This window comes from Mus caroli, unplaced genomic scaffold (genome assembly GCF_978045245.1).
Source record: "Mus caroli unplaced genomic scaffold, Mus_caroli_1 scaffold_3, whole genome shotgun sequence".
Taxonomy (NCBI): Eukaryota; Metazoa; Chordata; class Mammalia; order Rodentia; family Muridae; genus Mus; species Mus caroli.
In genome coordinates, this window is record NW_028227258.1 from 33,982,224 (window position 1) to 34,126,402 (window position 144,179).

Below are 144,179 nucleotides of genomic sequence, written 5' to 3' on the forward strand. Positions count from 1 at the left end.
GAGAGGGTGACACAATTCCCTTCAAAGGGTCAGCCGGATCTTTAGAGTGAGTGTTACTGCGGGACCTAGTTTCCCACAGTTTGGTCTCTCACAGGGTGGGTTGAATGCCTGGGTGGGACAACAGGGAATGAAGTCCAGTGGTACAGGTTTAGCGCTGTGTCTTCTGGTTGTTGCTTGATGAATGGTTTTCCTCTGGCATGCAGTGCTTCCATGACTATCTGCCTCATAACAGGCTCAGAGAAAATATATCAATTGATTATGTACTAAATCTATGAGCTAAAACATATCTTTACTTCTGTAATGTTGTTTATGTCTGATATTTTCCCATGTCAGTAAAAGTCTAACACAGACTGCAGAGCAGAAAGATTTTCAAAACGTGCAACTTTTTGACAAAATGAGCATGTTTACAGTTGTTATCAAGCCTCTAGTTCCCATTCACTCAAGCGGTGTCAGGAATGGGTCCCTTCTTTGAGAGTGGGCCTCAAGTCAAACACATTCTGTGCCACCACTGCCTTGGCAAATTTTGTTGGCAGACAGAATGTAGGTCAAAGATTGTGTGCCTAGGTTGGTGTCCACATTTCTTTTTCAGTAGCCTCCATAGTAGCTTCATACATTAAAGAGACTAGAACATGGGGCAAAGACTCCATATAGGCACCAGCTTGAATCCTCTTTGCTCAATGAGTTGTGTGGGCATTGTCTTCAGTAATGGGGCTCTTATATTAGATTGCAGATAGCAATCTCTTGTATCAGCAACAGCCTGGGTTGTTTCAGGATTTCCATAGAACCTCCTATGGCCAACAACTCAATTGAATGCAACCTAGTCCTGCCATTGGAAGCCTTGCCTGGTTACAAAAGATGGCTAGTGGAGACTCTGTATCTAATCCCATTACAAGGAGTCCTCATTAGGCAAGGACCTAAGATAAAGCCAAAAGCTACTGGTCTGAAGAAAAAGTATCAATACAGTCATGGATCAATGCCTTATCCAGTTATCAGAAGAGAGGCTTCCTTTGGGAACAGATTAGGACAGATGCACAGACCCACAACCAGACATTATAGGAAGAGACCCTAAGTATGAAGAATCTCTACAAAATCCTTCCTCTCAGAGCTCAGGAATACTGCAGAAAAGAAGGTAGAAAAGACTCTAAGACCCAGAGAGGATAGAGGGCAGCAAGATAGCAGGGCTTCTGAAGTAATTAAGTAAGGCACATAGAAACTTAAGCAACAAGCAGAGGAACTACACAAGTTAGCACCAAGTCTTCCACATATATTTTATAGTTATTGGCTTAGTATTTTCATGGGAATCCTGACTGTGAGAATGAGTGAGTTTCTAACTCTTATGGCTCCTCTTGAGACTCTTTTCCTCCATTGAGATTACTATGTTCAACTCAGTATGATAGCTTTTGCTTTACCACATGATATTCCATTTTGTCATGTTTGGTTGTTATCTCTTAGAAGCCTATTCTTTTCTTATGAGAGAGAGAAAAAGGGGATAGACCTGGAGGGGAGGGGAGTTACAGGGGAGGATTAGCATAGAGGAACAGAGGACTATAATCAGGATATATTGTATGAGAAAAGAATCTATTTTCAATAAAATGAAAAAATGAAAAAGTTGTTATCAAAGGAAGGTAGTTAATGGGAAGACTAAATAAAAAGCTAAGTACTCCACACAAAGACAATGAAAAGGAGACCTGGAGGACACCTTAGCAATCAACCAGAACCCAGTTGCCACAGGATCAAGGGTGGGAAAATGTAAAATCATTTGGAAAAACTTTGCCCTGAACAGATAACCCTGATGCCATCCTGTACTTGCATAAGATCTCTTAGAGTAGTCTTTCCATAAGTTCATTTGCCCAGGCACACAAGGCTACTAAAATTCTGGTCCAAAGAGATATGTTTACTCTTTGTAGTTCAACAGATGATGACACTAGTTTTGCAGATATACTAGAGTTATATGTATTGTGTGTGTGTGTGTGTGTGTGTGTGTGTGTGTGTATAATCTATCATCAACTATCATCTATCTATCTATCTATCTATCTATCTATCTATCTATCTATCTATCTATCTATCTATCTATCATCTATTTATGCTGCAGAAAAGCTTCCACATAGATTTCTAATGAAAGCAGGTAGATCTGAAGATGATCGGACTATAGAATTTGTTCTGATCACCAATGTTGACTTGGCTGTTAAAGCTAGCTAAGTGGGTGTCCCCTTCCTCTCTTTGAATTCCATGTGCATCCCTCCTGAATCTATGCACTTTATCAGAAAGTCAGAGATTCCTTGAATAGAGGAGGGCTATGTTTTCAGTTGAGAGGATATAAATTACTCATCTCCCTTCCTAGAATCTCTAAATAAGCTCCCAAATGAAAACCCAAAAGGCTAGGAAACAGGATACTAAAATCTCTACAATCAGTTTGTGAGAGAATAGTTTTTGAAACAGTGAGTGGAAACTAAGCTATAATGGAAATGCAGAAATTTAGAGATGCTAATAGCATAGAATGTCTGTTGAGGGAATATTTAGGTAGAGACCAAGGCTAATCCAATAGAGAGGCCATGTGAGTTGTAACCAGAAAGGCCATAGAAATAGAACTATCAAGTCCTTTTGGAAATTATATCACACTATCAATGTCCCAGACATGAAAGGACAGGAGTTAATGTTCTCCCAGCTCTACTTAGATCTTTTATTCCTGGTCCTTTATATTTTGGAACAGAAGTGTTTAATCTGTGCTTTTGTGTCTTGTAAGTACAACATTTTTCAGAGTTTTCCGTGAATCCCACAGGAAACTTGGTGACTGACCTTTAATCGAGGCTGGAACTTTTGAGATTGAAAGAATTAGTTTTCTTTTTTGTTATGTGGGGGAAGTTAGGCAGACGTGCAACTAGGTTCTATCTTTACTTGAGATTAAACACAATGTCAGGAGTGTGTGCTTCATGTCAAGTAAGTGGCCTTGTGTTGATTAACCTTGACCAGGACATGATTAGATCCAGAAGGATCTGGGAAATTTATAAGAGCACAAATACAATTTAAAGGAAGGGCCAATGACTCTGAGTAATTGAAGCACAAATTACACAGGGAGCCTGGATAGAGTACAAACTGAAGAAAGAAGCCCAGTGCCTCCTAGTTGTCACACGAACAGGTCTCCTCCCTCATGCTCTGCCTTCAGATAGGCCCAGAAACAACAGCCAGCTAACCCCAGGGAAAAGCATCTGTGACCCTGAGACTACAGAGATCATTCTTCTCTCAGGTTGATCATTCTTCTCGAAGGTTGTTTACATTAGATATCTTGTCACAATGATGGAGTGCTTGAGAAACACATCTTTTATGTCGCTGTAATTTTCCACCCACTGAGCTCTACCCTGCTCAGTGACTGTAAATTTCTACTTGGCGTGCTGTTTTGGGTATTGAGTGCAATCTTCTTCTTACAATACTGTTTCCTGTGCATGTTGGAGTATTAAATAGACTGTTGTACTGTGTTTTAACACAATTTTTCATTAATTATTTTCATTAACAATAGAAAGAAAGATTTCTTGGTAGGAAAGTAAGATATGCAAGAGAAGATTTTGATAGGATGACTGATGGGATTTTAGAGTCTTATAGTCAATAAAAATTATAGAGAGTCCCATCTGTTTAAAATAGATAATTATAGGCAATGTTTGCCAAGATGTACATGAGATGAAGCAAAAGGATTTGTTAGTTTAGGGTCTTCAGAATAGGAATTCAAAACTGCTGCCAAGATTTTATATCTCTCTTTAAAAAATGTTTATTGATTCTTTGTGAATTTTATATTGTGTGCAGCAATCTCATTCATCTCCCTGTCCCTTCATATCTGCCCTCACCCCTTGCAACCTCCCCACCTCAAATCAAATAAGATAGAGTAAAAAAAAAAAAAGTCTTGTCATAGAAACTATAGTGTGTCACACAATATATGCTTTTGTTCACAAAATATACCCTTCTGCCCACAGATTTTTACTTGCAAATGTTCATTGCAATGAGACATCAGTCTGTTTCAAGGAAACTGGCTTCAGCTATTCTATCTACTCTGGATCCTTACAGGGACTCCTGCCAGATATCCCATTGTTGTCCTGTGTCTTGGAGATCCTGCAGCTTTAAATATGCAGGACCGACTCTTATATGGCTCCGGCAGATCATAGATAAGATAGATATTGTAGTGAGCCAACTCAAAGCCTTGGATCTGGGACTCAGAGGTAGCTAAGTTGGTCGGACTCCCATCTCTCCTATACCTGCACCTTCAGGGTGAACTCTCCAGCACTGCTCAGGCCAATTCACCCAATGTCACACCCAACAAGAGGCAGGGTCAGATTTCCTGCTTTGGGGCTAGCTCACCCATACTTTCACCACCAGGGCCAACTTTACTGTGCTGCCCCGGACAAGGGTCAGTGCCTGCTCTTCTGAATGTTGCAGCTACTGAGAGCCAAGACAGCTACCTTCCTTCCACCTCTGCTCTGCCATCTTTAGCTCTACTGTGCTACTCAGGTGAGGTAATGCCTGTTCTCCTCTCCACCCGACCCTGAGAACTACAGCCAGTGAAGGGTAGTGGAATTTTGCATTTCTTAAATAAATAACCTCAAGTAATAAGAAATGAATATCTATTCATTTCATTTATTTATGTTTTGAAAAAATATGCGATTCAAATAAATGTGGACACTGCAAGTGAAGAAAAATAATATGTAGTTTGAGGAGAAAAGTCAAAAATAAGTTTAATTAATACATACTCAACACTGATCAAGAAAATTGTATGTCCAGAATCTTAAGAAATTGTGTGCTTGCTCACTGGCTTTGGAATGTAAATCCTCCCACTTCTGCTTTCTGAGTGAGTCCTGGGATAGCAAGTGTGTATGACATAATCCAGGTGACAACTCTGTTTACCACGTGATCACAGTAATAGCTCTTGGTTAGGCACATAAGGCATGCCCTCTTATCAGGGAGACCATGATCATGGATCTTTTGCCATTGGAATCTGGTTGTTCATCAGCTGGCTTTAGAAGCAGGTTATCTTTAATTGCTTGGGTGGGAACAGTGTACTCAACCAAGCCCCTTAAAAGCAGGTAAAGTATCAGACCCAGCAACATAAACGAAATCAGATAAGAACTGAAGTATGGAACTCAGCCCCAGCTGTTGGTTTTGAAAGAGAAGAAAAGGGACAGGGACCAAGGTATTCTAAGCAGCCATCAAAGAATTCTCATGTAATTCTGTAATAATAATAAAAAAAAACAGTTGAGTCCCTCAAAGCAATATCAAAAAGCTAGGACATGCATTCTTCTGAGAGCATCCAACTAGCTGTGTCCCCTGCAGACACATGGAGGCATGAGATGGCATCAGACTTCTGACCTATAGAACTGGAAGATATTGTGAGTTGTGATAAGTTGCTGAATTTGTGGCAGTCTGTTTTAATGACAACAAAACACTAATGTAGTATGAAACTTGTTACATAACAACAGTTTAGTGTTTGCAATTTGTGGCATATAATGCATTCATATGAAGTATTTATGTGAGATGTCTAAAAATAGGTGAAGGTATATGTTTTCTCCCAGGAAAATGGAGCCTCTAAATGTTATAGAGTCACAGAGATGACACAGATGCCTGTGGCTAACAACCATTCACAAAGAAGAAGTCAGTTCTCTGACTCAGGAGTACACTAACCTCAGATCTAGTGCTGGGATATAGGGTGGGAATCGAGAAAGGGGAGACAATAATTTGAAACCAAGGTTTGATAAGGGCAACATTTTTGAGAAAAAGACAGGTTTTACAGACACTCAGATTTCTTATGTATTTCTGACCTCAGAGAGCTACTGAGATAATTGAGAAACAGCACTAAAACAGCTTTCTCTCACTTCTCTTCTTACACATGGACCTAGTCTCACCCTGGTATGTGTCCCATATTACCATGTTAATTTTGATGTGTAGCTTTTTCTCCTTCATGCCACTGTCACACTCACCCAGTCTTGGCAACAGCAGGAAAGGACCAGGTTATTTAACATATTAGGGAATGCTTAGTACATACCTAAGTGGATATGCACTTAAAATATGCCCACTAGCTATTGCCTGCACTAGCAATGTACCCCAAAACAATCAACAGCAAGAACCACAAGTACTAACCCTTGAACAGTGAGCATTTGTTTTACCTAAACAGCTAGGTTTCAGAAAGAGTAACCTACTCTATAGCTAAATATTGATGTGGTCATATTAGTCACAGGCACATGGCTTCTGGTGCCACCTCGCCAATGCTGACAGTATTGTTTCTACAAAGATGTAGCACATAGAAACATCCCATTTGCCACAAACGTCAAGAACAAAAGCAATGGTGTTTAATGACTTTGGGCAGAGAAGCAAGTGAACAGTAGTTCACCACCAATAGAACAAGTACTTTGGGTGAGATAGATCAAAGAGCTTAGGTTAGATTTTACACTAGGAATTTTACATTGACATTTTTATTTTTTAGTTTGTAGTGTCTGCTTACTTTATTTTGTTCTGGTTTTTTGTTTGTTTGTTTGTTTTTTCATTTTATTTTATTCTTATTGGCTCAACGCAGGACACAAGCTCTAAGGCTAACAATTCTCACTTCAGCTGGGAACCTTTCTCAGATCTTCTTCCTGCGAACACTTGCTCTCAAAGGAGACCAAGTCCAATTTTCAATTACACTGAAAGACTTCTAATATTTTCCAATGGTTTTAGAGTCCAGGCCTTCATTTATCTCCACATGTGCTAGCATTTTTGTTGTTGTTGTTGTTGTTACTATGGACTCCCAAAAGTGACCTATGAAAGTTCTTAGGACTACTGCACCTTAGAAGTTCTAAGGACAGCCAGGCGGTGGTGGTGCACACCTTTAATCCCAGCACTTGGGAGGCAGAAGCAGGTGGATTTCTGAGTTCAAGGCCAGCCCGGTCTACAAAGTGAGTTCCAGACAGCCACGGCTACACAGAGAAACCCTGTTTAAAAAAAAAAATGTTCTAAGAACTACTGCAATTTCAAGGGACCCTGATTACACCTGGGCTGCCATTTCAGATCACATTGTAAGAATTTTTTGGGTGCAATTCTTTAGTTTTACAGAATTGTGGATAAATGAAAAGTACACATAACAAAATTAAAATAGTATTTTTGTTACTATCTCATCCCTGTATCCCAGCAAACTCATGCTTATCTTTTTGTCTTCTTCATGGTAAAATATAGTAACATTTATATTTCTACTAATGATACATCATTTGGTTTTGCTCATATTTTAACAACATAAAAGTTATCTATGAATGCTTTGAGAATTACGTTTCTTTCAGTAGCATATTTCTAAGATCCATTCATCTTAATGCATGTAGGTGTTTCCCCCCCATTTCTTTGTAAGAATGTGGCTTTGTTACTCTACCACAATTTATTAGATAAGTACTTGTTACCCTCAGTATTGTTTTACTGTAAGCAGTGATGCCAACATTATTTAACACTACTTTTGTATTTGATATATACATTTTTGAAATTGTTCAAGGATGTGGATAGTATCATTATTACATTTTAGAATATGTGAATGCTTACTTACAAGTTAAATTGATTTTCAGTTGATTTAATTTAATTTTAATTTATATATCTGTTATTTCTGAGGCTAGCTTATCATATGTTTAGTAATCCTTGGGTTTTTCTATGAAATGCCTACTTTTCTTATTTAGAAATTAGATTCTTTGAAACTTTTGTTTGAAACTTTTATTTCTATATTATTACTTGTGAAAGTGACTAGTTAAACATATTTCAAATCCCTTGACTCAGCTTGGAGCCCAGGGCTTCTTCCTTTCCTGTGATTTGTTTCTTCCTTCACTTCTTTCTTTTCCACCCCTCTCTTCCTTTCTTCCCATCTTTCCCTCCTTTCTTTATTCCTTCCTTCATGGATTAGAATCCATCAATGAATAGATGTTCTTAATTTTAAAATAAGCAAATGTGTAATACTTTAAAGAGGAGCACTTCTGTGCTTTATTAAAAGGTTGGGTACACAAAGGATAAACAGGCTGAGAAAGAAATTAGGGAAACAACACCCTTCTCAATAGTCACAAATAATATAAAATACCTTGGCATGACTCTAACTAAGGAAGTGAAAGATCTGTATGACAAGAACTTCAAGTCTCTGAAGAAAGAAATTAAAGAAGATCTCAGAAGATGGAAAGATCTCCCATGCTCATGGATTGGCAGGATCAACATTGTAAAAATGGCTATCTTGCCAAAAGCTTTCTACAGATTCAATGCAATCCCCATCAAAATTCCAACTCAGTTCTTCAAGGAATTAGAAAGGGCAATCTGCAAATTCATCTGGAACAACAAAATACCTAGGATAGCAAAAACTCTTCTCAAGGATAAACGAACCTCTGGTGGAATCACCATGCCTGACTTAAAGCTTTACTACAGAGCAATTGTGATAAAAACTGCATGGTATTGGTACAGTGACAGACAAGTAGACCAATGGAACACAATTGAAGACCCTGAGATGAACCCACACACCTATGGTCACTTGATCTTTGACAAGGGAGCAAAAACCATCCAGTGGAAAAAAGACAGCATTTTCAACAAATGGTGCTGGCACAACTGGCAGTTATCATGTAGAAGAATGGGAATTGATCCATTCCTATCTCCTTGTACTAAGGTCAAATCTAAGTGGATTAAGGAACTCCACATAAAACCAGAGACACTGAAACTTATAGAGGAGAAAGTAGAAAAAAGCCTCGAAGATATGGGTACAGGGGAAAAATTCCTGAATAGAACAGCAATGGCTTGTGCTGTAAGATCGAGAATCAATAAATGGGACCTCATAAAGTTGCAAAGCTTCTGCAAGGCAAAAGACACCGTCAATAAGACAAAAAGACCACCAACAGATTGGGAAAGGATCTTTACCTATCCTAAATCATATAGGGTACTAATATCCAATATATATAAAGAACTCAAGAAGGTGGACTCCAGAAAATCAAATAACCCCATTAAAAATGGGGCTCAGAGTGAAACAAAGAATTCTCATCTGAGGAATACCGAATGGCTGAGAAGTACCTGAAAAAATGTTCAACATCCTTAATCATCAAGGAAATGCAAATCAAAACAACCCTGAGATTCCACCTCATACCAGTGAGAATGGGTAAGTTCAAAAATTCAGGTGACAGTAGATGCTGGCGAGGATGTGGAGAAAGAGGAATAGTCCTCCATTGTTGGTGGGATTGCAAGCTTGTACAACCACTCTGGAAATCAGTTTGGCGGTTCCTCAGAAAATTGGACATAGTACTTCCGGAGGTTCATCTCTAGAGAAAGTTGGGTCTCCCTCTCTTAGCCCACATTTTGATAAAAGTATGTTACAAAGCTCAAAGCTAGTTCTTTATATTGGTTAACTTTCTTATAATCACATTGTGCTTCTTGAATACATAAAAACAAAAGCAGTGACAAACTGAAATCCATGATAATAAATTTGACCATTTCAGTAGTGTGTTAACAGGTTAGTCACCTGCAAGATGCTACAGCAATTTTTGTTTACTTTTAAGAAATTTTAGGGGTATATTCAGTAGTGTACTAACCTAACAAGGAATACCTGGTAATTGTTAACTCTCAAGACAGTTTCTAAGAGCCGCTAACAATCTAAGAGCCCCTAACAATAGCACATTTGCATTGCAGGTTCTCGTAATGGTCAGGGTGGGTCAGGGTGACTTCTTTGAATGAACACTCTTAAGAACCCAGGAATCGGGTGGGTGGAGGACGGAATGTCGCTATCTGTTTTATGACCAGCACCTGGAGCACTAAGCCACAAAGACCACACTCCCAAGCCTGGGCCTAAAAGCCTCGAATTTTGTTTTTACTTTGCTATACTTCTTCAGTCCTAGTCAAAATGGATAGCAATAGATACAAGATCCTCACTCTATACAAAAACTCAACTCCAAATGGACCAAGACCCTCTATATAAGACCTAATACCCTGAACCTGGTAAAGGAAAAAAGGAATATGCATGAATTTGAAGGTTCAGGAAAAGACTTCCTGATCAGGACTCTAGGAGTGCAATCATTAAGATAAATGATTATCGTCCTGTGACATCATTTATCATAAAAGACTTTGTGCAACAAAGTACACCATGATTCAAGTAAAGAGGCAGTCAACAGGATTGAAAAATATCTCTATAAGCTGTACATCTAATAGGATTAGAATCTAAACAATACAAAGAACTTTAAAAATAAGTATCAAAGAGATTAATTGGAAACCTGGGAATATATCTGCCTTAAGATTTGACTATAACACCCTTGGGAATATACACAAAGGAATCTATATCCTACTACAGAAAAACTTTCTTAACCATGTTCACTGCTAATCTATTCATAATAGCAAGAAATTGAAATCAGCTTAGTTGTCTGCCAATGAACAAATGGATAAATAAAACATGCTACATTTATACATGGAAGCTCAGCTATTAAAGAATGAAAACATAACATTCACAGACAAATGGATAGAGCTAGAAAAAAATCATCCTGAGTGAGGTAAAACAGATCCTTCAAAAAGCAAATACTATATCCATTTGCTTATATGTGGGTACAAAATATTAAGCCTTTAAGCAGGCTACAATCTGTATGATCACAGAAATTAGGTATAGTGTAAGGGACTACTAGAGAAACACGGGTCTCCCCAGGAAGGATAACTTGAACAGATAGTTATAAATGTATTGGCGAGGGGTGTGGGAACAACTTGAATTGGAGAATCAAATGGCAAATGGGGAGAGAAATGTGGATTATGGGAGGGAATTTGAACAGGGCCAACTAAAACTAAGGACCATTTGAGTGGTTGAATGGAAACTTAATACAGTAGATGCTTCTTAAAATATATACATATCTAAGTCAAATGGTTGGAGAGAAAAAGTCAAACTGGATATCTCTTATTGTCGAATGACACTTTGAGTACCAGAATTGGGTTACATATAATTGAGTTGTTAGCCAAAGAGGTTCCCTGGAAGCCTCCAAACAACCAAGGCTATTGCTAGAGTTATTGGTTGCTCTTTACAAATGTATGGTAATGTCCTATTGCTGAAAACAACACCTACATAACTCACTGAATGTGGAGAATTCGAGCTGGTACGTACTCAGAGCCTTCACTCTTACTGTGTAGGGTTCATAGAGGTGGAAGACAGTCTGTACACTATTGTAGGTAAAAGGAAAGTGATAACTCAGTTACAGTCAATCTAAAATGGTGACTTGCCTATGAAATATGGTAGTGTAATAGTGGTACAAAATAGTTGGTTGGGAGTAAGCAACCACTCCCTGATTGGAATTGTGGCCCACTCCTTGAGCTGGAACCAGTCCTGGACAGTGCCTGGTTGCCACGGACAAGAGACTAGGCAGGTCATGGGCCAAGAGCAAAACCAAAGCTACTACTCTGCTAAAGGAACACAGTAACAAAATGAGCCCTGACAATTTCTTCTATACTCATAAATTAGTGTCATGCTGAACCATCAGAGGAGGAGCTTCCTCCTGCAGTAGATGGGAACAAATAAAGAGAGTCACAACTGGACAATGTCCAGAGAATAAGAGACATTACAATACTTAATCCAAAACAGGATATTTCAGTCGAATCTCTGCCTTCATGGCTCAGGAAACTATCTAGAAGCTGAGGTAGAAAGACTGAAGGAGCCAGTGGAGATGGAAGACACCAAGGATACAAGTCTTTCTAGAAACAACAGTGTTGGTGTATATGTGAACTTACAGAGACTGTGGGAACATGAACAGGGCCCAGAGGTGAAAGGGAAAGTAGACCCAAACACCCATCTTTAACCCAGAAGCAATCTCCAACTGGTAACTGCTTGCAAAGAAAAATTTAGTTTTCTCCAATGGAGTCTCACTCAATATACAAACTACATTTAATAGCAGGCCCCAAGTCCAGCAGTATTAGGACTGATTGGAAGGCCCTGGATGTCAGTAAAGGGAGCTGGAACAGAACATGAAAACCCCAGCTATCTGCTGCTATCTGTTCATGGCTTTCAATGGAGGGGAGACATAATAAAGGGCAAGAAGAATTCAGTGTGGTGGAGAATGGAAGGATAAGCAAAGAAGGAGATATGGGGAGGGACAACTAACATGTAGCTTTTAAAAAATGCTTGAAGAATTCAGTTTTGATCCTTCCTAAAATAAAAGCACATAGGGCTGGAGAGATGGCTCAGTGGTTAAGGTCACTGATTGCTCCTTCAGAGGACACAGATTCAATTCCCAGCACCCACATAGTGGCTCAAACTGTCTGTAACTCCAGTTCCAGGATACCTGACACCCTCACATAGACATGCATCCAGGAAAAACACCAATGCACATGAAATAAAAATAAATATGCTATGAAATAAAAGCATATACAATGAAAAGTTTACATGGAACTACTCTATAATAGGGAAATAGTCCCCTGCTAGAAAACACAATTAAACTTACTAGTGACAGGAATGGGTTAGTTTTTATTTTATTTTATTTTTTTTTTGAGTTGTTAGACACTGAATTCTGAGAGACCTTCAATACTACTGGTGTTTGCCATTGTTCTGAATTGCACTCTAGAACTTGGTAGTAAATAAGACCCTATTACTGAAGACTCTACATCAGTGGCTCCCAACCTTCCCAATGCTGTGACCCTTTACAACAGTTCCTCATGTTGTGGTGACCCCAGCCATAACATTATTGTGTTGCTGCTTCACAATTATAATTTTGCTACTGTTATGAATCGTAATGCAAATGCCTGATATGAAGGATATCTGGGTCACAACTCCGAAGTTGATAACTACTGCTTTACAGGAGAGACCATGTGAAATCAAAGCAGTACTGACCTAGAAGCTACAGTATGTCTTTATCATGTATGGTGTCTATCACATACATGGGACTGTTCCTTGACACCCTTCATGATAAAGCCTTGATCTAAGACAGTCCATAGCTCATAGTGTTTTCTTGAGCAAATCTTATCCAATTTTGCATTACTAACTATATTATTCAAGATTTAACTTAGTAAGATAAATGGTGTTTTCGGTTCAAAGAACCAGAGTGTCTACCTTTATACCTTTTCTTTCACACTACCCTTCTTTTGTACATTTGTATTCCCCTTCCTCAAAATTTGAAGTCTCTGTAATTCACCTCTTGAAAAACATGTTTCCCTAACATAAGTAAAAGTTGAAGTGTGTGTGTGTGTGTGTGTGTGTGTGTGTGTGTGTGTTTGGGTATGTTCCTTAATATGAATTGTTACAAATACCTAATAGAGTTTCTAGGTAGAAGGAATTTATACTTTTCTTCAGACTCAGACAAAATGAACTTGTCTAGTGCACTGCATTCCCTGGGAAGCTCTCATTTGTTTAGAAGCCCTTTATTGAGTGATGCTTTTCTCTCTGCTGAATGTCTCACTGCATGTGGCAGAAGGAATCAAGTGGGTGCAGAGACTTAATTGGTTTTGGAAAATGTTGCTGCAGAGCAGCTGTAGTCTAACAAGAATCTCTCAGAATATATGCTGATGAACAAGAACCTTTACTCTCTGCTGTAATTTTAAGGTGGCAGACTTATTAAGGAAAGTGGTGAGGCAAATACAATTAAACAACTGTCTTCTGTCTACTTTCTGTAACATTTTGAAATGTGTCATTGAAATTCATAGAAAATAGGACTAGAACTAATCTAATATTAATAAAACAATTGCAGGTGAACATTGGAACCAAGTATTAATTCTAGTGTGCCCTAGAAAATGGCACCGTTCCTAAACCTACAGAACTATCACTTTTCAGGGGCTGGCCAACAAAGCTCCACTTCTAAACACCTGGGAGGGATGCTTTGGTAAGATTCGACTTAATCTGAGTCTACAAAGAATATTAAAAACTAAAGGCTACAAATTATCTAACAGACACTAAAGCTAAGCAAATATCTCTTCTCTGGCTAATTTCATGCCACGCCTTTATTCACTGGAGTTCAAGATCGATCTAGGTATTCCTGATCTAACACACAAGGTTCTGAAAGACAAATGCCAGTTGGTTTTGCATTTCCATTCCTCTCCATTTTCTTGAGAACATGTGTCTGGTAACTATAATGCTTTATGGCTATACAGCTGTCACTGGTGTCAGCACATTCAATGTCTGATACACACAACCCCATAAACCGTGCAACATGTGAACTCAAACTACACTGTGAGGTACCACGTGGTTTCTCAAGTCTTCGTATGACCCTATTCTGTTAGCCTTAGCAACCATCAAGCAGAGCTAATACATTGCAGCCAATCGAAACCATAAGCAAATAGCAAGCCAACTTTGTCTCTGCAGAAATGATATTTAAAATCTGATAAATGGAGATATTATTTATAAATAAATTCATGACTAAACCCAGTTGATGGATAATTTTTTCTACTTGAAAACTTTAAATATTAAAGTGGAATGTTACCTTAAAAAATGAAAGGCTAAATATTGTATGTATACTATATTTTGAAATATACATATACGTGCACTCTATTTGCATAATTTGTCTTCTTTATCCATCTTCTGTGCCCCCATGTTCCCTATCAGATTCATAGTCTCTTTTTATTTATTCTTCACACACACACACACACACACACATCTGAATAAATACACAGTTATAACCTGCTGAGTTCATTTAGTGTTCCCATATGTATATGTTCATAGACTGACTACTTGGACTTAGAAAGCAAATTAGAGGTTCATCTCTAGAGAAAGTTGGGTCTCCCTCTCTTAGCCCACATTTTGATAAAAGTATGTTACAAAGCTCAAAGCTAGTTCTTTATATTGGTTAACTTTCTTATAATCACATTGTGCTTCTTGAATACATAAAATCAAAAGCAGTGACAAACTGAAATCCATGATAATAAATTTGACCATTTCAGTAGTGCGTTAACAGGTTAGTCACCTGCAAGATGCTACAGCAATTTTTGTTTACTTTTAAGTAATTTTAGGGGTATATTCAGTAGTGTACTAACCTAACAAGTGTTGTGATAGGTGTGAGTGCGTGTGCTTGTAATTTGATTCTATGATGCTCTGCTACTGTGTAGAGGTTTCCTCCAAGGTTGAAACATTTTATCTTACAACAGATAGCAAACAAACAGGAAAGAGAACAACTCAAAATGACTTTAGGATGTCTCTGAAACTATCCAGATTCTGTAGGACCCTTCCTAGCAGAGAAAGCAATAAAAGGTACTGAAAGTCTTTCTCAGAGGAGTCAAGCTACAAAGGAGACTCTCAAATATGAAAAGTTTCAGAAAAGACTTAAGACCAGACAAGGTGCCTAGAAGAGCATAAAACAGCCATGCTGCCTGGAAAAGGTTTAGACAAATTGAGTCACTAAAAGAAGACACTCTCCAACTTGATGACTTGCCTGCTGTATGTACTATGTTCATTTTCCCAGTATTTGTGAGTTGTCACCCATGTTGGGGTAGGCTTTGGTGATGCACATGTCTTTGACTAATTTCTGAAACTGTAAGCAACCTCATATCCACATTCCTGTAAGCATCCCTAACACAATTCATTGCTTCACTGTGTTGGACTTTGATGGTATCTGCACTTTACTCTTCCCTGGGCCCTGTATCAGGGTTGAGTAGACATATCTGTGAGTTGTCTTTCCATAGGAAATGTCTGATCATGCAACATACATTTTTCTGGAATCCAGGATGACTTTATTTTAATTTTAAGGCATTTTTATTAGATATTTTCTTCATTTACATTTCAAATGCTATCCCCAAAGCCCCATACATCCTCCCCCTGACCTGCTCCCCAACCCACCCACTCCTGCTTCCTGGCCCTGGCATTCCCCTGTACTGGGGCATATGATCTTCGCAAGACCAAGGTCCTCTCCTCCCATTGATGGCCGACTAGGCCATCCTTTGCTACATATGCAACTAGAGGAACAGCTTGGGGAGAGGGGGGAGTACTGGTTAGTTCATATTGTTATTCCTCCTATAGCAGGATGATTTTATGTTTGTGAGCATAATATTAAAATTTGTTTCTAAATATTGTCTTAATATATTTCAAATACTAATACTAGAGAAATTTGTGAATTATTTATATTTTTATAAAAATTTTATAACACCCTTTGTTGTTTTTCTTCATTAAAAACAGAACTTAAAGAAAACTTCAAATATTGAATTAAGGTCACACTAAAGATGGTTAGATACTATTAAAGAAAAGCATAGTATTTTAGATAACGAGAGCTGGTTCCAGAATTTTTGCCTTTTGTAACAGAGGCCATTAAAAAATGTTCTCCTCGAAAAGCCTCTCCGTGGTGTGCTTTCCTACCAGCAACATAAACCTTACCTCATAAATTACCAGTTAGAAAGTCGGGTCTTTAGAGACTTGAAGTTCTTATCATACATATCTTTCACTTCCTTAGAGTCACGCCAAGGTATTTTATATTATTTGTGACTATTGAGAAGGGTGTTGTTTCCCTAATTTCTGTCTCAGCCTGTTTATCCTTTGTGTAGAGAAAGGCCATTGACTTGCTTGAGTTAATTTTATATCCAGATATTTCATTGAACCTGTTTATCAGGTTTAGGAGTTCTCTGGTGGAATTTTTAGAGTCACTTATATATACTATCATTTTGACTTCTTCCTTTCCAATTTGTATCCCCTTGATCTCCTTTTGATGTTGAATTGCTCTGGCTAGGACTTCAAGTACAATGTTGAATAGGTAGGGAGAAAGTGGGCAGCATTGTCTAGTCCCTGATTTTAGTGGGAATGCTTCCAGCTTCTCATCATTTACTTTGATGTTGGCTACTGGTTTGCTGTAGATTGCTTTTATCATGTTTAGGTATGGGCCTTGAATTCCTGATCTTGGCAGGATCAATATAGTAAAAATGGCTATCTTGCCAAAAGCAATCTATAGATTCAATGCAATCCCCATCAAAATTCCAACTCAATTCTTCAACGAATTGGAAGAGCAATCTCCAAATTTATCTGGAATAACAAAAAACCTAGGATAGCAAAAACTCTTCTCAAGGATAAAAGAAACTCTGGTGGAATCATCATGCCTGACCTAAAGCTTTACTACAGAGCAATTGTGATAAAAACTGCATGGTACTAGTGTAGCGACAGACAAGTAGACCAGTGGAATAGAATTGAAGACCCAGAAATGAACCCACACAGCTACGGTCACTTGATCTTCTACAAGGGAGCTAAAACCATCCAGTGGAAGAAAGACAGCATTTTCAACAAATAATGCTGGAACAACTGGTTGTTATCATGTAGAAGAATGCGAATCAATCCATTCCTATCTCCTTGTACTAAGGTCAAATCTAAGTGGATCAAGGAACTTCACATAAAACCAGAGACACTGAAACTTATAGAGGAGAAAGTGGGGAAAAGCCTAGAAGATATGGGCACAGGGGAAAAATTCCTGAACGGAACAGCAATGGCTTGCACGGTAAGATCAAGAATTGACAAATGGGACCTCATGAAACTGCAAAGCTTCTGCAAGGCAAAAGACACCGTCAATAATACAAAAAGACCACCAACAGATTGGGAAAGGATCTTTACCTATCCTAAATCAGATAGGGGACTAATATCCAATATATATAAAGAACTCAAGAAGCTGGACTCCAGAAAATCAAATAACCCCATTAAAAAATGGGGCTCAGAGCTAAACAAATAATTCTTACCTGAGGAATATCGAGTGGCTGAGAAGCACCTGAAAAAATGTTCAGCATCCTTAATCATCAGGGAAATGCAAATCAAAACAACCCTGAGATTCCACCTCACACCAGTCAGAGAGGCTAAGGTCAAAAATTCAGGTGACAGCAGATGCTGGCAAGGATGTGGAGAAAGAGGAATAGTCCTCCATTGTTGGTGGGATTGCAAGCTTGTACAACCACTCTGGAAATCAGTCTGGCAGTTCCTCAGAAAATTGGACATAGTACTACCGGAGGATCCAGCAATACCTCTCCTGGGCATATATCCAGAAGATGTTCCAACCGGTAAGAAGGACACATGCTCCACTATGTTCATAGCAGCCTTATTTATAATAGCCAAAAGCTGGAAAGAACCCAGATGCCCCTCAACAGAGGAATGGATACAGAAAATGTGATACATTTACACAACGGAGTACTACTCAGCTATTATAAAGAATGAATTTATGAAATTCCTAGGCAAATGGATGGACCTGGAGGGCATCATCCTGAGTGAGGTAACTCAATCACAAAAGAACTCACATGATATGTACTCACTGATAAGTGGATATTAGCCCAGAAACTTAGAATACCCAAGATATAAGATACAATTTGTGAAACACATGAAGCTCAGGAAGAACGAAGACCAAGGTGTGGCTACTTTGCCCCTTCTTGGAATTGGGAGCAAGGCACCCATGGAAGGAGCTACAGAGACAGAGTTTGGAGCTGAGACGAAAGGATGGACCATCTAGAGGCTGCCATATCCAGAGATCCATCCCATAATCAGGCTCCAAACACTGACACCATTGCATACCCTAGCAAGATTTTCTGAAAGGACCCTGATATAGCTGTCTCATGTGAGACTATGCTGGGGCCTAGCAAACACAGAAGTGGATGCTCACAGTCAGCTATTGGATGGATCACAGGGCCCCCAATGGAGGAGCTAGAGAAAGTAACCAAGGAGCTAAAGGGATCTGCAACCCTATAGGTGGAACAACAATATGAACTAACCAGTAGCCCCGCAAGAGCTCATGTCTCTAGCTGCATATGTATCACAATATTGCCTTGTCGGCCATCAGTGGAAAGAGAGGCCCATTGGTCGTGCAGATTTTATATGCCTCAGTACAGGGGAACGCCAGGGCCAAGAGGTGGGAAAGGGTGGGTGGGGGAGTGGGTGTGGGAGGGTGTGGGGGACTTTTGGGATAGCATTGGAAATGTAAATGAAATAAATACATAATAATAAAAAAGGAAAGAAAGAAAGAAAGAAAGAAAGAAAGAAAGAAAGAAAGAAAGAAAGAAAGAAAGAAAGAAAGAAAGAAAGAAAGAAAGAAAATAAGTCAGGTCTTCACCACTGTTCTGACCTACAGCATCAGAAATACTGAAAATATGACTCGGCCATATGAACTTTAATAACCCTTCTGCAAGATTCTGAATTTCCCTAAATTTGAGAACTTCCTGAAATCATACATGTATACAGAAGAAAACCTTCCCCAAAGATTCAGTGGCACAAGGCTGTGCTGATGATGCTAGCATCTTTACAACCTGAATCTTACTCCTTTCTTCTCTTTCATTCACTGCTGTCCTTGGTCATTTCAACAAGCATACTCTATTTCCCTTAGGTGTGCCACTACCAAACCGCAGCACATCCAGCTGAAGCACTCAGCATGAATTTCTATTTCAAATGGTTACACTTAATTGGAAAGCAGAGGAGTAATCAGCACCCAATCATTTTGTGAAAGGTTGCACGGCAGCCCTGATTAAGTCACTCCAGGTAGCATTCAACAACTGATAGAGGAATCAAAGTGGGAAGACTACATGTTTATTCTACAGTCTTCAAAATGAAAGGCAGAATTTGTTGCATGCTGTTAGGCGAGGCATCCAATGTATTACCTCCTCGTTTACTGCTATGATTACTATTGGATGGAGAAAATACATGACATTGTCCCTCAAATGTGGCTTAGGAACTAGAAAGTCACAAGTGCATAAGGAAGGCTAAGCAAAGATGGTTTAAAATAGCCAATTGTGAAGGGAACACAGGGGACTCTGGGAACAGGACCTAATCCTATCTCTATGACTGGTCAAGGATGTCATTCATGGCACCTGCTATCTATTTCTCTTTATTTCCCTGAGGGCAAGGGTCCCCATGCTGACAAAACCCACTGCCTGAGAAAGAATAACAGTAAATGATGGCCAAATAAACCTTTGCTTTTTGTAAGCTGGGCCTGATGTCTTCTGTTCCACATAGAAACACACTTTATACATACAGTTGCCATGTGATACATAGGAGACCTTTGTTCTTCAGAAAATACTTGACAATATCTAAGCCACCTTTCCCATTTTCAAAATCAGTGACTTATTTCAATTATTTATTTTTTAAGATAATAAAATTACATCACTTATCTTTTCCTTTTGCTGCCCTTCAAATCCTCCTATATGCATCTTCCTGGTTATTTATCAAATCATGGTATCCTTTTACATTAATTGTTGTTACAAGTATATATTTATATACATATATATTCCTAAATATAAACTGCTCAGTCTGTATGTTACTTGTATCGATATTTTCAGGAACAATGATATAGAATTGGATAACCAATTGGTGTGTTCTTCTTTGAGAAAGATTATTTCCTCCACTCTCAGCGTTCTTTAGTTGCCTACTTAAGTCAGAAGTCAGCTGAAAATCAAACCTCCATTTGCAAGATTCACTACAAAGAATCCAGTTCTTTTAAAGCTAGGGAAAATTATTTTGAGTGCTAGAAGGAAGAACATCAGATGTTCATCTATCAATCATAAATTTATGTATAACAATGCCATAACAAAAGATGAAAAAGCAATAATACCTCTGAAAACACATCCAGTTTACTAGAATTCTCCAAAATAAAACCATCAAGTCAAAACAGGCACACTCAATGGTACTTCTCCACATGAACCATGTGAACCATGACATAATCTAAGCAACACATAAACTCAAGCTTTTAAAATGGCATTCAACTCAACCCAAACTGGGGGGGGGGGACTACAGTATTTATTAAATTCTTTCAGAAAAAAATATGAATTAAATGTCAGTTAACAATAGTCATGGTGGTGCATGCCTTTAATCTAAGCACTCAGAAGGCAGAAACAGAATCTTCACAAGTTCAAGGCCAGCCTGGGTTATACAACAAATCTTGTCACCAAAAGGAAAAAAAAAATAGTGGTGCCTTTGTAAATATGAATCTCCATCTTGTAAGGAAAATATACATATGCAGATAATGCTATACAAATTCATATCTGAATAGTAATAGCATCAAAAATTTATAACAATACAAATAATATATATACATGTATGTGAATATCTATAGTTTAAAATTTATGTTTTCTTCATTTATGCATTTACAGTTTAACTTTAAACATCTTTTCTATCCCCAAAGTACTTTACAAGCTGGTAAGGAAAAATCCAGGTCTAGAATAAATGCCAGAGCTGCTGACATATGATTAATGTGTTCATGGCTAAGTAGTAAAATCTTGCAGCAGCCTCACTTCCTATGTATTCATGATGTTTGCACAGAATCCATAAAGACCCACATTTAGGCACTGGCTTTATTCCAAAGTTTGTAGCACATGAAATTTCCTAAGAGTTACATGAAGGAACAAATTAGGTGAGGGCTCGGCTTACATGTGCAATGAGCAAACCTTGAATAGACTTGGTGAGAGTTTTGTCCACCTGTCCACTTTCTAGAGAAAATGTCATTAGAATACTTCAGTAAGTCCACAATGACCTCATAGATAAATATATTGGTGAGAACAGTAGTTGTCTGTTTCCCAACTTATTGTATTTTTAAGATGTAATTGTCTTCACATGGTCTTGACTATAATAGTCACATGTCCTTCCATTGTCACTGCTGATGAAGTTGGCTTTGAAATTTACCTAGGAGATACTTCAAAATTCTTACTACTCTGTCTACCCCATTGTACTGCCTAGTTTTGTGTCAACTTGATACAGCTGGAGTTATCACAGAGAAAGTAGCTTCAGTTGAGGAAATGCCTCCATGAGATCCAACTGTAAGGCATTTTCTCAATTAGTGATCAAGGGGGAAAGGCCCCTTGTGGGTGGGACCATTTCTGGGCTGGTAGAATTGGGTTCTATAAGAAAGCAAGCTGAGTAAGCCAGTAAAGAACATCCCTCCATGGCTTCTGCATCAGCTCCTGCTTTCTGACCTGCTTGAGTTCCAGTCCTGACTTCCTTTGGTGATGAACAGAAGAATGGAACTGTAAGCCAAATAAACCCTTTCCTCCCCAACTTGCTTCTTGGTCATGATCTTTGTGCAGGAATAGAAACCCTGACTAAGATGCCCATGTTGCTGTGTGTCTTGCTTGTGGCAACAAGAATAAGACTAATGTGTCTATAATGTGTTTCTGGATTCCTGCCATATGTGGTGGAGCTAGAAAAAAATCCTATTCTTCCATTGCTTTGTACATGGAAAATTCTCATTTTTTTTGGAGTTTTCTAAGAAGAATTGCTTTTTTTGTTAATTACCTATTTTCTTTATTTACATTTTCAAATGTTATCCCCTTTCCTGGTTTCTCCTCCAAAAACCCCCATCCCTTCCCCCTCCCCCTGTTCACCAACACACCCACTCCTGCTTCCTGGCCCTGGCATTCCCCTACACTGGGGCATCGAACCTTCATACAACCAAGGGCCTGCTTGTCCAAAGAGCTTTTCCATGTTGCCAATTATATTTCCTGAGATATATACTTAGCACAGCTACTTTGCTGCTTGATTCCAAATGAATTATATCTAGAAATATATACCAGTATAATCTTTTATGGCATATAAATGCACTCTTCAAGCTACTGCATAAATGCATGGTTTAAACACACCTTGTGAAATTTACCTACTTTATCACCCAATTTTCATTCAATATTTATTCACAATAACACTGGTAATATGTAACATGAAAGTTAACAATAGCATAGCACACTGGTTCTCCAGATGCTGGGCTAGACTTGGATTATAAAAGCAGAGTATAAACCAGGTGACCAAGATTCTAAAGAGGTTCAGGGAAGACCTGTGTTAATGGGACCATTTGTTAGGAAAATGAATAGCTCACATAGTTCAGTAGAGTTTATTACCTTTTGTTGCTGTTGGCTGGAAATCATCTCAGCATCCCCAAAACTCTTCTCCTTGAGGTCTTATTGTCTGTTTCTTACTGAAAATGCAATGAACACATGTTCTTTTGAGTGGAAACCAGGTTTCAGGTTCTAACACAAATTGCCTCAGGGATTTATTGAATTTATTTTGAGAAAGTAAAAAGCTGTTAATCGATAATCTATTATAAAGAAATGAATTATAAAGAAGTGAAAATTCAAGTCGGGCATGGTGGCACATGCCTTTAATCCCAGCACTTGGGAGGCAGAGGCAGGAGAATTTCTGAGTTCAAGGCCAGCTCCGTCTACAGAGTGAATTCCAGTACAGCCAGGACTATACAGAGAAACTCTGTCTTAAGAAACAAAACAAAACAAAACCAAACAAACCAGACAAAACCAAACAAACAAAAAAAGAAGTGAGAATTCAAAACTTTGCTTTTAATGCTAGCTAATTTTCCTACTTACTGTTAACAAGGAAATCTTTTATATTCTATTTCATATAATACCTTCCTATTTAGAAAGAAGCATTATCCAATACTACAAATTCAAATGCATCTTCTCTCTAATATTATATTCTTGTGTATTTCAGAACAGCTAAAATTCCTTAAATAACTTACATTATCTTCTACTTCTTACATATTTAGACTCTACACTCTTTTTTAGGAGACAACCTAGTATTTAAAAGTTATATTTTATAGTTATCTGTATATACCAAAAATTGTGTAGTACAGTCAATAGAAATAAGTAAGAATATTTTCTATGTCATATACTTAAGCTCTCTCATGTATCTGCATTCTATTACTTATAGTTTAGGAGTGTTTTTATTAATTGAACAAACAACTATAAATTGAAGAGCTTAAATAGCAAACTTATTATATGTACTTATGTTGGCCTGAGATCCAACATTTATCTCATTAGTTTAAGTCAAGGCATTGAAATGCTAATTTTATTCTAGGGACTTGGGTAAATTTGGTGTTCTTGTATTTGTTTGTTTCTTTTCTACTTTCTTTTTTTTTTTTGATTTTTAATATTTTTATTACATATTTTCCTCAATTACATTTCCAATGCTATCCCAAAAGTCCCCCATAGCGCCCCCCACTTCCCTACCCACCCATTCCCATTCTTTTGGCCCTGGCATTCCCCTATATTGGGGCATATAAAGTTTGCAAGTCCAATGGGCCTCTCTTTCCATTGATGGCCGACTAGGCCATCTTTCGATACATATGCAGCTAGAGACAAGAGCTCCGAGGTTCTGGTTAGTACATCATGTTGTTCCAACAATAGGGTTGCAGATCCCTTTGGCTCCTTGGGTACTTTCTCTAGCTTCTCCATTGGGAGCCCTGTGATACATCCAATAGCTGACTGTGAACATCCACTCCTGTGTTTGCTAGGCCCCGGCATCGTCTCACAAGAGACAGCTATATTTGGGTCCTTTCATCAAAATCTTGCTAGTGTATGCAATGGTGTCAGCGTTTAGAAGCTGCTTATGGGATGGATCCCTGGATACAGCAGTCTCTAAATGGTCCATCCTTTCATCACAGCTACGAACTTTGTCTCTGTAACTCCTTCCCTGGGTGTTTTGTTCCCAATTCTAAGAAGGTGCACAGTGTCCACACTTTGGTCTTCATTCTTCTTGAGTTTCATGCGTTTATCAAATTGTATCTTCTATCTTGGGTATCCTAAGTTTTGGGCTAATATCCACTTACCAGTGAATAACATATTGTGTGAGTTCTTTTGTGATTGTGTTACTTCACTCAAGATGATGCCCTCCAGGTCCATCCATTTGGCTAGGAATTTCATAAATTCATTCTTTTTAATAGCTGAGTAGTACTCCATTGTGTAAATGTACCATAATTTCTGTATCCATTCCTCTGTTGAGGGACATCTGGGTTCTTTCCAGCTTCTGGCTATTATAAATAGGGCTGCTATGAACATAGTGGAGCATGTGTCCTTTTTACGGGTTGGGACATCTTCTGGATATATGCCCAGGAGAGGTATTGCTGGATCCTCCGGTAGTACTATGTCCAATTTTCTGAGGAACCGCCAGACTGATTTCCAGAGTGGTTGTACAAGCTTGCAATCCCACCAACAATGGAGGAGTGTTCCTCTTTCTCCACATCCTCGCCAGCATCTGCTGTCACCTGAATTTTTGATCTTAGCCATTCTGACTGGTGTGAGGTGTAATCTCAGGGTTGTTTTGATTTGCATTTCCCTGATGATTAAGGATGTTGAACATTTTTTCAGGTGTTTCTCTGCCATTCGGTATTCCTCAGGTGAGAATTCTTTGTTCAGTTCTGAGCCCCATTTTTTAATGGGGTTATTTGAATTTCTGGAGTCCACCTTCTTGAGTTCTTTATATATATTGGATATTAGTCCCTTATCTGATTTAGGATAGGTGAAGATCCTTTCCCAATCTGTTGGTGGTTTTTTTGTCTTATTGATGGTGTCTTTAGCCTTGCAGAAGCTTTGTAGTTTCATGAGGTCCCACTTGTCAATTCTCAATCTTACAGCACAAGCCATTACTGTTCTATTCAGGAATTTTTCCCCTGTGCCCATATCTTCAAGGCTTTTCCCCACTTTCTCCTCTATAAGTTTCAGTGTCTCTGGTTTTATGTGAAGTTCCTTGATCCACTTAGACTTGACCTTAGTACAAGGAGATAGGAATGGATCGATTCGCATTCTTCTACATGTTAACAACCAGTTGTGCCAGCACCATTTGTTGAAAATGCTGTCTTTCTTCCACTGGATGTTTTTAGCTCCCTTGTCGAAGATCAAGTGACCATAGGTGTGTGGGTTCATTTCTGGGTCTTCAATTCTATTCCATTGGTCTATTTGTCTGTCACTATACCAGTACCATGCAGTTTTTATCACAATTGCTCTGTAGTAGAGCTTTAGGTCCGGCATGGTGATTCCACCAGAGGTTCTTTTATCCTTGAGAAGAGTTTTTGCTATCCTAGGTTTTTTGTTATTCCAGATGAATTTGCAGATTGCACTTTCTAATTCGTTGAAGAATTGAGTTGGAATTTTGATGGGGATTGCATTGAATCTGTAGATTGCTTTTGGCAAGATAGCCATTTTTACAATGTTGATCCTGCCAATCCATGAGCATGGGAGATCTTTCCATCTTCTGAGATCTTCTAGAATTTCTTTCTTCAGAGACTTGAAGTTTTTATTATACAGATCTTTCACTTCCTTAGTTAGAGTCACGCCAAGATATTTTATATTATTTGTGACTATTGAGAAGGGTGTTGTTTCCCTAATTTCTTTCTCAGCCTGTTTATTCTTTGTGTAGAGAAAGGCCATTGATTTGTTTGAGTTAATTTTATATCCAGCTACTTCACCGAAGCTGTTTATCAGGCTTAGGAGTTCTCTGGTGGAATTTTTAGGGTCACTTATATATACTATCATATCATCTGCAAAGAGTGATATTTTGACTTCATCTTTTCCAATTTGTATCCCTTTGATCTCCTTTTGTTGTCGAATTGCTCTGGCTAGGACTTCAAGTACAATGTTGAATAGGTATGGAGAAAGTGGACAGCCTTGTCTAGTCCCTGATTTTAGAGGGATTGCTTCAAGCTTCTCACCATTTACTTTGATGTTGGCTACTGGTTTGCTGTAGATTGCTTTTATCATGTTTAGGTATGGGCCTTGAATTCCTGATCTTTCCAAGACTTTTATCATGAATGGGTGTTGGATCTTGTCAAATGCTTTTTCCGCATCTAATGAGATGACCATGTGGTTTTTGTCTTTGAGTTTGTTTATATACTGGATTACGTTGATGGATTTCCGTATATTGAACCATCCCTGCATCCCTGGGATGAAACCTACTTGGTCAGGATGGATGATTGTTTTGATGTGTTCTTGGATTCGGTTAGCAAGAACTTTATTGAGGATTTTTGCATCAATATTCATAAGGGATATTGGTCTGAAGTTTTCTATCTTTGTTGGGTCTTTTTGTGGTTTAGGTATCAGAGTAATTGTGGCTTCATAGAATGAGTTTTGTAGAGTACCTTCTGTTTCTATTTTGTGGAATAGTTTGTGAAGAACTGGGATTAGATCTTCTTTGAAGGTGTGATAGAACTCTGCACTAAACCCATCTGGTCCTGGGCTTTTTTTAGTTGGGAGACTATTAATGACTGCCTCTATTTCTTTGGGGGATATAGGGCTGTTTAGATCATTAACCTGATCTTGATTCAACTTTGGTACCTGGTATCTGTCTAGGAACTTCTCCATTTCATCCAGGTTCTCCAGTTTTGTTGAGTATAGCCTTTGGTAGAAGGATCTGATGGTGTTTTGGATGTCTTCAGGATCTGTTGTTATGTCTCCTTTTTCATTTCTGATTTTGTTAATTAGGATGCTTTCCCTGTGCCCTCTAGTGAGTCTGGCTAAGGGTTTATCTATCTTGTTGATTTTCTCAAAGAACCAGCTCCTTGATTGGTTGATTCTTTGAATAGTTTTTCTTGTTTCCACTTGGTTGATTTCACCCCTGAGTTTGATTATTTTCTGCCGTCTACTCCTTTTGGGTGAATTTGCTTCCTTTTGTTCTAGTGCCTTTAGGTGTGTTGTCAAGCTGCTAATGTGTGCTCTCTCTAGTTTCCTTTTGGAGGCACTCAGAGCTATGAGTTTTCCTCTTAGAAATGCTTTCATTGCGTCCCATAAGTTTGGGTATGTTGTGGCTTCATTTTCATTGAACTCTAAAAAGTCCTTAATTTCTTTCTTTATTCCTTCCTTGACCAAGGTATCATTGAGAAGAGTGTTGTTCAGTTTCCACGTGAAGGTTGGCTTTCTATTATTTATTTTGTTATTGAAGATCAGCCTTAGTCCATGGTGATCTGATAGGATGCATGGGACAATTTCAATATTTTTGTATCTGTTGAGGCCTGCTTTGTGACCAATTATGTGATCAATTTTGGAGAAGGTACCATGAGATGCTGAGAAGAAGGTATATCCTCTTGTTTTAGGATAGAATGTTCTGTAGATATCTGCCAGATCCATTTGATTCATAATTTCTGTTAGTTTCACTGTGTCCCTGTTTAGTTTCTGTTTCCATGATCTGTCCATTGGTGAAAGTGGTGTGTTGAAGTCTCCCACTATTATTGTATGAGGTGCAATGTGTGCTTTGAGATTTACTAAAGTTTCTTTAATGAATGTGGCTGCCTTTGTATTTGGAGCATAGGTATTCAGGATTGATAGTTCCTCTTGGAGGATTTTACCTTTGATGAGTATGAAGTGTCCCTCCCTGTCTTTTTTAATGACTTTGGGTTGGAAGTCAATCTTATCAGATATTAGAATGGCTACTCCAGCTTGTTTCTTCATGCCATTTGCTTGGAAAATTGTTTTCCAGCCTTTCTTTCTGATGTAGTGTCTATCCTTTTCTCTGAGATGAGTTTCCTGTAAGCAGCAAAATGTTGGGTCTTGTTTGTGTAGCCAGTTTGTTAGTCTATGTCTTTTTATCGGGGAGTTGAGTCCATTGATATTAAGAGATATTAAGGAAAAGTAATTGTTGTTTCCTGTTATTTTTGTTGTTAAAGTTGGCATTTTGTTCTTGTGGCTGTCTTCTTTTAGGTTTGTTGAGGGATTACCTTCTTGTTGTTTCTAGGGCGTGGTTCCTGTCCTTGTATTGGTTTTTTTCTGTTATTATCCTTTGAAGGGCTGGATTCGTGCAGAGATAATGTGTGAATTTGGTTTTGTCGTGGAATACTTTGGTTTCTCCATCTATGTTAATTGAGAGTTTGGCTGGGTATAGTAGCCTGGGCTGGAATTTGTGTTCTTTTAGTGTCTGTATAACATCCGTCCAGGATCTTCTGGCCTTCATAGTCTCTGGTGAAAAATCTGGTGTAATTCTGATAAGCTTGCCTTTATATGTTACTTGGCCTTTTTCTCTTACTGCTTTTAGTATTCTATCTTTATTTAGAGCATTTGTTGTTCTGATTATAATGTGTCGGGAGGTATTTCTTTTCTGGTCCAGTCTATTTGGAGTTCTGTAGGCTTCTTGTATGTTCATGGGCATCTCTTTCTTTAGATTTGGGAAGTTTTCTTCTATAATTTTGTTGAAGATGTTTGCTGGTCCTTTGAGTTGAAAATCTTCATTCTCATCCACTCCTATTATCCGTAGGTTTGGTCTTCTCATTGCGTCCTGTATTTCTTGGATGTTTTGAGTTAGGATCTTTTTGCATTTTACATTTTCCTTGATTGTTGTGCCGATGTTCTCTATGGAATCTTCTGCACCTGAGATTCTCTCTTCCATCTCTTGTATTCTGTTGCTGATGCTCATATCTATGGTTCCAGATTTCTTTCCTAGGGTTTCTATCTCCAGTGTTGCCTCCTTTTGGGTTTTCTTTATTGTGTCTACTTCCCTTTTTAGGTCTAGTATGGTTTTGTTCATTTCCATCATCTGTTTGGATGTGTTTTCCTGTTTTTCTGTAAGGACTTCTACCTGTTTGATTATGTTATCCTGTTTTTCTTTAAGGATTTGTAACTCTTTAGCAGTGTTCTCCTGCAATTCTTTAAGGGATTTTTGTGCTTCCTCTTTATTGTCTTCTGCCTGTTTAGCAGTGTTCTCCTGCATTTCTTTAAGTGTGTTATTAAAGTCCTTCTTGAAGTCCTCTATCATCATCAGGAGATATGCTTTTAAATCCGTGTCTAGCTTTTCCGGTGTGTTGGGGTGCCCTGGACTGAGCGAAGTGGGGGTGCTGGGTTCTGATGATGGTGAGTGGTCTTGGTTTCTGTTAGTAAGATTATTAAGTTTACCTTTCGCCATCTGGTAATCTCTGGGGTTAGTTGTTATCGTTGTCACTGTTTAAAGATTGGAGCAGAAGCTGTGTTCCACTCACCAGCAGTCCCAAAATCCTGCGGCGGGGGTTGTGGGTAGCTGGCGGGTGTCAGGCAACCCTGCTCTCCTGCTACCCCGGCGCTGATCCGGCTGGATGAGGCCTGTGGCCCTACTCAGGCCGGTTTCTGCTTCCCTAACTAATGCAGTCTCAGGTCCCGCGCAATTGGATTGGAGCAGAAGCTGTGCTCCACTCACCAGAAGTCTTAAGATCCTGTGGCGGGTGTTGTGGGTAGCTGGCGAGTGTCAGCGGACCCTGCGCCCCAGCTGCCCCGGTGCTTTTCTCTCTTTTCTACTTTCATAACCTTGAATTCCTTGTGTTTGCCCCTCCTCCTTCTAATGTTAAACTTTTCTAACACAGTATGAACTAATTATTAGACTAGGCTCAACTAGACAGTCTGAAACAATCTTCACATTAGAAGGTCTTTACCGACAGTTATAACTACAGAGACCTTTTTGCTGTGTGAGGGACAGATCCACAAGTTCTGCATATCTTTGGAGACACCTTTTTTCTGCTTTCTATAGAGAATATCTTATTTATCTAAGTTCAAATGCACAGTTACTAGATTCAATTTAATTGAAACTGTCAACTTAACTTTATGAAAGCAGATAAAAGGCATCTTGTTACTTAGTCAGTAATAATCTTTATCTCCCTCATCTTAAAACATTATAGATGAAACTATAAGTCAGCCAGCTCAGTATTGGTACCACAGATGTTACAATACCTTTCCTTCCCACATGTGCCTGCTCTTAACATAACCAAATCTATATGTTAAACCTTAAAGACAGTAATATGTTGTGGTATACATTTCTAACTTCTTTCCTTTTCTGGGACCTTGCCAAGTTTATTTAAGGCTTTCCCATTCTCATGTCCACCTAGGAGATGCTGTGTCATTGGCTCTCATTATGTTTAACCATTCCTTTAAAGACATAATACTAAAGGAACTGGAAGGATTTGACTATCTAAGCTTTTGAGAATTACACTGACTCAGTTTTACCACTCTAGCATATTAATTTGTCATTGTCACTACTGTGAACACTTAGCTTCACTCCTCATGTATAAAATTATTATAGTGATCAGCATTCAAAATGGGTTTATTCATTTCCTCTTTCATGTTTAATGTATTTCGGTAGAAATGGCCATTAGCATACTAAATCATTAATTACCATATTTTACTATTAATTTACTGCAATACACATAAACACTTAGATTTCTGAACCCAAGCTTTTCTTCCTGCCTCTTCATTAATGTTTCTGTGAATTAATGAACAGCAAAATGAATACACACTTCTGTCTTTCCTGATTGCCTTGATTCTGGAACAACAAGCCAAATAGCACTGTCTTTGGCAACTGACTAGAGTCAGACTCTTTTGAACACTCCATGGTCTTTGAAGAAACCCCACTCTGGTTACAAAGACCACCATGGTCATGGGGCTGTTGAAACAAAATCATCTGCTTGAGAGGCCTCGATGCACATTATAGCTCCTGCCATCAAGCAATACATTTGGATGCCCATGCCTCAATGAGCTATAGATAATTCTGCTCATTAGGCAGATGTTCTCACCCAGGGTAAGAAAGGGGCACTTCCTCACTGACTTCTCAGAAAGCCCACAGCTGATGGAAAGCAAGGCAGCTTGTAAGGGAGGCTTGTGACTGGCATTTGTGGATGGATGGTAACTGGTGATGCTGCATACTATGCCAATGTAAGGCTATGATTAGTGGAGTTCTCAACTAAGCATTGTGTGCCAGGCCCCTTTCCTCACTGTAAAGCAGGCTATTTCTCAGGCATGGTGCTTTAGTCCTGGAGGTGTCTGCTATGTACTTCATCTTTGGTGTAGCAACATTAAGCCTAATAAAAGCCTTTCTTAAAAGCATTTTTATTGCTTACTGGAAGTCTTTATCATGTGTAGATCAAGCTAAGCAATAAACACTAAGACATGAGGAAATCCTGAACTTCTAATCTGAAGTCATCCAACATCAGGAAGTGGCAGGTGGCAGGTGACAGGCTAGAGAGGGACTCCCATGGTTGATGACTCCTGGATTCCCAGGCCTGTGAATTCTCAGCTCACACAACAGCTAGTAGTTGAATGAAAAGTTCTAAGGAAAGGCTAGAAGTACAGATTGCGCAAATATTAAAAAAAAAATGAGAAGGCGAATGAGGAGCTAAGACTATTAAATGCAAGAAGCTATAAAGAACCAAGACATCAAGTCTCAGTTGTAGAAGGGGTCCAGAGATTTACAAAACTTCTAGAGCCACGTGGCCTCTCTCCCTCCCTCCCTTTTTCCTTCCCTCCTTTCCTCCCTCCCTTCCTTTCTCATTCTCCTTTCTCTCCCTCTGTGTCTGTGTCTCTATTTGTCTCTCTTTATCTTTCTCTCTCCTCTTTCCTCCCCTCGCTCCCTACTCTCTGTGTGTTTGTGTCTGTCTGTCTGTCTTTCTCTCACACACAGCACACATACATTTATGCAATAACATATTATTCTGTTAAAAGGAAGGAAAGTCTGACATGCCTTAGCATGGATGAGATTTGAAGTCATTATGCTAACAAAATAAGATACCAACAAAATGACAAACAGTATTTATTTGGTTCTAACTATATGATGCATTTGTACTAATAAACTTCATAGAGTAAGATGGCTATGATGTTACACATCTGTGAGTCTGGCATTGGGACTCAAAGGATAGTTTTAGGCCAACCTGCATCCGGAAGAAAAGGTTTGTAAAGAATACACAGGCTGAACATCTAGATTTCAGTCTAAATACAGAAAATATTATGTGGAAATATTTGGGCTTTTTAATCTGGGCTTAGAATTCACTAAAGTTACTGTAGCAGAAGAGAAGATTAAGATACTAAAGACGTCTAAGCCAAGTCATGTGGACAGGATAATGTGGACTCACAAGAAGTAATGACACATTATCTACTTTTGGTGCTTATCATATATTCTCAGTTGCAACTCTGTGCTCTCTAATCAATAGCTTACCATTGTCAGGACCCCATCTCTGGAAGCTAGCACTGTACTCTGCAATCTTTATCTTTGGGTTATATTATAAGGATGAAGAGTTTCTAGGTGAACCTCCTATTCTAGGCCAAACTAGTCTCTCTGCTTTGTTGAAATATTTTTACTTCAAATGCACATGAGTTTCCCACTGTAAGTTATTCTATTACATCTACAACACAACGCCTACTTTCTCCAAGAAAAATTTAAACATTTTTATATGTAACTTTTAATATCAGAGTAGTACATTCATGTGTGATTTTGTGAGCCAATAGGGCTATTTTGAGAACACAATAATAAAAGTCGCAAAGTTATTGTCCAAGCCAGGCATCAGAGGAGTTGCTGTCTGTACCTCTGTGGGAAGGCTAGGGTTTGGTGAAATGTAGTATTTTCAAGGTAATCATTATGAATAACGACACAAAGCTAATCATTTTCCTAGTTTTACCTCTGTTGCAGATTTTTGTTTGTTCGTTTTGGCATGAAGACACAATTTACAGTAAAAGCATAAAATACAGTGTGGAAATCCACAGGTTAAGAATGTGTGTTCTAACTTTCCAGAAGTATCCTGAGATGGAGCCATTGGATATGACTAATTTCAGTGTATAATGTTTTTATTTCCAAAATTGTATAACAAAATTATTTTAATTTTTGTAATTGAGCATTTGCTGGTTTTGCAAACCACTTGTGAAAATATTATACAATACTGTGTATGAAAAGTAACATTTAATTAGAAAAACGCATTGCAATATTTTTCAGTAATTACTACAACTGCTACATTCTAACTATTGTTTAACGTCTTGTTCAAGAAGGATCCAAATGGTATGTTTCCCAATGTTTTGTATCTGGAATGGATCCATCAAATTAATATACCCTCAGTTAATGACTGCAAAGTTCTTTGGGAAACCTCAATAGTGTCATTGTCATTTCCTTTATCACTTGTCGCCAAGAAGAGAAATCTCCCAGCATCCTTATCTCTACTGAGGATGTGAGCCCTGAAGGTCTTCACAAGGAGTTTTATAAGTTTATAACTATTCATATATCAAAGCCAGGACCTGTTGCTGATTGCTAATCCTGACTGAGCTGATTCGGTGTTCACAGAGGCTTATAAGGAAAAGCACTGTAGATGTGACTGGGTGAGTCCCCTCCTCATAATTAGGAACACCATCATGTCACTGTTTCTATGAGTCTCACCGAGACACAGCTAATTATTGTGCCATCTCCTCTCCCTCCTTTCTTGCACTTTATTGAATTTTTTCAACTTACAGGGGGAAACAATGACTTTTATAATCATGATAAGGTTGACTGTGGCATTGGAAGTTTAGCATTGCATGCATGGTTGGGGATATTTTAGATGTCTTATCACATAAGAGTCTAGACTATGGCAGCCATGTCTTGGTTATTGCCTGACACTGGAATAAGTTAAGTATTCTCATTGTCTTCCAAAAATAAATATAAAATAAATCAAATTAAGCTTTCATATTTAAATCACTTTAAAAGGCTTTTAAAATAAAGACAAAATAAGCTATAAGCATAAATTCAAGGGAAATGCAAGCTTGCTTTCAAAGGAGAGTAAAGCAGGTTAGAAAGATAACTGCCTGAGAATTGACACCCAGTTCAGAATGTCTGGGTACAGAACTCTAGTTAGACACTGAGCAGCTCAGTGCATCTACTCCTTGAAGATTACACTTGACGTATGATTGTGCTGGAAGCACGGTCCCCGTTCCCCACCGTGGATATTACATTGCTACCAGGCTCCATTCCTGCCCTTACTCCTCCCCCCAAGCCCAGTTTTTGTTTCAAATTGGTTTAAAATGCACAATACTGAGTAGAGACAAACATCATTTTAGAGGCGAGGTACCAATCCCATAATGAAAAAAACATTTCCATGTACAAGTGGCACCCCAAATGAAGTCTCCACACACTTAGACTTGTGGGAGCCGTACAGTCAACATGACTCAAATCACATTGTGAATGACAGCATGCATCTGCTGTGATGGATTCCAGAGGTTTTCCCAACTGAACAGCTGGAATGTCCCCTATAATCCCTCCCTTCTTTCCTGGAGCCCAGAAGTCAGCAGCCCAAGACTACCGGAACCGTGTGGCTCTCAGCTGGATTTGAGAACATAATGTCAGTTCAGTTTTTATGAAACAGAAATGAACTTTCCTGAACAGGTGTGTCTTCTGCCATTCATAAATGACTCTAATCCCAAACTGTACACACTGCATCAAAAACAGAGAGCCCTTCATCATGCATGTATGTATTCAAGAGGATCTCCCAAAAACAGTTATCTAGATTTTTTATACTATATATATTTTTAATTAACGCACTCCAGCCTGTGGGTCATCCACATATATAAGTAAGTAATTTTTTTTATTAGAACCAGATATTAGACTAGAGAAAATTGAGTAAATAGTGTCCTATAGCAGTTGAATTTTGTTATTTAAATTGTGCTATCTTATTCATGTTTTAAAATAATTTGCATTTAAGGTATTGCATTAATATGCCATGGATTTTGATCAGTGGGCTGCCTTTATCTGTACCCACAAACCTTTTGCATCTATAGTTAGTGTTTCATTGAGCTCATCACACATGCACATCTACTACAGATCTGTGAAACCAAGACACAATTAAAATAGAAAACATGCCCACCATCCTCAAAATTTAGTCTTGCCCCTTTGTGGTCCCTCTCTTCTGCTACTCTTGGTCCAGGCTCCTCTAAGTCACCAGGCAGTGACAAACTCTGTCACTGGTTGTTAGCTTGCATTTCCTAGAACTTCTTATAACTGGTAATATAGTGTTTTCTATTTTATTGCTTTATTTTACACAGCACAATTTTTACAATGTTCTATAACATGTTCACTGCCTTTTAATACTAAATATTATACTATCATTTTGTCTATTGGGAGGCACACAGGTCATTTCCAGTTTTGAGGTACTTCACATAGGTGGCTTGGGCATTCATGAAAGAAGTCCTTGTATACATAAAGCAATTAAAAAATAACAAGTAAAAGCAATCACAGATTTTGGGAATTGCCACAGTGCATCTTGGCTTTGTTCTTTCCTTCCAGAGAGTTTAATCATGTGAATATACACAACTGCAAGACTGAGTAATATTCTTCATTCTGGATAGCCAATATGCAGAAGTAAATATTATGGGGTCAGTAGCTACCTCTCCTAAAATTATGTATTTAAATTCAATCGAAAACAGAAATGGACCTTGTAAGTAAATTTCCAACAAACAGGTTAACAATAGCCCAGGAGAAGGGAGTCATAGTTTATCTGTCTCACAAATAACTATAGCTTAGTGACTTAGACAAAAGATACTGAAGGCTGGAGAGATGCTTCGGTGGTTAAAAGTGCAAAGTGATGCTGAGGATGAAAGGTATTTGATTGCCAGCACCCACATTAGGAAGTTTATGACTCCCTTTAAATATAGGTATAGGTGATATGATACCCTCTTGTGCCGTCAGTGGACAGTGACAAGCACATGTGTGTAAACACACAGCACACACAAATACACACACACATGCGTGCGCACAAATACACACACATTTAAAAACAGCCCAGATGCATATTTATCACAGTTTCTATGACTCAGAAACGTAGGTATGACGCAAATGAGTCCTCTGCTCAAAGCAAATCAGTCACCTGGGCCTTCAGTACCATCTGATGCTGGAGGGGATATTTTTCTCATTGCTGTGATAGAACAGCGGTCAGAAACAACTTAAGGGAGAGAGGGTTTATTTTGGCTCACAGTTTAGAGAGTACAGTTCCCCTTACCCTTATGGGGAAATCATGGAGACTAGTGCTGATCAGTCTGCTGTGGTAGGCAAGTGAGGCAGCTGATGAAATAGCACTGACAGACTTGGGCTGGATGTTGTCTAGGCTAGACCTCTCAAACGTGAACCTCCCAAAGACCCATCATTCTACCAGTCATGATTCACACCCCAAAGTTCCAGTCACCTCCCAAGACTGTGCCATCAAATAGGGACCAAGTATTCAAACACCTAAAAATGAGGAATATTTCATATTTAAATCCCAGTTGATACTCTTCTGTGGTCACAGGACTGTTTAGTGAATTAATTTCTTTATAGTCATAGAACATATAAGATTCATGATGGCTGTTTCATGAGCTGCAATTTTCTACTTCATGCTCAGCTGTTTTGAAGGGCTTTCTCATGATTTATAGAACCTAAGATGTTTTTAACACAAGATCAGCCTGTTAAACCTTTATTTAGTTTGTAAAACTCTGTTTACTTTTACTATGTTCTTAAAATGTTATCTGGTCAAGCTAGTAATATCCTTTGTGTCCATGAGTACTACACATATGTCAGAGAGGGAATTTCTAGGGGTCAATTAAAAAATGTGTAGTAGGACTCCTAGCTGGTCTGCTCCAGTGAAGACACCATATCCTTACCCATCTTAGAGGATCCCCTGAACTCAGAGCAGTAGACACCACAGCTTAAAGTCATGCAGGGCAACTGATACTACAGACTGAAAGCTTCCCTGGAATTCTGCCTCACACAGAGAACCAGAAACTACAGTGCATAGGCACCCCTGGAGAACATCTTCACACAGTACAACAGCTTGACTGCTCCAGTGAAGACCCAACAGTCTGAAGACCTTCCAGGAGATCTACTGCAGTCAGGGCAACAGATCAGCAACTTTCTCTGCCCCTGTGAAGATCCCCCAGTTGGAAGGTTCCACAGGTGGTCTGCTACAGTCAGGGTCACAGGCTTACCTGGAGACCTGAAGCAACCCAGGGACAAAATAGACAGACTACAGAGTCACCCAGACCAGCAAACACCAGGGATATCCAGATGGCAAGAGGCAAGCATAAGACCACAAGCAATAGTAGCCAATATACGTGGGCATGATCAGAACCCAATTCTCCCACCACAGCAAACCCTGAAGACACCAACACACCCGAAAATCAGGAATCTGTTCTAAATTTTTTTCTCATGAAGATAATAGTGTCCTTTAAGGAGAATATCAATAACTCACTGAAAGAAACACAGGTAAACAGGTGAAGGAATTGAATAAAGTGATCCCAAACCTAAAAGTGGAAGTAGAAACAATAAAGGAAACACAAATGGAGGCAAACCTGGAAAACATAGGAAAGAGGTCAGGAAGTACAGATGTAAGGATCACCAACAGAACACAAGAGATAGAAGAGAGAATCTCAGGTGTAGAAGATACCATAGAAGAGAATGACACAACTGTCAAAGAAAATTCTAAAGGTAAAAATCTCTTAACCCAAAGCATCCAGGAAATTCGGGACACAATGAAAGGACCAAATCAAAGAATAATTGGAATAGAGGAGAACAAAGATTCTGAGCTCTAAGGACCTGAAAATTTCTTCAATAAAATTGCAGAAGAAAACTTCTCCAACTTAAAGTAAGAAATGGTCATAAGGGTGCAAGAAGCATATAGAACACCAAATAAGTGGGATCCGAAAAGAAAATCCTCTTGTCACATAATAATAAGCAAAACACTAAATGCACACAACAAGGAAAGAATATTAGAAGATGCAAGGGAAAAAGGCCGAGTAACATACAAAGGAAGACCTATCAGAGTTACACTAGACTTCTCAACAGAGACTATGAAAGCCAGAAGAGGCTGGTCAAAGGTCATGCAGACTCTAAGAAAACACAAATGCCAGCCCAGGCTATGACACCCAGCAAAAATCTCAATCAACATAGATGGAGAAACCAAAATATTCCAGGACAAAACAAAATATATCTACCAATACAGCCCTACAGAGGATCCTAGGAGAAAAACCCCCAAACAAGGAAGATACCTGTACCAAAGAAAAATCAAGATATTAAGTATCTCACAACAAAGTCTAAAGGAGAGAAACACAAGCACATAAATCCACTTACAAAACAAACATACCAGAAACCAACAGTTATCTATCTTTAATATCTCTCAATATTAATGGACTCAACTCACCTATAAAACGACATAAGGTAACAGTCTGGATACACAAACAAAATCCAGCATTTGGCTATATGCAAGAAACATGCTTCAATAACAAAAGGAGATACTACCTCAGAGTAAAAGGATGGAAAAGGTCTTCCAAGCAAATGGTCATAGGAAACAAGCGGGAGTTGCCATCCTAATATCCAATAAAATAGAATTTCAACCAAGAGTTATAAAGTGTGATAAGGAAGGACACTTCATATTTATCAAGGGGTAAATCCACCAAGAGAAAGTCTCAATTCTGAACATCTATGCCTCATATGCAAGAGCATCCACGTTCATAAAAGAAATGTTACTAAAGCTCAAAACACACATTGAACCTGGTACAATAGTATTGGGATACTTCAACACCCCACTCTCAAAAATAGATAGGTTATTGAAACAGAAACTAAACTGAAACACAGTGAAACTAAAAGAGGTTATGAAACAAATGGATTTAACATAAATCTACAGAATATTTCACCCTAAAACAAAAGAATACACCTTCTTCTCAGCATTTCATGGTACCTTCTCCAAAGTCAGCCATATAATTGGCCATGAAAAAAAATCCTTGACTAATAGAAGATGATTGAAATAATCCTATGCATTCTATCAGATCACCATGGCCTAAGGCTTGTCTTCAATAACAGCAAAAATAACAGAAAACCCACATACATGTGGAAACTGCACAACTCTCTACTCAATGATAACATGGTCAGGGAAGAAATAAAGAAAGAAATAAAAAAAAACTTCCTGAAATTTAATGAAAATGTTGACACATCATACCCGAACTTATGGGACACAATGAAAGCAGTGCTAAGAGGAAAGTCCATAGCACTAAGTGCCCCGGTAAAGAAACTGGAGAGATCTTACATTAACAGCTTAACAGCACACCTGAGAGCTCTAGAATAAAAAGAAGCAAACCACTCTAAAGGAGTAGACTAAAGGAAATAAACTCAGGGCTGAAATCAACCAAATAGAAACAAAGAGAACTAACAAAGAATCAACAAAACCAAAATATGGTTCTTTGAGAGAATCAACAAGATAGATAAACCCCTAGTCAAACTAACTACAGGGCAGAGAGGCAGTAACTAAATAAAATCAGAAATGAAAAGGGAGACATAACAACAGAAACTGAGGAAATTCACAAAACCATCAGATCCTATGATAAACACCTATACTCAACAGAACTGGAAAATCTGAATGAAATGGATGTTTTTCTAGACAAATACCACATTCCAACGTTAAATCAAAAGCAGGTAAACTATCGAAACAGATCCACATCACACATGGAAATAGAAGAAATAATTAAGAACCTCCCAACCAAACAAAGCCCAGGGCCATATGAAATTAGTTCAGAATTCTACCAGACATTCAAAGAAGTCCTGATACCAATATTCCTCAAAATATCCCATCAAATAGAAACAGAAGAAACACTACCTAATTCATTCTATGAATCCACAATTATTCTGATACCTAAACCACACAAGGACCCAACCAAAAAATAGAACTTCAGGTCAATATCGCTTATGAATATCAATGCAAAAATATTCAATAAAATTCTTATGAACTGAATCCAAGAACACATCCAAACCATCATTCACCATGATCAATCATGTTTCATCCCAGGTTGGTTCAATATGTGAAAATTCATTAATATAACCCATTATACAAACAATCTAAAAAAATTACATGATCATCTCTTTAGATGCAGAAAGAACATTTGACAAAATACAATAAACTTTCATGTTAAAAGTATTGGAGAGCTCAGGAATTCAAAGCCCATACATACCTAAACATAATAAAAGCAATCTACTGCACACCAACAGCCAATATCAAATTAAATGGAGACATACTTTAAGCAGTCCCACTAAAATCAGGGATAAGACAAGGATGTCCACTCTCCCACATCTATTCAATATAATACTGGAAGTGCTAGCTAGAAAAATAAGAGAAGAAAAAGACATCAAGGGGATACAAATTGGCAAAGAAGAAATAAATGTATCACTACTTGCAAATGATATGATAGCATACATAAGCAACCCAAAAAAATTTATCAGAGAACTTCTCCAGATGATAAACTTTAGCAAATTGGCCATACATAAAATTAACTCAAATAAATCAGTAGCCTTCCTTTATACAAATGATAAACAGGCTGAGAAAGAAATTAGGGAAACAACTCTCTTTACAATAGCCAAAAATAATATAAAACAATCCTGAGATTCCACTTCACACCAATCGGAATGGCTAAGATCAAACCTCAGGTGACAATACATGTTGCTGAGAATGTGGAGAGTGATGAATGTTCCTCCATTGCTGGTGGGTGCACATGGGACAACCACTCTGGAAATAAATCTGGCGTTTCCCTCAGAAAATTGGAAATATATCTACCTGAAGAACCAAATATACCACTCTTGAAAGTATACCCAAAATATGCCACACCATGCCACAGGGGCACATGTTCCACAGTATTCATAGCGGCCTTATTTGTGAAAGCCAGAAGCTGGAACAACCCAGATGTCCCACGACAGAAAAATGGATACAGAAAATGTAGGCACATTTACACAATGGAATACTACTAGCTATTAAGAGCAAGGACTTCCTGAGTTTTACAGGCAAATGGATGGAACTAGAAAATATCATCCTGAGTGTGGGAATTCAGACACAAAATTACAGGCATAGTATGTACTCACTAATAAGTGGATATTAGGTCCCCCCCCCAAAAAAAAGTACAAAATACCCAAGATACAGTCCATAGAACTCAAAAAGGTCAACAAGCTAAAACGTCCTAGTGAGGACTCCTCAGTCTCACTTTGGAGGGAGAAGCCATTACTAGTGGGGATGGAGGGAGGGACCTGGGTGGGAAAGTGGACACCAGAGTCCTGGGAGGTAAGAGACAATGAAATTCTTGACAGTAGGGAGAGGGAATTTCTTTATAGAGGCCACCTCTAAAAGGAAGGCAGGGCATCAAATGAGGGAGGGGGTTGCCATCAAATAATCAAATCTCTGACCCATAATTTTTCCTGTCTGTAAGAATTACAGGGATGGAAATTGAGAGGAGCCTGAGGAAAAGAAGGTACAGTGACAGGCCCAAAGTGGGATCCAGCTCACGGGGAGGTCCCAAGGCCTGACACTATTACTGAGGCTATGGAGCACTCACAAAAAAATGACCTAGACTGTTTCTGTAAGAAACCTTTGTATGCTTTCATAAAAATGAAGGCAATGTGTACAGTTCTAGGAATTTCGTTATTGTCCTCAAGGAAGGACAAAAAGAATGCATATAAATTAAGCTTGTTTGTAACTGTTTATACCTACTTGGTTTCTAAGCATAAATAGAATGGACATATGAAATTCCAAAGTTAAGTTTTACTTCTGGAGTGACTGTATGAAAATACAAGGACAAATGGAAAATGGACACAAGATATGGACCTGGAGTTTCTGACATTCAGGTAGACTTACATCTCCTTAGTGAAAGATATGTCCTGGGACCAGGATGGCCAGTACTGCTCATGGGGAAGGTCACTCCATATTGAGATAAAATTCTCCCCAGGGAGAAAGTTATGATTTGTAGCATGAGGTGTTAGAGGATGTTTTCATTCTCAAGTACATGTTTATTAGTAAGTTTTGGCCAGAAAATATACTGGGATTTATACAAACCTGCACAGAGCCAAACCAGTGATTAGAATGGCTCTTTGCAGTTTTATAAAGTATTGATTCTAAAATATGTTTACGTAACAAGCATGAAGCCAAGCAGAGCAAAGTAAATGCAGTAAATACAGTGTAATCAGGAAACATCTGATCTCAGCTGCACGAGTAAACACAGGATCTAAATCCAAACTTCATGGTCCTACAGAGACTTCCGGACCCAGCATCATGGAAACTCGTGCTTCCAAAACTCATGGCTCTTTCTCGTTCTCAAAAGATTATATGTTCCTCACAACATATGCATGTTTACTTGTACATGATTATCTTGAGAATTAAACATGGATTTGTCTCTGGAATAAACAAGATGATGTCAGGAATAAGAAGAAGATAGAGACATTTTACTGAAGTTTAGTTGTTTTGCTTTGTTTTGTTTTATTTTAATTTTTCAGTACTAAATCTTGAACTGAAGGTCCTATGCCTCCTTACCCTGAGATACATTGTCAGTCCTTTAGTGATTTATTTGTTTCTTGGTAATAAAAAAACACATGGTTGCTTTATATCTTTAACTTTGACGATGACTTCTTATTTATTTGCCACGTTTGTTAATGCTTTTAAGAGAATCTATGGTACATGGAACCTTGTAGCCTATCAATTCCAGTATTCTTCAGTTGGTGTGGTGTTCTTTTCACACTGTCCCTGCCTCTTCCTAGTTCTAAGCTTGCTGTTTCCAGTGTTTGATAAAGAGCATCTATCACTAAGGAAAGAAGTCATAATAAGGGCATGGTGTGGCTCTGGGATCTCATCTGCTGCTCTTTCAAATATTGCCCAGCATGAGTTACTCTCCAGTACTTCCTTCGCTAAATCTGTACTGGTCAGATGTATGTCACATAAATACATGCAGAGAAATGGAGGCAAAACTACCACAGACATAAATGCTGAAAGGCAGTGTCTACCCACAGACTCAAGAAACACAACAAAGTCCAAGCAGGATAAACATGCTAATTTGTAATGAAAGCATATTCTTTCTTTACAAATGACTCCCCTAGTTAACTCTTTTGTTAACTCCATGACACAGATGATTTTAGAACTGTCTCGATCCAATACCCTTGGGGATATCTTGTTATTCTTCCAGTAAATAAATCACCATGAGCTTTGATATCCTTTGAAAATATAATCATATAACTTTCATTTTTATTTAACATTAATTTTCGTTTTTGTGTGTAAAATATTTACTATGTTGCCACAAAGCTGAAGTGTACAATCCATTGGCTTCTCTATGCCATGCCGGATGAATTCTCTAATGTCACACATTGATTACACAAATAAAAGCTGCCAGGTTAAAAAAAAAAACTCTATATAATCTTTATAGTAACTATCACCTCAGAGAACTAGCAATAAAAGTCCTCCTGTAACAACCCCAACTATGCATCTAAATATTTAATTATACAAGTAAAAGCAGGAATAAGATAGATGACACAGCCGTTAATAGCATCTATTCTTTTAGAAGATCTGGGTTCGATTCCCGACACCCACATAGTGACTCAGAATTATCTCTGATGCCAGTTCCAGGGGATCTGACACCTTTTCCTGACTTCTGCTGGTACATGTGGTGTGCATTCAAACATTAAGACAGAGTATACATGTGCACACACACATATACATACATACACACACACAGTAAATCTTTGAGAAAGGAAAATGGTAACACAAACCTAGACATATGTTGGCACTGTACTGAAGAAACAAGGTTATCAGGATCTGCTTCCCTGGGAGGAATTGATACAGAGAGTTCTCATCACATTCACAAGATATGTCTGACTTTCCTCTCTGTGTTCTTTGTATTGAACATTGCTGTTCACAAGGCTAGGCACTGCCAAGAAACGGAATAAGTGAGTGTGACTGTGAAGTGAAGGCCTTTGTCTCAAAAAGCCAGGATCTAGTGAAGCAGCATTGATCTAACATCTCTTAACATCGTTTGCTAGACAGCTCCATGCATTCCATTTGAAACCTGGAACATATTTGTGTGACTGAAAATCATGTCACAGATCTGCAAAAATACTATTTCCCAAGAAATCCTGAAATCTGCAATTCTTACATCCAACAAACTATCAAGGTGACATATTTTTTCCTGTTCATGGGTCTATGTTTATCTGGGTTGAAATGCATAAAATTATTTTCCTAAAATTGAGTTTGTCATAGTTTCTGCTTCATTGGCACCTCTGTTCTGATTTGAAGCATTTTGTTGTTAAGTTAGGTTTCACGTTGAAGAAACTGGTTTAGCTCATTTAAATGAGCTGTTAAATCCATGGAAAATACTAGAATTGTAATCCAGTTCTTGTGGCCAAGTTCTGATACAGATTTTGGGTTTGATAACATAAACACCTTGATAGTATGTAACTCATTCAACAGTCTTTTCAACATTTGTCCTTGGCTTAGCCTTCTTAATTCTAAAAAGTAAATGAAGTTGTCATAGTCAATGTCAATCTCTTTTTTAAAATCTTTGTGTGTGTGTGTGTGTGTGTGTGTGTGTGTGTGTGTAACTACATGTGTGCAACTATTTGTATGCATACAGCTTTGTGTATATGTATATGTCAGAGAATAACCTCAGGTGTCATTGATTGCCTCCCATCTTGTTAGAGAAAGAGTATCTCATTGTTTGTAACTAGCTGGGCTAGCTGGGCCTAAGAATTCCCAGAGATTCTCTTGTCTTGGCCTCACCATCACTGCATTCTATTTATGAAGTCATTGAAAGGCAAATATTTGATAGTTCTACTCCACACTCTCCTTCAAATTAATGGCCTCTTTTTTTATTGTTACTGCATTCATATATGTCTATCTACATAGATATGTTCTTAATATAACCTGTTGAGTTCATAATATATATATATATATATATATATATATATATATATGAGTAATTGACACAATTGGTGTGTTTCTGGGTAGGACAACCTCTATGTTCTCACCTTTACTAAGTTGCCTATAGTTTTTGTGTAGGGTTGAGATCTTGTGAGTCTTTATTCTGTCCAATTTGGGATGTGCATTGGTCATTAAAGAAGAATGTGTGAGCGTTAATCAACTAAGCCCACCTATAAGTTTTTTCAGTGTTTTCTGGAGGATTCTTGGCTTTGGGTTTGGTGAACACTAGTAGTCTGCTAAGAAAATATTTTAAAGGTCTTATCTGAAAGTATAAAGGATATTCAGTAGGCACTGAATGACTAAGGGTGCTAAAGAAAGCTCAAGGTGACTTACCTTTCTTGTAGCTGTAACATTTCAACTCTGCAAAGTTCTAATCAATGGGAGTTGCAGAGTCTTCACATTCGTATATGTTACTTCGGGGGAAATGTGGTTACAGTCTCCATTCTTGGGTCTGAGTGAAATAAGAAACAGAAGGCAACTGAGTAAAAAGAATCTTACTTCAGCCCTTGTTAGACTGCTATGTGTGTCTGTCTTCAGTTATCAAATTATTTTATCACAGATGAATAGAACAGGAGAGAAAAATGATACTTCTATGAATATTATTTTCCAATGTCCTCACAATATATCTGATTTCAAATGCAAATATCATTTCACTAAATTCTAGAAGAATTATCAACACATGTAGAAAAATCTGGTTACCATAGAGATGACTGTGATTTTTTTTCTACTAGCTGTCACCTCTCTATAAATTGACCTCATTACATTTTTTTTTATTTTAAATTCTAGTTGCCTGATTAAATAATTTATAACTCCAGGATAAAAGTGATTAGAATTTTTAAAATCGATGATAGTTTTTTTTTTTTTAAAGTGGCTGTCATTCTCTCCTTTTACTAAATACATTTGAACTAGAAAATGATCAAGGAAACTCCAAATCTGAGGTTGCATTCATGAACCCAGCATCAGGCTTGCTGCAGGCTACAACAAAATTAAGTAGCCAGGAAAACTTTTTCCTTCAGCTGTCATGTATTGAGAAACCAACCAGGAGCCACTTTGCTGGATTATCTCTGGTTTTTCCTCTCCATGAGTAATTTCCACGACCACTGTCTGAGCCCAGTTTACTGTCTGGGCAACTTTAGTGGTAGTGTGAGACCAGGAGGGAGGGCATATCCAGTGTAACAATGCAGTCATTGGCAAATTCAAACTTCTTCCAAGGGAATTTGAAATAAGACATTCAAGGAATTTGGATTGGTAGCCACACAGGCTATTGGAAACTGTGCAAACTTTTGAAATACCAGCCTACTTTGTCACAATCACTGATCAGATTACTGAAAGAAAGATGAAATTTCAAGACCTGTAAGTCATATAAAGTACTCAGAAATTGCTAGTTGTTTGTGAGCCTAGAGGCTGCCTGGGGCTGTTCCTGGGAACAGCTTGACCATAAAGATAAAAAGGAATGTGAGGACATAACAGGGCTATCTGAACGGAGTCAACAACTCACAGAACTCTGACACCCTGCATACGTGTAATTTTTCTGCTGATGTTTGAATAAGTCAATAGTGTGTCGCTATGCTGAATTCCACACCCCTAAGCCCCTTACCCCATAAAAACCCCTAGCTCCCAAGCCTCATGGCCGACATCCATTATCTCCTGTGTGGGATGTATGTCGTCTGGAGCTCCGTCATTAAACTACCTCATGTATTTACATCAAGATGGTCTATTCATGATTTTTTTGTGTGCATGCCGAATCGGGATTTGAGTGGGGGTTTCCCCACTAGGTTCTATCATTACAAGAAAGGACCAAGAGAAAAAGCATGGGACTCTAGACAAATGAAAGGAAGGATTTCTTCAGGCTTGTTCCTTCATAATCTGTGGTTTACTTCAAAGAGGCTTGGTTTTCCCTGTTTCCACTATCCACCTACAATTTCTGTCCTTATTTGAATGGACTTCTTTTACTAACAGGAAGTCAATACATGATTCACACTGGTACATTTTGCAATACAATTTAATAGAGCCAGGAATTCGATGTCATTTCCAAAAGACACTGCACATCTGTACTGTAGACACACCAATCTAAATGTTTTCTTCATTGGCTTCAGTTGCAGGGTTAATGACTAGAAAACTGGCAATAGTCTGATACTTTCTTAGGAATTAACTGGAAGCTGAGTGACATTCTCTGGATTTGTCTAGTAAGGTGTTGAGATAATTCCATAAAACAGCTTTTCTAATGAGAACAGCTTTTTAATTCCAATTAGTTTAGGTACTCAAAACCAAATGCTAACATTTTACTTGTGCATCTAAATTACCAGTATTCTCTTATAAACTGAATGCAGTGTCTAATAGGAAACATAATTGTGTAATAAAAGTTGAGGTATTTCTTTTTAATATCGAGTTAGAATAAATATGTCATACTTTACCATAAGAAGGTCCTTCTTGCCTGCAGGCACAGGTAGCACAAATACTATAGCTAAGGAAATAGAGGTCTTGCTTGCTCTGAAGAAAAAGCATCCTAGCATGCCTATTTAGATGCAGCATCCTTACACTCTCTGGGCTGTAGGCATGCTCTCTAGACATAGGATCACTGGCAATTTGCCCATACACTGTGATCTGACCATCCCAACCATTAAAATCACAACTTCTTAAGCTCAAGAATGGAGCTGTCCACTGCAAAGCATTTGGAAGCAAAGTATTGTAAAATAGGCAGAAGAGTGGGATAAAATTTGACAAGTCATTATTTATAAGAGGTAGTCATCTGACTGCAGAAAAAGTTTAGTTGGGGTCTTCATGTAAGGCAACAAAGATCACATTGTGGCCAAAGATATGTATTTGTTTTCTTGCTCTTCTGGGATCCTGGTATGGGAAAGATTGACACTTGCTAATAAATTATTACAGCCACCATATTTATTTTCTTTTCTTAATTTTTTTCTTAAACAGGAAGATGTTGTCATGTCCAGATACTCTCTAATGGATTAAGCACAAAAAGTCTTTAGCAGCACCTGGAATTGGTAGAATGAAATAGAAGTCTGAGAGACTGTAGCTTGTTAATTACAAGATTTCCCCTTTCTAGGTGGGGTGAAGCAAATGATTGTATCTTTTTTTGAAAACACAATCTACCTCCAAATGAAGAGCAAGCAAGCTCTGATGATTCTAAATATAAACTCTCTGAAAAGATGAGGAAAAAATTAGTTGAAGATTCACTCTCCTTATCTCTTTTATAAACACAACACTTTCTGTTGAAAATGCTCCCTGGAAGAATTACACAAGCTTAAAATCTTCTAAGGATGTGGTATTGAAAGAATATAGGTAACGTATTGGGGAATGCCAGGTCCAGGAAGTAGGAATGGGTGGGTTGGGGAGCAGGGGGAGGGGGGAGAGCATAGGGGATTTTTGGAGAGGAAACTAGGAAAGGGGATAGCATTTGAAATGTAAATGAAGAAAATATCAATAAAAATAAAAAAACCTGCAGAGAAGGATAAATTCAGGCAATGGTGGTAGTGAAAAGAAGGGCACAGAAAGATCTGATGGCTCATTTTAAATCTTTAGATCAAGGCAAGCTATAACTTACTCTGTCTCAGGACAACCAATATTCTTAACCCACATTGAAGTCCTGGTTGTTACCATCTTGTCTCAGATATTTTCTCATAAGAAGTATGTTTTTCCTCTTGGAGGATTGGTTCTGCAAAAGTTTCCTTGTTTCTCTTATCTACTTCATATGTTGAAATAGGACAATATGAGATTTGGAATTGAATTAATTCAGCCTTAAAATATGACAGTTGTTGGCTGATTACTGTAGAGATAAGTGGAATAAAACAGACTAAAGAATTACTCAGTCCCTTGAGCTAGAAACTATTCACTGAGACTAAGAAAACTGAAGAGGGGCTGGAGAAATGGCTAAGCCATTGAAGGCTAGGCTCACAACCAAAGAAAACCGAAGGGAGGGTAACTTTAGATTTTATCTTCTTTTATTATAGTCTGAAATGAAAAATAAATTTAAATTTTAGTGAAATTTAGTAAAAAGGCAAAGACTTCTATTTACTAGACTTTCCCTTCATTGCCATCATAGATGAGCTAAGACATCATTTGGTATTAGGATACATGTCCTGTGGATGTGTGTTAGTGTGGCAAGGCATACTTCACAGATGCTGACAGATTATGAATGAGCTTTTAATCTACCGTGTGCTGCAACTTTGGACAAAAATGACTAATATCTTTCTTCTCCTAGGACAGAACAAACGAAGCAGATGTGCCAATTACAAGAATGGATAGAAAAGGATGAGAACTGAATTAGAGGGCAAGATCTCATCAAATCAAGTGGGTGTAGGGGAGATGAGAGCTGTCAGCCTTCTTTCTCTGTGGACCACCCACCTTCCCTGTAAAACATAATGCATAACACAATTTGTGAGGATGGTCTACATGTAAGTGTACACCTATACATACATTTAGACGTTTGAATACATGTATGTGAATAAAGAGATAAAAGACTCACAAAGCCAGCTGAGATTGGATATTTTTATATCCCACATTTGTACATGGGGACAGAGCATTGAAAGACTACGTTGCCTGTCCAAAGACACCATTCATTAGAGATAGCACTTGGATTTGAACATGGTGGTTTGGTTTCCAAGTTCATGCTTCTCTAAGAGAAAAGGAAATAATCACATGAACTTGATGAATTTATTCAGTTATACAGATATGATATTTTTAGCCAGAAATTAAGTTTTTGTGACTCATCTGTCGTTATTTCATGCTCTCTGCAACTATAAGAAAAAGGATGGGTACAGCTATTGTGTCTCCTATGTTCTTTCTCTCTCTGTCTCTCTGTCTCTCTCTCTCTCTCTCTCTCTCTGTTTGTGTGTGTGTGTGTGTGTGTGTGTGTGTGTGTGTGTGAATGAGTGTACACATGCACATGTCTACAACTGATACCTCTATGTCTTCTTTACCACTAAGAGACATAGAAAATCAGTGAGTCCGATATTAATATCTAGAACCAAAGCAGGGATCTCCCTTGATTTTAAATTTATACTCTTTGGGCCTTAACCAGAAATCCACACTGGTTTTTCAGATGTGAGTTAAAAAGCTCACTGACCAATTTTCTTATATTTTTGTTCATAACTACTTGGAAACCAGGCAAGATTAGTTGTGAGTGATTTTTATACTATATAGAAATTATTATATTATGTGGGATCAACCAAATGCTATCAAGACTCTATTTGATTTCTGTACAATAAAAATGACCATTTGCTGCCTTGATTGTATCGCTATGCAAATAGCTCTCTTCATATATGATCATGTATGGTCTCAGTGGAAGAAAAGTAGCATATGAATGTAATTCTTGCACTTGAGTATATTCCTATTTTTGAAAGGATCCTGGGAAGGTGTTCTTGGATGATTTCTATTATCTTACAGATATGCTTTAGTTATCAGATAATGAAGATTTACAGAACATTATTTTGTGGACTGAAAAGATCACTCAGATGTCCAGCAGTTGTTTCTATAGCAGGAGATCCAGATTCAGTCCCCAGCATCCACATAGTTTCTGGCAACCATTCATACATCCAGTTCCAGTGGATCTGACACCTTCATATGACTTCAACAGGCACTCGGTACTCACATGTTACAATATGCACATGCAGGCAAAACACTCTTACACATAAAATAAATAAGAACAAATTTCAAAGCAGCTCTTTTTTGTTCATCAAATAATGCTCAAAAAGAATGTTTTATTAGTAGATCAAAGAGAAGCTGTTTATTTAACAGGTGAGGAATAAAGAGATGATAATTGAAAAAGCAAAGCATATAATAATGGAATAATTGCTCTGAAAACTAAAATATTCTGCATCAGTGAGAACAGCACACACAGTTGATATCTACTACCAAAGACCACCAAGAACATGCACAGCAAAGAGAATACACCAGACAGTAACTATAGGATTCTGCCAGTCCTATGGTATCAAAGTTTCAATCTTCGAAATTTTATGTTGAAGCATAGTCTCTAGTAATCAGTATTAAGACATCAAACTTTTCTAGAAGTAATTAAGTCATGAGGGCTCTAACTTTATGGATTAATTCATTTATCTTTGGAGGTGTTTTTAAAAACTAGAAGACTGCAGGCCTTCTAGTTCCCTCTGCACAACCACAAAGTCTGATAGCTCATTGACCTTGAACTTATCACCTTTCCGAAGTACAGGAAAGGGATTCTTACAATTTCTATAAATAGCTTGCTTCAGGTATTTTGTTATAGCAACCTAAATACATTGATGCCCAGTAATAATAAAATTATTTGGGAATGGGAGAGGTTATATAGGGAAGACTTCAAGGAAAATGACTATTTCCCTGTACTGGTCACTGTCTGGTAGGAATGATACTGCTATGACTGTGCTGATACACTGTTCCTGCTTAGGTTTAATGCCAAAAGGATGAGAGAAATTCAACTACCACAGCTTCTTGGGTGATGCTGTAAGCATAAATAGAAAGACAATAATCTTCGAAAAATAACAAAATCAACAGCAGCTTTGTATACATTTGGTAAATTTTGCGTTTTAGAATGCCCAGATTTCTAGCTGGCTCCAACATTTTATCTTGATTTCATTTTGCCATGCTCCCAGAATGGTCTTGTGTGACATCTCTGGCCCATGAGAATGCCCTGGCCTCTGTGTGTTAGGGGGTGCGGGGGGGGGGGGGACAGGTTAACCCTGAGAAGCCTGCTTCCAAAGAGTAGCAATAAAAGTGAAAAGGGGAATAATTACTATTACTTTTAAATATTGAAATTAATTGTTTTTCATCATAAGAAATAAGAACAAAAATGTTTGCTTGAGACCTGTAAAATTACATTATCTAATTCAACCAAATGTTCAAAAGATTTCTCCTTCTGAGAACTGTATGTCTCTAGGTCTCTAGCCCAAAACTGCTATCATAAGGATCATATTTTTACTTCTCAGACATGAGCAAAAGCAGGGAAAGCAGCCCTCAGAGAAATAAGGAGCAAAAGAAGAGCTTTGGGTAAAGCATAAGACATAACATCTCACCATGGAGCTGTGAATTCAGCAGTGGGATATGAGATTATTCCAGAACCTTTCCATGTTTATTTTATACATCTCTATGTCTTCTACCTACACGAATATTGAGTAACTGCCAACTGTGCACTCAATTTCCCCACAGGACAATGTGGAATACAGGCATTTCTGTACTGGTGTTGGTTCAGAACAAGGGGATAACTCAGTGTAAAACACATTTTTATGTGTTTATATAAATACCAGTTTCCTCTAGTCACAATCCTGTTTATCAGGCTGGTGTTTGAATTTTTTTCTAAGCACATTCATTTTCTTCTTTTGTGCCTTCAATAATAATTTCAACAATAACACAATAATTTTAGTTTCTTGTTTTTAAGACTTCTACTGAGGCACCTTTATTCCAATAGAATGTTTAACTGGATCACATTGAAGCTGACTCAAACCCATTACAGTTAACCAGAATATGCTTCTTTGTAGAAAATCTATTTAGACATACAATGCGTGTACTTGACCTTCTTCTAATCTAAAATTTTGTATGAATAACATACTTACCACTAAACAATAGTAATACAAAAGGGTTTTGAGGTAATTACTCATAAAAATAGGTTTCAAAATCATAACCACTCTCAAAATTATTTCAATGGGTCAACTTTTTCCTTGTATTGCATTGCACTTCTTTGCATGGGTAGCAGACTGAATGACAGCCCAATTCATGGCAACGTACCAGACTTGGCTCCCAGCATCTACAAACTCCAGAAACACCTCTTACAAGAAAAAGGAGCCTCTTGGGTCTCAAACAATATTAATTTTGTTGAAAACAACTCATTCTTTTTATACTTGGTACAATTTTTCACTCGAAGATATAAAGTTGTTCTTTTTTCAACAAAAGCTCTAAATCCTTAATAAAAGTATCGATTTCAAGCTGCTCCAGGGAAGAGATTAAGTTTGATATCTTCTATCTACTAGAGGATCAAGAACAGAACTATTCACCGGAAAATATTGAAAATGTTATTTTTTTTAACTAGAGTTGGTCTGGGCTATTGTTAAAACTCTACCTTCACACTTGCTTGCATTAATTTCACACGACTGCCAAATTCTGCCTTGTCGCACTGTAGATGTTTTACTAATCTAAGGGAAATTTTGTTATCTCCTTATTTCAAGTCATTATGCTTCATAAATCAAAGAGAAATATTTAAATTAGAATATTTATTCAATCCACACACAAATGCTACCGTATTTATTAATTTTTTAATCTATAGCCTGTTGATTATGAAAGTGAAACATGCTTAAAACAATGAGATGTGGTGTGTGTGTGTGTGTGTGTATGTAGCTTTTTTTTTTAACTCCACTGTAGGTCTCTTGAATGTGAACTTTGAAGAAACATCATCTTATCGGAATGTCAAAAGTTAGATATAACTACATACAAATGCAAAAATATACTTAGATGACCAGGTATTTAAAAAATATTTACATGTGCTTAGTTCATATGTAAGAGTGTTTTGTCTGCATGTATGTTTATGCACAAACACATGCCTTCTGCCCATGGAGTCTAAAAGAAGGCACTGAATTCTAGACTGGAGTTATAAATGGTTGTGCAGTGCTATGTGTGTGCTGGGGATTGAACCCTGGTCCTCTAGAAGAGCAGCTGATATCTTAACTACTGGACCATCACCTTTGCCACCTAACTCCAAATTCATCACAATTTGCAAGTGAAACTGAAGACAAAGGAGAAGTTCAGCCGTTTCTGCTAGGTTGTAGGATGGAGGTCAGCATATGACCTAATTATTGTCTTTATCAATTTAGAATTCATCACTCCTCAGCCATTGCCCTCAAATATATAAAATATTGTCTTTAGAGATTGCTTAATAGAGATGAGGGATTCTCATTAATCACAGTATTATAGCATCATTATTATGCTTTCAACAATGAACAGGATTTATTACAAGATCACACTTTCTCATACCATTGCTGGATTTCAAAATAATAGATGAAGAAGAGATACAAATCATACTACAGAGTAGAAAAAGATTAAGTACTGAAAATTGTTATTAGATCTGGGAAAACAAAACAGAAGGCTAAACACTTGCTTAACAAGTACCATGACTTGAGTTCAGTCTTTGGAACTGACTCTCAAATGGTTGGAAAGTTGATTTCTGAGCCCTATACGCATGCTGTGACACACACATGCCTTCATTCAAATAATAATGGTAATAATAAATTTTCAAATTAATATGCTATCAATGAAAAAATAAATTATATTAGGAGATATAGATAGGAACACAAAGAAAGATGAGAGAAATAATAACAATTATTGATTTAGGAAAGGATATGAAGGTTATAGAATACAAGGAGGTAGATGGAGTCCTCAGGTTTAGGTACCAGTTGTTTTTTGTTTTTTTGTTTTCTTTCTTCCATGTTTTCTGCTGATGTACAAAAAGCAATTAAAGACCATTTTATCCTCACTGGTCCCATAATTGTACTTCTGGACAATGTTAATTGGTTTGTTGTTATACTATTTATTATTATTATTGTTGTTGTTGTTATTATTATTATTATTAATTTGCTATGTTTTTGTTAGTTTTTTTTGAGAACATCATATAATATGTTTCAGACATATTCACTCTTTCACCCCAGCTTCTCTTATTCCTTCCAACTCTTCCCTCACAGATATGAGATTACTTCTTTCTTCCTTTGTGTTTTTCTTCTTTCCACGTGGAATCCAGCTTATGTTAAGCAGCTAGTTTGGGGAGTGCTTCTGTCCTGGCATTTAATCACCCCACCAGGGATCTTGTCTCTAAAGTAAACTGACTCTGTGTATTCCAGCAGCTGGAAAACACCAATAAGGTCCCAGCTAATGGTTGGATTTTTCTGTCTACCTTCTCCTCTCCATGGGAGGATTTTATCTGGCTGGAGCTTTTTTAGTTTTGTTTATCCTGTCATAACGGCTATGCATACTCCCTGTTGTCTCTGCAAGACCCTGTATCTAAATCTAAGCCTATAATTAACACTAGCCAGGAACCCTGAAGGGAGTATAGTTGAGATATTGTCGATTTCTTTTTAGGACATTTCATTAATCCTCTTTTTAAATGTATATATGCATATGTCTACATTTCTTGAATCCTTTATGGAAATAGGTTTTCTATATGAGATTATAATTTAATTACATTTTTCTCCTTTTTCCTCCCTCTAAACATTCCAATATATCCCTCCTTGTTCTCTTTCAAATCCATAGCCCTCTTTGTTCATTAGTTGTTGATAAATGGATATAAAGATATTTTCTATATATCTATTTCTATATATGATGTGCTCAATCTGTGTAATGTTATGTATATGTATATGTGTATTTTCAGTCTTGACTATTTAGTGTTGGATAACCAATTAGTGCTCTTTCTCCCTGGGGAAGACTGTTTCACTCCTGCTCTGCACTTCTTGGTTGGCTGTAATTTCTTGTGTAGTGTTGATGCTCTTAGGCACTTCCTCATCCACTTTGACATGTCTGTTGGTGTCTTTCTTGTTCAGTTCATGTTTAGGCAGTCATGGTGTTAAGACTTTGTGTTGGTGAGACTTGTTGGATGTAGCTTCTGATTTCTAGGAGACACATTCTCATAGCAAACCCGCTGATCCTCTAGCTCTTACAATTTTCTACTCCTTCTGCAATGTCCCCTGAGGCTTTGATGTGGGAGTGGTTTGCGGATCTATGCACTGGGCTTGGCTTCAAAACTCATCATTTTAATTCGTTGTGGTTTCTATAATGGTCTCTGTCTCTTGTAAAAAAGTTTTCTTGATGGGGAAGAAGGGTGTACTTATATGTGTGATTAAAGAAAAATATTTAGATTGCTTTTAGGGATTATGTTGGTTTGGTAGAGATTATAGATTCTCCTCCATGATCCATTATTTCAATAGCACTGAATAGGTTTCCAGCACCAATCATGGTTTCCTTCTTTTGAGTATGTCTTAAATCCAGTGGGAAGGTTGCCTCCCTCTATTGGAAGTTTACATGGACATTTTCGTACCATGAAAACCAGTCCTCAGGGAGGAGATATTCAGATCAGCTCCAGATCAGGATCCTCTGAACCCTGTTTCTGAAGTGCATGGAGTCTTTAGCATCAAAGCTAAATTTCATCCTCTTTGGGAGCAAACAAGGGCAAGGGCTTTATGTTTTGAGAAATCAAAAGAGAGCTTTCCGTTTTATTATGCTTTTTGTTAGGTGGTCTTTGACTCTTGGAGGAAGCATTGTCAGCCTATACACCAAAAGTTCACATATATAATATACACACATTATATATATATATATATATATATATATATATATATATATATACATATATATGTATATGCATGTGAAAAGTTCACAAATGTATACACATCACACACACACACATATATGTGTGTGTGTGTATATATACATATATATGTATATGCTACATTACAGATATATACTGTAATATATATTTTATTCCATAACATATAAAACATTATAGCAAGTCTTTAAAGATAACAGTTAATAGTATGAGTACATGTGATGTTTTTAGATACCCTTATTGTTATTTTACCCTACTCCTTCCTTCTTCCGTACCTTACTCCCACTTCCTAAGAGCCTCCCTTTCCCATGTCCCTGATCACTTACACCATGCCTCTTCTCTTTATTGCTGCCAGTGCCCCTGCCCCTTCAGTGGTCCAGTTTTACTCTCCTGATATTTGTAATTACCTCAGGGTAGGTACCTCAAATCTATAGATTTGAAGCTAAGAGCTTTGAACAAATCATATTTGTCTTTATGAGTCTGGGTCACCTCATTTGATATGATCCTTTCTAGTTCTATACATTTACCTGCAAAGTTCATGGTTCACTTTAATATATATTTCAATAATATTTCATAGTGTATACATAGCAAATTTTCTGTTGAGATCAGTGGAAGAGGAACAAGTGGCTTTAGAACTCATGGAATGTAAGCACAGTCGTGATGGGAATGTCTCAGAGAGGTACATCCCAGAGGATGAAGTGCCCTGGGAACTTTACGCTGTTATAGAGCATCGTTCTGCTCATTGTACTCGCAAGCATCCTTTCTTTCCTGATCTATGTGCTGTGTGAAGAGTTTTAGGTATTTATCATTAACACTCACAATAATAATGCTTGATTTTTTTCAGGCATTGTTACTGGACCAAATTAATGTAGGTTGTCAGCAGTGACCACCATCCTTAGAAAGCATTTGGAAAAATAAATCATTAGTGAAGGTAGGTTAAAGTGTTTTTGTTACTGGTTTTCATGAAGAAAACCTTAGGGAATGATTTGGTATTCAGAAAAACACACTCTTATCAGTCAAACTAGGAACTTTTTGAGGTCAGGGAACAAGAACAATGGGAGCCTAACTAGTATTGGCTGATTTTGACTATTACGGAGGCTGCTCTGGTAATGAGTGATTTCTTATACCCATTTTCCCCCTCAGTTTCCTGATATTATTTAATAAAAATTGCTGATGAGTAGATGTGCATTCTGAGGATTTAAAGTACAAATGAGTGATTGTTCTGTATATAAAAGTTTAGATTTGTGATTCTTTAAGATTTTTATAAGATTACTTTTTATTACAAATAATAAAATAATTGATCATTTCTTTTTTATTAGATATTTTCTTTATTTACATTTCAAATGTAAATAAAGAAAATATCTAATCCCCTTTCCTAGTTTCCCCTCCAAAAATCCCCTATCCACTCCCCCCTACCCCTGCTCCCCAACCCACCTACTCCCATTTCTGGTCCTGGCATTCCCCTATACTGGGGCATAGAGCCTTCATTTCTTTATAACTGCAAGTTGCTGCCTGCCAGTAAGAAAAATTGGTTGAAAAAATTACCTTACTTGTTCACACTTTCCCTGTATTATTATGTAATGTCTTTTCATGTGCAAAGGTGTTAGAGAACATACTGGTTTTTCATAATCATTCACTAGAAAAATGAAAAGAAAATGCAATCATTTTGTAATTTTATACTGGTTAAAAGGTTTTGCTGGAATATATGAGCTATGGGGAAAAAATAAAGTTGTTGGAGCCTACTAGGAGTTTGTGTCACCCACCAAAAATGTGTGTTTGTGTATATGTATAAAGTGGTTGGAGTTTTGCTCACTCAATCAACTCAATATGTGTAAGTGTATGTGTCTGTCTGTCTGTCCATATGTGTGTGTGTGGGAAGTTTTTGGAGCTTGCATGTCAGAGTTTGTTGAACTTTGCTTCACCCATCCAGTGTGTGTGTGTGTGTGTGTGTGTGTGTGTGTGTGTGTGTGTGTGTGTCTGTGTGTGTGAGTATATGTGTGATTCTCCCCCCCCCCCAATTTATTTTTTTTTACAGATCTTTTTTGGCACTTAGAGTTTTTAGAATTGTCTCTTGCTGCACCCAAGGAAGTTTTGCACTGACTTCTTGTGGGCCCACAAAGGAAATTAGTTTGTCAGCCTCCCAGGGAACATTATCACCTGCCCCAGCTAATTGCTGATACTATGACTTGCCTCAGTTTACCCTGCATGACAAATAAGGTTTTGGACAACTTTCACTATGTATTCATTGGATTAAGGGCATTTCATTGTTTTCACATCTTAGCAACAGGTGAATGGAACAGCAGTGAACAGATATGTGTGGAATAGGAGACTGAGTCCTGTGGGCATACACTGAGGAGTCACGTAGCTTGGATCATCTTGTTGACTCTGTTTTATTTTATTGAGAATTGTCTACACTATTTCCTTAGTTGCTATATCAGTTTTCAGTCTCAGCAAAAGCGAACAATTCTTCCCTTTTCTCAGTACCTCCTTCAGCGTTTGTAGTCGGTTTTGTTGATCTTATCATTTTGGGTGGGTAAGATGAAGTTTCAAAGTTGTTTTGATTTACATTTCCCTAATTTTCAGGTTGTTTTTTTTTTTTTTTTTTTTTTTAGATTTTTCTTAGCCTGTGTGGATTTTTAAATGGTCTTTAGTTGTCTAATTTTCATTCCATCTGGGGGACCATACACTATCCTACATGTGGAATGATTTTGGTTCAGCATGATTAAAAAACACAAATGTCTGTGTATTCATAACTGGATGTTTCATCAGTAAAGTATCTTTCTTGTTTTCTTATTAGATTTTCATCAACCTGTGCCCTAGTCCTAGTTAATGTCTCCCTGTTTTGTTTTGTTTTGTTTTGTTTTGTTTTGTTTTGTTTTGTTTTGTTTTGTTTTGTTTTCTTTTCTTTTCTTTTCTTTTCTTTTCTTTTTTTTTATTTGTAAGGTTGGCCTTGTAACTTGTGTAGAAGATTTTTTTGTCTTGAGTCATGAAACTACTATATCCAAAGGTAACAAAACCAACTCACTAAATAATAATAATAAGTGATGATTTTTTTTTCATTTTTGGATGACATAGGATGATTTGTATTTGTGGAATAGGTTAATGTTGCCACACAGTACTATTGCTGGGACTAGAGCTGCATTCCTGTGTCCACCCAGTCTTCAGTGTGTCAGCTTCTTTATAAGGCATGTGTTCTAGTGACACAACCTATAAATCATGAGTTATTTGAGCCTTTGCACAATGAAAATTAACTTCCTACTCACATCATTATCTGGACAAGAAAGATCTTCATGATAGTCTTCAGGGACACAATTAATCCAATTCCTAAGTCCTCAGACTGAGCATCACACAGCTCCAATGCAGCACAATGAAGTGGCTTCTTGCTACTTGTCTCAGAACAGCATTACATTTTAGAATACCCTGCAAATGCCTAAGTTTATTTATATGGGCGTGCACTATCCTTGAATACACACAGTGTGTTAAATGTCCTTTTGAAAACTCATGTTCAAAGTTAATTTCTTTCTTTAAAGCAAGTGTTGAGATAAGGAATACATGTCTCAAGGGATCACTTAGGAGTAGATTTAAGCCATCATCAAAGGAGTGCATTGATTACAAAAGGGGGAACCGACTCTGATGGTGCCCTCCCTCCTCTTCTCCTTCCTTGAGTTTCTTGCTTCATTCTTTCATTACTTGTTCTCTGTGTCCTCACTCATTTATTTAATTGTCTCACTAAAGGGCTTCTGTCATATTATGACATTGTCAGAGGCAGCAATAAATCTTGGACTTCCCAATAACCAACAGTGAGACAATAAATTGCTAGTATTTATGTTATTTTATACATCTAAACATTTAAGAGCATAAAATGGTATAGAAGATATCTTATAGTCCCAGGGAGAAAAAGAAAGTAGTGTTTGCACACCATTCTTAGCTTTTGAAACTCCCTAGTGGAAAGGAAGACTGACTGTGGTACATTCACAGCATGAGCATCAGAGATAACATCACAAACCAAAATCAGAACAGTTTCTGGCAACCATGGAAGAATGGAGAAATGTCTTTCCCAAAAGTCCTAATATGTCCTTATTTGTCTCTTAGCAGAGTAAATAGTTTTAAGTCAATTCCTGACTCAGACACTGATGACAGGGAACTACTCTGTGTTATCTCTTTTTCACTAATTCATGTAAAAGGGGATGAGGCCACATCAGTCAACCTTTTACGTGAATCTAAACGTAGATCAGCTTACCCTGGAGTACATGAAAAGCAAATAGAATTGCATGTTTATCCACCCACAGAAAGAGAACATGCTAAGTTGGAAACCTAACATGCCTTGACAATGCACACATTTCCATCTTTTTAAGCCTGTATTCTCCCATACCCACCAGTCATTACCTGGTGCACTTTTAGTCATCACGGGACTTTCAGTCAACCACCAAAGTTCCTGTCTGTGACTATTGTGTCTAAATTCCACTATGACTTTTATGTTAGATTCATTAAGAATTATCTTCTGTTACCTGGGAAAGTGTCTGCTTCTGTTCTGATAGGGTCTGCAATGACAAGCTCTCTTTTACTCTGCTAACATTAGACAATCCTTTAGATCCTGTACTCATACTCCGAATGAGAGACCATATAATTCCTATCTTGTATTCAGCCTTGATTCACTGTCTCTAAATTTAATAGGGGCTATTGAATCAAACACAAGAAAATTGAAAGAAGAACCATCAGGGTTTCTGTGCAATAACAGTGCTTATAGTAACTTTTTGGCTTTTATATATAATATAACAAAAGAACATACAATTTTTTGCCATATTGATTCTTTATGACAGATTTATATAATTCAGTGTGTATTTGATATTTAATAAATGAGAACAGAAGTCCAAGGACACTAAATATCTTTCTCAACATACTTATACAATAAATGGTAGGCAATTAGATACTCCCAGAATGCATGACTATGACAGAGGAGATGAAGAATGCAGGGCAAGAAGATGCAAGCCAGTAAGCAGCATTCTTCCATGGAGTCCACTTCAGTTCCTGCCTATAGGTTCCTGCTCTGCTTGAGTTCCCGCCCCAGCTTCCTTTCATGGTGGACTGTAAGCTTTAAAATGAAATCAACACTTTCCCTTTCAAATTGATTTTGGTTACAGTGTTAATAACAACAAAAGAAAACTCACTAATACAAGAAACAAGACAAAGCTAGAATAATAAAAAGCTATGGAAACTTGAAAAGAAGAGATGATCTGTGGGTTTTTTGAGGACTGGAAAAATAATTCAGTAAATGTTGTTTAATTCTCAAATATAGAGAACAAAAACAATAATTTAAAAAAAAAACTCTCCTGTTGCCTGACATTCTTTTTTTTTAATTAGGTACTTATTTCATTTACATTTCCAATGCTATCCCAAAAGTCCCCCACATGCTCCCCCACCCACCCACTCCCACTTCTTGGCCCTGGCATTCCCCTGTACTGAGGCAGATAAAGTTTGCAGGACCAATGGGCCTCTCTTTCCACTGATGACCAACTAGGCCATCTTCTGATACATATTCAGCTAGAGAAACAAGCTCCGGGGGGTACTTGTTAGTTCATATTGTTGTTCCACCTATAGGGTTGCAGATCTCTTTAGCTCCTTGGGTACTTTCTCTAGCTCCTCCATTGGGGGCCCTGTGATCCATCCAATAGCTGACTGTGAGAATCCACTTCTGTGTTTGCTAGGCCCTGGCATAGTCTCACAAGACACAACTATATCTGGGTCCTTTCAGCAAAATCTTGCTAGTGTATGCAATGGTGTCAACGTTTTGAAGCTGATTATGGAATGGATCCCCGGATATGACAATCTCTAGATGGCCCATCATTTCGTCTCAGCTCCAAACTTTGTCTCTGTAACTCCTTCCATGGGTGTTTTGTTCCCAATTCTAAGAAGGGGCAAAGTGTCCACACTTTGGTCTTCGTTCTTCTTCAGTTTCATGTGTTTTGCAAATTGTATCTTGTATCTTGGGTATTCTATGTCTCTGGGCTATTATCCACTTATCAGTGAGTACATATTCTGTGAGTTCTTTTGTGATTGGGTTACCTCACTCAGGATGATGCCCTTCAGGTCCATCCATTTGCCTAGGAATTTCATAAATTCATTCTTTTTAAAAGCTGAGTTTGTCTGACATTCTAAAAGAGAAATTTTCACCTAGCAAGAATTCAGTAGAGCATGGATAATTAATGCCAACCTTAGGTAGCAAAACAAACAAATAAAACAAAAAACAAAAAAAAAGGTTCAATGTTGAATTTAATGTAAGAGTGTTTTCACTGCTGTGATATTGGTCTACTGAACTATATAAAGGAGCTGAAATCAACAGCTTGCAATTTATTCACATTGCAACAGAGTACTACAAAGCAGTTAAAGATTGAGAATGCCTTTTCTTTATCTGATTCAATCTGGGTTAACCAATTACAGGGCTTGCTTGGGAGAATAGACAAAACATTGTAAATTAAAGACTTAAATCCTGAAGAGATGCTTACCTTCCTCTTTTACTCTTTGTCTTGACTTCAACTTCACCAAAGCAAATCAGGGGATCTCTTATGAGACTAGGAAAGAATCTAGGCTATAAAAGGTGACTTTAGACATTGCAAATGAGGCACTGAATGTGCAGGGGAGATATCTTAAAACCTCAGCCTAATAAAGACCCTAGCTAGCTACTGTCCATGCCAGAGTAAGCCCAAGCAATAGTGGAATGAGCAGGCATAAACAGCCATCTGGGTCTTGGCATATGATTAAGACTGAAGAATAAGGAGGTGTAATGAACACATAGTAATGTTCACTGCTGGAAAGGCTTTGGTCTGTGAGTGTAAATGTGACATCTCAGCACAATTAGCATATGCATATCCATCATCTCCCAAAGGTTATTTTGGTCCTTTAGTAATATCTCTTCCTGATTCTTCCCCATAACACTACCATTAGTACCAAACAAATGAGATGCTTTCTTGTATTAAAAATTAGTGAGTATTTTCCTCGAGTTTGACAGGTAAAATCATACAGTTTGTCTGGTTTGGGTGATAGGTCCACTTTTTATGTAGCTTATTTATTTTCAACTTTTTCTGTTTTGTATTGATAACTCAGTTCACTGCATTACTGAGTATGGCTCTGTCTCATTGATATACCAGAGACTGGCTCTGTGTTTACTCATTAATGAACTTGAGGCAAAAGACAAAGACAGGGAATTACAGTGACATGGGAGAAAAATGAGGAAGATGTATATGTACGAGACTTTGCCTTGGGGATCTGATCTACTTTTAATGTTGAAGAAGTCAGAAAATTTCAAATTCATAAATGGCACACACAATGCATTATTTCCAAGAGACAACGTGTCAAGGATAGTAAATAAACTGTACTGACCCAGGTTCTGATGCTTGTCTTCACTCTTGCAGTGTATGGGATATTTAAGTATCCTCCATGCACAGGTTGAAGTCCTAACCCTCAGCTTGCTGACATATCATCACTGCCCTCCAGGTGTGACATGATACTTACTGTCTTGAAACTGAAACAGCTGTGAATACCCAAAAGTTTGGCCAGCAAACACTCCTTTTTGGCAGAGTGAAGCTGTAGGAGGCCTCTCAGGACAGTATACAAAGTACATGAGAAGCAGAAGAATGTCTGTCCCTGAGGATGGAGACACAGTTAACGGGTAGCAGTAGAAGGTTCTCTTTCAGCAGTGGGGCTACTTATACATTGCTCTTACTCCTAACAGACCCCTATCAACACGTCTGTAACTATATCTTATTTAATCATATTGATTCACGAAAGTAAACTTGGGTGGAATAATTTTCTTCATCCCTCATTGTTAAAAAGAAATTTGTTCACATACCCTTCCCAGGGGGATATGTCATACTTGATGAGTTTGAAAGTGGAGAGTGTGGATGAGGTCAATAAAAAGAGAAAGAGATGAAGTTCTCCTTTCATCGCCATGTGAGGATATAGCACACAAGCAAACCATGATGGAAACTATAAAACTAGGAACAGAATCAGCAGCAGATTGGTCTCTCGACACTCACTTGTCAGAACTTTTAGAAATAAACTTCCCTAACCTGCTTGTCCTTGGTAGTTTGTTATAGCTCTTCTAGCTGGCTAAGCTATCTACCAGCATAATGTTTTGTGATTTTGTATGTTTTGATAAATTTATTGTAATGAATTCTTTATGTGGTATGTGTATGAACTTTTTATTGGGGTTTATTTTGGATGGGAATTGTCATAATTGTATGCTCTTGCACGTAAAAGTTTCAATTTCAATTCCAGACTGTTTATTATTAATGGATACAAAGACAACAGATTTAAATATATAAACACTGTCATATAATCTAGAAAGCTCATTTTTTTTAGGTTAATTAGTATTTTCTATATAAACAGGATCTACAGAAGGAGTTTGTTTCTTCCCACCTTCAGATCTAGATGCTTTCATACTGTTTAACTCATCTTTGCTGGGGACAGATTCTCTAACATAGATTGGAATAGAAAGGACTGGACACTTGGTTTCCTGACAAACTCAGTTGTTCCTCACTGGGGATTAGACTCTTCACTCTCTTTCATTGTTGTTGTTCTTGTTGTTGTCAGATTTGTCTAATATTGTTCAGCAGCTGATGAGGTCTTTATATTTTAACAGAACAGATTAAAATTATAGAGAAAATAAAAGTAAATTTATGGAAAGGAGAACAGTTTCCCCAGGAATTGAGAGCTTTCCTTAACACTGCTGTAATAAGAAGACAAAGCCCCATCAGATTCATCCCTTGCCTCCTCTCCTCCCCCTTATTCACATGTAAACTAATCCTCCTTTAGTGCTCTAACTCCCAGAAGCTTTACCTGTTACTAATCAGTAGGGATGCAGGATGACTCAGGGTCTGATAGAGAATGTCCCCACCCTTCAAGAGACTTCCACTGGGGAACAAAGTATTTCCCTGAGCCTGGAAACTTTCTATCTACAACCTTATAAATAAATAAAGCAAAACCAACAACAAAATTTAAAATAACTAAAAAAAAAAAAAAAAACCAGACTTCTCAGCCTTCTAATATGAGGGTATAAACTGCTTTTCTATAAGGTATATAGTCTCTATACTATTTCTGCAAACTCACACTTGAATTAAGCAATATCTTCCACTCTTCACTGTCTTCTGGTTTGATTGGGTAGAGGCAGTGGGTAGTGACCCGTCCAGCAGGTCCAGTTATTCGAGGGTCTCGAGGGGACCTTCTTCTAATAACCACACGGGTAGAGAGAGACGAGGGCCTTGTGCGAATAACTACACGGAAACCGTTCTGGAATGCATCAAAGCCCCAAATGTATTAGCCAGGCCCGAGGTTTAAATGCACAAGCAAAAGGGGAAGTACAAATACTTATCAGTGGGAGGGGTGGGGCAATACAAGCAAAAGGAGAAGTACTTATGGGAGGGGGGGCAATAGAAATTCTTTCTTTTGGCAGCTACACTGGGAAGCAGGAACTTGGTGGTATCAAGGTGTGGTCAGGACATCAGTGATGATTTAGGGCTGGAACATCCCGTGGTTGTTCTCGGAATCAATGTGTCGGTGGCCCGCTTTTGACCCCTTTTTCTTCTTGGGGGGGGGTAGAGGCCCAATTTAGAGATCAGGACAATAGTGTTGTCTTAATAGCTCCCAACAGGTAGTATGACCTCCAGACAGTATAAAGTTAGGGTAGATTTGAGGTCTCCTAACACACTGGATTTTGGGGACCAATTTTGGAATAGTAAAAATATATTCTCATATCCCACTGAATCATGTACTATCAATCTCATAAAGGATTTACTAAAATGATGAGAATGTTAGCATCTTATCTGTAAGGTCCTGGAGTTCAATCTGTTCTTTCCTGGTATTATCATGAGTTCATTCCATGGGCAATGACATATTTTCCCCTCTTAAGATTTTTATAAACTTAGAGGGTTCATTTCGTTGTTTCTTAAATAGTCACTGAAGTTCATCACTGAAGCGAATCAACTTGTAGGCCCTCTAAGAAAAGAATTATAAAGCTAAAAACTCATACACTTAAATTAATATGAGACAATTTAGGAGGACCAACTTTCCCTGAGCTCTGCAAGCTTATCTCTCAGTGAATTTTATGTAATTTGTCAAGTTTATTTTCATCAGTTTCTCCCAATACTTTGTTGGTTTTTTTTCAACATCAAAAGGCCTCACCTCTAACTTTCCTGTTGCTCATTTGTGACTTCTTTGATTTTTTTTTCTAACTAGTCTCTCTATACTTGTCACAGCTATTGATCTCACAGCATTCTGTTCCATTGATTTTTCTCTATTGTTTTTCTGTGTTCCATTTTATTGAACCCCTTGTTCCTTTGTTATTTACTCTCCAGCTTAATATGGATTTAACTTCCTTTCTCTTTCTTTACTTTTAGCTGAGTCACCCACTGGACTCTTTTCTAATACAGACCTTTACTTTGAATGGCTTCTTTGTAAGTAATGATGTGTTCTCTACTGCCCACATACATTGTGTTTTTATTTTCACTTAGATAAGACATGATTCCTGATTTTTATTGCAAGTTTTGCTTTGACCCTTGGTTTGTCTAGAAATGTGCTATTTAGTTTTCAGAGGTTAAGAGTTTTCCTGATATCCTCAAGTTTATTTCTAATTCAATTTGTCTTTATTGTGATTTTGTTGTACTATATAGTAATTAGGTAAGTAATAAAGATTTTATACATTCTGTGAAAATGTTATAGATACTGTGCTAGTCTTTGTTTTATAAGAAAACAGGAACTTAACATATAAGTTAGGGCATGCATGCATTGCTAATTTTCAAGAAATATGGAAGGTGAATTAAATAGCAGAAAAAAATATGTGAATTCTAGTAAAGCACTGAAAATATGTGAGTTTCCTGCATGTAAGCAGTTGACTCATAAATAACTTACGACTCCTTTGGAATTCTCTTTGTTGTCTCTTGTGCGCACATTGCCTGGCTGAAGACAAATATTCCATGAGAATTCTCAATTATAAACCTAATTAATTAGATGATGAAATATAAAATAGTTTATAGGCCTTAAGGATTTAGAGAAACAATGGAATACTATAATTTAAAATCTCTCTTCTACTAAATATCATAGAGTAAGATAAGAATTCACTATCTCTTTCTTGTCTTGCCAAAGGCTATCTTCCTGAGCCTTTCTAATATAGTGGTCATACTGGGAGAAACAAGATAAACCAGCATTTTAGATGTCTTAGTCAGTATTCTATTGCTCTAAATAGACATCATAACCACAGTAACTCTTATAAAAGAAAGCATTTAATTGGGGCTTTCTTACCATGGTGCTTGAGACAGTGAGAATTGGACATCCACAGGCAGCAGGAAGAGAGAAAATCACTAGCCCTGGCATGGTTCCTTGACATTCAAATCCCATCCCCAGTGACACACATCCTGCAAAGAGAACACACGTACTCCAACAAGGCCATAACCCCTACTCCCTCTCAAGTATGGCAATATTCTGATGATTAAGCATTCAAATATATGAGCTTATAGGGGATGTTCTTATTCAAACCAACACAATAGACTAGGTACTATGACGGTTAACATTACATTTAAAGTGTAAAATTACTATGCAAAAAGAAGAAGGAGGAGGAGGAGGAGAAGGAGAAGGTGAAGGAGAAAGAGAAGAAGAAGCCTCAGAATCTCAGAATATAAGCCCCTACAGTGTTACAGTGTACAGACTGTATCCTAGCAGCCTTCCTATTTTTCTTAGATGTTAAAGACTATTTTTAGGCTGATTGATACTGTAATTTTTTTTTCCTGCAAGATAGTAGTTCATAAGGTTAACTGTTAATTCTGCTTTTAAAGTCAAACTTGATTAATCTGCTCAAAAAATTTGGCAACTACAAGGCATATATGTTTAAACAAAAGACTCACCCTTCTTGTGAGGGTTGCCTTTATAAGCCACGGACAGATATGGCTAAGTGTTGCATTTTGGGAGTGCAAAATCAAGTACATTCCTGGTCCCACATTTAATGCCAGTACCTAATTAAATACCTCTTTTATTAAAATTTATTTATGGTCATTGTGAGACTCTGAGCAACTCCAGACCCAAAATATTACAAACACTGGTATTTTTTTAACCACAGTGCCCTAGCACATGTCAGAGTATTTCTTTTAGTTGAGTTCTCTAACTTCTCTTCATATGCAAGTTGCATGCTGTGCAAAAAACACACAATGCTCCACAATTCCCCTAGTTCAGAAACTAACATTCTGTGCATTTAAAAAGCATGCCCATACATACCTTCTCATTTGATTCTTGAAAGACTTCTCAATTTTAGCAAGAAAAGCATTACAATCTCCCAAAGCTTGGAAAAATTGTTTCATATTGTGCCAAAATCAAAAATATCAAAAATATTAAATTAACCCCATATATCTAAGTTATGATTTTGGGAATATATTGGCTTCAAAAATTTTAATTTAGCTTCACATTATTAATTCTGAGTTATTTGTCCTTCTTTAATCAATTACACTTCGCTATATATTTTTCAAGCTCTAAAAAACCAGATGAATCCACCTTTAATATATTTTTCTCTAGAGATGACTGGCAAAGCTGATTGTTCTCTAAAACTATTGCATAAGTACAGCTTACAGTTGATGAGAGCACAAAGCAAAAAAGATCAATCAAAAGAAGAAACTGCTTTAAAAGAATTTTTATATGGACAGCATTTTTAGGTGTGAAATTTATTTCATAAGTTTTTAAGCTACAGATTTTTTAACTGCCTTTCTTGAGAAATGAATGTCATTGTAAGATGAAGAGCTAGGCTCAAAATGCCTTGAGGAACTTTCTGGTTCATGGTTGTTTTGGTAATAATTATAAATGGTATATTTTAAGATCTGAATAATAAATGAAAAATAAAATTGAACTCCTACAGCAAATTGTGTCTAAAATGAATTCTAAACTTAAATGATGAAAAACAAACCCCATATTAATCTTTACTGATTAAATACTTTAGGAAATCATGCATACAAAAAGCTTTTGCTATTCAGGACATTGCCAGATTTTAAGGTTCATGAAGAGTAGGTATAATAAGATAAAGATACCGAATTCTTACATGTAATAGTATATGTGACCTTGAAATAATGATAAATAATTACTAGACCATTTTTATTATCATTTTCTGTGAAATTGAGTTCATTTTACATGCTATTTTAGGGAAAGTGTTTGGCCTTGAGCCTTGGTTCTCTACCTTCAGTTTTGTAATAGCAGATAATGACCAATTTAGTGTGTATGTTGTTTTTAGAGATGATGTCAATTGCTGTCATTAAATTTTTCCTACAGACTGGCTTTGCTGATTGCGTTTGCTTCAGCTGAGGTTGAGATGACCTTCTTGGGTACACAGTTCTCTCAATAAGCCTCAGTCTGTTTACTGTGTAGCTGTAAAGGTTTGTTTTGATTTCATAACATAAAATATTATTTGCTAAGTATTTTCCAGAGTCTGTACTGTCAGTTACTATTACATAACACCTATATCAGGGTAAGAAAATAGGAACATTATAGGGGAATTTCTCATAGGACATATATCTAACTCAGCAAGACAAGTGTTTTGTGTAGGTTTTGTTCTGCTTTGTTTTTGATGAATAGTTTTCTAATGTAAATGGCTTGAGTTTTCAAGACTCTTACATAACATTACATATACAAGCTCACATTAAAACAGAGCACACAATTTCGTGGATTCATAGACCTATCTTGAAGCTTAAGGTTGATCCATGATTCACTTTTTAGTGAAGGTACTCTAAAGTATACTGATAACCTAGTAGACCTACATTCTCAAACAGGTTTGGGTCTCTAATTCAATCTCTTGCATCATTAGACTGTGTTGACTGTTTGTGTTTATTCTTGTAGATGTTGCCACCAGGATATGTCCTATCCTAAATTATAAAAAGTCTTTTTTTTTAGACTATGCCTTGATCTAACAGACTCCATTTTACAAGCAGCATTTAAGGCCATTTTGAGGATGAAGGGTAACTCTGCACCTTGATGGACACAAAAACACCAGTATCTTCCTGACATCATCCATATGGCACAAGCTGATAAATAATTTTATGCATTGAAGTAGACTGAATGCTACCTTATCAATTCATCAAAGTAAATTAGGACTATTAGAACCCATGTGTGTATTAAAATCATATCAGAAAAAAGAAGAAGACAAGCATGCCTGATAACTTAACACATCAGAAAAACCCACCCCTGGGTTCTAGGAGTGGAAGGATTCCTGACACTATAATAATAACACTCCTACAGAGCTGTCATCTGCCTAGCTGATGCCTGTGCCGAGGGGCCAACAGTTATTGAGCTCCTCATAATCCCAAGGACTTCATATCAGCGTGGTCCCTGCTATTGACTTATCCTCAAATTCCCCTTCTCCATATGCTTGTTTGTCCATCTGGACCTACCATCCATCTGCCTATTAGTTTGTCTAGCACCAGGCCTGCCCTTCACTTCTCCATCCTACATCACATCTCACTTCTTCAGTTTCACTTTGACTTTGTAGATGGACTGTGAGAGCAATATAAACAGGAGGTTCATTGTCTTCTCTCTGCAGAGATGCTCTCTCTCTTGTGAGTTACTTCTTTTGCTGTCTGTGCCTTAAAAAATCAACAACAACAACCAACCAAACAACAATGACAACAAACATGATCAAGAGCAATTTAGAGAAGAGAGAGTTGTATGTATTTTGGCTTAAGGTTCCAGAGAGATGAGTCCATGTGGAGAGGGCATGGCAGCAGAAGCAGGAAACAGAGAACCCACATCCTCAAAAATAAGAAAGAAGTAGAAAGAGTACACAGAAAGTGAGGCAAGACTATTCACAGTCAAAAGCCACCCCCACTGATTTAATTTTCCAGCAATACTACTTATCTTAAACCTTCCCAAACAGTGCTGCCTACTGGGGATGAAGTGTTGAAATATCTGCTTGTTGGGAGACAAGTCTCATTTGAATCTTTATACTTCCCCACCAGTTCTGTCGCTCAGAACTCCTTGACACCACTTGACCTCTACTACCATTTATTTGTAAGCATTCTGTAATCTACACATCCATAAAGATGTTTTGATGTTGATGTATGTACTGCATGATGTGTCACAGGTGAACTGAGAATTAATTGTAGGGGGTGATATTGGCTCACAGGACTCCCAAGACCAAATTCTCAGCACAAAGGAGATTTATTTGCCCCAGAGGGACAAAGGCCAAGGAATAAGAGACAAGGACAGAAGATAAAGGACTATGGAGAAGGGAACAGGGAACAGGGGAGAAGGAAAAGGGATATTTGTCCCAGAGTCTGCCTTTGTCCCAGGACTGCCTCTGGATATAGATAAAAGACATGGCCCATAGGCAAATGGAGATTTATAAAGGTAAAAGCAGAAACCCTGTGTTAGAATGAGGTGTTTAATTTCAATGGGGCATGTTAATTAGGTAAGCCAAATTAAGGTTGGAAAAAAAATAAACTGTATCTGCTTCAGCCAGAACAGTGAAGAAAAGTGGGATCCTGACTTGCCGAACAGCTGCCAACAAGATGTAATAAGTGTGGATCTGTTGTTACTTGATGAATTCGGACAGACTACAGAGACACACATGTTTGTCTATATTTATCACATAGGCCATCTACAATAGTGTGAATGCAATTGGGCACACTATTAGTATTCTGTTCACACTCTCTCTCTCTTAATATCCTCAGAGAAGGAATTTCTGATTTCAGAAACAATGTATTATTATAGACAACACTAAAAATGTATCTATAGCTCTTGGGCATTTGATTATGATTTGGTCTTAGAGTTTTACCCAAACCATCTTCCATTGTATAAATAGTCTTTCACTCAGTGCTTTGCACTTTGCGTCATTCATCACCCCATGCTACACAGACCTTTCCTTTTCCTCTTCCATATTTCTCTCACTGCTTCTAATTTGGGCACAGCACCGTAAGTAGGAGCAACATCTTACATCCCATTTAAAAAGGATCTTTTTCATTTTTAATTGGGTGATTTTGCTTTATTTTATTTTACTTTTGAGGAAAATAAGTCAACTGTTTTCATTTTTCTTGCCAAGCATCAGAAGAGTGGTAGGATGACACAGATGATCCAAGTTCAAACATCATCCTCACCATTTTCAACAATCCTTACAAAATTTTGTCATCTCTGAGAGTTTCCATTTCTCAACCATTAAATAAAGAAATCAACTTTGCTAAATTTCTATTACTCGCTACAAACATGTTCCAATTCTTTTTAAAAATCTCAAAGGAATGTATTATGTGGTGTTATAATTGTAGACTTTGATGTCCTGAATTGTTAATGTACTTGGCAAAAAGTACTACAGATAAAAATGTTTTAGATAAAAATCTAGGCCCAATTCAACTCTAAAAGTATCCAGTATTTTTATTTAGAACATACTATTTTTTAATACACATTTATGAAAACACATCTGGAATAATACAATATGCATTCTTAAATTAAAATTAACGAATAAATAAAAATTAATTAATAAGACCCATAGCTAAAGAGAAAATATGTCCTATGTTCAGGAATGTCTCCCACTTTTGGCCTTCATTTTCTCAATAGCCTAACCAGGACCATCCATGCAAGGAGCATAATATTGTGGGAATTTTTATGATAATAACACTTTCTTCTGATTTGTACATGCATGGTGCTCTCCTTTCTGTAAACAAATGCAATTGATCAAAGAGAATTTCCTGTGAGGATGGGTGGCTGGAAAGTAAGAAGTATATATTGTGTTTTAGTTATTATTTTGATCTCTTCACAATATTAAAGCACTGGGGGAGAACAGGTGAAACCCATTTCTCTGGGGATTCCCTTCTGATAGAAGAAATAAAGTGTTCTCTCAAGTTTGAACCCCTTGTGTTTCACCTAAGGCAAGGCAAGATGTTACACAGAGCTAGGGCCTCACCAGGGCCCACAGGAATATGGGTCACAGATATACCAGTGTGAGACTGGTGATATACCAGTATGAGACTGGTAGTTGGGCAAAGTATGTATGTATTTCCTCTCACAAAAACAGACAAACAAATAAAATAAGAAACAAAACAAAAAATAAAAGCAGAAAAGTTACTAACATTGAGATTAGCTGCAGAGCTGTGAACTTATATGTTGACAATATTAAAACCACAGGCTGTAAATGTTGCCTTTACTTCTTCTGAAGAAGGGATGCAATAAGAGCTGTACCCAAGCTTTCTGAATATGTGGCTAGGGCTGAGACCGACTATTCCTCGGCCTAGGCTTAGAAGCTTCAAGCCTCCATACAATCTAATCTTCTGCAAACCCAGACTTTGAAAGCTTCAGCTTCCAGTCTCTGTCTAATTACCTAAGCCTAGATCCAGCCCCTGAAACATATGCTCCATGAATTCACTCTTCCTAGTTCTTGCTGAACTCTGGCTGGGTAGTTCAATTCAGCTGTTCTAGCTCATACTCCTCTATAAGCTGACTGATTCAATCTGGCTTCTCTCGGCTTCTCAATGAATAGCTTGTTCTACTTGGCCTCAAACTAACTTGTAATTTGTTCCAATCTTCTGGCTTATTCTTAGTCTCTGGGTTCACCTGCCTTTGCTGACCTGCACTGTACTGCACTCACTGCAACGACTCCCAACTGGCTCATCTCCGAACTTACTGCCTGTGATGTCTCTCCCTGCAATGTTCATAAACAGCTTTTCTCCTGACTTATCCCATCTCAGACTCATTCTGTCAAATATTTTCTCTGGATTGAAATTCCTCTACAACAGATCATGAATAAATTGAAGAATTTTCAATAAAGAGAAATCTAATTTTGCATGAGAAGTCATCCAAGTGGCCTGAATCCTTCCATTATGTTTCTAGAAAGACACATATGAAATGACATAGAGGGGAGAGACTTAGTGATGGTGCAGTCAATTAATCAAAAAGAAAAATAATTGAGAAGTTTTCATGCTATAAGATAGCAGCACTAAATGAAACTGTATCTACTTGTGACAGTGAGCGTCTTGCCACCATTGCCAAAAACCTATTACATGCTTTTTCAAGGAAGAGTACTTGAAGTCTAGACAGGAGGGTGCTTTTATTGCTCAGGGATCCACAGAGCATCCTTTTCTGGTCTGGAGGCTCAAGATGTCTTGTTCACCTAGGTCTATGATATTTGTAGTGCAGTGGATCTAAAATAAAGACATACTTGGTCATTTTCTGTGTCACAGTGCTCTGTGTCTGTTTTGTTGTTATAGTTGGCATTTCTGACAGGTGCTTTTGTAGAGGTGAGTTTCTCTCTTAATCTGGGATTAATGAATAATTGAGAGGTCTGAGTTTTTGTGCATTCCTAGCTACGTGGAGTGTACATTCAATCTATGAAAGATAGATTTCTGTGAGCTAAGAGATAAAGCAGGCATGAGGAGAAACTGAGAGCTGGGTCTTAAAAATGCCACTGGTCAGTTCCTTCAGTTCAAAAATAAGAGCATTCACACACATTCTCCCTTACACTACCACCACTATGTTCCAATTTATAAGGCTCCAAGCCACTAGAGATTAAGCTACAGAATAGGGGAGGGAGGAAAGCATTGATCATTGTTGTTTTAATGATTTGAAGAATTAGAAGTAGTTGTGCAAGTAAGTAGGTTTTTTTTTTTCTTTCTTAATCACAGGACAGACTGAAGATAGATGTTTAGCTTATAGAGGAAAAAGTAAGGAAGAGCCTTGAATATATGGGCACAGGGAGAAAAATTCCAATACAGAATGCCAATGGCTTGTGTTGTAAGATCAAGAATTGACAAGTGGAACCTCATAAAATTGCAAAGCTTCTCTAAGGCAGAGGACACTGTCAGGAAGACAAAAAGACAACCAACAGATTAAGAAAAGATCTTTACCAATCCTAAATCCAATAGAGGACTAATATCGAATATATACAAAGAACTCAATAAGTTAGACTCTAGAGAGCCAAATAACCCTATTAAAAGTAGGGAAGAGAGCTAAACAAAGAATTCTCAACTGAGAAATACTGAATGGATGAGAGGCACCTAAAAAATATTCAACATCCTTAGTCATCAGGGAAATGAAAATCAATACAAACCTGAGATTCTACCTCCAGTCAGAATGGCTAAGATCAAAAACTCAGGTGACTAGCCGGTCGTGGTGGCGCACGCCTTTAATCCCAGCACTTGGGAGGCAGAGGCAGGTGGATTTCTAAGTTGGAGGCCAGCCTGGTCTACAAAGTGAGTTCCAGGACAGCCAAGGCTATACAGAGAAACCCTGTCTCAAAAACAAACAAACAAACAAACACAAAAAACAAAAAAACAAAACAAAACTCAGGTGACAGCAGATGCTGGTGAGGATGTGGAGAAAGAGGAACACTCCTCCATAGCTGGTGGGATTGCAAGCTGATACATCCACTCAGGAAATCAGTCTGGCGGTTCCTCAGAAAATTGGACATAGTACTATATGAGGATCCAGCAATACCACTCCTGGGCAATACCAAGAAGATGCTCCAACATGTAATAAGGACACATGCTACACTTTATTCATAACAGTCATATTTATAAAGCCAGAGGCTGGAAAGAACCCAGATGTCCCTCAACAGAGGAATGGATACAGAGCCTGTGGTACATTTACACAATGGAGTACTACAAAGCTATTTAAAAAAAAAAAAACAAATTTGTGAAATTCTTAGTCAAATAGATGGATCTGGAGGATATCATCCTGAGTGAGGTCGCCCAATCATGAAAGAACACACATGATATACACTCACTGATAAGTGCATATTAGCCCAAAAGCTCAGAATACCCAAGATAGAATTCGCAAAACACATGAAACTCAAGAAGAAGGAACACCAAAGTGTAGATACTTTGATCCTTCTTAGAAGGGGGAACAAATTACATGGGAGGAGTTACAGACAAAGTGTGGAGCAGAGATGAGAGAAGGACCATTCAGAGAATGTCCTACTTGGGGATCCATCCCATATACAACCAGCAAACACAGACACTATTGTGGATGACAACAAGAGCTTGTTGACAGGAGCCTGATACAGCTGTCCCCTGAGAGGCTGTGCCAGTGCCTGACAAACACAGAAGTGGATGCTCACAGCCATCTATTGGACAGAGCACAGGGTCCCCAATGAAGGAGCTAGAGAAAGTACCAAAGGAGCTAAAGGGGGTTGCAGCCCTATAGGAGGAACAACAATATGAACTAACCAGTACCTCCAGAGCTTCCTGGGACAAAACCATGAATCAAAGAAAACACATGGTGGGACTCATGGCTCAAGCTGCATATGTAGCAGAGGATGGCCTACTTAGTCATCAATGGGAGGAGAGTACCTAGGTTCTGTGAAGGGTCTATCCCCCAGTATAGGGGAATGCCAGGGCCAGGAAGAAGGAATGGGTGGGTTGGTGAGTAGGGTGACAGGGTAGGGGATAGCAGGTTTTCGAAGGGGAAACCAGGAAAGGGGATAATATTTGAAATGTAAATAAAGAAACTATCTAATTTTAAAAGAGATGCCAAAAAACACCTGAAAATAAAAGATAGATGTTTAGCAAAGAAGTTGAACATCACAGAAACACTCATAACACTATTGTTAGCACAATCATTGCAGACACCTAAATCTATCTTACCTGTGTGATACTCCTCTGTAAACTATAAATGTCTATTACATTAACTTAATTTACCTACATATTTCCTACAACTGAGTCTGAGTTAAAAAAAAACTATAATACACTTATTTAATTCTAAATTCAAACTGTGCCTCAGATCAATATTTGTTATGGAAAACTGGTCATTCTGTATTATAGATTATGAAAATAATGAAACTGACCACAATGTCCTAACTTGCTTGAAACTCATCTAAAACCTTACTTTTCTCATTCTGGAACTTACCTTAGCAGTAATATTCTTTTTGACCTGTTAACAACTTAAGATAACCAAGATGACTTATTGAAATACTTTTCCCCAGCCCAGACTGATATCAAATGGCCACTCAAAGAAGTTATTAATCCTTTGATAAGCCAGTGTGTAACTGAGCCAGAAGATTAAAAGCACCAGAATGAGATAATATGAAGAGTGTTGAAGAGTAGAATACTAGTTTTAGTCAACACTATTAGAAAAATGTAAATTAAAATGTGTGGATCATTGCTTCAGGCAACTTTAGACCCTAAAGCACATCCTGAATACATGTGCTTTGGTATGAGCTTTGGAACTGATAAGAAGTAAAAGTAAGAAAAATATGTAAAAATCTCACTTGTAAATGAATAATTATAGAGCAGTTAGACTGTGCTTGGTAAACATGCTTATTCCTAAAGAAAAATTCCTGATTCTTAACATGCCAAGCTGCAAAGTTAATTTTTAACCAAATGGGGAATGGAATGCATAAAATTGCCTCCTGTATCTGAAAATTAGGGTTACTCTCACATGTTTGGAATTCTTTTGTTTTTGTTCTTTTTTCTTTCTTTTTTTCTTATTTTTTTATTTTTTCAAGACAGGGTTTCTCTGTATAGCCCTGGTTGTCCTGAAACTCTCTTTGTAGACCAGGTTGGCCTCAAACTCAGAAATCTGCCTGCCTCTGCCTCCCAAGTGCTGGGATTAAAGGCGTGTGCCACCACGCCCGGCATGTTTGGAATTCTTATACTACAGAATCTAGACATTTACTTTTGCTTATTGAAGTAAGAACTTTAAGATGATTGTGATGGCATCTTTTGAGAAAAGGAATGGTACAGAAACCAAAAGTTTACAGATGCCTGAAATTAGTATTCCTGACATGATAAAAAATTACTTCTTGAATATATTAAAGCACAAACATAGAAGAGGGAGTCTTAAGGCAAAATAAAATGAGAAAATTAAACAGGAACGCTGGTTACTATATTAAAAAGTCCTTATATAACTATTGTTAATAATTTTAGAGCAATTATTTTACCTTTCAATATTACAATAGGAAACATTCTATTTTTTGTTTTTGATTAGCTGAAGACTAGTCAGTTTGGACATACTGTCAATTTCAAATATCACTTTGCTCTGTGCATCCAAGCTGAAGTTTAGGAAGTAAAAACAAAGAAGTGAATACAAAGTGTTGTTGTGAATCTTCATAGAAAACTTTTTATTTTACATTTTTATCTTGAAATTAAACATTGAGTAGTCAAAAGGTAAAGAGATTAACAGAATAAGTGTAAAATTCTACAAACTAGAATACATTTCTAGCACAAGCCAAAAAAACAAAACAAAAAACAAAAAAGTCACAGGGTGCTGTTTTAGTGTCAAAACTAAAGCATAAGATTTCTTCTCTAGTTCATTATGTTGTGAAACTCTTCATTCCCATTAGGTGAATAAATAATCAATGTTCAACCAACGTATTTTAAAATATTTTATTACATTTTCAATAACTTTATACATTTGATTTGAGCACATTTCTCCTTTTCGCCCTATTTCCTCTCAGATCCATATCCTCATTCCATACCTATTTAACTTTGTGTCCTCATTTATTATTTTAACCCATCATGCCCCATTACTGCTGGCCTATATGGTTTTTGGTGCACAGGCATGCTCTGAAGTGTGTTAGACTTAGTAGGAATAACATTGACTTTATATCTTAATCTCAAACTCTGACTCTTCCATAAATTGTTAGTTCAGAAAAATCTTTCCAGTGTCAAAACCACAAGTCCTGGTTTAAACTGAATCAAGACCCCTAAAAACATGGGACAACTCATATGTTGCTGAATGTGGCAGTGTCGGAGCTATGTCTCTGTCTCTTCACCCTGAAAACGTCACCAAGAATCACTGAAGAAGAAAGCAAGCTATTATTAACGTTAAAAGCACAAGGATTTCTGTAGTGGCATCCTTGAAATTCTTTAGAGCTAGCATTAGACCAATTCAGTGTTTCGTAACAATGCTGATCATAATCACATTGACAAGTGTCCTCTTTATCCTAGAGTCCTTCGACTGGTTGTTCTCTTGTTTTTAGTTTTTATTTTGTTTTATTTATTTATTTACTAACTGTCAAAATTCAAACTGCAGGAGTGATAACATTAAATAACTAAGACTGAAACCTCAGCAGAGAAGGAGCAAAAGCCCTGGTGGTGCAGATGTGGAGCATAAATAGAGCTTTGAACAGACTCAAGATAAACACAGCTTTTCGTTTTCAGAAATTAAAGAAATATATAAACAAGAATGTCATACCTGGCTTTACACTTCCCCAAGTTTCCATAAAATAGCCAATGAAAGTTGGGCTGTTAAAAAGACAAACAAACCTCTGAGTAATTATTGTTCAAATATTTTCCCTCTTCCCCCAACAATTTCCACTTAAAATACGTGTTTCAATGCCTAGCTAGTTTATCTGTGTGGGGCACTGAACAACATATTCATACCCTCAAGTAGCTGCTGTGAACCTATCAGCCAGCAATTAGAGTGAAGAAATCATAGTCTCTTTTGCATGCTCTTCAATCTAACAGAAAAACCCTCAGAACAAATCTTAAGAGAACATGATATATTAGATGGTAAGAAATATAATAAACAACAGAAGCAACAAGATAAAGCAAGCGATGTATTTAGAAACTAGTAGCCCGAGTGTAATTCTTTACGAGGGCAGGAAGGAAAGCTCTGTGCTGATGGCATGTTAGGAGAGGTCCAACAGATGTGAGAAAGTGAGCCAGGCACGTTTTGAGGTAAAATATTATACGCAAAGGATGAGAGGAAGTTCAAGTTGTTTGGTATGCTGGAGCAGCCATAAAGAGGTTAACTGATGAAGACCAGTAAGAAGCAATATACAAAACGCCATTCAGAGAACTGGGGAGTGGCGGGAAGGTCAGTAGGAATGACAGAGCCTTCTCAGGGACATCGATTTGCAGTGCACAAATGATGGTAAGTAGCCAATGCTTGACTAGGAGAAACTCGTGATCCGTCACTGAAGTTGCTGTACTGAGAACAAGCTAGAGGTGCACAAGGTCAGTCTGAGCAAAGATGACAACGAGCTCTTGAGGTGTAGGTGGACACTTGGTCTAGGAGCAGCAAAGGCAGAAGAGAAGGTGAACAATGTTGAAGAGGAGCTAAAGGTTCAGATAAAATATATCCATAGTTCTAATATGAAGTATTAAGACAGAAAATATAAAGGATGTGGCTGAAATTTTTTTTCCTTCCTCCAAACTCTATGAAGAAAGCTTTATCTTAGTAGGATAAAAGGATGTGGATGTCATGGTTAAGAAGATCATCAAAAGGGACAGTGGGAAGGGGATAGAAATCAAACAGCTGCAATGCAAGGCACTGAAAGGATCACAGCGTTTATGAAACAAAAGAAAGAAAAAGAAAGAAAAAGAAAGAAAGAGAGAGAGGGGGGGGGAGGGAGGGAGGGAGGGAGGGAGGGAGGGAGGGAGGGAGGGAGGGAGGGAGGGAGGAAGGGAGGGAGGGAGAGAGAGAGAGAGAGAGAGAGAGAGAAAAGAATTTTAAAACAATATAATTAACTCACTTAATTATATTAAATATATTACTAGTTGCAAAATTGCTTTAAGTTCAAAGTACCATCAAAATATTTGAATACAAATTAACTTTTATGAACATGGTTATATGGTTTATAATACAAACCTATAATCTAAAATTGTGAAAGTTACCCTCCATAAATTATGGAGGTTAAAAATTTATGCTTAAGACCATAAAAAGACAGAAAATGGCCTTACTTTGGAACTATTACTTCATTAGCTCTTATAGTTCCTTGTAAATTAAGCATACTTAATGAATACACTGCTTTGTCAGTTAATAGTGCAGAAAGCAAATTAAACCATCATGTCAAAATTGTTCTTCAATTTAGCCACTCACTGGATTTTACCTGAGAGTTTCCAGAGACTCAAAAAGTCCTCTTTGCAAAATCCAACTGAGAGCAATTAAAGGACAATATTTTCCTTATAAACTTGAAAGAATCTAGTGTTAGAACCACCATGAAACCCTGTCCAAGTGTGTACTGAGTAATATTTGTAGAAAAGGCACACCAATTTTTCCTGAAAAGAGACACTATAAAATAATTGCATGCTTTTGCATAAGATTATTTGTTAATGACTAGGAAAATGCAAGAGAAACATCAAGTTACTGGACCTCTACATCTAATCAAGTAGTCAGAAAGGATCATAAATATAGCCCTCTTTACTGGAGGGTTATTTGGAGATAGGGCTTTTAATTAGATTGAATAAAGCAAGAATGAAGCTTTAAAATAGTACCACATACAGTATGAATTACTTTGTGAAGCTATAAGTATACGTTGTTCCCGTAGAAACAAATAAAATCAATACAGAGAAAAAAGGATAATTTCAGAATATTGCTATGAATTTTCTCCCCAAGTAGCTCAATACAATTTACAGTACTTACTTAGCTGTAGATACTAAGGTGAATAATCTTTGTTAGGATGTCTCCTTTTCACAGTTAAATACATAAATCCATTTTCAAGCCACTATAATTTAAGTTCAGGAAGAAATCAGAGAGAAGGTTAGCACTAACTAGAAGCAAATCTGTGCTCAGAAGCAAACTGTGCAACTCATCATCTGCTCGAAGATGCCAGTATCCCAAATCATTTCCTCAATGACCAATCTTAGCACTCAACTTACATCAGAGTCATGGTATGCCACTACATCATAGGAACCTACTTGTCAGATGGACATTAAGTACATATTAGTTGGAATAGCCCTGTGGAAGTTCAATTTCTCAAAGGCAACAATAGACATATGGCTATATATCTAGTGGACTCATGTATTTCATAAATTCTTTTGAGACCTATAAAATATTCTTGGAAAAGTTCCAAAAGTTATATTATGAGAACTGTGTGTATCTTTCCAGTCTTGGCTTCCCGGGTCTAATATAAACAGTGCTATACATTTTCAATTGGGATGCAGAATTCTAGATAATTTCTTACACCATGCCTTAACCTTCAATTACAAGGTAATTTTGGAACATTCTGAATTTACTTCTTGATCTCTGCTTTGAGTGGCATCAGTGGACTCAGTAGATAGAAACTACATTTTGTAATAAAATCATTTTATATGTAAATGTGAACATCCTTGCTCTATGGTATGACCTACAGATAAGTGTGCTTAGAAGTACCTGGATCACACATGGGTGTAACTAGTCAGTAAATTCATGACTAGAAAATTGCAGCATGCTTGGCTTGGACTCAGCCTGGAATCAAGCTTGTTCTTGTAGTAGATCTGAACCATCACAACTGGACAATGTCAGAGAGTGCGGGACTTTGGAGCACTCGAGCCTAAGTGAGTGGCTTCATTAAACATCTCTCCTGAGGACTCAGGGAGCTCTGCAGAAGAGGCAGAAAGACTGTAAGAAATGGACGGGGTGGATAACTGTAGGAATAACAAACATATGAACTCATAGAGTTCATATACGTGTTCATATGGTGGTATGCACAGAACCTCCTCAAGTACAAGCCAGATGGGGCTCCATCACTGAGAGGGAGAAGAAGACACACGCTAACCCTCACCTAGAAGCTATCTCCAGTGGCATCTTCTTATAAGGGAAAAATTAGTTTCCTCCAACGGTGTTTCAGTGGGTATTCTAACCATACTGCAGACAAGCCCATGCCCAGTAGTAGATGGCCAACACAAAATAAACCCAATGGTACTCTTGTAGACTTTTTCCTCTCATATGTCTTTGGGACTTGCTTTCTCTCTCTCTCTCTCTCTCTCTCTCTCTCTCTCTCTCTCTCTCTCTCTCTCTCTCTCTCTCTCTGTGTCTCTTCCTTCCTTCCTTCCTTCCTTCCTTCCTTCCTTCCTTCCTTCCTTCCTTCCTTCCTTCCTTCCTTCCTTTCTTTCTTTCTTTCTTTCTTTCTTTCTTTCTTTCTTTCTTTCTTTCTTTCTTTCTCTTTGGCCTAATTGACCTTTGGTTTGTATATTATGGTTTCTGATTTTATGTTTTTATGAGCTTTGGTTTTGGTATGTTTGTGTATCTATGTGTCTGTATTTCTTGTCCTTTTTCTTTAATTCTGGCTTTTTGGTTTTCTTTGTTGTTGTTGTTGTTGCTGTTGTTGTTGTAGTCATTGTTTTGCTGGTCTATTTGTTTTCTAAGATGAAAGTAAGAAAAGGCAAAGAGTTAGGTGGGTGGGAAGGTAGAAAGGTTCCAGGAGGAGTTGGCAAGGTTTAATTATGATCAGAATCTATGAAATATATTGTATTAAAAACATTTCTTTTCAATATATACATAAAGAGTTTTAAATATTAAAAGGTGCTTCTCTGTAAGAAATGACACTTTGACAGTGAAAAATAAAAGGTAGGATGGATAGAAAGCCAAAAAGAATATAGATACATGCAACTCCGTTTGCTTCCAAATAAATTTCTATTGCAGGCAAAATTGTGAATTCAAAATTCCCCAATGCTCATTCACTGATCTAGATGTTTGTATTGGCTCAGAATTATTTCAAGGGACCACAATGTTGAGTTTAGAGGATTTGTTCTTGGGTTATTTAGTTATAAAGCATATTGAGCTTGTTCTAAATAACATATTGCAGGAAAAAAAGGAGAGTGACATCTTTTGCTGCATGTATGAATGTTTCCTCTTGAATCCACCAACAGCTTGAGGAAGGTAAAGAAATCACCCTGAGTACATCATGACCCTGGGTGGCAGGATGTCCTAAGATTTTGCTCTTTTCTGTTGCTTGCTTTACCTTGGCAGCTTGTACAGCTCTCTAACATTAAAAGTAAAACCAAACCCTAAGCAGCTGGTGTTCCTGTAAGAGACAAGCAAGCACTCTGCTGACTGAATGTGAATAAAGGGACCATGAGAAGGGCAGACAGTCGGGGGACAAAAGCAAAATCTAGGAAAAGGATAAAAAGTGGGTTAACATCATGCTCCTGAGGACAAAAAGCATAAAAGAACTCAGATATGGAGTATACTAGCATCTTTGGAAGAGTCATCAGTGCTTCTAAGCTAAAACTGTTGCTCTTGGCTTGGAAACCCTAAGCTTGTGTTTGGCTGTGTGTCATTTGCTTTTCAGAGTGAGGGGAAAATTCCCTACTCCCATTTCTCTCTTGTTGCCTTCTTTCATTCTATACTTATACTCAATGCCTTCCCAAAGTATCATCGCATATCTGGGCATAATATCTTTCAGGAAAATAACAAGGCAGATATTTCTGTGTATGTGTTTGTAGCTATGCTTTCTTTAGGAAGAATAGAAGTAAAACTTACATTGGTTTTATAGCAACCTCTGTCTATACAACAAAACATTGGCTTGCTCAAATTCTTTGAATGAAATCGTGATTTTGTGCTTATTTCTCTGCATTCAAATACAACTTAAATATGGATAGATATAACACATTATTTACCATTAATCTTTTATATCCCCTTGAAAGGGGATATAAGTGACAATAGACTGTGGCCTTCCCAGCCTTGAACAGGTCTTTCCCAGCCTTGAATGGACTGAACAGGCCTTGAGCACTTGCCACAGTGGACCTCATCACCTGCCTTGGTTGTACTTGCCTCAGCTGGGTCATCTACGTTAGTTGCACTTGCACGTTCCCACAGGAACGTAGAAGAATAGACTGCCTGCTGACCTTGCTGTGCAACATAATTCAGCTGAAACAAAGGATAGGGTCTGTGAACTTTCCCTATATAAATGCAGTGCTGAGTATTAAACTTGGAGCTTTGATAAGAATCTTGTCTTGGCTTCATTCTTCTCTCCCCTACCCTGCCTCTTTTTCATTTTCAGTCACTCTTTCAGGCAAACCCAGTTCATCATTGGCCACTGGACAGCTACAACAGACAGAAAAGAAAGCATCATAAAATCTGAAGATGCGCAAAGGACATTATAGTTTGAATATTTATGGTATGCCAGGTAGTGCCAAAGACTTTAAATTGGATGTTTCATTTACTCTTGGCATGAGTCTTCACCTCTACTTTATAGGTGGGGTATAAAAGGTATGTTTTGAAGAGAATACTTAAAAGTCAACCTCTGGCTCATTATAAGAGTAAGATTTGAATAAAGGCCAAATTTCAAAGCCATGTCTTCAACCTCCTTATCAAATGACTCTCAGCAAAGTTGAGAAAATCCCCTAATGTTAAGGAATCCTACTAAATTAGATGAAATAAAGCACTCAGAAGATATAGTGCTTTTGAACTGGATGAATCTTTAATTTCTACTTTCTTTTATTTATTTATTTTGTATTTATGCATGTCTCTTAGTTTAGGTTTCTATTGCTGTGAAGGTTCACCATGACCACAGCAACTCTTATCAGGAAAACATTTAATTGGGGATGGCTTTACAGTTTCAGAGGTTCAGTCCATTAGCAGCAGGACAAGAAGCCTGCCAGTACACAAGCCAATATGGTAGTGGAGAAGGAGCTGAGAGTTCTACATCTTGATCTGCAGGCAATAGAAGGAGACTATGATTCAGAATGACCATAGCTAGAGCATATAAGACCTCAAAGACCCTGCCTCCACAGTGACACAGTTCCTTCAACAAGACCACACCTACTTCAAAAAGGCCACACCTTCTAATACTGCCAGTCCCTATGGCCAAGTAGTCAAACTCATGAGTCTATGAGGGCCATTCCTATTCAAACCACCACAGTATATATGCATTTTCTTATTTGACAGAATCTCACAAAGGCCAGAATATTACAAAACATTATGTAGCCCAGGTTGACCTCAAATTTCCTTCAAACTTTCCAACTTCCTCAAATCTTCCTTCTTTTAACTTATGAGTGCTAGAATACCAGGTATATTCCATATTTAACCCATACCCACACACAACAGCAGCTACTACTTTGAAAGGATGTTTTTAATTAATTTTTATTTCACTAAGTATTAAAGTGCTTTCTGAATATAATGATAAATACTAATTTCTTATGTATCCTTATGTTCTATTTGGAAAAGTAGTCAATCTTGTTCAACTTTTATTCCTGGATCTCTTTAGTGCTTTTTTTTTAAATCCCAGATTAAAAAGTATTGTTATTTCTTATTTTCCAAGTCCCCTTCTGATGCCATTCCTGTGATAGTTCAAATTTTTGCTTTTTTACCAGATGATTATGCAAGAAATGCCTGGTTTTCAAGTTGGTCCTGTTCCAGAAGGCTTTTCTGTAGGTCAGCTGGAAGCTTGGAACATTCTCACCCTTATAAATGAGGATGTAAGTAAGAGCTTGATTCCCAGGCCAGTTATTAAAGCCTTGAGAACCCATCAGAAAACTGAATTACAGTATTGTACTGCTGGCTTGAGTTCCAAGTCACTGGAGCAGATCATTAGTGATTCAAAGCAGTCAAGGAAAAAGGACAGATGCAATTAAGGGCAGATATAAGATACAGTTTCTCTATCCACAGTAAGAAATAATACATGGAAGTAACCTTCAAGGATATTCAGTGTAAAGTAATATGCTGGATTCTCTATTCTTGTTAAAATTCTGCTCAATAGCTGCTGCAGCTGCTGACTTCATAAGTATGGACAACCGCTTCCTTCACACTATCCATGGCGGAGATGGATCAGAAAGGAGCATTGTGTATGAAATGAGAGGTGAGAGGAAGGGCCATGGTGGGCAGTGTGGAAGACTTTATCCACTCAACAGGTCACTTGTTTGTGAAAGATCTCCACAGTGGAGTGTGCATGTCACAGCAAGGCGGGTAACCCATGGGAAAGGGGTAATTCTAGCTATCTCCTTTTTGAAAGAATCTTGCTATGAGAATGTGGATGGAACTCACAATAATTTAGCTTCCTGAATGCTAGAATTACAGGCATGTAATTATACAGCATGATGCCCAGTTAGAGGTTGAAACTCACATACCTTTGATTTACATATGTATTTGAATTAAAGCAAGAAAGTAATTAAGTCCACTTAATATCTATCCTCCATTGAACACGTTACTAACTTGGTTTCTATTTCTTTTCTATGTATAGTCTTTGAGGTGTGGAGGGAGCAAGGGATGTCGGTAGTAGTACTCTTTCTTAAAGTGAACTCCTTTTGTTGAAATATGTGTAGAGGACATGATAGAAGACGGTGAATTTCTGCAAAGTAAACACGGCAGATCAGTAGACTAATTTCACCAGCTGCCCAGAAGCCTTCTCAGTGCATTTTCTTCAAGTGGTCTTTAAAGGAAAACTGAATAAATAAATATGTTTCAAACAAGGAATACATATAGGAAATGGATATTAATATAAGGAAGTAGGACATTGCTTTTCTGGTTGTGCAACTGAAAATTCATAAAATTTAAACAAACTAAAAAGCTAGTCTATCTTATTAAAGGATTTGCAAATTGGTAATTTTGGTAAATGTTGAACTTATTTATAGCTAGTGCAAAAATATGATATTTATTTATTTTTGAAAATAACTGATGAGCATGAGGAAGGATAAAACATGATATTGAATTTTGGCCAGCAAAACTGATGGAGAGGAACAAAAGAGAAATAATTTAATAGGGTCAAGATTTATGTATCTTTGTAAGACATCTTTATCAGCTCTCAATAAATAAAACCAAGTACCAAAATGCTCTGAGCTCAATTATTCTAGGATCACCAAGACATGGTGTTAAATCAGGGTTTATAAAGAAGTGACCAATCACATTGCTCTAAAGGTGTTGATATTCACATGAGCATACTAGTTTATTCTAATACACATCAAACATGAAAAAAATCCAATAACTCAACAATAGTCCTACACTAGTTCATAGTTGGATAGAGTTGAATGGTAGAGTTCTCTGTGCAGGGCACCAAATCCATTTGTTAAGCTGATAAATCTCCATTTGAAGAACTAAGTTTATTATGCTGGCAGTAGCTGCAGGACTAATGTCCCATTTCCTTACAGGGCTACTCTTTCACTCCACAGACACCTGTATTCCATGTCAAGTAGCCTCATCCGTCTTGAAGCCTCCAACTGTGCAGTAAATCCCTCCAGTTATTTGAATTTGACTTTCTATTAATCAGAGAACACCTGTGCTTTTAAAGAGCTTACATAATTAGGTCAGGCTAGGCCTGCAAACTTTAAATTATATAATAATTAATATATGCAAAAGAAGCTGGGCATGGTGGCGTACGTCTTTAATTCCAGCACTTGGAAGGCAGAGGCAGGCGAATCTCTGAGTTCAAGGCCAGCCTAGTCTACAGAGTGAGTTCCAGGACAGCCAAGGCTACACAGAGAAACCAAAAAAAAAAAAAAAAAATTAAAATATGCATATTTAATTTATTAGTTGGTCATTCTAATATATATCTTCACATATTTAAATTATTGAATACTGGAAAGTCTAAGATGGATGTGCTCTTCCAATAATACCCTGCCTTTTTTAAAAGTTGTCTTGAGAGTGTTTATATTTATAATATTTAGGTTTTAAAACAATGTTTCCTGGTTCTCCCTGATTCTCATAGTTAACTTGCAGTGTGTTTGAGTCTGCTATATGGGTAGCATTTTATAGAGACTTCTTTCTGTTTTCGTTCTTCCACATCCCAATCCTGACCTTGCCTACATTGTGCAGTAGAATAAAGAAAATGTCCCATCCAGAGAACTGTGTTCTAACTAACCCACTCCCTCAATAGTCCCATTGTTGCTGCAGGTTAAATGATACATTCAAGGGGGTCTTGGTTCAAGAACTGTCTATTTGAAGTAACTCTAGCTCACTATAGAGTATTCTATTCTGAAGAGATTCATTATTACAAAAAAAAAAACTTTGAAAAATATGTTTGTTTGTTTTCTGGCCAAAAAAAATATACTTAGGAGCATTTCCAGCATTGGGTGACAGGATTGACATATAAGGAGTATGAGAGTCAACTTCCTGCTAAAATGCCTGGTGTAGCTTCCTAGAACGCCTCTTCTTTGTCACACTGTAAACCATCTGCAGGAGTAATACTCATGGGTTACAGAAGGGCTACTTGTCTGTTCTGTATCAAATCAAGTGTCTCATGAGTGTGAACCATCAACCAAGTGTCATCTATTAGCCACATGGTCCTGAAAGTGAGTTCCATGTGGCATTTGCCAGAGGTAGCTCTATTTTTCTACTGGAGACATTGAATTTGTGGTACTTTGGTCAGCCATGATTAATTAGGTATGAGAAAGCTAAATTTTGTCCATGTTCATAAAATCTTCCAGACTTAGTTTTTAGTTCCAGTATAACCCAATTCTCAGTTTGATGGTAGTATTTTCTTTTTTTTTAATTAGGTATTTTCTTCATTTAAATTTTAAATGCTATCCCAAAAGTCCCCCATACCCTCCCCACCCCCCACTCCCCTACCCACCCACTCCTACTTCTTGGCACTGGGGTTCCCCTGTACTGAGGAATATAAAGTTTGCAAGACCAATGGGCCTCTCTTTCCACTGATGGCCGACTAGGCCATCTTCTGATACATATGCAGCTAGAGACACGAGCTCCAGGGGGTACTGGTTAGTTCATACTGTTGTTCCACCTACAGAGTTGCAGATCCTTGGGTACTTTTAGCTCCTTGGGTACTTTCTCTAGCTCCTCCATTTGGGGGCCTTGTGATCCATCCAATAGCTGACTGTGAGCATCCACTTCTGTGTTTGCCAGGCACTGGCATAGCCTCACAAGGGACAGCTATATCAGGGTCCTTTCAGCAAAATCAGCCTTATTTATAATAGCCAGAAGCTGGAAAGAACCCAGATGCCCCTCAACAGAGGAATGTATACAGAAAATGTGGTATATTTACACAACGGAGTACTACTCAGCTATTAAAAAGAATAAATTTATGAAATTCCTGGGCAAATGGATGGACTTGGAAGGCATCATCCTGAGTGAGGTAACCCAATCACAAAAGAACTCACATGATATGTACTTACTGATAAGTGAATATTAGCCCAGAAACTTAGAATACCCAATATATAAGATACAATTTGCAAAACACATGGAACTCAAGAAGAATGAAGACCAAAGTGTGGACACTTTGCCCCTTCTTAGAATTGGGAACAAAACACCCATGGAAGGAGTTACAGAGACAAAGTTTGGAGCTGAGACGAAAGCATGGACCATCTAGAGACTACCATACCCGGGGATCCATCCCATAATCAGCCTCCAAACGCTGACACCGTTGCATACACTAGCAAGATTTTGCTGAAAGGTAATATTTTCTTATATCTTGATGTCATGTCTAAGGCACACATTGGTTTCTTCAGCATCCCTCTGCCAACCTCCATTCCTAGAGCTATCATAAGAAGTGCCTTGTGATGTCTTAGCAGGTTTTAGTATAGATAACTGGGGAAAATCTTGCTGACACATCAGGCTTAAGGATATGACCCTCCATTTTTCTCCGGTGGCTTAAATATAAGATTCTCAGCCCTTGGTTTCACAGTAGTAGGAGGCATCAGTATGGAATAGTTCACTAAAAACAATCAGAGCCTAGGACAGATAGGACCCATTGAACACAATTGCCAAGCAAGGGAGAAAAGCAAAACTTCATGTTGACCCAGGTCTCATGCTGGAAGGAGCTAGAAGTCTGCTTTTTGAAATTATTTCCTCTCCTCCTTTCTCTCTATTCTTCTCTGGCCTATCATAATCCCCTCATCCCAAAATCTACACCTTGTCTCATAAAACCTACATCATGGATATATTGAATTCTCTCCCAAGACAAATCGTTATGGCCTTGTTGTATAGTCTTTAGTGGTGTGAAAGTCAATGAAGAAAGGGAAGAGACCCTTAAAAAGAGTACAGTGAGGAGAGTCTCTAAGAAAACTCCCATCCCATCTCATCCCATCCCATCCAATTCCATCCCATCCCATCCTCCCATCCCATCCTCCCATCCCATCCTCCCATCCCATCCCATCCCATCCCATCCCATCCCATCCCATCCCATCCCATCCCATCCCATCCCATCCCTTCTCAGGTATTATTTTAAATGAAGAAATGGATGAAGACAGTATTGTCCCATCGATTGCCAGGTGCTGAGTGAGAAGGTGAATGTGCAAGAGCCAAAACATTTAGAAGTCTTCAGCTTTTCCACCAACAACCTAGCCAGCCCCTAGCTCAGTAGAGGCAAAGAATCAAAACTCTGTACAGATATCTAGCAGTGGAGTCACATCTAGTCACAAGGACACTAAATTTTTACCACAGAGTACTTTTAGGTTAACTGCAGTAAATTCAACTGATGTGTGGGTTACATTTTCTTCGGCCTAAAAAAGGTAGCAAAAAGAGAAACAGCACTGGATACAGTGACATGAACAAACCAATTTTTATTTTACTCAACCAGATGTTAGCATATGTCATCAACAGATACAAAAAGAATGGCTTCCATTTTAATGTACACCCTGATTGTATAGTAAAAAACTCCAAGGATCTGAGAATACCTTGTAACTCAATAGCACACTTCAAATGCACATCCTGAGGTGGTGTACATAACTGCACTGTCCAGTGCGATGACCAAAGACATCCATGCCTTTCAACACTGGAAACATGCACCACAGACTAAAGAATACCATTTTAATTTTATTTCATTACAGTTGGCTGCATTTATATTTAAATCATCACATAGAACTAGTCCCTACGGGATGGCCCAGCTCTAGACAAAACTCAGCAAGCAATACTCTGGTTTGAAATCTAGTACAAAATGATTCATATTCTGAGATATGAAAACCCTTTTGTTGATTTCCAGCTCTTAATATAATCTAGCATTCCCAGCTGGAAGTGAATTGTCACTATAGAGTAACTTCAAAATAGTCCTTCAATCTGTTCTAGGTAATGATTGATCATACCCTAGCTGTAGTTCCTGAATGGATAGCAAGACTCCTAGGGAGTCATAATACCATCGTAACATATACCAATGATGTGCTATATCCCATCTTAGACACTTAAATATTTATTGCTAGAATTGTCTTGGAAAGAGCATGACATGTGCATTTAAACAAATAAGAATAATTTAGACTAGAAAAATAAGTGTGCACAGTACAAGAACATAAAAGTGATTTGTAGCAAATACTGCAGGTTTGTCCTTCTGTGACTCTGTGGTGTTTGTGGCTCTATCTCTGTGTATCTGCACGTCTCTCAGTATGCTTATGCCTCAGTATGTCTCTCTGTCTGCACATATTTCTATTTTGTGTGTGTATATGCATGCACCTGTGTGTTTTATGTGTGTCTGTGTATCTCTGAGTATGCCTGTGTATGTGTGTCTGTGTCTCTCGCTACCAACATTTCTCTATGCCTGTATATATGTGAATCCGTGTAACTGAAACCTATATGCCTCTGTGTTTGAGTATATGTGTGGTGGCATCTATGTGTCTTTGTATATGTATCTATGCTATGCTATGTATATTTTTAAGTTTGTCTATCTCTGTGTGTGACTGTGCATATTTATGTATGTGTGAGTGATTGTCTATGTATGTGTGTGCATGTGTATAAAAGTGGCTCTCAGGAACTAGACACTTGTTTTTCTCTCTCCAGCAGCCGAGCAAGATGCCCAAAGGGAAGAAGGCCAAGGGGAAGAAGGTGGCCCCGGCCCCCGCCGTCGTCAAGAAGCAGGAGGCCAAGAAGGTGGTCAACCCTCTGTTTGAGAAGAGGCCCAAGAACTTCGGCATTGGACAGGACATCCAGCCCAAACGAGATTTAACGCGCTTCTTCAAATGGCCCCGCTACATCAGGCTGCAGCGGCAAAGAGCCATCCTCTACAAGCGGCTCAAAGTCCCTCCTGCCATTAACCAGTTCACCCAGGCGCTGGACAGGCAGACAGCTACTCAGCTGCTTAAGCTTGCCCACAAGTACAGGCCAGAGACAAAGCAAGAGAAGAAGCAAAGGCTACTGGCCCGTGCCGAGAAGAAAGCTGCTGGCAAAGGCGACGTCCCAACTAAGAGACCACCTGTCCTCCGAGCAGGAGTCAATACAGTCACCACCTTGGTGGAGAACAAGAAGGCTCAGCTGGTGGTGATTGCCCATGACGTAGACCCCATTGAGCTGGTGGTTTTCCTACCTGCCCTGTGTCGAAAGATGGGGGTGCCCTACTGCATCATCAAGGGAAAGGCCAGGCTGGGGCACCTGGTCCACAGGAAGACCTGCACCACTGTTGCCTTCACACAGGTTAACTCGGAAGACAAGGGTGCTCTGGCTAAGCTGGTGGAAGCTATTAGGACCAATTATAATGACAGATATGATGAGATCTGTCGCCACTGGGGAGGCAACGTCCTCGGTCCTAAGTCTGTGGCTCGCATTGCCAAGCTGGAAAAAGCAAAGGCTAAAGAACTCGCCACTAAATTGGGTTAAATGTACACTAAATTTTCTGTACCTAAATATAATTACAAAACTAAAAAAAAAAAAAAAAAAAAAAAAAAAAAAAAAAAAAAAGGAACTAGACACTTTACAGAGAAGCCCAATTTTTTCTAGGTCTGGCAAAATTCTGAGTATATTGGTACTTAAAATGGTCACTGGAAACCGTGGGAGTTTTATATCAAATTCAGACATCTGAAAGAATTTTGAAGTACTTGTGAAAACACTGTAAGTACAACTAATAAAATAAACATTAGTTGAAGTGAATCTATTTTAGTTAAAATAAAAATTCATTGCCTCTTCTTTTAAGATTTATCTTTCCAAAGAAATACTTTGTTAATCAGAATTTTAAGTGATCTACAGTACTTCTTCCACCCCAGAAAACTAAAGATTTAAATTAACACTGCCAGAGTTCAGTGAATATTATTATTCTTTTAAATCAGTTTTGCTAGGAAGCAGCAACAGCAGAGTTAGCAAAAATAAGACACCTGAAAGGAGAAGACACCCGGAAATGGTGGCTGTTCCTGAGCTGTTGACACCGGGGATGGTGATGTCCATGACCACCACCTTCCAGGCTCTGGAAGCCCTAGCTATAATGAAGCATATCCATTATATGCAAAAAATTATATATCCCTATATCAAGGTGTCAGATATATTGTGGAAACTTCCTTTATTTAGGCACCCTGTACCACTCTTGTTGCAAAACAGGAAGTACCTAGAGCAATGCTTCCAACTTTCCTAATGCTGCAACCCTTTAATACAGCTCTTCATGCTGTGTTTACCCTCAACCATAAAATCATTTTGTTGCTACTTTATAACTCATTTTGCTACTGTTGTGAATCATAATATAAATATCTGATATGTGGCCCTTATGGTTATCACACTGCACATGTTGAGAACCACTGGTCTAGAGGAAGAACGTCATGCTGTAGGAGGCTTCATAATACCTATGCAGACGAATCAGTCTGTTTATGCACAGTATAACATTTCTCTGAGTATCATACCACACTCCCACAGGTAAGGATTTTGCCTTCATTTAGGTATTGCCCTCTGGTATCTATTGGGGCTGCTCTATTACATTGTTGCCAGAATTCTACATCCAATGACCTCCACTTCCTAAAACATATTCTCTATGACCAATGTTATTAAAAGCCATTATTCAGTTAATATGAATTTTTTACATTAGCAATTAAAGATTTTCTCTCACACATATAAAACATATAAATCTTTAGTGGCATGATTAAGATTAATGTCTTTATAAAAGAGACTTTAGAGAAAGCTGTCTCTCTCTCTCTCTTGCCTTTGTACTTTACTGACTGTAAGAACAGAGACTATCCTTCTGGAGGGTAGAAAATGAGTGGAAGCAGAGAGCAGCTCTCTCTAGGTATCAACAATGATATGTATAGACTTCCACCCTCCAGAAATATAAGGAAGTAAAGATTTGTTGATATTTTTAGAGAAAGAAAAATGTTTAATAACATTTAGTGTTTCTTCCTACTAAAGAAAAATAATAATCCACAAAATACACATTCATATGTTATTTGACAAATATACACCCTATGGTTTTATCTTTGATGGAAATTCTAGATAATTATTTTCTAAACTAATTTATATTGCTACTTCACAATTTTACAATATCAGCCAAGGAACTTAAGAAACAAAGTGGTTTACCTATCCTAAATCAGACAGGGGACTAATATCCAATATATATATAAAGAACTCAAGAAGCTGGACTCCAGAAAATAAAATAACCCCATTAAAAATGGGGCTCAGAGCTAAACAAAGAATTTTCACCTGAGGAATACCAAATGGCTAATAAGCACCTGAAAAAATGTTCAACATCCTTATTCATCAGGGAAATGTAAATCAAAACAACCCTGAGATTCCACCTCACACCAGTCAGAATGGCTAAGATCAAAAACTCAGGTGACAGCAGATGCTGGTGAGGATGTGGAGAAAGAGGAACACTCCTCCATTGTTGGTGGGATTGCAAGCTTGTACAACCACTCTGGAAATCAGTCTGGAGGTTCCTCAGAAAATTGGACATGGTACTACAGGAGGATCCCGCAATACCTCTCCTGGGCATATATCCAGAAGATGTTCCAACTGGTAAGAAGAACACATGGTCTCCTATGTTCATAGCAGCCTTATTTATAATAGCCAGAAGCTGGAAAGAACCTAGATGCCCCTCAACAGAGGAATGGATACAGAAAATGTGGTACATTTACAAAATGGAGAACTACTCAGCTATTAAAAAGAATGAATTTATGAAATTCCTAGGTAAATGGATGGACCTGGAGGGCATCATCCTGAGTGAGGTAACCCAATCACAAAGGAACTCACACAATATGTACTCACTGATAAGTGGATATTAGCCCAGAAACTTAGAATACCCAAGATATAAGATACAATTTGCTAAACACATGAAACTCAAGAAGAACAAAGACCAAAGTATGGACACTTGGCCCCTTCTTAGAATTGGGAACAAAACACCCATGGAAGGAGTTACAGAGACAAAGTTTGGAGCTAAGATGAAAGGATGGACAATCTAGAGACTGTCATATCCGGGGATCCATCCCATAATCAGCTTCCAAATGCTGACACCATTGTATACACTAGCAAGATTTTGCTGAAAGGTCCTAGATATAGCTGTCTCTTGTGAGACTATGCTGGGGCCTAACAAACACAGAAGTGGATGCTCACAGTCAGCTATTGGATAGATCTCAGGGCCCCCAAAGGAGGAGATAGAGAAAGTAACCAAGGAGCTAAAGGGATCTGCAACCCTATAGGTGGAACAACAATATGAACTAACCAGGTACCCCCCCGGAGCTCATGTCTCTAGCTGCATATATATCAGAAGATGGCCTAGTCGGCCATCACTGGAAAGAGAGGCCCATTGGACATGCAAACTTTATATGCACCAGTACAGGGGAATGCCAGTGCCAAAAAGTGGGGGGGGGGGGACTTTTGGGATAGCATTGGAAATGTAAATGAAATAAATACCTAATTTAAAAAAAAGAAAAGAAAAATGACCGATAGACAAAAAAAAAAAAAAAAAAAAAAAAAGAACCAAAGTGGTACCCCTCCCCTTATATTAGCTCATTTTCATATTTTATGTTTTGAAGCAAATGGCTTTTTTGATAAAATTTATTTCTTTTTCTTAAAATATATTTCTCTGATAATTTACTTGTCAGTACTTATTAAATAATTAAATCACTAAATTATAATAATAATTATTATTAATATATTGACAACAATTACACTCTTTTAAAAAGCCAGGCCATTTTTAGACAGAAACACTTTTGAGCATTTAACATATTAATATCAAGTCAGTGCTAGTTTAATTTTGGAGTTAAGTTTTTGATAAGTCAACAAGCCAGACATTTAAAAGTCCATAAGTTTGAGACAGTAGACAGAACTGAACTTGGGAGCATCCCTAGACTCTGAAGTCCTCTGGCGTCTTACGAAGCAGAACATCACAGTCTCAATATTGTTACTGATCATTCATCAGAAAAACTACAGAATTTTCCTGAGTCACAGCCTGGTCAACTGGACATTTGTCTCTTTTAATTTCAGTTTTGCTGGGAAAGTGTATTAATAATAATGGTATTTGAAATTTCCAAGCCTATCTTAGTGTTGTTTTGAGCTGCTGTCTAATCAGAAAACTTTTCTCCATCATTTGTTTTGACTCCAATTTGTCATAATCAAATTGTCAGAAATATGGCTTCAGTATCCTGATAGATTGCTTAGAAATCGGCCTCTGGTAGACACCACAGTAACTTATAGGCTGTCATTGGTATGTCCTAATCTGCATGAACTCCTAATAGTTCTCTAATAGGATGACTTTGGACCTACATTTGAAAGAATTTTGCTGTATCCTGCTTGTTTACTATGTTTAAGAAACATAGTAAATTCATTCTTTTTAATAGCTGAGTAGTACTCCATTGTGTAAATGTACCACATTTTCTGTATCCATTCCTCTGTTGAGGAGCATCTTGTTCTTTCCAGCTTCTGGCTATTATAAATAAGGCTGCTATGAACATAATGGAGCGTGTGTCCTTCTTACCAGTTGGATCATCTTCTGGATATATGCCCAGGAGAGGTATTGCGGGATCCTCCGGTAGTACTATGGCCAATTTTCTGAGGAAGTGCCAGACTGATTTCCAGAGTGGTTGTACAAGCTTGCAATCCCACCAACAATGGAGGAGTCTTCTTTCTCCACATCCTTGCCAGCATTTGCTGTCACCTGAATTTTTTATCTTAGCTCTTCTGACTGGTGTGAGGTGAAATCTCAGGGTTGTTTTGATTTACATTTCCCTGATGATTAAGGATGTTGAACACTTTTTTAGGTGCTTCTCAGCCATTTGGTATTTCTCAGTTGGGAATTCTTTGTTTAGCTCTGTACCCCATTTTTAATAGGATTAAAAATTTAATTTTAATTTTCTGAGACTATGCCAGTGCCTAGCAAATACAGAAGTGGATGCTCATAGTCATCTATTGGATGAAACAGGGCCCCCAATGGAGGAGCTAGAGAAAGTACTCAAGGAGCTGAAGGGGTCTGTAACCCTATAGGTGGAACAACAATATGAGCTAACCAGTACCCCCAGAGCTCGAGTCTCTAACTGCATATGTAGCAGAAGATGGCCTAGTCAGCCATCATTGGGAAGAGAGGCCCCTTGTTGCAAACTTTATATGCCCCAATACATGGGAATGTCAGGACCAAGAAGTGGGAGTGGGTGGATAGGGGAGTAGGGCGTGGGGGAGGGTATAGGGGACTTTCTGGATAGCATTTGAAATGTAAATGAAGAAAATATCTAACAAAAATTGAAGAAAAACAGTAAAATATTGTGTTGTCATTAGTATTATTCTGAGGTTTATTATTTCACTTAGAACATATAGTTTCCAAATAAAACACACACAAACTTTAGATTTGTAATAAACATTAAAGCAGAGGAGCTGGTGTAGGTATCAACCCTCTTTGCTATTTTGTCTACTTCCCTATCAATAAGTCCCAAGATATCACTTGCCATACTCTGCCTAAGCTGCTCCGCATAAGGCCAGAGGGCTTCATGGCCACATGTTCACTATCCATGCTAGCCTATGGTGGCTTCTTTCCTCTTCCTCCCTTCACGGTTCCTGCCTGAGACTCTATGCCTGGGATCCAAAATCCCACCTACCTCTCTTCTGCCCAGCTTCAGGCTGTAGGCATCTTTATTAACCAATCATGGATAAATTGGGGAGTAAGGTTTACACAAGAAAAATTGGTATTCATGAAGATTTTCTTGTCTTGGAGCAACCAGATCTTGGGGTATAGAATTTACAGTTGAATATAAACAGCATCAGACCAATACCCTACAGTCCTGAGGGGTGGGAGCTGAAATCTGATGATGGTTTCATTATATATAATAACTACTTCAACAATTTCTATTGAGAGTCAGATGGACTAGATGCTGTTGAGAATACACACATAGTGGAACACATATTGCCATAAAACTGACAATAGGGAAGCAATAAACAGCAGATGGTGAGTTTATACGGAGGAAGACTACATTTGAAGGAATATGAAATCCGAGTTAAGGATGAGCTGTGCTCTTAAAGGAAGGGGAACAAGAAGAAAATTTTCTTCTTGTTTCTATGTATTATAGAACTACACAGATATATGCATTCTGTCATGTATACAGTACACACACACACACACACACACACACATATATATATTCGTGTTGGATATATATGCAAAGAAACATTCAATATCTTTCTGGAGTTACCAATAATTCAGTGGCTCTATAAACCAGATTTCTAAAGGAGCTGTAGGAGCCAGGCTGAAATGGTAGAGCTAAGGAGCAGATGGTAGAATTGCTTTGAATTCTGTATTGATTTTGGATTTTATTTATGGGAAATGGTGATAATTGGCATGCTCTACACCCAGTGACAAGGTTTGCAAGTGAGAGGCAGCTTGTATTTTGGTGCATTAATCAATTTCTGATGTGCAGGCAGTGGAAAAGTAGTTTGAGCTAAGAGGAGGCAGAGTAAAGTTGATTGCTCAATTAATGAGAAGACAAATAGATGTCATATAGGGGCGCTTTATATAAATAATTGGTGATTTTTAATGTATTAAATATAACTAAGGAAAATAAAAGAATCCAAGATATACCTGGGATAATGTATTGTCAGAAGCCATCTAGGAAAGACTAATGCATGCAAATGAGTTTTCTAGAGATGGCCCACCATTTTTCATGCCCTGAGATGGGTGAGCTCTGAGATGTAAAGTCACCAGAGAATTCATCCCAGAAGTTTGCTGGTGATATGCCTTTCCTGTCACTATTACAAAGCCTAATGATACCGGGGCACTAGCCCATCCTATTAAGATTTCATGAAGATCATTATGAAAATATACTCTTATGTAATAATGCTGTATAAATGAATTGATGATTTCACAACTCTTTTTTTTTTTTTTTTTTTTTCGAGACAGGGTTTCTCTTTATAGCTCTGGCTGTCCTGGAGCTCACTTTGTAGACCAGGCTGGCCTCGAACTCAGAAATCCGCCTGCCTCTGCCTCCTGAGTGCTGGGATTAAAGGCGTGCGCCACCATGCCCGGCCAGCCTGTGTTCTTTTTTTTTTTTTTTTTTTTAAAGATTTATTTATTTATTATATGTAAGTACACTGTAGCTGTCTTCAGACACTCCAGAAGAGGGAGTCAGATCTCGTTACAAGATGGTTGTGAGCCACCATGTGGTTGCTGGGATTTGAACTCTGGACCTTTGGAAGAGCAGTCGGGTGCTCTTACCCACTGAGCCATATCACCAGCCCCAGATTTCACAACTCTTGATAATGATTTCATAGAATGCTTAAACTAACACAAATAATCCCAGGCCCCCTGTATTCTGTATTCTGTATTCTTTATTCTGTAGAATAAAGTTGCAAATAAAACTCAGAAAACCTTCATATGTGATGGGCTAATTGTGCTTGAAACAAATTTGTGATCAAGGTAAAACATTCGTTCTAGGTCAAGTCCAATGTCACAGATCAAATACTCAACCAGATCAAAAAGAAAATTTCTCCAAACTGAAGAAAGACATACTCACATAGTCAGAAGAAGGAAAAAAGGCCATGGCAGACAAAACCAGAAGTTCTCCATGGCATATCATAGTTAAAACACTAAAGAATATAGAACAAAAAGAATTGAAGCAGCAAAAGTCAAAATTTTAAGTCACAACATATAAAGGAAAACATATCAGAATAATAGCTGATTTCTCAGTGGAAACTGAAAGCCAGGAGTTTGTGTTATATAAAGTATTCCATATTTTAGAACATAGGATATCTAAACTCTGGACTTCTCTGGGCCACATTACACAAAGAAAAATCATCTTGGGTAATACAGTAAAAATAAAATTTATCACTTGAGACCAACTGGCCAATTGATTCACTGAATATATTCTCTCGATCCCTTCCATTTTGGCTAGGGTATTGATTTACTTTTTATAAGAATAGATATATATTACTTGCAAGATTTTGGATTTTTCTCATGATGTTCACACCCCTGCATTAGAATTTATACAACCTAACATCCTTTGAAAGTCTATATCTAATGCTTAATCACAGTAAGTAAACAAATATGCCTTTAAGAAAAAAGTGTGGAAGTAAGATTGCTGCACAAATGTCATTCATTTCTTCCTTTAAATGCTTAGTCTTCCTCTAACCTATGATTGACCCACACATCCTGCCCAGGATTTACCCTTTAAGAAAACTGGCCCTTCTGTTCATGATATTTGCATACACATCTTAAAGGTATGATCTCTGTCCTTAATGTTTTTACTAATTCTGATTTGTTAGAATATACTTACCATGAAGGTGAAGATTTGAGTTTAGATTCCCAGGATCCTCATGACAAGCTCAGCGTGGCAGGCGGTGTATACTGTAATCCATCAAGACAAGTCACTCGCTGGGCCTTGCTAGCCAGCCAGTCTAGCACAAGAGGCTAGCTTCTGATCCAGAGAGAAATCCTGTCTCAAATAATAAGAACAAATGTTGTAAGCTCCAAGATAGACTTCTTCCCCCTACAGGCATGAACATACATTTCATTTGTATCAGCACCCACCTGAGCACTCACACCCTAACTAAAGAAAAATAAAGCCAACTATCCTGTACTATTAGCCCAAGACAATCTTAAATTTTCTCATGTCATGCTATAGCAATTGCTCAGAGGAGGAAGACAGTGGTCACTGGAACAAACAGTGACTAGGATAATGTATTTTTGCCTACATGTCTCCCAAGGACTGCTCCTGAGGAAAATCAAGTGGGTTTTAAAGTTATCTGGCATTATGGCTCCATCAAGTGGCAAAGTCGACAAGAAACTTTGGTAAATTTCTTAATTTGAAAATGCCTTGTTTAGCTTTTATGCTGCAGTTTTTCTCAGGGCCAAATCAAGTTCTAGACTGCTGCCAAGTTTCTCCTCATGTGTGAGCCTCCCCTGAGTTCTTTTTAATTTGGTAATTCTGAGCATTTCATCTATGAACAGATACTATAGATTTTTGTGCATGGACATGGAAGAAATCCTATTGTTTACACTTGGATTCTTTGAATACCTGTAAGCTTCCATTTGCCAGTGGATGTGTTATGGCTGGGCTTCAGATCCTTAATGACCTGTGGCCAGAGGCATCAACCCCATGGCATCTGACTTTCCCCGGGTGGTTGCTCATATGAAGCATTTGGCATGCACACGGCATTACTCAGAGCAACAGACTGAGGCAGAAAGGAAGCACAAAATGCAGGTTTGTTATTTCTGAACTTAATTCCCAAAGGAACATTGCTCCACTTTCCCTGATCTTTGCATCTGTTAGATAATAGCCACTTTGGACAGTGTACTTGGGAGGCGGGATCCTCGGAGTTGTCTTGGAGTTATTCCACAGGTTCCCTTTCTGAAAGGAGTACACCACCTCTGAAATTAATTTACCTTAAAATTGTTTACTCTAAAAATAATAATCTTACTGCAAACAATACAGTTCAGTATGTTCAAGGTAGCACCCGAATGTTACCTACATATATACATCAATTATTAATTCTATAGGCTTATAAATCTCTTATTAGCTAGAACTATTGTTGTTTCTATTTTTTTTTAATCTTCGAGAGTTTTCTATATGTAAACAGTGTTTTTGATGATATTCTCTCCCTATCATTCCCCTGTAACTTCCCTGTTTCCTCTTCATGTTCTTTTTCCAACTTAATACACTCTTTTTACAATCCATTTAGTTCATTAATTGCTGCCTACATGACCATAGGTTTAGGGCCATCCACTGAAGTATGGACAACTGGCTATACATATTAAATAAAGTTAAAAATTTAAAATATCATCATGTATTTAACCCATTAATGGACTACTCAGATGATTTAGCTACTCCCATATACACATGTGGGCAGAACCTTAGATATTAATAATTATAGTAACACCATATTTTAGAATATCTATATAAGATTTGCTTTATAAAAGTATGAAAAGAGTTGTAAGCTAGCTTATTTTTATCAAAAATAATAATTCACACTACATAGACTCCAATCTTGAAAAATATTTTAAGCTATATTTATTAAAATTTGGTTAAACATTTGAATTCCTATAGCATCAATAGTGCACATTAACTTTTAAAATATGCAAAGAGCAAACATGGTTGAAACATACTATGAAATAAATCATTAAAAAATAAATAGTACATTCAAGTTTTCAGATAATACCATTGCAATAAGAGTGATTTTGCTTTGATCTATAACCAGAAGAGGGCATTAAGCGACTGTCCTAAGAGGAAAACCATTTGTGGAGAGACTGTTTACCCAGACTAATGAATTACAGCATACAAGAACTATATGCTGAAATATCCTAAAGTGGGTCAGATGAGAGTCTGCTTTAAGACTGCAGTTTTCTTCCGAGCTGAGAATCTCATGAGTGAATGGTTTGGTGTTACTAACAGCACTGTATCTGATTACAACTAACCAGATTCATTCTTAAGACAGAAGCGAACTTTATTGTCAAAACTCAATGTCCTAAGACAATCCTAGGACTTTCTTCTAGAATTATTATGAACAAAGTTGGAACTATAAAGTGGCTTTTACCAAGGTTGAGTTCTCCTCCATTGTCTCCTCTGAGACCAGCCTTTCTCTCTTCTCAGCCTTTCTTATGTCATAGGAGGGGTGCAAAAAGGGAGATGGTGGCTAATTACTGACATATTCAAGACCCTGCAACTTAAAGACTTTTTTTTTTTTGTGGCACAAAGAGCGTGCTTTTTAATCTGCATTTCAAAAGCATAGAACAAGTTTGATTCATTTGTCACTGTTTTGTTTTTTTTTTATTACATATTTTCCTCAATTACATTTCCAATGCTATCCCAAAAGTCCCCCATACCGCCCCCCACTTCCCTACCCTCCCATTCCCATTCTTTTGGCCCTGGCATTCCCCTATATTGGGGCATATAAAGTTTGCAAGTCCAATGGGCCTCTCTTTCCAGTGATGGCCGACTAGGCCATCTTTCGATACATACGCAGCTAGAGACAAGAGCTCCGGGGTACTGGTTAGTTCATCATGTTGTTCCAAATATAGGGTTGCAGATCCCTTTAGCTACTTGGGTACTTTCTCTAGCTTCTCCATTGGGAGCCCTGTGATACATCCAATAGCTGACTGTGAGCATCCACTCCTGTGTTTGCTAAGCCCCTGCATAGTCTCACAAGAGACAGCTATCTTTGGGTCCTTTCAGCAAAATCTTGCTAGTGTATGCAATGGTGTCAGCGTTTAGAAGCTGATTATGGGATGGATCCCTGGATATGGCAGTCTCTAGATGGTCCATCCTTTCATCACAGCTCCAAACTTTGTCTCTGTAACTCCTTCCATGGGTGTTTTGTTCCCAATTCTAAGAAGAGGCACAGTGTCCACATTTTGGTCTTCATTCTTCTAGAGTTTCATGCGTTTAACAAATTGTATCTTATATCTTGGGTATCCTAAGTTTTGGGCTAATATCCACTTATCAGTGAATACATATTGTGTGAGTTCCTTTGTGATTGTGTTACTTCACTCAAGATGATGCCCTCCAGGTCCATCCATTTGGCTAGGAATTTCATAAATTCATTCTTTTTAATAGCTGAGTAGTACTCCATTGTGTAAATGTACCATAATTTCTGTATCCATTCCTCTGTTGAGGGACATCTGGGTTCTTTCCAGCTTCTGGCTATTATAAATAGGGCTGCTATGAACATAGTGGAGCATGTGTCCTTCTTAGCGGTTGGGACATCTTCTGGATATATGCCCAGAAGAGGTATTGCTGGATCCTCCGGTAGTACTATGTCCAATTTTCTGAGGAACCGCCAGACTGATTTCCAGAGTGGTTGTACAAGCTTGCAATCCCACCAACAATGGAGGAGTGTTCCTCGTTCTCCACATCCCCGCCAGCATCTGCTGTCACCTGAATTTTTGATCTTAGCCATTCTGACTGGTGTGAGGTGTAATCTCAGGGTTGTTTTGATTTGCATTTCCCTGATGATTAAGGATGTTGAACATTTTTTCAGGTGCTTCTCTGCCATTTTGTATTCTTCAGGTGAGAATTCTTTGTTCAATTCTGAGCCCCATTTTTTAATGGGGTTATTTGACTTTCTGGAGTCCACCTTCTTGAGTTCCTTATATATATTGGATAATAGACCCTTATCTGATTTAGGATAGGTAAAGATCCTTTCCCAATCTGTTGGTGGTTTTTTTGTCTTATTGATGGTGTCTTTTGCCTTGCAGAAGCTTTGCAGTTTCATGAGGTCCCACTTGTCAATTCTCGATCTTACAGCACAAGCCATTGCTGTTCTATTCAAGAATTTTTCCCCTGTGCCCATATCTTCAAGGCTTTTCCCCACTTTCTCCTCTATAAGTTTCAGTGTCTCTGGTTTTATGTGAAGTTCCTTGATCCACTTAGACTTGACCTTAGTACAAGGAGATAGGAATGGATCGATTCGCATTCTTCTACATGATAACAACCAGTTGTGCCAGCACCATTTGTTGAAAATGCTGTCTTTCTTCCACTGGATGGTTTTAGCTCCCTTGTCGAAGATCAAGTGACCGTAGGTGTGTGGGTTCATTTCTGGGTCTTCAATTCTATTCCATTGGTCTATTTGTCTGTCACTATACCAGTACCACGCAGTTTTTATCACAATTGCTCTGTAGTAAAGCTTTAGGTCTGGCATGGTGATTCCACCAGAGGTTCTTTTATCCTTGAGAAGAGTTTTTGCTATCCTAGGTTTTTTGTTATTCCAGATGAATTTGCAGATTGCACTTTCTAATTCGTTGAAGAATTGATTTGGAATTTTGATGGGGATTGCATTGAATCTGTAGATTGCTTTTGGCAAGATAGCCATTTTTAAAATGTTGATCCTGCCAATCCATGAGCATGGGAGATCTTTCCATCTTCTGAGATCTTCTAGAATTTCTTTCTTCAGAGACTTGAAGTTCTTATTATACAGATCTTTCACTTCCTTAGTTAGAGTCACGCCAAGATATTTTATATTATTTGTGACTATTGAGAAGAGTGTTGTTTCCCTAATTTCTTTCTCAGCCTGTTTATTCTTTGTGTAGAGAAAGGCCATTGATTTGTTTGAGTTAATTTTATATCCAGCTACTTCACCAAAGCTGTTTATCAGGTTTAGGAGTTCTCTGGTAGAATTTTTAGGGTCACTTATATATACTATCATATCATCTGCAAAAAGTGATATTTTGACTTCATCTTTTCCAATTTGTATCCCTTTGATCTCCTTTTGTTGTCGAATTGCTCTGGCTAGGACTTCAAGTACTATGTTGAATAGGTATGGAGAAAGTGGACAGCCTTGTCTAGTCCCTGATTTTAGAGGGATTGCTTCAAGCTTCTCACCATTTACTTTGATGTTGGCTACTGGTTTGCTGTAGATTGCTTTTATCATGTTTAGGTATGGGCCTTGAATTCCTGATCTTTCCAAGACTTTTATCATGAATGGGTGTTGGATTTTGTCAAATGCTTTTTCTGCATCTAACGAGATGACCATGTGGTTTTTGTCTTTGAGTTGGTTTATATACTGGATTACGTTGATGGATTTCCGTATATTGAACCATCCCTGCATCCCTGGGATGAAACCTACTTGGTCAAGATGGATGATTGTTTTAATGTGTTCTTGGATTCGGTTAGCAAGAACTTTATTGAGGATTTTTGCATCAATATTCATAAGGGATATTGGTCTGAAGTTTTCTATCTTTGTTGGGTCTTTTTGTGGTTTAGGTATCAGAGTAATTGTGGCTTCATAGAATGAGTTGGGTAGAGTACCTTCTGTTTCTATTTTGTGGAATAGTTTGTGAAGAACTGGGATTAGATCTTCTTTGAAGGTCTGATAGAACTCTGCACTAAACCCATCTGGTCCTGGGCTTTTTTTGGTTGGGAGACTATTAATGACTGCTTCTATTTCTTTGGGGGATATAGGGCTGTTTAGATCATTAACCTGATCTTGGTTCAACTTTGGTACCTGGTATCTGTCTAGAAACTTGTCCATTTCATCCAGGTTCTCCAGTTTTGTTGAGTATAGCCTTTGGTAGAAGGATCTGATGGTGTTTTGGATGTCTTCAGGATCTGTTGTTATGACTCCTTTTTCATTTTTGATTTTGTTAATTAGAATGCTTTCCCTGTGCCCTCTAGTGAGTCTGGCTAAGGGTTTATCTATCTTGTTGATTTTCTCAAAGAACCAGCTCCTTGATTGGTTGATTCTTTGAATAGTTCTTTTTGTTTCCACTTGATTGATTTCGCCCCTGAGTTTGATTATTTCCTGCCTTCTACTCCTCTTGGGTGAATTTGCTTCCTTTTGTTCTAGTGCTTTTAGGTGTGTTGTCAAGCTGCTAATGTGTGCTCTTTCTAGTTTCTTTTTGTAGGCACTCATAGCTATGAGTTTTCCTCTTAGAAATGCTTTCATTGCGTCCCATAAGTTTGGGTATGTTGTGGCTTCATTTTCATTGAACTCTAAAAAGTCCTTGATTTCTTTCTTTATTCCTTCCTTGAGCAAGGTATCATTTAGAAGAGTGTTGTTCAGTTTCCACGTGAATGTTGGCTTTCTATTATTTATTTTGTTATTGAAGATCAGCCTTAGTCCATGGTGATCTGATAGGATGCACGGAACAATTTCAATATTTTTGTATCTGTTGAGTCCTGTTTTGTGCCCAATTACGTGGTCAATTTTGGAGAAGGTACCATGAGGTGCTGAGAAGAAGGTGTATCCTTTTGTTTTAGGGTAAAATGTTCTGTAGATATCTGCCAGATCCATTTGATCCATAACTTCTGTTAGTTTCACTGTGTCCCTGTTTAGTTTCTGTTTCCATGATCTGTCCATTGGTGAAAGTGGTGTGTTGAAGTCTCCCACTATTATTGTATGAGGTGCAATGTATGCTTTGAGATTTACTAAAGTTTCTTTAATGAATGAGGCTGCCTTTGTATTTGGAGCATAGATATTCAGGATTGATAGTTCCTCTTGGAGGATTTTACCTTTGATGAGTATGAAGTACCCCTCCCTGTCTTTTTTGATGACTTTGGGTTGGAAGTCAATCTTATCAGATATTAGAATGGCTACTCCAGCTTGTTTCTTCATACCATTTGCTTGGAAAATTGTTTTCCAGCCTTTCATTCTGAGGTAGTGTCTATCTTTTTCTCTGAGATGAGTTTCCTGCAAGCAGCAAAATGTTGGGTCTTGTTTGTGTAGCCAGTTTGTTAGTCTATGTCTTTTTATCGGGGAGTTGAGTCCATTGATATTAAGAGATATTAAGGAAAAGTAATTGTTGTTTCCTGTTATTTTTGTTGTTAAAGTTGGCATTCTGTTCTGTGGCTGTCTTCTTTTAGGTTTGTTGAGGGATTACCTTCTTGTTGTTTCTAGGGCGTGGTTCCCGTCCTTGTATTGGTTTTTTTCTGTTATTATCCTTTGAAGGGCTGGGTTCGTGGAGAGATAATGTGTGAATTTGGTTTTGTCGTGGAATACTTTGGTTTCTCCATCTATGTTAATTGAGAGTTTGGCTGGGTATAGTAGCCTGGGCTGGAATTTGTGATCTTTTAGTGTCTGTATAACATCTGTCCAGGATCTTCTGGCTTTCATAGTCTCTGGTGAAAAATCTGGTGTAATTCTGATAGGCTTGCCTTTATATGTTACTTGGCCTTTTTCTCTTACTGCTTTTAGTATTCTATCTTTATTTAGTGCATTTGTTGTTCTGATTATTATGTGTCGGGAGGTATTTCTTTTCTGGTCCAGCCTATTTGGAGTTCTGTAGGCTTCTTGTATGTTCATGGGCATCTCTTTCTTTAGATTTGGGAAGTTTTCTTCTATAATTTTGTTGAAGATGTTTGCTGGTCCTTTGAGTTGAAAATCTTCATTCTCATCCACTCCTATTATCCGTAGGTTTGGTCTTCTCATTGTGTCCTGTATTTCCTGGATGTTTTGAGTTAGGATCTTTTTGCATTTTCCATTTTCCTTGATTGTTGTGCCGATGTTCTCTATGGAATCTTCTGCACCTGAGATTCTCTCTTCCATCTCTTGTATTCTGTTGCTGATGCTCGCATCTATGGTTCCAGATTTCTTTCCTAGGGTTTCTATCTCCAGTGTTGCCTCATTTTGGGTTTTCTTTATTGTGTCTACTTCCCTTTTTAGGTCTAGTATGGTTTTGTTCATTTCCATCATCTGATTGGATATATTTTCCTGCTTCTCTTTAAGGACTTCTACCAGTTTGGTTGTGTTTTCCTGTTTTTCTTTAAGGACTTTAACTCTTTAGCCATGTTTTCCTGTAGTTCTTTAAAGTCCTTCTTGATGTCCTCTACCATCATCATGAGATATGCTTTTAAATCCAGGTCTAGCTTTTCAGGTGTGTTGGGGTGCCCTGGACTGGGGGAAGTGGGAGTGCTGGGTCCTGATGATGGTGAGTGGTCTTGGTTTCTGTTAGTAGGATTCTTACATTTACCTCTAGCCATCTGGTAATCTCTGGAGTTGTTATAGTTGTCTCTGTTCAGAAGTTGTTCTTCTGGTGATTCTGAGTATCGTCTGTCAGCAGACCTGGGAGACAGGCTCTCTCCTCTGAGTTTCAGTGGTTAGAGCACTCCCTGCTGACAAGCTTTCCTCTTAAAGGGAAGGTGTACAGATATCTGGCGTTTGGACCTCCTCCTGGCCGAAGAAGAAGGCGGAAAATAGGACCTTTCCCAGATGCTGTGTTGCTTTGGCAGGTCACAGAAGCTGTAGGCTTCTGTGGTGCACTCTCTCAGCTGTGCGGACTAACTTCCTAAGTTCAGTGGAGTCCTGGATCCAAGATGTGCTCCCTGCTCCTGAGGCAGAGGGCTCCTGTGCAGGGCAGACCACTGTCTTCCAGCTGGGAGGGTGCTGGATGTCTGCGGCCCCAAAAGGGTGCTGCCTCAGTGGCTCTGTGGCTCCCGCCTGTCCCAGAAGCTGTCTGCCTCTGTGGTCCTCACTCTAACCTGTACAGACTAAGTTTGGCGGAGTCCCAGAGCCAAGATGGCGCTCCCTGCAGGGCAGATCACTGTCCTCTGGCTGGGCTTAAAGACTTTTAAAAGCTGATCTCATTTACAACTATTTGTACGTAGATGTGCTTTCCTGGGAGTGGAAAACGGTGTTCACGTTTCTGATGGTGTCCATGGTAACCAGAAGAGGGCGTCATATTCTCCCGGAGCTGGAGCTCTAGGCAGCTGTGACCCACCTGACTTGAATGTGAAAACCAGACTCTTCTGAAGTAGCAGGTGCCCTTTCTTAACACTGAGCCATCTCTCCCGCCACAGAACAGGAACAGCTTTATCTCAAATGATGTTTCTGAAAAATATTTTCTCCTTTTCCAAACAGAATCTAAATGATTCCCACAAGTACCTCTTCTCTCTCTCTCTCTCTCTCTCTCTCTCTCTCTCTCTCTCTCTCTCTCTCTCTCTCTCACACACACACACACACACACACACACACACACACACACACCACACACCACACACCACACACACACCACACACACCACACACACTACACACTATCATGCACATACATACACCATAAAAGACTGACAATTTGAGGGAGGGAGGGAGAAAAAAAAAGACAAACTTTAAAAAGATTTAAACTTTAAAAAAGCAGACTGCTACTAGAAAAAAAAAGATAGAAATAAATAAAACAGAATATGGTATGCAGATATTAACAGTGCATGCTGACAAGCACCTGTAATCCCAGAACCCAAGGGCAGAAGCAGGTGGGTGGCTGTGATGTAGTCTCAAAGGAGTAGGAGGGGGAAACAAAACAGAGCAATAAAATGTTTGTGACAAAAAAAGTGAGACCAGCTGTCAAGAGGATTCCACAGGTAAACATTCTTGTCACAAAGCCTGAAAACCTGAGTTTGATTGCTGAGACCCACTTGGTGGAATGAAGTAATACCTCTGAAAATATTCCTTTGAGCCCTACACATGCCCCATGACATACACACATGCATATTGTGAACACACACACACATACACACACACGCACACACACACATGAATAATATTTTTTAAAATGAAAGACTTTTGCAGAATTAAAAAGAACATCAGGGTAGGATGGAAGAGGGCTACATGGAAGGTAAGAACAAACTATGATGATGTATGAAATGTCACAATGACACATTATGTTTTAAAATTAAGATAGGGGAGCAAAATACTGTATCTAAAGGTTTAAAACAGAAGACTAATTTATTGTCAAAATTCACAGGGTCCTAAGAGAATCCAAGTAATACTGACTTCAGGTCACAATAAATTTAGGACATGGGAGTCCATTTTTCTCATATATAACATTACATAAATGAGTCTTAGGACTTTTAATATTAGCTGGTTAGCTGAGAGAGACAGAAACTTAGTCAATGCCAGCATGACTGGATGATGTAGGGTCCGTGGAAGGCAGAGAGTGGTGCTGACTTTCTTCTCTGGCACTGAGGACTCTAATCACAGCATTCCTATAGGTAACCAGAGAATTAGCTAACGGAGTAAGTGTTGCTAACCCTTGACTTTCCTATAAAGGTTACCAGTCATTTTTGGTTAACCACATGGTCTATTAACATTTTAAAAGGAAGATCACTTGTTCTAGCTTTAGATAAAAGAGGATGTCAGAGAGGATTGGTGATACGTTTCAGTCATTGCCTACCTGCTTACCACAAAGCTGGAGGTCCATCCTTATTAGCACTGTGGCCCAAGGAAAAGGAAGTCATCAGAAACATTCACCACCTGACAGTGAATCAACAATAATCACAGATCAAATCTGGATTTCCAAATTCATTCCTGAGATTTGCATCCTGAAGATTTTTATGGAGGTATTCTCATTTAGTAGAAAAGAACTACCCGTTTCACCTTAAATATTTAGTTTCAGATGCACCAGTAACAAAATAAGCAATGAGAAAATATGGCAGTCAAAAAACCAGAATTCACCGGGCAGTGGTGGCGCACACCTTTAATCCCAGCACTTGGGAGGCAGAGGCAGGTGGATTTCTGGAGTTCGAGGCCAGCCTGGTCTACAAAGTGAGTTCCAGGACAGCCAGGGCTATACAGAGAAACCCTGTCTCAAGAAACAAAACAAAACAAAAACAAAACAAAACAAAACAAAACAAAACAAAACAAACAAAACAAAACAAAATCGCAAAGAAAACCAGAATTCATGCTTATCAGAGAAGAGTAAGTTGGGTCCAAATTTGCTGGAATGCATCAGGGGAAACATTATAACCTGTGTTATATTCCATAGTTCCTAAAATTGAAAGAACACGTTTTTTTTTTTTTTTTTTTTTTTTTTTTTGCTTCTCTTTACACATGTAGATGTTGATCCTTTCACCTCTCCTACAGATTAGGTCCTCATGTATATTCATTGTCTCCAGGACACCCCTGTATCCTGACTACCTTACTGGTAAATCTTGACTTGTTGAAGATATTCTCAGATTGTTTTCAAGTGTTCAAACTCTTACAATCCCATCTAAATGTGATGTAAATATTTAGGTTTCAAACTCAAGACAAAGAGATGAGGTGCCTATTTAAAACATTAAAGGGGACCTAGCTGCCAGGTTCTTTCTGTATCCACCAGTTCTACCTGTTACTGGGTCCTCCTGACTAGCATACCCCACCCTATACCCTGAACTTCTCAGAACAGACGCTGGACTGCCTTTCTCCCAGCTGCCCTTCCCTATAAAATCCAACCATTTTGGTTACCTGGTCCATTTAGTCTTTTGGGTCCTCCTGGCTGCTGCACCTGGTTTTTTTCTCTCCCCACTTCCTTTCCATCCCACCCCACCCCACACCCACATCCTCACATGGCTAAGGGTTATGTCCTCTCTGGACTTTTCCAGATGTGCCTGCCTCTGGCTGTGCTCTCCCACACACATCTACAATAAACCTTCTCCTCCACTATCCCTAGGAGCAGTTATCTTCCTTTCCTTTTCTCATTTAAATGTGACATATGTGAGCTGTAGTAATAGTTACTGGATAATGCCTTTGTGCTGTGCCTCTTTCTAGATGTAGGCAAGAGAGTGGTAAGCAAGATTGAGACTCTAATCTTAAATATCTGACTTCCTAATAACATTAGATACTACTAATATTTAGCATGGCATACAAAAAAAGGAAAAGAAGATAAATATAAAAATAAATACAGGCTCTCTCTCTCTTCCTCTCTCTTTCTCCCTCTCTCTCTCTCTTTCTCTCCCTTCCTCCATCCCTTCCTTCCTTTACTTCTAATATACTGTGATGGACCCAGCAAACAAACCTCAAGAATACATTTTGAATGCAAAGACCTGGTTGTCCTAAGTCACATTCACTTCTTACTTATATATATATATGAAATTTATATATATATATAATAAATTAAATATATAATAAATTAATATATAATAAATAATAAATAATAAATAAATAAATAATAAAATAATATATAAATAAATTAATATATATATATATATATATAAATTTGTGATAGTTCCATCCAATGCTGATGTTCTCTGGTGCCTGGCCATGTGGCTGTATTTTGAGTGTCATCACATAGCCTAGCCAAGAGCTACAGATCATTCTTGACTTCTCCTAGTTTAGAAAGGTATCTCTATACTCTACTTACTTGAGTCAGTTCTAGATAATTCCCAACAACATTATATCGATTTGATAATGACATCCTAAGATTTTATGGGATTCAGGACAAATTAATGAGGAACATAAAATAATCATTCTATTCAAAATTCATCTGAAGAAGTCTGATACTAGGGTTGAGTATGTCCTATGATAATATCCATGCTGTGCTCATATGTAAACTTGCCTGCCCTGATATTCTATGAATGATCCATCCTCTGTAAGTAAGGCAAGCAATGGATGACTAGGAGCATCTTGTCCACTGTTAGATGCACCAAGAAGTGCTGCTCTGCAGGGGAAGACGAAGGCTACACCTCCATCACTCATGCAGGACCAATGCAGTAAGAAAAACCTCATCAGGATAAAGCAGAGCACGGTGGTCTTGCAGAACAGTACAGGGAAGCTTTTGGGCATTAAATGTGTATAGGAAATATTCAAGCAAGATTTATTATTTTTCCTAGTGTAGAATTTATCCTTTGTATGTAGCCCCCAAAAAGCATTTGCAAGGCTTTTTATCAACCTTGCTCCTTCACAGCATATAATTGTCTTTTCCACTACCACTCAATTTCCTCTAACACAAACACATACACACACAGACACATACACACATACACACACACACACACACACACACACCAACCTTGCTCCTTCACAGAATATAATTGTGTTTCCCACTACCACTCAATTTCCTCTAACACACACACACACACTCATATACACACACCACATGCAAAGGGAACTATTTGTGCATTTTATCCAGTAATAATCCATGTGTGGACAGAAGAGATGATTTGTTCGTTTTAAAAGGATATTAGAGTGTTATACATGCATTTCAGATGGGCATTAACAACTCGTTTCTGTTTCCTTGCAGGCATAATGCACAAGTACAGTTCTAGGCAGTCTGTGTATTTGCTTCTCAGGGTCATTTGCTCATGTAATTATTAATATTTATCTTCCTCTTTTCTCCACAGGAAAAAAATGTCAGAATGTCATAGAGTCATAAAGCAAATTCTATTGCCCTAACCATATTGTTGAATATGGTTTCCTTATATATCTAGATAAAAACAACCATAGTTCTGAGAAAAAAATAATCTTCTTTTATATAATTTAAATTGTGAAAAGGATATTACCTATAAGAAAATAATACTTTAACCTACATTATAATTTATTTAGGAGTTGCTTCCAAGAAGTCCACAGCATGCATAACGAGGAATTCCCAGCCAAAGTTATTTTAAGAGAACAGTAGAAATGACTCCCCTAAGCAGACAGTCAGAATGAAGCTATGTTGCAATTTTACCTGGATGGTTTTCTTTCCAGTGACAGGATATGTCACCTGTCCAAAGTGTTTTGGATGTCTGATGTCTTTGATAGGGATTCATTTAAAGCATCTAAGAAGATAAAGTGCTTTTGGAAGAAAAGAAAAGTTTTATCCTGAATGAGATAGGCCCACAACCAGTGAATAAGTGAAACTAGTCAGCTTCCACATCAAGACATGTCACTTGAAATCATCTGGGTATAAATCATGTTGAACCCCTCTGTTCTTTGTTCGTCCAAAATACAAAAGCAGAAGTCTGGGCATGATAATCTTAAGCCATGAAAAATATATTATGAAAGCATTTTATAGAAGCAAATTGCAAATTCAAACAGAACTTCTAGAGAGTTATAAAGTCATTTTGCTTAATATGGTTTAAAATTGATTGATTTGGAGTAGGTATTTAAAAGAAGAAGAGGGTGAACCGTACTGAAGACACGTGTATGCCAAGCACTTTATTACCTTTTCTGAAGGAAACTAGACTTGGATTAGGTAATAGGATTTATTTTAATATGGGGGAGATAGCCCCAAATACTAACCAGAAATTTGGGGTAGTTCTCTAAGTGTTTATATGGAAATACTTCTTGTTAGGATTTAAAAATTAAAAGCAAGGATAAAATTAACTTGCTGGCAATCTGAATTTTCAAAACATCTACTACAAATAATTCCACTTGAGTAGAAGAGTTGAGAACACAGCAAACTTTGGAAGGCAAATAAGTTGCCAGTAATCTCTGCACCAACTACAATCCTCAGTAAACATATACAAAACTTTTAGAAAGATAAGACAGGTGGGGGTTCCTACAAATGGTACAGCTAACAGGCAATGGGGCTGTGAAAGGCAAGAAGGGGATTCTGGTTCAGCAATTCTTAGTTATCTGGGCAGGTTCAAACTTCTAGAGACTAATATCAGGCAGTTTATTTTAGACATATTTAAATACAGTAAAACTTGGGGAAAAAAGAGATTCCTGGTAACAATTATCTCAATACCATGTATTCAATAAAGCTTAAGGAATGACTACAAAGATACTCCTTTGCAATGTACAGGTCCACTACTGACCTTAGCGGCTTTAGAATTTAGACCCACACCAAAAATATTCCAGAACTGATAACACATAACTTACCTAATCACAAGAATCCACATGAAATTCAAAATTGCTGACACCTTGCATCCACCTCTTCCCACTAGAGGACCAAGGCACTGATTCTGAGAACATTTCACTTTACCACTGCCTCAGTTCTTGTGCTAGTGAGAAATTCTTTACACAGGAAGACCCACACTGTGCAAATGGAAGCAGCATTCAATAACTCAAATCTCATAGCTCATGTGGACATTTATAAGTTCTGTCCACTCACACATCGGTTATTTGAGTTATTGAATATTAAATATTTATTAACACCTCTTCTCCATGTCTGCTTATTCTTGAGGGTGGAATGAATAGAGGAATATAGAGAAAGGAGTTGTGTTATATGAAAGGAGGTGGAAGAGAGAATTAAACTTTGTTTTTCTACAGTGAACAGGTTTCAGAGTAACCTTCAGAAGGCTAAAACATAGCCACATATTATTCAGAAGAATCCCTAACAAGAATATCTAACTCAATAATTTATTTTCAAGTGTGTGAAAAGCTACTGTTCAGGAAAGCATAGCTAGGAATAGGATCACAATTAAGGTTAAAGCCAAGGAAGAACAAGGTCTTGGCTAGAGATTTTTAAATCTGACCCCAAGGGGATCTCTGAAAAACTTCTGTGATTATAATTATATAATTATATCTTTAGAGAGTAGATTGGGAGGTTAGGAAGGGTTAATTAAATTAGTTCTGTTTATCAAAAGACAATTCTTTAAAGAAGATGATATCTGTTAACTGCTATCAGTCAATATCCACATCTCCTGGAGAGTGGGCAGCTAGGAAGAGGGCACTGGAGAGAGCTAGGAAGAGGGCACTGGAGAGTGGGCAGCTAGGAAGAGGGCACTGGAGAGAGCTAGGAAGAGGGCACTGGAGAGAGCTAGGAAGAGGGCACTGGAGAGAGCTAGGAAGAGGGCACTGGAGAGAGCACCACACTCTCCCACTACAGATGTGTTAGTTAGGGTTTCCATTGCTGTGAAAAAACACCATCACCACCCCAACTCCTATTAAAACAACAACAACAACAAACAACAACATTTGGTTGGGGTTGGCTTATAGTTTCAGACATTGGTCTATTATTGTCATGGCAGGTAACATGGTAGAGTGACGGCAATCATGGTGCTAAAGAAGGAACTGGGAGTTCTATAGGCAGCAAGAGACTGTTCCACACTGGGTAGATATTAAAAGCATAAGAGATCTTAAAGTCCACTCCCACTTCCTCCAACAAGGTCACACCTCCTAATAGTGCCACTCCCTATGGGCCAAGCATTCAAACACAAGAGTCTATGAGGGGCCATGCCTTTTCAAACCACCACAGTAGCTTACCCTTACTCACGGTATTCTTTCTTCTGAACAATCCATGCAGCTTCTGCAAGATGTGCCTTAGTCATGATTCCAGGGCAATCTTTCAAAAGGAGAGTTAGTAAATTGGATTTCAGCCACACTTTTATTTTGAATGAGATATAAGATAGTCCCCATGTCCATCTTCTATAATACATTTTAGATGGCCTTTTCTGTGAGTTTCCACTTATTGTGAGTCCCTTTGTTACATACCAGCCTCACGAACTCGTGATTGTTAAAATTCAAGTTTCATTTTTTTGACAGCTACTAGAAACCTCAAAAGACAGCCCAAGGGATCTCTTTAGGACTCCAGCTATATTCTTATCTGCTGCTGCCAATCAGCAGCAGCCTCACATTCTTGGGACACCTGTGTGTCAGTGTGTCAGCTCTCTACTCCCTTTTCTATTGGTTTGCAAACTCCAGGGCAAACAACTCACAACAAAAATAGGAAGCTCAGAGATCATCCGCTCCATGAGGTGGGGGCCTCTAGATACAGATCTAAGTATATGGGAACTGAAGTGGTAAGTTGTTTGGATGGATTATACTGACCTCTGATAAGCAAGGTTAAACTTGTCAATTATCAAGCTGGGTCCTATAATCCCTGCCTACTGGTGAGTGTTCAGATATTTATGCTATCTCCTTTTCCATGGTGAAGAAGAGATTGGAGACTTCTTCCAGATGTGATTTATGGTAGAGCTAGCAGATTATATTGCTTTGAAGCAATATAATATGGCAATGTGATAAAATGTATTTTCTTAAACCCGAACTGATACAGCAAATTACCATAAACTAGGTGCTTTCAAAACAACACAAATGCATTCTCTTCTAGATCTGGGTATTAGTAACCCAAAATCAAGATATTGTTGGAACCGTGCTTCCTTTGAGACTTATAGAAGAGAGTCCATTTGGGACTTTTCTGCTTCCTAGTTATTTCTGATAATAGTTGACATTCTTTGGCTTGTAGCATTATCGTTCCAACTTCTGCATCTTTCATCACATGTCCGCTGTGTGTTTTCATGACTTTCCCCACCACGAATGACTTTATCTTCACTGATTATATCTGCAAAGCCGCTATTACCAAATGATGTTCTAGAGAGACATGAAATTTGAAAAGCAATTGTTTAATGGACATAGTTGCTATTTCCACTATTATAACAGAGAGACTATAATAAACAGTCTCTTGGAAAAATCCATAGGACAAGAAACCAAGCATCTTTCAGGAACTTTGGGAGACCATTAAAAGCAAAAGCAGGGTCTAGCTGATAGCTAGCATGACTCGGAGATGAAAGCCCCAAAATGAAATGAATTTTATACTAACCTGAGTGTGAATGCTGTGGGATAAATTGTGCCTCCTAATATAAATTGAAATTCTAACCCCAATATCAAGAATGAGATGTTGTTTGGAACAGGTCATTTTAGATGTCATATATTATCTCAGCAGAAAAAAAATGTCTTTAATGCAGTATGACTAATGTCTCTGTGAGAGTGATATTTGGAGAAGATGATATGTGACAATTGGTATAGAAATTAAATAAGGTGTCTACAGATAAAGGAAGGACAAAGGTAACAAGAACCACAGTGAGACAGAAGATAGAAACAAGAATTTCTGCTACAGAATTTAGAAAGAGTGTGGTCCTGCTGCCATTTTGATTTCAAACTTCTATTTTCCAGGGCTGGGAAATAATTCATTTCTCTTGTTTTAAGCAACCAACATATTTTGGATTTTGTTATGGAAACCCTCAAACTGAAAATTATAAGCTTTGAGACTATGTTCCCCAGTCATGTCTATAAACAAAGATACAATCCAGGTCATGGTTTCATTGGACCTATGTAAGATAGTGAGCCTATGTCCTATCTAGTGGGAGCTATGGCATTAGGCACATATAGGGACAATTTAGGTTTATTTATTTATTTTTATTTGTTTGGCCCAGATGTATTTATGTGCATCCAATTTGTACATAGTGCCCACAAAAGTCAGAAAAGGACATCTGATCTCCTAGAACTGAAGTTATACATGTTGCAAGCTGTCATGTGTGTGCTGGGAATGGAGATCAGGTTCTCTGCAAGTGCAGCAAGTCCTTTTAACAACTATATCTCTGGCCCCATATAACAATCATTTAAAAACACAGTGTCTTTTATCCCAAATGTAAATGTACTTCTATCAACACATGCCATCTTCCACCTGGTGATTTCATGTGTCTTTAAGAGATTGGATACATCTTCCAGATGTAATTTATGGTAGAGTTAGTGGATAACATGGATCATCTTTTCTGTAGTTTGTTTTCTTGGTCTAAACTACTGTTTTGTTTTGTTTTGTTTTGATCTTGTCTTAGTCATGGTTCCTATAACTGCAATAAAACACGATGACCAAATAGCAAGTTGAAGAGGAAACAGTTTATTTGGTTTAGATTTTCAGATCACAATACATCATTAGAGGAAGTCAGGACAGAGAATCAAGCAGGGCTGGAACCTAGAGGTAGAGGCTGATTCAGAAGCAGTGGAGGAGTATTGCTTACTGGCTTGTTCTCCATGGCTTGCCAGTATTGGTGATTTATGATAAGCCAATGGCTTTAGCTCTGGCTTCCAATCCATTTGAGTTGAAGAATGTATCTAAAGTCAAAGCTGTCTATAATCCTCATGAACAACAGGACTAAAATACTCTGCTGTTCATCTTGATCTAGGCTTCATTCACACAGCTCTGTTTTCTTGAACCTCTAGGTTTGATCTTACACAATTTCCCTGAAACAGCTAAGTAGGTATGCTTTATTTATAGCACCTTTGCTTTCAGTGCATAACTTTAACTTCTTCATCTGATTTGTATCACAATCAATTCCTGTTTCAAGCGTTTATGCCCCTAAGTGACAAATTCTCTTTCTCAAGTTCTTCCATTGATCCAACCCCATTCCACTGTAAGTATTTTCCTCTCCCCTGTCAATTAATTATCACATGAATTTATGTAACCTCTGGAGCCACTTGCTTCCCTTTGCTTAGGTCAGCTATTTCTTTGAAGAGAAGCTGGTGTTGCTTCCTCAAGTACTGTGCAGCTGGGAAGGGGCAGGGCACCAACGTCCACATGTTGCTCTTTAGAAAAGCTTCTAGCAAGTTTCCTAGAGTAAAGACTCCTCCATTTCCTTTCTTCTGCACATTCTGAATGTTGCATAACTGTTCCGGGAACTGATCTCACAGTGGTCCATTCCAACTTCTGTATTTACATTTTCTAATACTCTGGCAGCTTATTGATGTCAATTACTACTATACCTTTTTGAAATAGCTGTCATATTGGAAATCCTCTTTTTACTTATCCAATCTAACACCAGAATAATTCCCAAATTACATCTCTCCTTCTATAGCTCATAAAGTAACAATCATCATATTTTGCCTCTTAGGATATAATGTTGACTGTTTATTTTCACTTTTAAATAGCAAAGTGCCTTTTAAACTCTGAAACATTTCATTTTGACTTAAACATGTAAGTGTTCATTCACTAACTAATCAGAGTGTCTCTCTCTCTCTCTCTCTCTCTCTCTCTCTCTCTCTCTTTCTCTCTCTCTCTCTCTCTCCCTCCCTCCCTCTCTCTCCCTCTGTGTGTATGTGTGTGTTGTGTGTCTGTGTCAATTTCTCATAGACAAGATGCATATTTTTCAAAAGCAAAGTGAGAATCTATTTAAGAAATCCTTACCTTTCATACATTTCCTGATCTTTTTGAATTTCTGAGATTTGTTATATAGCTCAGGCTGACTCTGAGCTATCTTTGCTTTTAGAGTAATATGATTGTAGCTTTAAACAATGGCCAGGTTTGAACAAAAATTAAATAACTCTGCTTTGTATATTTCTAAAAATATAGAAAGATAATCCTCTCCTTTCTGATCCTTTTGTTAGTGTGATATTTAGCTAAATAATGTGACTGCTTTACTATGAAGATACTGTAACAGGTCTCAGGAGAAATATGCTTTTTATCTCTTTCTTTTTAAATTTGCCTTCGAGACAATCCTAAGCTGGCACTGAACTCATTCAATAGCAAAGAATGGCTTTGAATTCTTGCATCTTCTTGCCCATCCCCCATTGCTTGTCTTAAAAATGGCTGCCATTAAACATCCTATAACAACATTAAGCAAATTACACGATACTTGAAGGCAATAGGGTATATTTTAGGAGAAATTATTTGTGGGTTAAACACATTAGTGATTAACCCTGAGTGACCAGTAATGCAAAGTGTCACATTAAGGGAAGAAAAAAACAGTGCATTCCTACTTAGAGTCATTTAACAAAGAGAAATATATCAGGATCCTGTCTTGTGAGGCTATGCCAGTGCCTGGCAAATACAGAAGTGGATGCTCACAGTCATCTATTGGATGGAACACAGGACCCCTAATGAAGGAGATAGAGAAACTACCCAAGGAGCTAAAGGGGTCTGCAACCTATAGGAGGAAAAGCAATATGAACTAACCAGTAACCCCCAGAGCTATGTCTCTAGTTGCATATGTAGCAGAGGGTGGCCTAGTCGGCCATCAGTGTGAGGAGAGGCCCTTGGTCTTGCAAAAATCATATGGACCAGTACAGGGGAATGCCAGGGCCAGGAAGCAGGAATAGGTGGATTGGGGGTATAGGGGATTTTGGGGATAGCATTTGAATTTTAGATGAAGAAAATATCTAATAAAAAATTCAAAACCAAAGAGAAATATTTAAATTTTTCATATTCCCTGTATTTTCTGTCCTCTTCTCTGTCTGTTGTATGAGTCTGAATCTGAGCCTGCCTAAGGGTTGTCTTCTGAATCTGATCTTGTGTCTGTGTCTACCCCATATGTCTCTATGTGTCTCAATATGTCTATGTGTTCTATTTGTGCTGTGTCTCCATCTAACAAAGGGTTCTGTTACCTTTTTTAGTATAAAACACAGAAAGCACCACATGGTGAAGGAATGGGATACTTTGTAAAAGCCTCCACTCATTCCTGCTAATTACCGTCTTCTTTCTATTCCAGAGAACACTTTAGCATCTCTCTTTCTCTCCCTCTCAAATCCCCCCCCCCACCATACCTCTTAGGATTTCTTACAAGAGCATAAATGAAAATGTATTTACACGACTGAGGGTACCTACACAGTGAATAGACCACGAAAGAAAATGTTTCACCCATTCCCATTAGTCATTAATTGCATATAAACTCTTCAGGGGGTGCGGAAACCCCATGATTTCCTCTTCACTTCATGACACAATACTAACGAAACCTAAGTTTTTGTAGATTTTGTACAGATGATCACTCACTGTTGCTGTGAACTCAAGAATGCAAAACTATGCCATGCTTAGAAGTCAGTGTTTTATATAGTCACCACTTTTCTTTGGATCCTTTACCAGGAAGTTTGTCCTCATCTCTGATATTCCTTGAGCCTTGGAGGGACAGGACAGATGTTCTAGGTATGGTTGAGCCAGGGACAGCCATTTATACTAGACATTTTAGTGAGTTTATGTAGTTATCATTAGCTAATTTTCTGCTAACACACAGCAGTAACTCTTAGGTTTTGTGTGTTGACTTTTCATAGTGAAACATTGGTAAATTTGATAACATTTTGAAAAATTTTAGTGGATTTTTTCTATATATAGGATGGTGCCTCTAGCAAATTATGAGCTTATTGTTTTGAATTTAGGTATCCCTTAGTTGTCTTTTGTCTGACTAGCGTAGCTGAATTTCTATCACGCTTGTTGGATAAAATTAGTGTAGCCAGGTTTGTTGAGTCTTGTCTGTAATCCCAGAATTCCAAACTGTAAAACAAGATGTTTTCCATGATTTGAATACCTGTTTGAGATGAAAAGTGAGACACTGCATATAGATCTTATTGATGAAGATATCACACACTTTGGACACAGAACTTGAAGGAATGAAGGGGGCTCTGACCTGGAAGCTGACTCTCCAAGTACTAGCTTGCATAGTATCCCTATGTAAGCTGATAAGGGAGAAAAACAATTAAAATTCCTACTACACAGTTGTGACACCTATGAACCCCAATGATGACCAGAAAGGTAAGGTACCCCTAAGGTGTAAGAGTAGCATTTATATTTGGGTAGTAACCAACAATTGTCTAATTGGCCGGCTCCAAGAGGAAAATTTTCCCTGGAACTTGTAACCTAAGCAACTACCCATTGCTAATGAGGTCATGAATCTTAGAAGAGACCTTAATACTCCACTTTCCTAAACCACTATAATTCCTAATCATTTCTTCTTATACCCACAAATAACGGGGGCTCTCTCTAGTTACAGTAAACAGGGAACATTAAAAAAATAAAGTCACAACTAGTGAAAACTGCAGAGAATGACTACCTATGGCCTACCCAGCCCCAACTTATACATCTGCAATTCTTCCCTCACATATGGGAAGAAAAGACTTCAGAAAGATTACTAATAGCCAGAGGACCAGGAAGTTTGCTGCAAGATTTTATCTTCTACATAATGGCAGGGAAAATATAAACATGAAATCTCAATAACAGATACAAAAACAAAACAATGACACCACCAGTTGGCATATGGTTGGTAAATGGGAAAATTTTCATAGGGACTAAGTATCATCTGTCGTGTATATGATAGGTTTTGCTGGTCAACATCTATTATTGCTTTCTAGTATTTTTAAATTCCTGTGTATTAGTAATGTAGTCACTAGATATAATTGTTGTATGTGAAGCTTACTGCTAACTAAGCTCACCCTTTCTAGTACTTTTTGAACTCCAATCAACTGGCTGGTTCAACTTAGTTGTTCTAGCTAAAAACTCCTCCCCAAGCTGACTGATCCAAACTGTCTTCACTAGGAATTCAAACTGAATGTCTCTGCTAGGAAAAACTGCCTCTGAAATCCATGAACTGAACTGCTCTGACTGCACTGACTACACTGACTGCATGAACTGAATGTTACTGACTGGGACTGCATGAACTCAACTGAACTCAACTCTGTTCAAATGAACTGCACCCAATTGCACTAAACTAAACACAACTGAACTCCACTGCATTGCCTGAACGGAACTGAATTGTACTCACTGAACTGTCCTCCCTTAGAACTCACTCTGTGCTATCCTTAGGTAGCCTGCTTTCCTGTCTGTTTTGCGAGAGTTGGTTCTATCTTATCTGTGACTCATTCTGTCAAATCTTTCTCTGATTCTTCACTTTGTCTGCCCCTCAACTAGCTGTCACTTTCAAACATGGCTGTTTTCTTTTCCAAATTAACGTTTCCTACATTGTTTGGGATTAAAGATACATACTAAGGGTGCTGTATTCCATTCAGAGAGTTTAAGGTTATGTTATTCTTGCCTGATCACACAGACCTATAAAGTCTTTGGACATGGTTCCTTGCTGGAGTAGCCATGTTGCTGGATTAAAGCAACGTTCCTGTATTTGTTTTTAGTGGGTTGTGAACTTCAGTTTAAATTTCATGAAAAGAATAGAAATCTGAAATAAATGCTAATAGCACTATTTTTAAAACTTCTTATTGAGTCTCTGTGAGTTTCCCATCATGTACTCCAATTTCACTCATTTCTCTGTCCATTCCTATATGCACTCTGTCTTGCAACCTGCCCCAATAAAATAAAATAAAATAAGAACAAAAATGAGCAAAATGAAGCATAGAAAATGTCTCATAGTGGAAGCAGAAGCTTTGGATCTGTATGACTGTCCCTTTACATGTTCAATCAGAGTTCAAAGATGAAGAAGATGTTGACATGGGCCAACTTAAAACCTCAAATCTGTGCTTGGGTGGTAGCTGAGTTGGTAAGCTCTCCCACTGCCAGGGCTAGCTTACCTAGTACTGTATCCATCAAAGGGCAGATGTAGATCTTCTGTTCTCAGGCCCTTGGGGCCAGCTTACTTCTCATGCCCCAGAGCCAGGTGACCTGTACCCATGCCATCAGAGCCAGGTCTACTCTGACTATGCTGCCCAGGTGAGATGCAGTACCTGATCTCCCAAGTGCTGCAGCCAGAGCCAGATCTCTCATTCTTATGACCCAGGGTCTGCTCTCCAGAGTACTAGCTACCTAGAGGTCAGGCCAGCTCTGCATAGCCCTTGGACACTAATATGGTCCCAGGCAGAAAGCCCATACTAGGGACATCTGCATGATCTTTAGTGGTATGGCCATAGAGTCATATATGGCCCCCAGTGGCAATGTGGATTGGGACTTCAACATGGCATCAGGTGGTAGGGCAGGCTACACACTACAGGCTATTCCTCTTCACACTCATTTCTTCAGTTCAACCTCTCTTCATAATGCTCAAACTCTGAGCTTCTCTTTCTCTCCCATCTGTCCACCACATACTTGTACATTGTAGTGGTTCCTGCTCTAAGCGACCACATGGCTGGAACTTCTGGGTGTCCTTTGCCCTGCTGTGCTAAGTGATGTGGAAGGCCTCTGGATGTCCTCATCTTTTCTGTAATTTTTAAACTCTGAATTATTTAAAGAGTTTTACTAAAGCCCAAATACATTGGGTTTGGCTTATTAACTAATCCATATCTTTATTTTGTTAGGATCAGAAAATATATTCTGGAAATTTAGTCTTTAAAATCTCAGATAAGGGCCACCATGATATATGCTGTTAATTCCAGCACTGTAGAGGCAGAAGTACCATAATTTCTGTGAATTCCAAGCCAGCTTGGTCCTCATAGTGAGCTCTAGGTGAGCCAAGGGTACATAATAGGACATTATCTCAAAACAAACAAACAAGCACAAAGAACTCTGTGGTCTACTCAAATGTTCTTTTGTTTGTGTGCTTGTTTGAATTTGTATTGTTTTGTTCTTTGATATCTTTAAATGGTTATTTTCTTTATTTACATATCAAAGGTTATCCCTTTTATCTTCCCCCTGATACCCCCATCCTATCCTATTTCTATGAGGGCATTCTCCTAACCACAAACCCACTCGCACCTTCCCTCCCTGGCATTTCCTACACTGGAAAATCAAGCCTTCCCAGGACCAAGGGCCTCTCGTTCCATAGATGCCCAACAAGGACATCATTTGCTACATATTCAGCTGGAGCCATGGGACCCTCCATGTGTACTCTGGTTGGTGGTTTAGTCCCTGGGAGCTCTGGGGGGGTCTCATTGATTGATATTGTTGTTCTCCTTATGGGGTTGCAAACCCACCCCTTCAGCTCCTTCAGTCTTTTCTCTGACTCGTCCCTTGGGGACTCTGTGCTCAGTCCAATGGCTGGCTGCAAGTATCTGCCTCTGTATTTGTCAGGCTCTTGAAGAGCCTCTCAGGAAACAGCTATAGCAGGCTCCTGTCAGCAAGCACTTCTTTTTTTTTTAAATTGGGTATTTATTTCATTTACATTTCCAATGCTATCCCAAAAGTTCCCCACACACTCCCCCACCCACTCCCACTTCTTGGCCCTGGCATTCCCCAGTACTGAGGCATATAAAGTTTGCACGACCAATGGGCCTCTCTTTCCAGTGATGGCCGACTACGCCATCTTTTGATACATATGCAGCTAGAGTCAAGAGCCCCAGGGTACTGGTTAGTTCATATTGTTGTTCCACCTATAGGATTGTAAATCCCTTTAGCTCCTTGGGTACTTTCTCTAGCTCCTCCATTGGGGGCCCTGTGATCCATCCAATAGCTGACTGTGAGCATCCACTTCTGTGTTTGCTAGGCCCAGGCATAGTCTCACAAGAGACAGCTCTGTATGGGTCCTTTCAGCAAAATCTTGCTAGTGTATGCAATGGTGTCAGCGTTTGGAGGCTGATTATGGGATGGATCCCCGGATATGGCAGTCACTAGATGGTCCATCCTTTTGTCTCAGCTCCAAACTGTGTCTCTGTAATTCCTTCCATGGGTGTTTTGTTCCCAATTCTAAGAAGGGGCAAAGTGTCTTCGTTCTTCTTGAGTTTCATGTGTTTAGCTAATAGTATCTTATAACTTGGGTATCCTAAGTTTCTGAGCCAATATCCACTTATCAGTGAGTATATATTGTGTAAGTTCCTTTGTGATTGGGTTACCTCATTCAGGATGATGCCCTCCAGGTCCATCCACACATTGGGAAAGGATCTTTACCTATCCTAAATCAGATAGGGGACTAATATCCAATATATATAAAGAACTCAAGAATGTGGACTCCTGAAAATCTAATAACCCCATTAAAAACGGGGCTCAGAGCTGAACAAAGAATTCTCACCTGAGGAATACCGAATGGCTGAGAAGCACCTGAAAAAATGTTCAACATCCTTAATCATCAGGGAAATGCAAATCAAAACAACCCTGAGATTCCACCTCACACCAGTCAGAATGGCTAAGATCAAAAACTCAGGTGACAGCAGATGCTGGTGAGGATGTGGAGAAAGAGGAATACTCCTCCATTGTTGGTGGGATTGCAAGCTTGTACAACCACTCTGGAAATCAGTCTGGCAGTTCCTCAGAAAAGTGTACATGGTACTACAGGAGGATCCCGCAATACCTCTCCTGGGCATATATCCAGAAGATGTTGCAACTGGTAAGAAGGACACATGCTCCACTATGTTTATAGCAGCCTTATTTATAATAGCCAGAAGCTGGAAAGAAACAGATGCCCCTCAACAGAGGAATCGATACAGAAAATGTGGTACAGCAAGCACTTCTTAACATCCACAATAGTGTCTGGGTTTGGTGACTTTATATGGGATGGATCCCAGGTTGGGGCAGTCTCTGGATAGCCTTTCCTTCAGTCTCTGCTCTACACTTTGTCTCCGTATCTCTTCCTATGAGTATTTTTTCCCCCTTCTAAGAAGAACTGAAGCATCCACACTTTGGTCTTTCTTCTTCTTGAGCTTCATGTGGTCTGTGAATTGTATCTTGGATATTCTGAGCTCTGAATGCCCTATGTGTGCCTGAGGACAGCTTGTGTAGTTGCAATCTGATGTCCAGATCTGTGCAGGTTTCCCTATTCATTCTTTTTTTTTTTTTTTTTTTTTTTGGTTTTTTTTCGAGACAGGGTTTCTCTGTGTAGCCCTGGCTGTCCTGGCACTCACTTTGTAGACCAGGCTGGCCTCGAACTCAGAAATCCGCCTACCTCTGCCTCCCGAGTGCTGGGATTAAAGGCGTGCGCCACCAAGCCCGGCTTCCCTATTCATTCTTTACTAAAGATTAAGTGAGAGAGACCTATGAAACTTCCACCATAAAAGTATAATTTGACCAATTATTTAGCTCTTCTGATTTGCTTCATGGATATTGAAATTATCCCATTGGCTCTATGATATTTAAAATTGGTACATGTTTCCAGTAAATTGAACTTAAAAAAAAAACCAAAAAACAAAAAACTTTTCCATAAAAAATAGCATGTGTTTGGTGTTTATTTTCTTTGATGTTGTTTGGTGTGTATTTCTCCTAGCATATTCTGTTCTATGCTTTAATTCCAACATTTCTATCATATGTTGCTGCTTCTCTTTTTGTTTCATTTGACCGACTGGCTCTTCAGCTAGCCTTTCCCTAATATCACAGCCACTTTAGATTTCTCTGATTTTATTTTACCTGAAGTTGCATTAAGGAAATTGAGCTCCTGTAGTTCGTTGAGTAGTTTAGTTTCTCATTAAACTAAAAAATCCCAAAAAACCAAACCAAACCAAACAAACAAATTCCCACTACTTATTTTTTTCAATCTGCAGCTAAATCCTACCATTTAAGCCACATCCCAAATTATTATAATAAAAATAAATAAATAATTATAGGAGTAAGACCGGGTACATGTGTCATGATACGTATGTGGAAGTCAGAGGACAACATGGGGAAGTCAGTTCCCCCTTTCCTGCAAGTGGGTCCTGGAATCAAACTCAGGTCTTCAGTCTTGTACCAGGTATCTTGACCCAATAACTCATTTTGATACCACCCTTGATCTACAGAGTCAATGGTATCTTTTGATTGGTACTTCAAACATTTTGTTCAAGTCAAAACTACTCTTTTCCTTTACTTTTTAGTGTTCTCTTAGTCTCACCCAAAAGAGCATCTATTAAAAGGTTGAAAGAAATAGTTTTTTGTTCTGTGAGTCTTATGATGCTTATTTGAATATCCAAATATAAACCTTAAATCACTCTGTCTTTGTGGATATCATTAAGAAGCTTTCCATTTTTTCTCTTCATTAATCAAGTTTTCCCTCTGAGTCACCAAGAGATTTATTCTAGTGTATGCTGTAGACACTAAACAAGCACATACTTAAGTCCTTCTATAAAGAATTTGCATATAGCCTACACAGTTCCCCATATTTTAATGTACTTATGGATTACCTTTAATGACCCCTTTTCCCCCCACTTTACCATGTCTTGGCTAATGTCTTTTTTATTAAAGTCACTTTTCCAGAGACAATGTGTCCCCTTTACACAGTCACTGTAGTTGACACTGTGTCATTTCACATGAGCTATAAGGTGGTGTAGCGTTATGGGTCCCTGCATTCTGTCTCTTTTTTCTAATATGTTTGTTGTACATTTTATACAGGGTGAACATTCCCAAACTGATCAACCTGAAATCAGAAATGCCCAAGATTCTAAAGCTTGTTAAGCATGCATTTCAAGCCATAGTGGAAAATTCCACATTTGACCAAGTGCTAGAGGTTTCAGTGGACACGCCAATACACTGGAAACAATATCAGAGAGCCATTTTCGGTGCATATGTGTTATAAGTGAATGTCACCTTGAACCAAAAGATTCATCCCCAAGATGTGTTTTACAAATATCCCAAAACCTAGAAAGAAAATGAAATTTCTAAATACTTTTAGTCCCAAGCAAAATTAGTTCCTGATAAGCAACTTAAAAGAGTCTATATATCTTAAAATATATAAATATATGAAAATGACTTGATTTTTACTTTTAAAATTTATAAAATCTAAGCAAATTACAGGAAAATGGTATTTACACCTTGCCAGAAATTCAGTATTTCTGGTTTAATTTTTTCCCCAAAGCTATGTTAGTGGTGATGTATTTTCAGAATGAAAGTTTAAATTCACTTCTGATCTGAACAGACTTTGGGCACTAGCTCTGCACCCAGTCCCACAACATCCAGAAGAAGCTCAATTCCCAGGCTCTCTACAAGCCCAAATCATAGGTGAGGAGGCCATAACATCTGCTCCAACACACCAACACTGGGAGTAATTGGGACCAGCAGGATCCAGGGAGACAGGAACAGGAACAGCCAGTGGTACAGGTTTCCTCCAGTCTGAGTTGGTGCCTAGAACAGACCTTGGGCACTAGATCCACAGCCAGTCCCACAACATCCAGAAGTAGCTGGACTCCTGGGTGTTCTAACACGCCCAGGATCATAGGATCTCAGGACTGTGGTCATACCAGGATTTCAGCATCTCTGAGGCAGCTTAATTCCCAGGAGCTCTGACATATACAGGATCTCAGAATCACAGGATCCCAGAATCACAGGATCACAGAGACAGCTAGACTCTGAGGAGTTCTGACACAACCAGGATCATAGGAGGGACAGACTCCAGTCAGAGACAGCAAGGGCAGGTAACACTATAGTGATACTATAGATAACAAGATGGTGAGATGCAAGCATAAGAACATAAGCAACAGAATCCAAGGTTGCATGGCATCATCAGAACCCAGTTCACCTACTATAGCAAGATATGCCATCACACTGGAAAAGCAAGATTGTGATATAAAATCACTTCTCATGATGATGATAGAGGACTTTAACAAGTAAATAAATACCGCCTTAAAAAATAGAAGCCCTTAAAGAGGAACACAAAAATCCTTTAAAGAATTACAGTAAAATACAACCAAATAGGAGAAGGAATTGAACAAGATCATACAAGATCTAAAAATGAAGTAGAAACAATAAAGAAATAACAAAGGGAGATGACCCTGGAGATAGAAAACCTAGGAAAGAGATCAGGAGTCATAGATGCAAGCATCACCAACAGAATACAAGAGATAGAAGAGAGAATTTCAGGTACAGAGGATACCATAGAAAACATTGACACAATAGTCAAAGAAAAAGAAAGAAAAAGTCCCTAACACAAAACATCCAGGAAATCCAGAATAAAATGAGAAGATGAAGTAGATAGATAATAGAAGATAACATGAAGAAAAGAGAGTGAAGATTCCCAACTTAAAGGGCCAGTAAATATCTTCAACAAAATTATAAAGAATACTTCCCCAACCTAAAGAAAGAGATACCCATGAACATACAAGAAGCCTACAGAACTCCAAATAGACTGGACCAGAAAAGAAATTCCTCTAGTCACATGATAATCAAAACAACAAATGCACAAAACAAGGAAAGAAAATTAAAAGCAATAAGGGGAAAAGATCAAATAACATATAACGGCATAACTATCAGAATTACACCACACGTCTCTCCAGAGATTATGAAAGCCAGAAGATCCTGGGTACATGTTAAGAAGAAGAGAGATCAAAGTGTGGGTTCTTAGGTCTTAGAAAGGGGATCAAAATACTAACAGTAGCAAATATGGAGACAAAGTGTGGAGAAGACTGAAGGAAAGGACATCCAGAGACTGTCCCACCTGGGGATCCATCCCATATACAGTAACCAAATGCAGACACTATTGTGGATGCCAAGAAGTGAATGCTGACAGGAGCCTGATATAGCTGTCTCCTGAGAGGCTCAGTCAGAGCCTGGCAAATACAGAGATGAATGATTGCACCCAACCATTGGACTGAGCACAGGGTCCCCAATGGAGTCCCCAATAAAAGAGTTAGAGAAAGGACCGAAGGAGCTGAAGGGGGTTGCAACCTCACAGGAAAAACAATGATATCAACCAACCAGAACCCCCCAGAGCTTCCAGGTAGTAAACCACCAACCAAGAAATACACATGGAGGTACCCATGGCTCCAGCAGCATATGTAGCAGAGGATATCTTTGTTGGACATCAATGGGAGGAGAGGCCTTTGGTCCTGTGAAGGGTGGATTCCCCGTGTAGGGGAATTCCCGGGTGGTTGGGTGGGTGGAGGAACACCCTCATAGAAGCAGAGGAGGGGTGTTGCATAGGGTTTATGGCATGGGGGAGAACTGGGAAATGGGATAGCATTTGAAATGTAAATAAAGAAAATATTTTTTAAAAAAGAAAGTTTAAATTCATTATTTTGGTACTGTGAATATACTGGCAAATTCTCTCACTTTGTGTGTGTGTGAAAATATAATTTATACTCATTCTTTAAAAATATTTGGGGACTGAAGAGTTATCTCAGTGGGTAAAGTCTTTGCTCATGAGCATGAGGGAAGATCCGTGGGGTTCACTGAGTAATCAGCCTAGACTAATGGGTGAGCTCCCTGGTTAGGGAAAGGCCCTGCTTTTAAAATACTGTAGACAATATTCATGAGTAATAACACGTATAGTGAGTCTTGGGATTCCACATACATGAATACTCATGGAAGTGAAGCATACATACAAACAAATGTACCACACATGCACAGATAAATTCTCAGTTTATTATATTTCCTATATCATATTCTATGTTGATCTCAGTATTTGAATGCCAATTTTCTGCTGCTGTAATTTATAGTCAGAAAAGAGCAATAACTATAATGACTATTTCTCCATATATAGTGTGCTACATTTTTTTCCAAGTGGATTGCAGGCTTTTCTCTTCATGTTTTGTTTTGTTTCATTTTGTTTTGTTTTGGTTTGGTTTGGTTTGGCTTGGCTTGGCTTGGCTTGGTTTGGTTTGGTTTGGTTTGGTTTGGCTTGGCTTGGCTTGGCTTGGCTTGGCTTGGCTTGGCTTGGCTTGGCTTGGCTTGGCTTGGCTTGGCTTGGCTTGGTTTGGTTTGGTTTGGTTTGGTTTGGTTTGGTTTGGTTTGGTTTGGTTTGGTTTGGTTTGGTTTTGGGTTTGTTTTTTGTTGTTGTTGGTGGTGGGTTTTTTGTTGTTGTTGGTGGTGGTTTTGTTTGTTTGTTTGTTTGTTTTGTTTTGTTTTTTTCCAAACAGGGTTTCTCTGTGTAGCCCTGGCTGTCCTGGAACTCACTCTGAGGGTTAGGTGTATCTAAACCCAGTTTCTTTGTTCTCTTTGGGATATTCATCCTTATTGAAGCTCACTAGTCTCTTCAGTTTGCACATTTGGTATTTCAAAAACCCAATGGGTGGTTTCAGCTATCATTTCATTCAGACAGTTCTCTTCCTTCACCAATATCCCCTGCAACTCCAATAGAAGGATATGGTTCAATGAATTTATGTTTCTTCAAGCTTTTTCTGCTCCATTTATTGGCTCTCTTCTCCCCTGAAACTCTGGTGACAGTTGCCTTTTGATATTGTTCTACCTGGTCTCAATGCTCTGTATGAATTTGTGTGTGTGTGTGTGTGTGTGTGTGTGTGTGTGTGTGAAAGTGTTTTCCATCTATTTAAATATTTTCATTGAAACAGTGGCTTCGATGGACATATTTTCAAATTTGTTGGATATTCCCTCTGTCAACTCCAGTTTATTGTTAAGGCTTTTCAAGAAAATATGTTTTTGTCTTTTTAATATTGTTTTTTTGTAAAGTCTTTACTTGGTTTTTGCCTATGATCTCTGTTTATGTTGAAGTAGCTATCTCTTCATTTATAATAAACATGAATTCTCTTTATGACAAGAGACAAGACATACTATCCTCTAAACTCCTTATAGCAATTTTATTAGGTATGTCATTGTAGAGTAACATTATCTTCATGACAATTTATCTTATTAATGGTCAATATTCTATCTTGGATGGGAGTAGGAGGAGCTCAGAAGGTCTCATTTCTCTCTAAGATGCTATTGCCAGTTTATGGATGCTGAATGAAGGAGGGATATTTCCTTCAACTATGTAGCCAATGTCAAGCTGATCATATTCCAGTAAATCACAACCCAATCACCCAATATGGAAGTAGTAGAACTAGTTGGGCAGAAGTGGGAGGGGTGACATAATAAACACAGATGAGTCATGTTTGCGGGAAACAATTTCAAATCATATTGCTGACATTGAATTATTAATTTTTGAGACTCTTAGTTGAGGTATTATCTTGTGCAAACATGATTTTGGTTTGGATGAGTTGCTTTTATATTTGATTTATTAGTTGGCATACGGTATCCTTAGTTGAGCCTTTCTAGTAATAGATAAGTCACCTGTGATATTTAAACAAATTTCTGATTTCTATTTTATCTTTACCATGACAAGGTGTCCTGCTGCTCTTTCTGAATGGTTCCATCTACATAATAGTTTACGGAGTTTTGCCTCATCCTTGTTTTTAGCCTGTCCATGAACACACACAATAAGTAGAACCATCATTCAGCTATAGACTAAATTTTCATTAACTGTCACTCAGAGCACACAGTGCAAATGCAGATAAACAATCCAAAATGGTTTCTATTTTAGAGTTTTTAAAAATATATTTATATTATATGATATGTTTATAAAATATATTTACATATCAACACAAACTTTCCCAGTCCATTTACTAAAGAATCTCAGTGATGTGTAGTATTAGTGAGGTTAATTTTAAGTATTTGAAGTAGCAGGAATGCTTGATGAAATTTGGAATGACATAAATATGTTTCTTTGCTCGTTTATCATCACAAAGATTTTTAAATGTCTTGCTAGCAGATTCTTTTCCAAACTTCTTTTATCAAGGACTGCCAAGGATCAGCCTCCTCATGGAGAGGGTTCTGAGAGAAGGGGTGTCTGGGAGTCACAAAAAGATTGACTCGAAGTCCAATCAAAGCTGGTTCCAAGTTGATGATGACCTATGTTCGGCTTGCTAGTCTAAGAGATCTCTCTGTCCACGTCCTGCTTGCTTGTGCTATGTGTTCTCCAAGCAATTCTCTAGTTTAATCCTAAAAAAAAATGTGGGTAGCTCATCTCCTGCAGAGCACAGGTCAAGTTTTTATTTTACACATAAATTCCGTCATTTATTCTAGTTTCCTTTGGATTATCATATGAATCAGCACCCATGGACTGACCCCCTTACCAGTCCTTAGATTCTTTTTTTTTCTCTCTTTTTAGATTTATTTATTTTATGTATGTGAGTGAGTACACTGTGACTGTCCTCAGACACACCATAACAGATCATTGCATCCTATTACAAATGTTTGTGAGCCATCATGTTTTTGCTGGGAATTGAACTCAGGACCTCTAGAAGAGCAGTCAGTGCTCCGAATCACCTTTTGATTCCTAAGAGACTTTTTTCTTGCCATTGCAAAAGAATTCAGAGATCTGTCTGTCTTTGTTAAGCATAGACAATAAGATAGTTGGGTGGGATCCTGCTCTGAAATTCCATTTCTACCACATCTGTGCCTAATCTCATTCTGTCCTCGGCTGACCTTGAACTCAGGAATCTGCCTGCCTCCCTTTGTAGCTTTCTGACAAGCTGGCTCATAATGTCACTTCCTTTGTTCCTTTATGTTCATGAAGCAACTCATAATTCATATGGTATCCTTATACTATGCATAGTTGAGAAATTATAAATAACTTGAACTTTTAGAGCTCTTTTTCATAGCCTTAATTGCTGTCCTGAGGGACCCACTGTTTACCATTTTGCTAACACCTAGCCATATCCTCAACTCCTGTTTTTCCTAATTATGATGGAGTCATTAGGAAGGACATTCCTCAGAAGAATATGAAAGTTTTATGCCTACAGCAGCCATCAACATCCATAGAGGCTCACACTGGGACCCTGTCCCAGGGGCAGGAACCATGTCTGTCTGTTCCCAACAGGGCTATGCTGGGCTCAGCAAAGGATCCTTTGCAGATCACCATAGAAAAGCTTGCCCTGGTGACTAGGACTGAAACAGAGAACTATCGGAGGAAAACTCACAGCAGCATTTCCTCCAGGAAAGTACTTGTCTGACTCTGCTCAGTGTGGACCATCCGGGAAGGGCATTATAAACTTGTAAAACACTAAGTATCTGCCAGAGTAAAGGAGGCTGGTAGAACATGTTTATTATAGCCAAGGCCTTGGAAGCTAGCACTGATGCATAGAAGGTCATAACTAAGTGTCAGAAACAATTTATACAACAGCTGCCTCTCAGAAGTTCTGGCTGTAAATGACATGTCTATTGTCACTATTTCCCCCGAGCTTTCTATAGGCTGACAGGAGATAACTCTTACTTAGAAAAATGAGCATTTCACCTCTCTCTCCTGGAGCATCTGAGATGTTAAGTCCATTATGTTCAAATCATACAGTTGCTTTCAAAGTACTGCAGATGTAACCATGGGAAACAGCACTCCTACAATTTGAAGGTTATTTTTATTGTAATACTGAGGTTATAATTTAATCATAACATTTCTCTCTTCCCTTCCTCCTTCCAAATCTTCCTATATATGCTTCCCCACTCTCCACCAAATATATGGCCACTTTTTCAACTAATTGCTATTGCATGCATTTTACATATATCAATATATATCAATACATTGATATATCAACATTATCTATCTATCTATCTACCTATCTATCTATATTATATGGATCATAGAACATCATAGTGGGATGAGGCTATTGGTTGTCTCCCTCTGGAGGCTTGCATAGGATCTTCTGGAAGCTAGTTTTCAAGTAGATGGTGTGAGCTGACTAGGACATTGATGAATATATCAAACTGAGTGGAGAAAAGCCCATGAGTCCACAACCCTAAACAAAGAACTATAGACAACTAAGGAATGTTGGGAACAGGAGACGTGGCATTCCCTAGGGAAAAACACACCAGTGGATTGTCCAGTGCTAAATGGTCAGCTCTAAAAATATATGTATATGTGTGTCATTGTATGGACTACTCTAAAAAATATGTGTATATGTATATCATTATATGGACTGAGCAGGTTATATTTAATTACACACACACACACACACACACACACACACATCCCACATATTTACATGTGTTCTTACAGATAACCTAACTTAGTTAACTATGTACTACCAGCCGGGCGTGGTGGCGCACGCCTTTAATCCCAGCACTCGGGAGGCAGAGGCAGGCGGATTTCTGAGTTCGAGGCCAGCCTGGTCTACAAAGTGAGTTCCAGGACAGCCAGAGCTATACAGAGAAACCCTGTCTCGAAAAAAAAAAAAAAAAAAAAAAAAAAAAAAAAAAAAAAAAAAAAAAAAAAAAAAAAAAAAAAAAAAAAAAAACTATGTACTACCTTTGTAGGTATTCTGGGCCTTGAAAATCAAAAGGTGTTCTTCTAAAAATAAATTTATCAATATTTATTGACTGCAGAAATATATCTCAGTGTCACAATTAAACTAAAGGCTGGAAGTTTGATTTTTCAGATTTTGCATTCTATATGACTTGTTCCACTGTCTATCTATCTTTCTTTTTTACTTTTGACTTTGTCTGTGAAGCTCAATGTCTAAACTGGGAAGCAACAGAAATACAAAATACTGTATTATCACAGGACATAAATCTATGTACCTCTGTCTCCATCTGTCTGTCCCTGTCTGTCTGTATTGTCTCCGTGCCATTCCACACCTTTTGTCTATTAATAATGCTGTATTTGGGGTCTACTTTCTAAAGTTTATACATCAGAAAAGGCACTCAATTATTATGCTGAACCAAATTAAATTAATTTTGTTACAACTCCATTGAGTACAAGTAAATGATAAAATATGTTTTCACTTATAGGAAGGCTACTATTGTTTCTAGTTTCTACTTGACTCTGTGCTAATGCCTTGTTCTTTCCTTATATTTTAATTCCTTCATGATCTTAATAAGATTTATTGTGGTAAAATAAAATTGATGGAAAATTTAATACTTACATTTATTTTTCTAATTTCATGAACATATAAATAGAAAGATATAGTGACATCAATATCTATATTTATGATATATATTGCTATAAACCACCATACTAAACAAGACAAGATTACACCAACCACAATTTAGACTATTAATACTAATGTTTAATAATATATTTGAGGATAATATCTGTAGCAAATAAAATATTTTAACTTACTGTATTTTATCAAAGTTTGTAATGTCACTTAATAGCAGTGCTTTGATTTGTTCGGAATAAAGATAAGAGAAATTATAAGATTAAAATGTCTTTTTAATTTATTATATGTATATAAATATTTAACATTTATATATAAATGTTAAAATATTTTATTTGCTACAGATATTATCCTCAAATATATTATTAAGCATTAGTATTAATAGTCTAAATTGTGGTTGGTGTAATCTTGTCTTGTTTAGTATGGTGGTTTATAGCAATATGTATACATATACATACATATATATATATATATGCAGCATATAATATGTATACATATACATACATATACATATATATATATGCAGCATTCTGCCTACATGTATGTCTGCAGGCAAGAAGAGAGCATCAAATCTCATTATAGATGGTTGTGAGCCCTCATGTGGTTGCTGGGAATTAAACTCTGGGCCTCTGAAAGAGCATATAATGTTCTTAACCTCTGAGCCATGTCTCTAGCCCATGAGATTTCTACAAAAGACAGAGTTATTTGAATTAAATGAAGTGTTATGTTTTATATTATAATTCAGGATATTGTTGCATCTTTGGCTCTCAAATTAGGCTGAAAATTCCTCTAAAGCTCTTTAACTAAGTAAGTAAGTAATTTTCAGTCTACGAATGTTTTCTTTTTATATCCTTCTGCATGCAAGAAGAAAGCATCTGATCCCTTTATGATCCCTTTTTGAGAGGTTACAGACAATTGGATTTAGGACCTCTAAAAGACCACCCAGTGCTTTTCTTTTTAATTTTTTTATTGGTTCTTTTATTTATTTACATTTCAAGTGTTATCCCCCTTCCAAGTTTCCCCTTCACAAACTCCCTATGCCATCTACTCCTGGCTCCCTCACGCTGATCAGTTTCAACCAACAGCCATGTAGGTTTTAATGGCTTTTGTTGTCTTGTCTAGATCCTTTCCTATGGCTTTTATATGTATATATGTACCTCATCATATAATTCCAGTTCAAGTCCAAATATCACAATAAGCAGTTTCAACAAAGGGCATAACATAGGTTTTTATGGTTTCTGTAGCTATCTTGTCTGGAATTTTCTCCGTGGTTCTAAAAGCCAAGCAGAAGCCTAGTCCTCTGGGGGTTTTGTTGTTGTTGTTGTTTGTTTGTTTGTTTGTTTGTTTATGTTTTGCTTTTTTTTTCTGAGACAGAGTCTATCACTGGCCCAGGACTTGACAAATAGAGTGGGCAAGCGACTTACTCTTGGAGCCATTTGAACAGATGGAAGCCAAAAGTTGATTTCTCTACTTCCTTCCTTGTGTCTTCCATCTGTCTATCTTCTAGCTTTTCTGATGACCCTATGTGTGGTGTGATCTGCCTACGCCACTGTCTTTGAGTTATACCCATATGCTCTTATCATGTCTATAACAAAGGGCTGTGCTCTGTATTTCTTGAACAACACAGAAAAAAAGGTACAAGAGAGAAATGAGGGTTTTCTTTTTACAGACATCCTTTACTGAATTTTACAAGTTGTACAAAGTTGTTTCAATGACTCCAACTCATCCATAACAACATTAACAACCGAAAACAGATATCAACCTATGTGCACAGGATGCTTCTGACATTTATGAAATATGTGTTGTCTGATTTCTTTCTCTTTGCTGCTTTCTGTGAATGACTTCCAAAACACACATGCACACACATGCTATTCTAGGTCAGGCCCATGGACAGGGACATAAATTAAAACTAAAGCTATGCATTTATCTTGAGTAGTAAAGGTTAATTACATCCACAAAAAAAGCTGAGGGGTTAGAAAAGCTGGTTGCATTCTTCATTTAAAGGTAAATTAAACTTAAACAAGCTGATCATATGATCAGTTAGGATGTTAAATACATAAATCTAAAGGCATGCTGTTATTAGCCTTGTTGCAAGTCTGGCAAAAGTTTAGTCTCTTTGATGTCAAGAGATAGTTTCAGGAAAATATATCACCATGCCCTAGTCAATGACTAGATGGAAGTGGTATTCTAATGGTCTGCCTTAGAAGTCCTACTTTACCCCCCAAAAAGAAAAGCAGAATGCAGGTGTGACAAAGGCCTTTAATTCTAGCACTTGGAAGCCAGAGGCATACAGATCTCTAAGTTTGATGCCAGCCTGGTCTACAGAGTAAATTCCAGGACAGGACTCTTCAGAAGAATCCTGTCTCAAACAAACAAATAAACAAACAACACTCCCAAGACAAACCACAAAACTAAGCCAATAAAGCACTTGGCAACTTTTAGGATATTTGGTAATGTAATCATTGTAATTTTTATTATAATATTTTGTGTGGCTTTTCGGAGCAGGAATTTGAAGCTAATATTGGTGGACTCAAAGCCTGTTAGGCATTTTGCTCACATGTCAGACACTTGCATGTCAAATTTAAGTTCCATCTTACTGAAAAGTATTAGTAGAGTGATTCTTATTGCACTAGTACTTGGTTCAAATTTAATTGTGTACATTACTTTTTTATTGCTTGGACCATTTGGGCTTCCAGAGATCGAAGAGTCCACCATGTCACAGCAGCCTAGCAGCAAGTAGCAGACACAGAGACAGGAACTGGAAACAGAGGGCTTACTCCTCAAAATGCTTCAGAAATCAGACAGGGTGAACTGAAAGTGGAGTGGCTCTTTAAAGTCTCAAATCTCATTCTCAGTGATAGAATTCTTCCAGCAAGGTACCCTTCCAAAACACCCAAACAGTGCCACCTACTGGGAACCAGGTATTCAAATGGCTAAAATCATGGGAGATGGACAATCTCAATAAAACAAAGTCAATATAGATAGTGTTTTTTAAAAAAATATATATTATATTTATTATATTATATTATATATGTATATATAAATTGAAAAGTCAAATTTCAATTTTCAAACTTAATTTCCCTTTGCCATAATATTTATCACATTCATAGGTCCTAGGATTTAGACAAGGTCATCTTGAGGGGGGCATTACTGTACTTGCTAAAAATCTAAAATTTTTTTTTACCAAATTTATGTACCCCCAACTCTTTCACACATTCTCTCTCTCTCTCTCTCTCTCTCTCTCTCTCTCTCTCTCTCTCTCTCTCTCTCTCTCTAACACACACACACACACAGGAAAGGAAATGAGAATCAAAGTGTAGGCTAGGCAACGTGCATTTTTCAGGTGTTACAATAAAGACTCTAGGGAATAATTTCATTTACTCAGAGACTGAATGCATTTAGACTAAGATTAGTCACACACTGTAGAATATGCTTTTTCCTCTAATTATACCATGTTGAAGATAGTATTTTTATTTATGGTAAATGTTCTGAAGAAATACTGGCTAACTTCTTATTTTCTTAAAACATTCCTTGACTCCATAGCCCATCATAACTTTTATTAATAGCAATGATAATTTCTACATAGTTAAAGTTAGGGATGCAAATGGGGCTTTTAAAGTAGTTTTTCTTTTTGTTAAAAAACATCCAGTCTTTCAATGTCTTCATGTAATAGAAATGCAACATTTTAATTTTGCCGTATACACAATGGCAACTCTGTATAGAATTATATAAAATTTCTCTTTAGTAAGAGTTATCAAGTGCTCTGGGTTTATCTCTGGTTAACTTTAATTAGTTAACAGGGATAATTTCAGACCTGATTTGCTAAAATGTAACAAGTAGGCACTGACTTGCATAGTGCATTCTGCCAAATTTATGTGAACAACAGGACAGCATATTAGAATACAGTCTAGTGAAAAAAAAGAGAACAGAGAAATTTTGAAAAACTGTGTCAAGAGTAAATTGTCAGTTTCCAAAAGAAACATGTATCATCAATAATTCTAATTACTGCAGTGCTTTTTAAAATTCATCAAAGAGTTCTATAATGGGCCTAAGTTTTATAAACAAATAGTGTATCTCATGTTTAAGTCAATCATTTGTATCTGAAATCAGTTCACTTATCTGTTAATTAGATGTGTTCTGAGCTTGAACTTCACTCCTCACACATGCTTGGCAATTGCCCCATGGTAGAGTGCACTGAACCACGTCTCTCAGCCTCCTGGGACCAGCAGCTGCTCTACCATTGAACTCATCGAGCTGCATCTCTTTCATCTCACTCAGTTGCTCATGCTGGCCTTGAACTCACTCTGGAACCCAAGCTTACCTTGATCATGTAATTTTCCTACTGAGGAGTTGATCAGAATTCAACAAAATCTGAATATCATAGCAAAAGTCTTGGTCCCTGTCGTGTACGCTATGGGGACTCTATAAATGTCTCTTCAGTTAAGAAGTAGGGGTGAATGGAATATTCGAAACTGTAAGTCTAAGAAATAAGTATTCAGAAAAATCCAGTTAAAATTTATATATAAACATAAGATGAAATAATTCTCTGTTTAGTTCTATATCCCCCCCCTTTTTTTTTGATTTGGTTTGTTCTTTATGAAGCTAAATATATTTATGTTTGTTAGAGAAACTCATAGTGTTTTATAGCCACAGTATAGGCAAATAGCCAATATCTAAATTTACTTGCATTTGATAGAACATCGTGTTTTGAGTATACAAACACCTCCGTGCTAAGTAGGAACTGTGGTGATAGTGAAAACAAGTTTTAAGGTTCTTACAGCTTTTCAGCCAGTGTTTGAAAATAATTGTGGTAGTACAATTAGACCTAACTTTGAGTTCTTCCATCTGTCAACAGAACACAGCAAGTAGGATAGAAAAATGTATATGCTCACCCTGAGACTCAACAACTTTTGGCCATCTACCACGACAAGGACTTTTTATTATTATTATTATTATTATTATTATTATTATTATTATTATTTTAACCCATGCTATCTTGGGCTTTCTAAGGGTCCCAGACTGGCTTTGAACTCACATTGATCCTCCTACATCAGGCTACCAAGTGTTGGGATTGCCAGCATGCACCACAACAAAAATTCTACATACAGTTTGGGATTGAATTTAAGATTTCATGCAAACTAGATAAACACAATAGTATTTTAGCTATATTGCTAGCCCAGATCTTCGGATGGATTTTTCTCTATTACAATAAAAAAATCTGTAGTATAAAAAATACGTAGACTCTTGTTATAAAAGAGAAAAATGATTGTGAATTTCATGTAATAGATTTAAACCAAAAACTTCTTGTTTCATTACATTAAGTTTATTTAAAGAGAGATTGAAAGAAAACTTTATAGAGACATAGACCAAGTGATCCTCTATGATAGGCTCTAACTGTACTTAAATTTATTCTTTAAAGGAAGGAAAGACCAAAAAGAAGAAAGCTTAAGGTAGCTATTATCTCTGTCCTAGAAACTATGGTCTTCCATGGATGTGTATAAATCCTGTGCCATATAACTGATAAACACGGTGCTTAATAGTCCATAAATTTGCAACACAGTATTTTAAATGCTAAACATAGAAAACAAATCAAACCCTTGTCTTACAGAATCGATAATAACTAGATGCCTACCTGGTCACAAGATACTGAGAGAAGCCTGTGACTCTGTCTTTTTAATTCTTAAGGAATCACCTTGAGAGAATACCAGGAAAGTGTTTAAATGGTTCTCGATGGACTCCGAAGCACGGGAAGTAATATTCCAAGTGGCACAATAGACAACTTCTCAACACCTGAAACCTGGCTGACTCCCACATGCCGGAATTTCCTGGAGACATTTGAAGAACAAGTTTCCTCATTGTTCTGCACCAGCTTCTTCAAACAAGGTCACAGACAGTACACAACACTGCCGCTCCTTAATCCTCCTAACTCCTGTCACTTGCGTGATGAATGGAGCCTTCCCTGTGTTTAATAAGAAGCTTGGTTTATGGTTTATAATCTTTCCCTCTCAAATTTTCTCACTTTCCCCCGTAGGTTTCCCTAGAAAAGCTGACCCTGCATATTGCTGTAATCGTCAGGTCCTGCCTTCACTCTTTGCTTTGGTT

At 37.9% G+C, this 144,179-nt stretch overlaps 1 long non-coding RNA gene and 1 pseudogene across 1 annotated transcript; one reads left to right on the forward strand and one right to left on the reverse strand.

Moving 5' to 3' along the window:
- Positions 1 to 22,724: 22,724 nt before the first annotated feature.
- On the reverse strand, positions 22,725 to 102,144 carry LOC147005449 (uncharacterized). Its single transcript, XR_015046598.1, has 4 exons — positions 102,099 to 102,144; positions 101,358 to 101,516; positions 45,423 to 45,540; positions 22,725 to 22,802 (listed from the first exon to the last, which is right to left on the reverse strand). It is a non-coding gene; the product is annotated as an uncharacterized LOC147005449 (long non-coding RNA).
- LOC147005450 (large ribosomal subunit protein eL8 pseudogene) lies at positions 92,685 to 93,576 on the forward strand (annotated as a pseudogene).
- Positions 102,145 to 144,179: the final 42,035 nt, after the last annotated feature.